The 118,140-nt window shown below is 38.1% G+C and overlaps 1 protein-coding gene across 4 annotated transcripts; it reads right to left on the reverse strand.

Moving 5' to 3' along the window:
* Positions 1 to 67,754: 67,754 nt before the first annotated feature.
* Positions 67,755 to 111,063, reverse strand: ANKS6 (ankyrin repeat and sterile alpha motif domain containing 6). Of its 4 annotated transcripts, none has more exons than XR_009276886.1 (18): positions 110,616 to 111,063; positions 106,618 to 107,117; positions 104,278 to 104,322; positions 102,395 to 102,599; positions 98,838 to 98,944; positions 97,241 to 97,389; positions 89,302 to 89,512; positions 88,673 to 88,722; positions 87,455 to 87,658; positions 85,497 to 85,665; positions 84,683 to 84,852; positions 81,033 to 81,222; positions 79,534 to 79,650; positions 77,364 to 77,431; positions 75,961 to 76,077; positions 74,969 to 75,065; positions 73,125 to 73,491; positions 67,755 to 69,579 (listed from the first exon to the last, which is right to left on the reverse strand). XR_009276886.1 is itself a non-coding variant. In XM_058831996.1 (17 exons), exons 1-17 carry the CDS (start codon positions 110,972 to 110,974, stop codon positions 69,530 to 69,532), a joined length of 2,808 nt encoding a protein of 935 aa, XP_058687979.1. In that variant the 5' UTR covers positions 110,975 to 111,063; the 3' UTR covers positions 67,755 to 69,529. The 4 variants fall into 4 exon arrangements, 2 of the variants coding, with proteins under 2 accessions (XP_058687979.1, XP_058687980.1); XR_009276887.1 differs by having other exon boundaries at positions 73,125 to 73,563; XM_058831996.1 differs by lacking the exon at positions 73,125 to 73,491.
* Between the last annotated feature and the right edge of the window lie 7,077 nt (positions 111,064 to 118,140).

The raw sequence follows: 118,140 nt of genomic DNA on the forward strand, positions 1-118,140 counted from the left end.
TCTGTTGTAGGATTAGGTTTTTCTTTAATTAAGACTGTTGAAATAAACAGCAAGAGAGCTGTTATGGACGTTTTCATGTATACTTTAGTTCCAGTTTTTCTATTGAAATGTGAGACTATCATGTTATTACAAAAGAAGATCAAAGAAAAGAATGCACTGGAAAGCCTGAAAAGCTTTCAAAAAAAAAAAAAAAAGAAAAAGCCAAAATATTAAGCTTTACGTAAGTAAAATTCGCTGAAATAGTCCTCCCAAATACGTTCTCAATATTTGAGTTACGAAGTGTTCAATAATAACCTCTTAAAATTAGAATTTCCTAGTATGTGCCCTACTCATATTCTCTTTCAAATAGAAGCAGAGCATTTAAAGACTGATTCTAGAATAAATAATTTTGACAGTTCAGAGGCTGCTACACTTAACAGCAAACCACATTTTCTCACTTTTTGTTAAAACACATGTTCATTGACTAGCACACTGCATGCCAGCACGGGCGGATGTGTCCACACACCAGCACAAACACACTGCAGAGGGTCTGCGGAGTTTTAAAAATCCTACAGAGAAGGATCTGGTTTTGTGACAACTCCCATACTTGGTCACTGAGGGTCACTGAGGGTGAATGAGCCATCAAGAGCTTCAAATTAAAAGCAGGTTAGGAAGAAAGGAGCCTGAGGAGTACAAGGACAGTCCAGCTGGTTCGACTATTTGTGGCAGTTCTGCACCACACACGCATCCATGTTCTCACAGAGACTAAGGGGGTCACAAAGCACGACGTTCTGTACTCCAGCATGCCTGCAATGCGTACAGTGTGAACCGAGCTTTAAAAAGCCTCCTCTGTGGCAGACAGACCGTCACTGCTACCAGACCGATTTAAAGCCTGTTTAGCCACAAGCGTCTTTTTTGAAGTTGATGCCCACAAAATTGGCAGAAGAAACGAGCCGAACTTAATGCACATCCTCAAATGATCTGCCATGAATACCTGACCCGGCCATAGAGATGGTCAGGGATGAAACAGTGATTTGCAGCACTTCAGCAAGTGTATGTCCTGCATGACTTGCCAGTCTCTCAGCTATCTTGTAATCTTTAGCCCCTTTCGTACTCTGATGTTGACAGTCATCTGTGACACACACGCTCATGTTTCCTAGTCCTACCTGCGCTGACAGTGGAGCCACCTTTGTGCTGCTTCCACACTGCGAGGTGGCGTGTGAGCTTTTACCAGCCAGGTTTGCAGTGAGCCAGGAGCCATCCATCAGAAAAGGGCTCTGGAGCTTCTCAAGCACCAACCACTATTTTGCCGCTACTGCCATTCAGTACCTGACAATTGCTTCGCTGTATGACATTATCTGCTACTGCTCCTCTCTGAGAGTAATTAAAGAACACACCCAAGCAGCTCGTCAGCCACAAAGTACTAGAGATTTGCGCAGTCTGTGATCTTTAGGTACAGATCAGGAAATCTACATATCTATTACCATTATATCAAAGGGGTTTAGCACACTAATACTGATGCAGTGCCTCTATGGAGAAGTTTTAATAATGGCTAAACTCCTTTACTTTATGAAAGCTGGAAAAATCCCTCAAGGGCGGAAAAAAAAAAAAAAAAAAAAAAAGTTGTAACAGAGAAGCTGTCCCTAGGAAGCTGGGTTCTGGTTAGTATAGCAGTTAAAACCCACCCCCCTGGGACTCAGGTTAGTTCAACGATACCTGACTCCAGAGTCCAACTATGCTGAAAGTCACTTATATAAAAACAAGAAAGTAGTGAGACACAAGCTGTAATATTTGAAGGAGAAGGGAAGATGAAATCTTTGTTAACAAAGACAAGGGAAAGAAGACTGCATTTGTTCCTGAATCCTAAAATGCTGCTTTTTAAATTATTCCTTTTATTGTTACAGGAATACATTGGTTTTATTTCAACCAAATTTCATATTTTAAACCATCCTGAATTTTTTGCTCTCAAAACAGGTAAGTTATTTTCTACAACATCACTGGAAGCATAGACTAATTTTGTCCTCACAGAAATCAGAAGTCCAAATTCACCGATTTTGCTTTAAACAAAAATTCTTGCTCAGACCTCTAGTCTCAGCATAGAAGAAGATTAAATGATGGTTTAAGCTCAGCCCTCTTGAGACAGGTACTTAAAGGTGTTTGAACATTTCTTCTTTATCCCATTTCTAAGCGTTACAGTGCTAAAAAGAATTTTCTTCCTCAAAGACCACTGAGGTCTGACAGATAATATCAAAAATTTGCTGGATTTTAGGACTCATGAAAGTTGGAAACTGAGTATATGCCCTAGAAGCATACCATATAGATGAATCTCTGGTGGCAAAATTGCCACAAGTCCACAGTAATAATATTTTTATATTTAATACTGTTTCCAGCATCTGGAATCCCATCTTCCATTTTCCCTGCTTTTTCCAATATCCATTAGTGTCTTTTGCTACAACTCCTACAACATATGTATATCAGCTGGCCAACATATTACTGTTATCTTTTAGGGAGAGGAAACTCAAAATAACTTTAGAATAACCACTAAGAACAACACACACCTTACGCGGCCTCATGTGTCAAAACTGTAAAATAAATGGTTGTGATTAGAACATAATATGCTCTATCTTAGGTCCATAATCTTCAGTGTCACATGCCCAGCACTGCTTATTGCTCAAAACTACTGCAAACTTCCTGGGTCTAGCCCGGCCAGATGAAAATCTGGTGCCCAAAAGTACATGCAGACTGTCAGTTGAAAGAAGCTCTCCGCTCAATTCCACAGTCACCATCTATCTAAGCAGCAAGCCCAGACATGAAGCCCTAGGCGAAGCAGAAGGCCATGCTCTAAAACATGCAGAAGCCTATTTCCCTAAGGACTCTGGAAAGCTTTGTATGGTTAATATGCTGCCAGGCATGCCCAGGCAAGGTTTTCCTCAGCTGCTTGCAATGCCCAGGAGGTGGACAGAGTGCAGAACACATCATGTCACAAACATTTCTGTGACCACTTATCAGGAAAGTCATATAGATTTAACCAACAAATCTTAACCTTAAATTTAACCAAATAAAATCCCATTCAAACTTTTCTTAATGTTTTGGGCTGGTTTTCTGTTGAGTGCTTGTAAGATCACTACTTTGCCAATTAAACTGTGTTTTAATTGGGTTTCCTTACTTAAATTGCCCGTGTTGCATTACTGGTTTTGTTCTACTTGGATAAAACACAATAGCAGTGTGTATTTATAACTCTTTCCAAAGAGACAGTGGAGAGACCAAACCCACACATTCAAATTTATGTCATTGTTTCCACATCATGCAGGTAGGACAGTTTCTCATTTATCATTCCAATTTCTCAAATAAATTCATACACCTTGCTTACAGATTATACCATTCATGGAAATAGACATGCAATATCCTGCAGTACTGTGTTCTCCAGTCACTTTTATTATAGTCACAGAAATATTTTGTCTGGCATCATCTCATAGGAAAACTTTGGACATTTCCTGTTTTGGGCTAGCTTCAGAATTATTCAAGTCTTCTATTAGGATCTCTACCAATGTTATTTCTCCTTGAACCTAAAATTCCAACATCATTTTTTATCCTATTTAATCCAGTAGGTGAAATATGTTTCAAATCTGACCAAATGAAACATTATATGCACATTGGTTTTGCAGCAAACCCAGTAAAAGATTATGACACAGAAGTATACTCTAGATTGATGTAGCATACTCAGACCTTCACTTCTGAATGTCAATTCGTGGGTCTGATGTGCCCAACAGCCAAACACCCATCCAGCTTCTCACTAACACCTGCTCCCCAGTCAGACAAGGTAAGAAAATAGCATCAGAAATTTTCCAGTCTGCATAAAGAGAATTAGAAATAGATTCTAGCAAGACTTTACATGTCCTCCCTGCTTTGCCCTGCGCTGCATGAAGTCTGGCACTGCAGACTCCTCTACTGCCTCCCCTGGAGCGGCAGTGGAGGGAGTGGAAGAAGTGTGTGTTCAGTACACAGCAGCTTCTCTCTGCCCCCCCTTCCTTGTCATACTGTTCCACTGCTCCATCACAGACTGCAGACCTTCAGGAACCTCCCTGTATGGCATTTTTTCACCCTTTTTACGCAGATTTTCCCCAAGGTGCCACCACGTTGGCTGCAGGACCCAATCATGCCCTGTGGTGGAGCCATTGGGGCTGGCTGGAATGGGCTGTGTTCACTCCTCACAGAGGCCCCTGCAGCATCTGGGCACCTGCACCTGATACAGTCAAAAATATCAGAATTTAAATACATTAAAGCCAGAAGGAACCAGAAAGTCTAACAGAAAATATTACATTTTACTCAGATATGCTCTGGTTTGACTAGATGCTTGCATTTATCAGGACAAGAGAAAAACAGCCTGAAGTTGCACCCATGGGGGTGTAGGTTGGATAATAGGAAAAAATTCTTTACAGAAAGGGTGATTTGGAAGCACTGGAATAGGCTTCCCAGGGAAGTAGTAGAACCATCATCCCTGGAATGTAGCACCTCAGACTCTCCAGCACTGCTAATACACTGCTTTGGGCATCCTGAAGTTCTTATAACATTCAGTCCCCAGGTTCTTAGTATTACTTACATTTCACCAAAACTCTGACAGCACAACACTGGTCGCTATTTTCTCAGCTGTCACCAATTTTATTGTTTTTTTCACTAGATTCGAACAACTGAAATAAAGCTTGCTAGGTGAAGGTCTGTCACCTCCATGTTTCTAATCTCCTACTTTCTAGGTAGTGTTTGCCTCAGCTGAACAGCCACCTCCTTTGGAGCTTTTGCATCTAGTAGTCCATTCTTTTTTCCCCTATAGAGATTATAGTCCATGAATAGAAAAAGAGTATAATTTTCTATATGCTCACTTGTTCAAATTTTAATTCTTTACCAATGACTATTCTGTTGGGCACTCAGAAGTGGAAAGGAAAAAGAAGCATTAAAATCCCCCTCTATAATATTGGTATCTACAGAGCTAGGAAGAAGAAATTCATCAGAGCATTTACCCAATAACATTCACTCACTATTTTGATTCTTTCAGCAAATACAGAGTAAACAGAAATAGCTACAGTAAAGAATCAATAACAGCTTTATTTAAGAGAAGTAAAAAGCCTAGTCAGCATTAAAATAAGCAAGTTGTCCCCAATGTCACCACAAGAACTAGACACTGAATTAGACCCACCTGCACCAGCACCCAATGTAGCACTCAGAAGAGAATCCTCCTCCTCACAGCAAGGATGCGGAATTAAGGAACGCACGCTCTAGGGTTAATACAGCAAAAGCTCCAAGATAATGCTCAGGACTGCTGAATAAAGCAGCTTGAAACTAGAGGTGTGGAGCCCTTTATTTACTCTTCCTTGCAGGGATTCCCTCTCCTTTAGCCCTGAACTCCTAACATGCACCAACCTCACAGGAACCTCAGAAGCTCAAAATCCCATATTGCTAAAATTCACCTCGCCGCCAGCCATCCCAACATGCATCACACCATAGCCCACATGCCTCTCCCAGCTGCACACCAAGATTATTCTCAAGGAATAATTCTCTCTCCTTTGTCTGGACAGTTTTCCTGATCCTGAATAGAACGGGCTACTCAGCCACAGACTTGTTAAAACAGAGCACATGTTGTGTATTCAGTAAGCAAAACAAATATTTCAACCATTTATCACACTGTTCTTCACTGAATTCTAAAATAATACCATGCAAGTGTGATTCCAGGTCAAGGTGTGTGTACAGACAGACAACCTCTGTAGGCTGAACGTTAAGAAACTCTGTGTTATACTTTGGAGAGCATTAGGTCACCGTGGTGAACAAGGCAGACAACAGCTAATAAAAAGTACACTTGAATAAATTTCACATGGGGCTTTTAGAAGTATCCATTGATGGAATAGCATCAGTCCAATATGCAGTGCTTTAGAAATTCCACCTTGTGTCTTTTATCTATGTGTCGTCATATTTTTTCATCTGTTTCTTTCAATATGTTTGCCCTGTTTCATGCCTAATTTATTGTTGTCCTTTCCTTTCTTGGTTTTTTTTTGGGTTTTTTTTTCTGGTTTTGAGTTTGGGGTTTCTCTGGTGAGGTGGGGACTTTAGTTTGGTTTGGTTTGGGGGATTTTTTCAGTACCTCCACCACTTTTTGGCTACCACATTTTTTCTAGCTCTCAGCTCTTACATGCCCCAAACACAGAAGTGGCGCTGCCCACTCCTGGTGAGCAGTAGTACTGTGTATGCCCTTTTCAACTCACTCCACAAAGGAAAGGAAGCAGCTTCATATTAGAGGAGGATGCACTTAATTAGAAGGATTCATGTTTTTTAATACAGAGAGCAAAACCTAGGATGATTTTCTAGTAAGTTTTAGCTCTTCTACATTGAAATAATCTGTAACATTATGTCAAAGTAGTGCAAAATCAGAAGTGAATGTCATCACCAGGAAATAAAGACACAGAAGGTTTAAATTACTCCAATTCACACACCAGAATAACGAAAAAAAGCAGCTAATGGTATTCTAAGGCATTTAGATTAGATTGAGTCATTGGCTACCATGCTAGTACACTGCAGTTAGGCCATTGTCGTGGTTCACAGAACACAGCCAAAATGGAGAAAAGTAGATTTGAGATGAAGAGGCTTGTCCTTTATTATTCCTCACCCCAAATTCTGTCAAAAATGTTAGGCATATAGTTGTATGTTTCTGGTGTAGTTCATATAGTGGTTAGCTCTGATGTTGAGCTCTTTATTCTATTTCTAAATCACAGATCTCAATTATGTTCCATTATTATATTGAAATATTATAGCATTCTTAAAGCTCAAGTGACTACAAGAGACACAAAAATATACTCCACTGTATATAAATTGGCCTCCAGATACAGAAAATTGGAAATGTACTGTGGATAATTAGGTCAGTCTGGAGGGCCTCCTAGGCCTGCCTTTGACCCATAATATTTCTAACTCATGGATGCAGTTAGAGCAAAACTGTTATAGTCCAGAGGGAGAGCAGATTTAAAGGTCTTTGCTTGTCATACCATTTGGTATTTTCTCAGTTAATGAAAAAAACAGAGATCAAAACTTGTAGGAATGAGGATTTAAATGATATATTCATTTTGGCATTGTAACTGAGCCTTACAATATTGTTTTGCAGCTCAGAAGGGACACTGATTTGTAATATTTTCATAGTTAACACTATATGCAATGCTGTGGGGCTTTGACAAACACTAACACATTTATAATTAAAAATTTAATTAATTTGTGGAATAAATATATTTCTCAAATCCTCAACACCTCACTTCACCTCTCTGCTCAACCCACTCACCAGTGCAAGCTCATTTAAAGAAATCTGAAGGGCATAATTCAGTAAAATGTGACTGCTTTTCTCCCTGCCTTTTTTAATGAGAAACTATAATAAAATTCCAATTTGGTTCCATGATTATCTAAAATGTAACACGCTGCAAACCTAGTATGCTCATAGTATGCAGAATACCATGTGCAATAAGAAGCATGTCTGTTAGTGTTTTGTTCAACTGAGGTATGCACCCAAGTAACTGTGTTTCCATTTGTGCTGCGCAGCAGTCTCAGAGAGTCTATTTGGATGAAATTAAACTAGAAAGTGCTCGCTCCCCAGAAGCGCACCTAATGCATACCAGATGAAACTGGGCATTCAGACCATGGAGTCATACCAGAACCAGCCAAAAGTAAACCCCATGGAAACATGTACAGTAGGAATGTCAGATCCTCTAGCCCTAGAAAGATGTTACTGTCATGCTGGACTGATTTACTGGTTAAGATCGACATAGCCTGTGATAGTGTGCCTGTAGGCCCAGCTTCTGAGAACAGATCATCTTGACATGCTTCAGCTTCACTGTATAGTTTCATAAGGCTAAAGCAGTAGAGTGTTGTACATAACAATAGGACAGCCTGGGCTAATGGAGCCCAGCAAGGCATAGATCCATGCCCAAGTACCCTACTTATGTGTTTTATTGTGTTTATTTTATGTTATAGTTTAAATCTAGTTTCCTCTAGTTAGTTTCCTGTTCACAATCTCTGACTGTAGTTCAAATGGACAGTTCAGGGTGAACACGTCACACGCAGTCAGTCACTTGCCAAGTATTGGGCAGCACGAATCTCCAGAGTAGGAAGTGAAACCTAAGTCCTGGACTTTTGAGTTGAATAAAAACACAGGGCTGAATAGTCAAGCAACCACAATCTGAACTGGCTTGGATTAATTAAACCTGCTGCTGCTCTGAAAGTAGCAATTTACCTAATGCCCTGATGTTTTGGAGTGAATGAAGCTCAGACAAGGCTGCTCAACAAGGCCAGTACTAAACCTGCTCATTCACATGATTTCAGTCACCATAAATCTCATGGTCTACAATGCTTGCTTTCTTACTGTTTGCAGCATGACCTAACTCTTCCACAACCATAACACTGTGTTTTAAGAGCTTGAAGTCAGTCCCATGATTAGTCTGGATCTGAACACCTAGAGTTTCCCTTGGTTTTCAAAAGACATTAAGAATACAGCAACTTCCATTGTTTTCTTGGAGCTGGTAGAGAGATGAGAGAAGTCCTAAATCCCCTGAAGGTCATAGCCAAATAACCAAGGAAAAAAATATCAGCGAACAAAATGTCTACTAAGCATTAAAATAAATAGCCAAAACAACCAGTTATCTGTGGATTCAGCTGTCCTGCAAACTCAGCTTTCCAAAAATATTAATGGTATGTGAACCACTGCAAAATATTCACTATTCCCAAATTCAATGTACTAGCAAGATACTAAATAACTGGGTTTCAAATTGGTGTTGTGTAACTAGAGTTTCCACGGCAGGTCAGCTGAAAGTCTTCAAAGTCTTTAATAAAAATAGAACTGGTCAGATAGTCTTTGCCAAATGTATTATTCAAAGAGCACTGCTGTTACTCATCAAAACTCTTCTTCAGCAAACAGCTTTTAGCAGCATTTGACCAATGTGTAGCTGGCTGAATATTATTCACTGAATAAATTAATTAATGTATAATAGCAATATTTGGTAAATAATTTATTTGAGGAAAATTATTTTCAAGTATTTGACAAGCTCCATTAAATTCCCATAAAATCTAAGACATCACCTAATTAAAAATAATTGAAAGTCCATTTACAAAAATTTGCCTTACATGTTTTATGGCATTTGACTAACTCTCCAGTTACCAGATAAAGTTATAACTGGATAACCTGGTCAGGAAAGCAGATTCAGACTTCTCAAAGCTTTAAACTTGTATTTTCACTGCTACTTACACATCAAGGCATGTAAAATATATGCTTCTCACAGGAGCCACCCCTGTAGCCCACTTCCACTACCAAAACCCGGCCACAAAAAAATAGATACATCCGATCCTTTCCTACATGTGGCCAAAATACTCAGTTGGATTGAACCTTCTGGAAAGTATCTTGATTTTGACCTAAGTTGACTTTCCTTTCCACATATGTTCATACTGATACCTACCTCCCTAAAAAAACAGCTTCTTTTTTGTCTAACTGTTGCACCAGTGAAATAAAGTTCCAAAATTTGGTTACTGATTATTTACTCGAAATACTAATCACTTGTTAAATGTGTCTCTCAAATTTCCTGTGTGGCTTGAAGCATAAATGATACCTGTTTTTTGCACATCTTGTAGCTTTGCACTCCATTCTAGGCTCTTATTTAAAATCCGGTCTAAGCCAAATCTCTGTAACTGTACCCAAAATATAACACGCGTTGTAATTGTTTGCAGCATCATCTTGCAGCTCACAGGATTCTCAGCTGCCCATTGATGCAGAAGAATCAGTGGACACCTTTTATTATATCTCTACATAGCTCTATTCATTAGAAACCCTTTTCCTAACACTGTCTTTTACTGATGAGCACTTGACGTGTGTCTCCGGTTGTTTGCCAACCAGTCTTGCCATTATTGCTGCCAGAACAACAGGACTTTCAGGACCAGACTTTATTTAAATCCTGTAGCCTTTACCTCCCACTTCTCTTTTGTTTTAGTGGGCATTTTGTCTCCCTGAAGCATCCATTCAGAATTTGATCTCCCAGTGGTTAATCTCATTACAGATAATCCCATGTACTGAAAATCCTTCCAATAGGATAATCTTGTGAACAGCTTCCCTCTGCTGCCTTCCCACCATTCTTTCAGGGCTGAATTATTTTGATCTATTAAATAAATGGATCTCACCTACATGTAATAGTTTTCCCCTTAGACTCATTGATTAGTACTGAAATACTAATCTCACATTTTGCATTCAGTCTTATTTCTTTACTGGGCAATAAAGAACTAGGCTGATGTTTTGGTCAGTCACCACTGACGTATATGAAAGAACTACAAGATGGCCATCCATATTCCCATTCAAAGACTGGTGACAAAAGGAGGCACAGGCTTCTGAACAATATTATTACTCAGTGTATTAATATCTATACATCATCTGTGGAATATGGAGATGGTAATTACTATTAAAATTTCATTGGAGATAAGCTACATATAAATCTAAATATTAATTTTCAACTAATATGTACGAGAGTATATTAATTTATAACTTCAAGACAATTCAGTATTATAGCAGAAAAGTTTAAGTGATACCTGCTTAATGCAGTTCCCATGCAAATAGGCACTGTAAATCAATTCGTAAAACTTTTGTCATGTATAAGTGAAATAAATTTTAAATTTAAACAGTCTCTACAGAATCCATGTTTATCAAATTTCTGTATTCGCAGCAATCCTGTTTACTCAAGGAAATATTATTCTCACTGTTGTATTAGAGTGAACAAAAATTCCACAGGTTTTAAGTAATTAACATACTCAAGATTTAAAGATTGAAATGTTGTTTCCTAATACAACATTTCTGCAGCTGTATGCATGCTCTACTAAGCATCTCATTGCAATATTCCTGACAAGCACTCTATACCCAGTCCTTTTCATTACCAAGCTTTTGAAAATGCTTGACTTTTTTCCTGAAAGGAGACTAGATCAGGTAAGGATAGCTTTGTTTGCCAAAGCAAAAAGTGGAGTCAGATATTTGCGAACAAATGTATATTATTAAATGGAGACACTTTACATTTTTCTTAATTAATCTTTTAACATATGCTGAAAAATATTTAATATCCAGGCATCAGATACAAATCCACCATTCCCATTTCTCCATCTTCAGAGAACTGAAAAATCAAGTTTCTTCTGACATTTGATAGCTAACTTTTAATAGCTGGAAAATAATCAAGAATCTGTCAACCGAATAAAGCTAATCTTGGGGTGATATAGCTCAATACTTCCATATATTTTAAGTTAGGAAAACGAAATATTTACAGCAACTCAAAAACTTGTTGCTGTACAGTATAATTGAAAACTTCTGCTTTTTTCATGATCAAATGATAACTAATCTATCATATACTTTGTTGCATTATGCAGCATATGAGCTAAGTAATTAGCTAGAAGCAAATCTTTTTCATTATTTATCAGGAACTGTTTTCCTCCCCAAAGTAGCAGTAGCACAGTAGGCACTAAATAATGAAAAGCTGCCAAGAAACCCCTCTAATTCACTTAAACTTATTACAATACCAAATATTTCTAATGAAATTTGATTGCTGTCAAAAAAAAAAGGAAAGAAATGGTTTATTCTTATGTGTTTTCAGAAACATTACATATCTCAATTGTTTTGAAGCATTAGCAGCAATACAGAAATATTCATATTTCAAGCAAGTTAATTATCATTTTCTCATTTGAAAAAGGAACTGGCATTTTGCTGACATACACGGATTTTTCTCTGTCTTAAACATACCTTTAGAGCACTCACTAAACTGTAGTCATACTTAAATCCTGTATAGGAGTGACTCTGGTAGCATATGTTTTTCGTTTTCTCAGTAGCAAAATTGTTTCAAAAATTGTATCCTTTAATTATACAAAAATTACTTTTATTACTTATGTTTGCATTCTTTTTCTGCATCTGTCAGTCTTTCATGAAGAACTAAACAATTATTACTCAATCACTGTAAAAATTGACATGAAAAATACTTTGTTCATCTTTGTGGATAATACAGCATTTTATCTCAAAAATAATCAAGCTAAAAGTAGTTTATACTTTCTGTCTATTTCATGCAGAACAATTATCAGAAACATTTGCTCTTCCTGTATTTTGGATTGTTTGTAGCCCTTGAGTTATTTTTGTTCAAAGAAGACTTCTTTTCTTTTTGCAGGAAGACTGATGGAATATTTCTTTTAAATTTACTGTCAGAGTTACAATACATTCTCATCTCATTTACCAATCAAAGCATCTAAATAACATCTAGGCTCAGTTTCATATCAATAATCACATATTATCATATGTGGTGTACTGAACTAATCATTCAAAATATTGTGTCCCATAAAACCAATATGACAAATATAAATACATATAACACTATCATCTTTCAATACCCAGCACATTGACTACACAGCAGCTGCTCTACAAATACATTTTAAATACAACTTTCTGAATGTCAAAGCTAATAGTATTTATAGTTTCACTTTTTTTTTTTTTTTACCTTAGGATCCTGTTTTTAAAAAGTCAGTGAAAGTATAAAGTATGTTAAGCCTGTGAGTGTAAAGTACTCCTATTTGAGAAGCCTTGATCTTAGACCAGCTGGGCTGAGAATATAAAACAGCCTTCAGAGCAGCAGCTCAGTATGAGTCATTCTGATATCCCTCTGATGGTATGAATACTAATAATACATCTCTCTGTTTAGTGTGCTGAGACTTTTTTCCCCCCTCACTCAGACAAGGGAGGGAAAGCTTTATGCTTCTCTCCTCATATAAATGAGTCCATACCTGGCGTAAAGGAAGTTTTCCACCACAGTTCTCTGAACATTTCAGCTGGGCCTTACTGTAAGGTCAGAAAAAGATTACTTTTTTTCCCAGTTCAACATCACATCTCAGAATCTCCTCTCTACAGCCCTCTCAGCAGTGGTACAATAGAGTGGAGAAGTTCTTCAACATACAGGCTGGCAAAGTCAAATGAGAATTGAGAAAACTCTGTTAAGTCCCTTGACCCTTTAATTTACGGTAAGAGACTTTTTCTCTTTTGATAGTACTCATGCAATCTTTGCCATAAAATACTTATACAAACAGTAAAAATACACATTTTACATGGCCATTAGTCATAAAGGCTTCTTCCTTGCACAGCTCCACCCTGCTGTAGTGTAAGAGAGAGGGAGAAAGGAGCTAACACTTACAGCCTCTGGTTTGTAGTTCTGTGATTCCTGTTTCAGGTGTGCTGTTAAATGATTACAAAGAAACTTAATTCTTTTGGTGTTTTTTGACTGCTGGAAACATCTTTCAGGTGTTTCTATCAAGTGTTGCCTTTGGAACCTTTCAGGTTTACCTAAAAAACAGCACCAGTGTTAGACAGCTGCTCAGAGGGAAGCGCTTTTCAGACCAGAGTTTTGCACTGAGGTACCTAAGTTATTTTCTGGTATCTGCATAAGTACAGGAATTTCAGGTACTTCAGGACAAGAGTTTTGCAAAAACTTGTGCAACCCCACTATTACACTTCAGTGGAGAATTGCATCTTAGTGGTCAATGGATAAGTGACTGAATAAATAGCCACTAACAGTGGTTTACAAACTAATATCTTTAATTTTCTCTCCTTTCCAAAAGACCATGTCAGCTTGCTGACATCCCTCTCTAGGAAGTCATTCACAATTAAGTTCCTGGTGACTCTGTGTCATGTCAGCTGCTCGAAACACTGTGAGGAAGATAGGCTGAATAAGTGAAAATCTAGCTGGCTCTATCTTTTCACAGCATTGTTCATTAAATTAGTACTAATAAACATCTGTAATCTACTTCATTATTTCCTTTTCAAAAGGACATGTGACCAGAATCCATCTCTAATCCAAGCTGGATATAACTTTACTTTCAGTAACAAGATGTCAGGCAGTCCTAATTTTGTATGATTCCTGTGTAAGAAAATACATGCTGTCATAGCATTTGCCAAAAAGGAACAGAGATATCTGCAGGGACATATAATTAATGTAGTAACTAATAGTCACCACAAAGAATCATATTACCAAATAATATAATCTATTAGCACATAAAGAATATTTTTAATTAACTACATTGAAAGAGTTACAATGAAAGATTATTCTGGACCAAAAGTAGCTATACATCTTCTAATATTTGTGCTTCTCCTTAAACATCTATTTTTCATTTTGTAGTTTCTCATTCCCTTAGGTACAGAATGAACTTAAATGCAACCTAGATTCTTCACAGGATTTTTAGAGTATATGATGGATCAATAATTTGTTGGTTTGTTTATGAAATATGCCAACTTACCAGGACAGAGTCATTTTTAAGAGAAAAGAAAGATCAATATATATGTGCATAGATTTATGGGTGTTTTTGTTGCAATCAAAATAAGTCTTTTTGTTTAAAGAACTCTAAAAGGCAAGCTTGGCTTTTCTTTTTCATCAGTGCATTGGCTTAAGCAGGCCACTTTAATACTAAATACTGATAAATACTGCTTGTGAATCTTTCATTCTGTTAAAATATCTTTGGAGTTTAATTTAAGTAAAGTTCTAAAAACAAAAGCAACAAGCCTACTAAGACTTTTTAAACATGACAGTGTCTACAATGCGTAGACACTTCCTTAAATATGTGAAATGTCTGCCTTGAACTAAGGATACACTGCTAGAAGCATAAGCTTCATCTGTGTTACATGAATAGAAATTTCTCAGAAGAAAAATCAACACTAGATGGATGGAACAAGGGTTTGGACCCCCCATTTCCTTGTTGCATCCCCCATACAGGGCCACAGATTTTTTTTGTTCTCTTGCAGCAGTAATACAGGTGTGACATCTGACTTGCGTTAGTTTTCAATGTCTTCAGTGCCCTGTACACTCTAAAATTTTAATATTAAAATTACCTATTACCTGCTAGTTTTGGTTGTCAAAGCTGAAAAAGAGAATCATCATGAGTACCACTGAAAGGGTCCAAAGCCAGGATGGAAGGAGATTTAAGAAATCTGATCTAATGGGTGGCATCCCTTACCATGGCAGGGGTTTGGAACTGGAACTGGATGGTATTTAGGATCCTGTCCAAATCAAACCATTCTCTAAGTGCCTTGGGGTCTCAGCAGTCCTAATACTGTTCTCTAATTACTTTCCTACCAGCCATGAGCGTAGCTACGCATATTCTGAAGGCATGCAGGACTTTTGCAGCCATTCTACACACATCAGCCAGAATTTGAAACTAGGTGCATCTCAGCCTATCTCACCCGTAGGGTCCACTTTGATTATTTTTGTATTCTCAGAAGCTGTACAAAACATAATGGCAAGATGGTGATAGTGCTGTATATACAATATCTAATTTACCTGGCAGATGTAGTATTCATCGCTCACAGAGGTAAGAATAGTCACTCTTTCCTCTTCTTGAGCAGGCCCAGTCATAATTCTGTAAAATAATACTAATGAGAGGGGTATCATCTCCTTTCCAAAACACTAAGCAGACCTTTTCTATATGCAACCTAAGGACTAGAGCCTGTATCTCCTAGGTAGTCTACTGTAAGATGAACCTAAAAGTGATGTGAGTTTTGACAACTGCTTGCCATGAAAATACCCAGAATCCTTCAAACCTACAATGGCCACTTAGCATCTGTTATCTCACATGCACAAACAGGCATGATGCATGCCCAAACTGAATGAGGCATGTTTAATACTTCCATATGTTCCTCAGCAGGGGATCAAATTGAAATATAAAAATGGAGCTCACTGTAGTCAGTTGTTCCCTGAATCCTAATCACTGGATATCCTCTCACTGAACACAACAATCTGAGATCCAGACTTTTTGTGTGACAATGCATGCTCTTTTGTTGCTGCTGCTATGAATGCAGTCTTGATTTAATGAAAAAAAATCAGAATAAATTGGCCACTACCCCCCTTAGCAGATCTGTTCCACTCATGACATCATTACCACACTGTAATCAGACACCTTTTTTTCTTTCCCATTACGTTTACACCCAAAGAATGAAGATGAATACATATTATTATATATATATTATATATATTATATATATATAATTATTATATATATATAAAATAATGGAAATGAAATATATATTAGAAGAAACTTAAATATTTTATTTACTGGATAGATAACTGTTCTTAAGTGATAACATTTTTTTGCTTGAAAATGTCAATAAGGAATGTAATTTAGTACTCTTTGATAAAGAAAAAAGATACGGTTGCATTTTTTCTGTCCTTCATGAAAGGGATTTTTTTGCATACTTTGTCCATAATTACAGTGTAATTCCACAAACTTTTCTTAGAAAGCAAGAGACCACAAAATTGATTTTTATTGCTTGAGCAACTAAGCTAGTCTATTGATCTCTCAATTCTTTGTGAGATTACAGATAGCTTCCTCAAAATATACTAGAACAGTCCAGGGTTTTCTGTGGGAAGTAGATAGCATGATGCAAGTCACCTACTAAACACAGTTTATTTAAATGCTTATCAAATTCTGTTTTCTTCCTCAATATTTTCACTTTCTTGTTTTTCCTCTTTCTCACTTTCTCTCTCCCTACTTCCAGAGATATCAAAGGCATCATTAAAGAAACAACATAAATCAAGAAAAAAAAATCAAGATTGTCTTGTTAAAAAAAATTCAAATTGGCTACTAACACATGAAAAAATAGCAAATAAAATATTTTAAAAGTTTTTCAAAAAATGCTATTAAAATTTTGATTGTGATGTGCCTCAGAACTGAGAAATGGAATTGTTCTTCCTTCATTAGTATGCCAAATGTTCCCCAAAATAGTTATTTAAACAATGTAATTGATTCCATACCATTTTATTCTCAGAATTAAAAGAAATGTGCAAATTATCCAGGAAATTAATTTTTCATTGCTTTAATCTACAATTTATTACATTATCCACAAAACAATTGGAAAATCGTAAAATAAAAATAAACCTTTCAAGGCTTCGCAGAGTTGCCTATAACTTTACAAAAGTAACTAGAGGAAATTTACCTTTCTTGTCTTGTTCTGACTCTTTGGCTGTCATCAGTAAAATTCATAGTTGCTGTCCTACTGATTAAAAAAAAAAAGGCATCAAACCACAACATTCAATTCTGTCAGGGCTGTCAGAAAGGTGGAGAAAATTACCCAAGAGTTCTGTCTGTTCTTTGAATAAAATCAAGAAAAAAAGAACACGTTTATTTCCTTCATTTATATTTTTATTTTTTTCAATGTGCCTGTCCAGTTCTAAACATAATTCATTCTTGATTTTTTTCTACCAGTGTCGATTTCATTACCTAATTTTTAAATGAATTCAATATAATTTAAGGCGATTACATGTCAATAATAAGTATATTGGATGTGTCTGACTATACAAGTGGTGGTCAACTTCAATGGATAATTTACATGTATTTATTGTTCTTTACATCCACATGCCAAGCTAAGTGTTAAATATTAATAATTATAGTTTTATTATGAATTACATTTCTGCTAAGTGTTTTACAGTGAGCTAAGCAAAGTGTGAAACAGCAAAATAGACTTTTAAAAATAACACTGAATTAATAAAAAACAGTTAATATTCCTCTCATTTGTACATTAGAGTTTAATTAACAAACTTACTTAGAAGTAATTAAAAACATTTATATCACCCCAGAACGTCTATGATGTTGTGCTAAATTTTGTGTTTCTTTATCCCATAAATCTTCAGCTAAATTCTGTTTGTTCAATTTGAGCTAATTAAGAATATACACACTCAAAGAATACATTAGACCTCAACAATGTCCAGCTGATTAATGGATCAACTTCAAATTGCTACACTGTTTGCAGTAGCCTGTATTAGAAATATTATGTTCACATTTATTTTATGCATGATGCTCCAATATGTAAATGGACCTAATCTATCAGCCTTTGAACTCTTCATTACTTTTTACCTGTCCCTGTTACTTTTAGATAAAGATACTTCAAGAAGATTGTGCGGTCTTTAGTATAGCAATGTCTGCTTTTCCAAGTTTCTACAATACGAACAAATAATTCCTAGTAATAATAACAATATAATGTAATGTAATATAATCTAATCTAATATCATAGTGCAGATGTTGTTTTATGAATTCTGCTATAGCATAAAATACCCAAAGCAATGATGAGATGTCACCTATCTTTGAACTTTCATTATGAGAAGTAGAAATGACTTCTTCAAGATGCTAATTTATGAATTTCATTCAGTTTTGTTGAGCTGAGTAGGAAAGTCTTCGTTTCATTTTCCGATTTTCTCGGAAAGATATTCCATTGACTGAGTAGTTGTTGATTGTGCTTAATGTTAGAATTTCTGAAACAATGACTATTTTTGTTAAAACCCTTGGAGATCACATTACATCTCACCTTGTAAGTCCCAAAGGAATGAAATTCATTACCATTGTGATCCCATTCCTTGTGCATGTTGACAATGTCTTGAGAAAAAAAACAAGAGTGATTGAAAAGACCACACAAAACAATTTCAAAATGCTTTAGGCACAAGCTATGTGAGTGACAACTACAAATTTAAGTGCTGTAATTCTTTGATTAATAGAAAGAAAGTGATTTAGATTATTTTGATAACAGCCTTTAGGAAAAAAAAATGACACGTAAAGGACCATAGAAATTTGAGGTTTGAATTACTTGCCTAAGATGTGTTTTTAAAAATAACCTGTCACCTATATTTTGGAAGGAGAAGAAAAAAGCCAAGTTATTGGCTTTTTACAAAGTAAACTACCTACTGTATACTCCAGAAGTGACACTTACATTTTTTCTTACCATATCCAAAACCCTAAGATCTCGAAACATATAATAGCCTATTACAGAGACAGAGTACGGACATGATAAGAAAGCAAATTCAGAATTTACTTCTAGTTCACTAAAAGGAGCAAAGCTATGGTCTCTTCAAAAAATCCTTCTGTAGAATGACTTCTCATTATTAACACCTGTTTTGAAGACTGTCTACACAGATCAATAATGCATAATCACCAGGTGACAAGTACACTAAGATGAAATAGAATTACCTGTTTTAACAAGTGCATTTGCAGCCCAAATTTACTCTAAAGTTTTACTTGTGTGACATAAAGGAAACCAATTGCACTCATTTAGGTGGTCAAATGAAGAACTAGGTACCTAACTGAAACTTCTTGTTTTACTGTTATTAATTTTTCACAATGAAAAATCTGGAAATTCTCGGTGCTTTTACACAACACTTTTTGCATTACTCAGTATTCCCTCAGAAAGGAGAAGGCCAGGAACTCTGTAGATCTGTAAAGAAATCGAACATGCTATTTCCCACTATTCATAAATCTCTGAAAGAAATTTGTATCCTCCATGCTGCCCTTCTTCACTGAAGCTCGGCTGCTAGAATTATTCTGTCCCTCACCTTGCTGTAGTGATCTGATTTTGTGTAAAAAGTTAAAGGAAATTGAAAGATCCTGAAAAAGAGTACATTCCTCCTGTGTCACTTGCCTCCCTCTCTGATAATCCAAAAGATCCTTGCTTAGACTATGTTTCAGCTGTCAGACCCATCAGTGCTGACACCAAGTGATGATCCTTAATAGAAAGCAGAAGACAACATTTGCTTAAGCTGTCCTTCTGTAATTTTTATAACCACCTTCATGCAGGTTTGAGCCCTCAGTTCATTATTCAAGAAAATAATTTGTTCTTACCCAAACAAGACTTCTTTTTTAGTACATCTTCAGAAGACTCTTTTGTGAGATCTATCAAATAGGTATTTGCATATTACACAGCTTTTAAAGAAACACAAAATGTACCTTTTTTTTGCTTTCTTGGTGCAAGTAAGTACCTATAAATTAGGGGATTTGCAGGTAAGCCTAACAAAGAGTTCAGCCTAAAGTATTATCTATTTTGTATCTCATAATTATTTTGCTTATAGTAGCTGCAAATTCAGATGAAAATCTATAGCATGACTTACTACTGAGGAACAAAGTTCACCCAGGCAGTGAAACTTCAGATTTCACAGGTCCCCATTAAGTCAAACAGGAAGAATAGTAAATTTATCTTTGTGAAGGCATTTTAAAAAACACTATTTTTCTCTTCATCCTCCTCAGAGGAAATGATGAACCTAGCAGGAGTATTCGCATAGAGCATGTGTATTGTGAGTGCTTGGGATTGTCCACTGTGAAAATGATTTTTAGCATAGGAGCAATGGTTCTTTGGATAACTCAGGTTAGAAGGGACTTCAATAGGTCTCAAGTCCAACCTTCTACACCCTATGCCAGACTTCAAAATAGAATAGAATAGAATAGAATAGAATAGAATAGAATAGAATAGAATAGAATAGAATAGAATAGAATAGAATAGAATAGAATAGAATAGAATAGAATAGAATAGAATAGAATAGAATAGAATAGAATAGAATAGAATAGAATAGAATAGAATAGAATAGAATAGAATAGAATAGAATAGAATAGAATAGAATAGATCAGATCAGTTGGAAGGGAAGTACAACTATCCCTTTGTCCATCTGGACCTTACTCCAGGTTTATCACTGCCTTTCTCCAGATGGGTTGTGCAAGTGCTGAACAGCTGAAAATAATAAACAGCCAAATTTTGCTGCAGTTGGCATGAACCTGAAACTATTTCAGTTAAAACCATGAAAGTTTTTCTGATTTATTTCAGGAGAGGAAAGAATGAAGATAGATTTTTTTACAAATTTATATCCATTGTCAGATGATGTCAGTTTTGTGCCAAAAGACTACTTGTTAGTACCCAGAAATTTAGAACTCTAAAACATAAATGTCTTTCCTCAAATCATGAAAGAGGCATAGAGAAGTGGCAGTAAAGACCCCATGAAACAGACCACATAAACTTCTTTTCAATCCACCACCACAGTCCTCAAATAACTCATACTCTTTAATGAAGAATCGTCCACCAGTAAAACTCAATGAACAATAAATGGTAAACTCACAAAAGAAAATTGAATCAACAAAAGCCTCTGATATCAATTACATGATTTTTGGAGCAGTTGCAAATGCTTCAAATTCAGCTTTGGAAGATATGTGGTTTCATTTGGAGACAACTCAGGCGTTATCTTTCCATCCTTCCCTAATTACTTGAAAGATGATCAAATTAGAATTTTTGCCCAGAGATTTTTACAGATGTACTGGCAGTGTAATTTGGGTCATTGCAGAGTAATTTAGGTATGAAGGGGTAATGGGAGGTCATTCAGTTGAACATACGGTTCAAGGCATGCTTAACATCAAAGCTAGATCAGATTGCCTAGGGCCTTGTCCAATCTCATTTTGAAGCTCTCTGAGGATGGGTATTTCACCACCTGTCCAGACAAACCATTCCAGTGCATTAATGCAGTGACAGTACTCTAAAAATGACAAGCAATGGGAAGTGTCTGACAGACACTGGCACATTAAGGATTTCCTTCCAGTAGTAAGTGATGCAGGGCTCCATGTCATGTAGGATGGCTTAGACAGGATTCTTAAGTAGTGGGCTACACACAGGAGTAGAGACTTCCAAAGAAGACTGAGGAATACAAGGTTCTGCAGTCACATGCAATTACTGACCACTTGAGAACCTAAGACTTTTACTGGTGGCTGAGCCTGCCCTAATCTGAAGGGGTAGAATAAGTGTCAGTGATACCCAAAAATTGATCAGGAATTTTAGAAATTGGCTTATGCTGTTATTGAAGGAAACAAGAACAGTGTGGAGAGGAACTGAAAAGCTGGAAACAAGCCCAGGTTCCCTTCAACTTTCTGTATGCTACCAAATGATGCTGTAAAAATGGGTGAAAACAAATTACTTGTACACTGCTAACACAAAAGAAAGTATGTTGCTTTCAATAATTTGTTGCACAACTGAGGTTCTGAACAGACTTGATGTCAGTCATAAGACTTTCTGTTTTGGAGTAGAGAGATTGCTTCATAGTAGATAACTGTTTCTTAATAACAATGCAGTTCTTCATTTATAAGCAGCTCCATGACTTCCAACACATATTTAGCTTTTTCCACATTCTTCCTCTTACTGTCCTTCAATCATTCCCTAACCAACTTCCTTTGCTTCTCTTTTTGAATGATTCATCTCCTACTAAAATTAATTGTGGAACTGACAAGTTAAGACCTGCTATGACCAGCTTACTCCATTTATGTTCTACATTATTTTCAACTCGCCTATTTAGATTGTCAACTCAGTGTTTGTACAGGGCTTAGCAAAATGGGGATCAATAGTTGGCTGACCCTTAACCACTGTAATAATAAATATTATTAATAACAATGCTTATTGATGATTATATTTCCGTCTAAAATACTAAGAGAAACAAATTCATTGAGGAAAGATGAAAACCACAGTGGCTATCACTGCTTTATTCTTTCCTTTCCACCTGTTATTTAAATCCAGATTCACAAAGCTAAATAGACAGTGATTCTGCCTCAAGCTTCGCTCACTTTTTCAGTGTATGAAAGATATGTCCCTGGTAGTATACAGAGAGCAACAGTTCATTCAGCCTCCAATATCTGATATCCTTTACTTCACAAAGTTACCTTTGGATCATTAAATAATTTTATCAGCTAGACCTTTTGCACTCTGATACTCATCAGGATGAGAAGGGATGCTACAATGTCTGCACACTGATAAGAAACTCCTGCTCAGAAAAAAAAAAAAAATCAAACCATATTTTGTCTTATTTAACACTTCCAATTTTTTAACTTTAGTCTGTCTCAGAGCATGATCAATTAAAATTGCTTTTCATGCAAAACAAGATCATTATGATGTTCTACCACCTTCCCATTCTGTATTTAGCTGGCTATAGTCTATTGTGCTTGTCATAAAATTACCTTATAAGCATTTGTAGGCAACACGTTATACAGGGCCTAGCACTTCTTAATCAGAACACTTTTACTGTAAGTGCTATCAGTAATTTATAACAGGGGAAATAAAATTAATATTTTTATATTTAACTAATTGTAATATTTCTGTTTGAAAATGTGATGTTCAGGGACTGATAAATGCTTCTTTGAGGTAAAAATTAATCACAATCACATAATCCTTTCCATCTTTATGAGCAGAGGTGACCCAAATTAGCAATTTTTGATCTATGGATATCTCTTGTCTGCAATTAGGCACAGTCACTGCAGTGACTATCACCAGATGTAATTTCTTGCAGACATTCATATTAAAATCAGAAATGCAAGCAATAGCCCCTCTAGACAAGACTAAATACATGTGGCAAAAGCAGCTCCTTAATAATAACTGTGTTAGCTCATAATTTTGGCAGAAAAGTTTTTGCATAGGGAAGGGAAAAATGTATCATAAACACCTTCTTTTTGCCCTTCATAGCTAAGTGCATTTTCACCTCTCTTCTCTATACCCTGATATGCTTATGATATAGTCCAACAGCCCACAAACTGATGGATAGCAATTTTTCCCATGAAAATTACTGTGACAAAGGAGTGATGAAGGCAGGGACTTAAGAAATATGTGAAATCTAAATACAGCAAGTGTGCATGGGGTGGCAGATGCAGAGGCAAGAGACAGATCATCCTTATCAACTGGAGATGTTGGGTTTTTTTACTGACTGTTTTTACAGCAACTGAGATCTTTCAAAATCATCCTTCAGCAATCAATTCACACTGAGTTCTGCTATCTCTTGTCACAATGCTGTTTTTCTGTCCTTCCCTCTGGATGGTCTTGCTGACCTTGATTCAGTGGAGGAAGATGATGAGGATGAAAATGCAATTATTCAGATAGAGAGGAAAAACACTCAAACAAAAAGATTTACAATGGGTATTCAGGCCCACAGGTGAGGCAGCTGAGTTTAATAGTGTATCATGTTCAGAAAAGACTCAGGCACTGAAAAGGCAGAACCTTCTCCAGCAAGTGAACCTAATGATTAGGCTGTATATCTAGAAAACAAAAATCAGGGCCTATGGTGACTGAGAGAACTAACAATTAGAATGTTAAAGCTACTATACTAGAAGCTGAGTGTCTGATAGAGGAAAGAACTTTTAGCCAAACTGTTTAAGTTTTGATTTTGTTTCTGCAAGAATTATTACCTGTAGTTATACTGACTTAACTCAAAAACAGAGTGTTGAACTTCTTATTTTCACACATTTTAGCGTAAGAATACGTACATTAAATAAGGGTGATATTTTCCAATTTTAATCACTCTGTTTTAAAAAGTGCAACAAAAAAAAACTTTAAATACAACTTATCTTTCAGAACACTTATGTCAAGAATTGGAAAGAGAAAATAGCCCATTTTTAAGTGTTGTGTAAGAGTGCAAAAAATCTAAATGTATTCTCTGTCATGGTCAGACAGGCAACCAAAAAACATCCCTCAAAAAAGGCCAAAACTTGATAACACAGATTATTTATACTAATGTCTCTGTGCAACATATTTAAGCAGATTCTTAAAACATGAAGTAGTCCCTCCAGTTTGATTTGATTTATTCATGTAGTCAAGACTGTCACACTAAGTATTTATTGTATGAATGAACTGTACTTACAAAGAAGTTACATAGTGCTATCATGAAAAGCAGCAAGACCTCTTCTAGATGTTCTGCCTGGGACTGGTAATGTGCTTGCTTCACAATTTCTTCTCACACAGCTTTACAGTTACTCATTTCTACTGAGTGCCACAAAGAAAGGAATGCTGAATCCTCACCACCCACATAATTTTCTCTACTCTACTGTAAAACTGACTAATATAGGGCTAAAGAGAGAGGAAGACAGCCATATGCCAACAGAATGCAAGAAGTGTTATTCTACATTGTCTTTAAAATTGTGGCTTGGTGGCAGATGTTTACCTTAGCTTCCAGACATGCCTACCTTAAGATTCTGGAAACAGTCTGGCCTCCAGAATGTTTGCAGGCTAGAAATCAGGACCCAATTCTGTTGCATACAGCACTCTATGCCTTATGCTAACAATATTCTTCTTTCAAGTGTAAGGTAGAAGATTCCTGACATGACAGTTTCAGTACAGTCAGTCAGCCAGATGGTAATATATGACCATAGCATTCCTACCATGAATTCCTCATGAATACACAGGACTGTGAGTTAAACTGTGCTAACATTAGGTGAGGGCAAACTCTGCCTAGCTCTTCCAAGCAGAAAAGGCAAAGTGTAAAATGACATTGGCTAGACAGAGCAGGTATCATTGCCTGGGAGGGCTTCTACTTCTCATGTTGTCAAACTAAGCTTTAAAATCAGTGATAAATAGAGAGCTGGATATCAACCTGAGGAAAGGCAACTAATAATGATTCCATATTAGCTGTTAAAAATATTCATTCAAGACACAAGATTCTGGATCCTGTAAAACTGCAGAGTCTTTCAGGCTTCATAAAAATACAGATTCAAGGTTTTAATTAGCACAGTGACAGTTTTGAAACTGCTGTCAATCAATCTTTAAGAAAAAAAAAAAGATACTTGTCAAGTTTGCATGCCCAGGGAGAGTTAAATTGAAATTAAAGTGAATTTTAAAAGATGGGAAATAATTAGGGCACCAGGAAAAAGAATTCAGAGAAAAAGAAAGCTGTAAGAGGAGAGAGAAGTATGTTACTAATTATGCTTTTTACTTTTTATAATTAATCCTCATTCCAGTCCCAGCTCACCTCTAATAAAATTAATGAATGATTATACAGGCAGTGTTATACTGCCCAATATTTGGTTATGCAGATTTCCCACATTATGTGCACACATATAAGCATGCCCAAATGACCAAGCATGTGCCCATCAGAAATGCAGTAGAATGGTCTTGGCTGTATGAATAAGACTCCCAAACTCACATGCACAGTTTATTAACATATTCACTAAGCTCAGTTTCAAGTGCAAAAGCAAAGTTGTGCATTCCCTAAAGCCAGCTCGAGAAGATTACAGAGGATGTTCACACAGAACAAAAGGGTATCAGCATCAAACACTCCCATTCTTCAGTCAGTGCAGCTCCAATGCAAAAGCTGAAATCTGGGAGGATTGTAAACCTTAGCCTGTGAAAGACAGCTGTGGGAAAGACATAAGACTAACATGAGACAGGCACCCAAAACAGTGAGCTAAGAGTCTACACAAAGCAAAATCTACATGGAGGAAAGCCTGATATTTTGTCCTGAACAGACAGCTGGGTGAAGGGAATGCATGAGAAACCCTCACTGGAGAAGACAAGCAAGACTTTATTTCCCTAAAGGAGAAATGTTAACGATTCTCATAGCTCCTGAAGCTACCACATTTATATAAACACCTACATGGGAGTGAGGAGACGTTCACACATGGTTTATAAATAGAAACATATACAAAATATACCACATGTGCTATGTAACTATAAACTAAAACCTCTCTATCGACAAAGTCAGTAAAGAGATGCAGTATCACACTTTTTAAAACAACTAGCTGTTCTTGGTGCATGTGTAAGGCAAAGATCCTGATGCAGTCTTTGCAGAGAGGTCTAAGAAACAGAACTAAATTATATACCTAGTGAATAGGAATATCTGTAACTGCTGTGGTTGTCCTGAAACATGGTTACTACCCTATGTCTTACTCACTAAGCAAAAGAAACAGCTTTCTGCATTGCTCTGTGAACCTGACAATTAAGTCGCAAGTGAGACAGGAGTATGAAAACTCAGCTCCCAGCTAGCAAAGTTGTTCAGTTCCCCAGCTGTCTTTATAAGCCCTAGCTTCAACTTTAAAGAAATATGTGAGGTCACTTCAAAGTTTCACAAACTGCTAATACTTCAAATTGCCAAGATAAATAAGTTTCCATGACCTCTACCTGCCTTCATGCATGTATGTACTCTTCTTCAGCTGGCAAATATATAGTATCTGAAAATATATTGCAAATCAAAATGATATTAACTATTTATCTTAGCCCTATGCATTGAGGCTTTATTTGCTGATACTTCTAATGCATGCCCTGTGAGAAGTGTGTTTCTAAAATATATCCTTTAGTGTCTACAATTTTAACAGACATGTCACTGCAAACAAGCACAGACAAACACTGTGACACTTGAGTTCTTCATTAGAACAAATACTGATCTATACAGTTTTTCTTTTGTGTATAGAGAGTAAAGCATCAGATAGCTTCAGAAAGTCAATTAAAAAGAGAGATGGTGCATCTTAATCACAGGGCTTTTCCTATCTGTTTTTTCCAGTAGTTCCTTAAAACCACTAACTTGAAATCACTCACATGCTGTCTTCAGAAGTTCACTCAATCAAAGGGCCAAGCTCTGAGCAATCAAAGATCTTAAATCACTGGAGCGCCCAACATCAGCCACAGGAGGATTAAAAATCCAGTAGCCAGAACTCAATTCTTCGATCTAGCAAGCACCAGCGCATTATGAGAAGTCCCTAAAGCCCTAGATCACAGGCCAGCCTTTGCCTACTGTGGAGCTAAGTGGAAACCGTCTTTAATTCCTTAGGAGATCCTATCTTGCCAGATGAAAATAGATATTGGCCTCTGTGTAGGATGATTAGAAGAATGGAAGAGGATTAAACAAGATGCAAGGGGAAAGGCTCAGAGTGGCTCATTTACATGGTATTACTGCTGACAGATAGGTGTTAACAGAACAGAGCAACCTAAAGGCAAAACTGTATCTGAATTAAAGCTGTATTTATTTACTCAAGTTATAAAGGGATTAAGTCCTGTTTATTTTACCACATCCAGCACTGTTTTATCTATTAAGCACTTTGATGCTTACTCAATTGTTCTATGTCATGCATTGCACAGATGTTTAGGGATGTGTTTATCTTTATTTAAAACAGAAGCTTTTAAATGTTTCAAACATAAAATATAGATGCTAATGGCAAGTTAAACATTCAGGGATGTCTTCTTGTCTTCCAAAATGGAGACATTTTTAAAACAGACAATGGGAAAAGTAAAAAGCACATTTATAAGTACTTTGTAGATTACTGACAGGAAGAACTAAGTACAGGAGAGTATGTGTCACACATAAAGGCAGTGTCACTGACAAAAAAAAAAAAAAATCACTGCATTTTGATTAATTTCTAATGACTCAAAAAGCTTTAATTAGGCAGGAAAATGATTTAGCAAAAATTCCATCCTACCCAATATATCAATCATTCTGGTAATCAGTGAGTCAAAAGAGAGTTTAACACCTCATAAGGTAGCTGCCATTTCACTCTGACTGAAGCCCTGTAGCAGCTATTCTCAAGTGACCCAGTTCTCAGGGGACACAGAAACATTCCCTCCTCAGATGGTAACACCAGAAAATCAGTTACTTGTAAGACCCAGCCTCAGTACTGCTTGGCTGCTGTTATACCCTTAGTTGCCTCATTGACCATCCCAAGTCTGCTCATGATACTTCTAATCTTCTGGGAACTGAAAAGCTAATTGTACCTCTTAGCTTTGCCCATCCCTGCTTGTGCTCCAGCAGACCTGCTTCCCTTCTCTCTTTCTCCTCTTGCTGCTCATTTCAATAATGATAACACTAACCACTAATCACTAATTATAACACTTTGAAAATGTTTGTGTTCTACTCCAAACCTTGCCAACCCATTTTGCACAAAGAGTGGTGAGAGTGCTCAGAAGAGAGGAGAGGATGAAGATGGGCAGAAAAATAGAGAATCTTTCAGAATATGATTTTTCAGACTTACTGGAGCTCAGTACTGTTACTTGTTTGCCTAGGTTCATGTTCTCCAAAAGACAATATTTATATAGCCATAGTACTCACTCAGGTGCAATCACACTCTTGATAATCATGTCAGTAACATCAAGAGTTTTGTTTTCTGATGATACATTTTCTGGTCCCCTGCTGGGACAGAACCGATGTGCTGAGGCTGTGAGAATGGGCTTGTGCATGTTTCCTTTCAGCAGAGAAAAAAAGAGCAAGTAAAAGAAAATGGAAAATAAATTCTGTCCCAAATTATACAAGAAATCATAACATGTTTCTACAATCTGAACATTCAGCTTCCTGCAAAACTACAGCTAATAATGAGCCCATTCAGGATGAAATAGAAGCAAAGCTAAGTACTTAGTAGGAAAAGCTTTCAAGTACTGCTAGGAAACATATGAGTATTCTTTGTGGACGGCTTATTATTCATAGGAAGCTATCAGTGCCATGATGGACAGTAAAATCTGTGCAAACACTTATGAAGCCAAAGCGAATTCCCCAGAAAGGTTATTGTCAAACGGGGAAGAAAAACAAGCAAGAAAGCAAGCAAGCAAATACCATCCATCCTCACCCCATGCTACCCCACCCTGAAAAACAACAAACAGAAAAATGGATTTCAGACATAAGTAACAGATAGCGTCCTGCCTTGAGAAAGCACCTGAAAAACCTCATACCCTGTGGGGCAAGCAACCCCTTGTAAAAGGTTCGAGCAGCATATCTGTAGATGGATTCATCATGTAGATAGATTCGTATCTCCATGTTCATCCCAATTAGGTCCTCGTCCCAGTCACCTGAGCTGTCCCCACTTCTCTCAACAAGCTCCTCAACCATCCCAAGCACTTTGTGCAGTAATGTTCTCGACCCTGCCTGCAGCTGAAGCATGACCTACTTACAGTTCATTTTAAAAGACAGTGTGACCCTGGCATTGTTGAAGACTTTTTCTCGGTAGTGCAGTTCCTTGTAGTCTCCTACACGATCAGACTCTGCCATTAATACTTTAGATGTGAATACTGGCCCTGTTACATCAGGTACACTATTATGCACAAAGGAAACAAGATTGAAGTAAACAAGATTTCCAGGCATTAAATAATAATAAAAGAACCCAGAGACTTTAACTAGCCTGTTTATAGAGCTTCAATGCCTCTTAAAATAAATAGGTCATTGTTGATAAAAGACTGGGCTCCAATTTTATCTTTCTGTATTTTCAGAATGCTTTCCAGCATTCAAGCACAATATGAAGAAAACCCACAGGCCTATCTGTTCATCCTTCTCTAGCCTTAGTATTGATATTAATGCCAACAAAATTAGTAATTTGACAATTAGTTTTCCATTTACCTGAAAAGACATGAAAGGCAGAAAGAAAGTAGTTTAACTAGATTATAATGTGGCTGTGACAAGTCAGGTTCCTGTCATGTTACAGCTTCCAACTTTAACATTTTCATGTCTGCTTGGCAGGTTATTAAAATAAATGAGGGTGTGTTGGACTGCTGTTGCACTTTTCTCTAATGGGAGTTCAGGAATTTGCAAGCCACTACTGTAAATTGACCGATCGTGAAGTCTGAAAGAAGTTGGCTAAAGTGGACAATTAGGAGCATTTCTCCACAGCTGAGTGAAATACTCCTTGTTATTTTAATAATTCAGGCACAGGCTAATTTTCGGAGGCTGAGTTTGTCAAGATAATGTGCCTTGTGCTTGTCTGCTTGTCATTTTTAACTCAATCCCACATGTTACAGGTGCAGTCTAGCTTACAAAACAGGCAAATCACTCACAGTGGAATTTGCATACGGAATATAGATATATTGTACTTAGCAAAAACAGTCCAAGAAGTCAACAGATAGCTGTGATAGGAATGCACATGATGGTAAAAACTTTTGATGTTTGATAGCTGTTGTAGCCCTCTTTATGCTGATATAATTAAACGTTTTATTCGGCACTATGCATACACAAATATGTATAATGTAAAGCATCATGTAGATTTCTTCGTAAAGAGGGATGGTAAGGCCACAGGAATCCCATGTGGCATGCAGATGTTCTGGGTAGACTCAGTTACCTTTTTCAACTTAAAACATCTCAATGTTGAAAAATGTAGAACATGCAGGGAATAGTTACTTCCTTCAGCTGAGAGGATGAAACCTTAAAAAAGATGAAGCAGTTTCTATATACATTAGTATACTCAGCTTCTGGAGGCAACGGCCACACTACTGAACCAGAATTCTGAAGTCTCTGATTGTCTTTTCTCATCTATGTCACTTAGCAGTTGCTTCTTCTCTGTAAATGGAATTCTCACCATGCATTTTCCTCTCATTTTCTCAAGCTTGATTTCTGACCATACAAAAGTGTTCAGCTTCAAACTGGTTGCGAAATTCTCTAACTTGCTACAGGCTTCCCCTGATAATTTAAGCCCCAGTACTGAGCCAGGAGAACTCATTCCAAAACAATCCAATAACAAACTTACAGTGGATGAAGCACTTCTAGGACAGCTTCTTGAAGGTCAGTTCAGACCAACTAAATATGGATGCTAACTCTGAAACAGAGAACATGTAGAAATTGCAGGCCACATAGCTTTCTCAGTCTTGCCTGAGAAAGCCGCCTGGGAAATCATAAGGGAGGAATTAAAACAATCGTCAGAGACAGAAAACAGCCTTGCAGGTGCTGTTTTTCTGTTCCTTGTTTTCTTACAGGAGAAGGTCAAGGGGTGGTGAGCCCCACTGACCAATGATGGTGCGACAACTAAATATCAGTTTATATTTAGGACATCAGGAACTATATCATCCTATGGAACACCTTCACACTGCAGCAACTATGGGGAAGGCAACTGTGTGCTTTCCCTTATGTTCCTGGCCAGCTTCATAACCCTAGAAGCCCATTAGGAGGACTATCATGAATGGACACCCAGGGAGAAAACGCTGTACTTAGGAGAGTGCAGTTATGATGTTTACACGGAAGATAAAGAATTTCAAATTACCTGTGAAGGCTGGGCAATAGGAGCCTCTCAGTTCTCTCCACCACAAGATACACCTACACATTGACAAACGCATGTATGTGCCTATGTATCTGTTTACATATTTATGAATACATGATTCTGTATTTGTATATATATATATACATTTATCTATTTTAAGATGCAGGAAAATTCAACTCATTACTGCTTTTTAACCACCCAGATTTTCCCTCAAGGTCATGCAAAAGAACACAATACCACATACCACCTTGAATTTACCAGTCAAAAGAGTCATGATTCCACTTGATCTCTGGTTCTGCCATCACCTCCCTATATTCCAGTAGCAATGAAGCAATACCACCATCTCCTTCTATGGAACAAAACTGAAGGCAATCTTATTAACTGGATTGAAGGACGGAGGATGTGAATCCCCAGTGGCAACAAAGAGTCTATTAAAACTTCTATGATTTTGCAAGGTGTGGTGGAGAATGTACTTACACTTAACAGTGATGGGGCATGGATTCTTAGAAGAATGCGCTATAAGAGTTCTTGTTTTTTGGCCATTCCTAGATATACCCTAAAACATCAAGAGCAATCTGAATTCCAATATTTACATGCAAACCAGGCTATCCATGTGCAAATATAAGCATTCATCATATATTATTCATTTGTGATTACATTTTCAAAGTTTCAGTCGCTCAGTCAGGGAGAAAACTCAGTCCTTGGCAGCTGAGGTGGCCACTCACACAGCATGAGGAATGAACACCACAGAGTGAACAGCTGAAGCAAACAGTTCAACAGTTCACTCTCCAAGACTATTCATACAAAATTGCTCATGTAACAAAGCATATCATAAACAAGCTACATGCGCTCTGAAATTTGCAAATATTGAAAATAAGAATTCATGTTATAGATTCCCTGTTAGAAATTAGTCTGGACAGCTCTGATCTTCAAGGCATTGCTAAATTATAATACAGTGGAGATAAGGATTTTAAGTCTATGGTCTATAGTCTTTCACTTTCCAATAATTTAACTTTAGAAGCTTCAGAAAGGGAACAATTGCTGCTGCATCTGGACTTGAGAGAGGAAAATGTCAACATGTGAGCCTAAGTCTATTCTCAAGGGACTTGATATCTCTGCAAAGAAACGTAAGGTAGCCAGCAAAACTCATCTCTGGTCAATCAGAGAGTGAAACCTAAAGATCAGGAATCAGTGTCAACATGAATGTCATACCTCAACTCAAGAGGTGTCAACAGCAAATAAATCAAAACTAAGACACCACAGTATTACTGAGGTGGCAAAAAAAATGTCTACAGTCTCATCCTTACAGATATCATCCTATAATCCATCAAGATGACGTTAAAATATTTCCAGGATTGGCCAGGAAAGGCAACAAGATGGGCAGAAGAAATATGCAAGTTGGTGACTTTACTTCTGCAAAAGAACAGTATCTCATAAAGTTACTGATGCCTATTGACTCATTTAGTTTCTCTTCTCTCCATAAGATTTTAGCAGAAAGCTTTATTTTCTATGTATTTTTCAGCCCCACCTCCTCTCTGAGAAGGATTACATTGCTGATTGTGTTTCAAGCTTATACTAATGCAAATATGATAGTTGTATTGCTTTATATGAGGTTTCAGGATGAAGAGGTGAGATATCAATTCTGGTAGTATAGGTTTCATGCCTTTTCAGAACTAGATAATATTTATCAAGCAAATTACTTCCAAAAAGGATCAGAGCATCTCATTTACTCGTGTTTCAAAAAATTTTTAAAAAAAGTAAAATAAGTCATTTTTATTAAAGACAGGAAATTTAATCTAATGTGTGTCAACAATACAAATTAAGTACACGATTTAAATGTCAAGAACATTACACCTGACATTCTGAAGTTGTAACAATAGAAATATGGTGCACATTTGGCATTAAAAAAAAAACATTTTAGAGGACAAGTGGAAGAAGGGAATGTCTGTTATCAAAAAATGAGACCAAAAACTAACCATAAACAATTCTGCCTGCAATTTTCAGAGGTTAAGGAACATAATTACAAGTGATAGTGTTTGCATAGTTGTTTGTGTGCCTACCCTTGAGCAAACCTGAGTTTACACACACTTTGTCTTTTTAACACTAGATGGAAGATCTTAAAATGTATCAATTTGCAGATATTATTTTACAGAATGAGAGAACACTGCTGTCTATGAATGCAGATATTACTCATATATATATACAGAGGCAATATTTTAATGCATATGCAGTGAAGGCCCTTTTGTAAACTCAATTCCAAAATTAACTTAAATTCAATCTCAAAAATACATATACTTAAATATTTTCATGTAGGACTGATTCTGAATCCATATGTATAAATTATTATGTGTTGTATGTCTGGTTAATACCTGCAGCTTTCATTTGCAGAAGCACTCAATCGTTAATGCATTGTCTGCCTTATTAGAAATATGTAGATTCAGAACCCTGAATTTTAAGATAGAGCTACAGAGCAACTACATTTCCTCTTTTCATTCAGTGTAATTACTAAACAAGACTATTTTTTGGTTAATTTTTAAAACTTCATCTAATATTCAATAAAAAGAGACTGAAACTTTACACAAAAGAAGATCAGACACCTCCTTTTAACAGGAAAACTGTAATTCTTTCCAGTATTCATTTATGAATCCATATAGAGAAAAGTGTAAGTCCAAGCCCACTTAATTCTGCGTTGTTACGCATAATGAAGTCTGAAATATTTCAGAGAGAATAAGCATTTCACATTTATAGACACATTTTAATATAAAACACATTGCATGACTCACCTTGTACATTTGTAACAGAAATGTTAAAGATAATTATCAGATGGGTTAAAGTCTTGATATTTCTAAATCTCCTATAGAACTCCAAAGTGTCGAGATACATATGTGGACCAAAAGCATGTCAAAAGCTTAATGACTTTTGGAAGTCATTATTTATTATTAAAAATAATAGTATCTGACATAACCAGTGTATGTTCATCAAATATATATGAAACTTGAAGCAATTCTGTGATATAAAGATAATATTCCTCTGAGTCTGAGATTTCATTTACCTCAGTCCATTGCAAAAATATTTGTCTAACACCTAAAAAGTGAGCCAGAGGAAAATATAAAATATGCTAAAATTTATTTTAATATATTTCCCCCCAAACTTCAAAGTGATTGAAACTTGGTTTGGAACTGACTATTCACTCTTTGAATACAGCAAAAAAGACTGGTTATATCATAGTATATAATGCCATGATGTATGTGGATGACAGTATACATCATATTATTATTATACACTTATATAATTATACAAAATACACATAATATGGAATAATCAAATTTAAAAGAAGCTTTCTACCAATAACTCTTCTTTTAGTCTCTTTTCTCCTTCAGGAAGCTCTTACATAGAAACCTGTCCTTTACAGAAAAATTGCAGTGGCTAGTTCCAATAACTTGGACAGCTAAATAAATATTTACAATATCAGAACCTACAGGAAAAACTCATTTGCATGGACCTAGGTGGCCTCATATGGATTATCAACTTTTGCAATTAGTGTGTAAATAAACAAACAGGATTAAAAAAGCCAAGGATACTACATCACAGAGTGTACTTTGTTCCTTTATTTTGACAAGCACAGCTTTGTTTAAATTGTGAAGAATAATACTACCAATCAATTAATAGTTTAAGTATTATAGGATGTTTGATGAAAAGAACATACTTAAAAAATACATTGGCCAGGATGCAACAGGGATATAAGTTCAAAAGGAAATTTGATATCTGCCTTTTCAAGTGAGTTTGAATTTTTTTCTTTACATTTCATTGCAAAAATTCATCATATGTTTTAGTTTCAATAAACCACAAAGTTTTTTTTCCAGTTAGCAGTTGCTGAGGCAATTTTTTTTTTTTTATTTTTTTTTAATTTCACACTTCCACATGCTTTTTCCTTACTTTACTCTTTTTTTCTGGTGCTGTCAAGGGTATCAGCTTAGTTGTGTAGTGTCTGGCAAAGCAGATTCTCCATGCTTTGGCTTACTTACCTACAAAAACTGTGTAACATGCTGGTTGTGCAGAATTAGTATGATGTTTAATCAATCTTCATAGAAGCCCTCAGCTTCAGAATCCTAGTGGCACACATGTAGGAAGTACCAATACATTTGATTCCTATGTTTGCAGCATTGACAGAGTTGTAAAAAAGGAGAGGAGTTCCACTTTTTTAAATGTTGAAATTATTAATGAGTCATGGTTTTCGCATTTCAGAGACAGCATTTCTTCAGGTCAGAGCTGCCATTTTGCTAATGCAGCACTGAGTATATTGGAAGTGTATTAAGGTATAAATGCAGCTCTATAGTAGTGCTTCTGAGACTGAAAGATTGTCAGAGTTTTTACAGTATGTTCCATTATATTTTTCTCCAGTGTGTAAAAAAATGCAAATTCTGAGGAACAGGTCTAGCTATCAAATGGTCTTCTTAACTGTCTTTAAACCCTATTCTGAATTATGTTTCCTATGACCAATATTGTTACAACAAACACAGCAGCTGCTTAAATAACTGTTAAAGATCATATATTACCATTATCTCGCAGAAGTTCCCAGAACACATCAAATGCTAGACAAATTTTACAGTAAGATGTCCCCATCCTCAACTCCCCCCATACACACCCCCATCCACATGATCAGAAAAAGTGTTTAGAGATGTTCCTTGTTCATCACCTCTGAAAGTCCAGGGACAATCAATCAGGCTACACTCTTGCAGCTGGATGTCACAACTGGAAAGTTTGTAACACTGTACAGCTTCATAGACATGTTGGCAGTTGTAGTGCAGATGCTTAATAAGTAAAACAACATTTTTCTCCCCATTAATGTTGTTTCTATGTGCTAAATGCATCTCTTTAAATAGATTTGTTGGTAAGTAAAATTTTAAATTAATGTGTTCTGTTGATCATTAAGGAACAGACTGGAAACTGAAGTAGCTGTGCCTAATTGAATAACTATTACTGCCCGAGTAATGGGATATGTGAAGCATTTTATTGGCTTTCTTTGCAGATTGTTAATCTAAATGGATGGCATAGCAATAAACCAGTTCAAGTTAACCAGCTGAACAAAACTGCAGAAAGACAATGTAAGGATCATTTTAATACTAACACAGAAAACTATAGCTGTTGTAAAATATGATAATTAATAATTAATAGAGTTGATGAGAAACTAATTTCTGAAAAATGGAACATCGCTCTAAAGCTGCTCATGGGTAAAAGCCCCTGAATTCCTTCAACTTAACAGTCCAAAAAGGTCTCATATTCTAAGGAGAAAGACTGAACTACAGCAAAGACAGATTGTATCTTTCAGCCTCCATAACTGCAGTGAAAGCAACTGAAAAGGCTATGTACAAAGCAGTAGCCCCAAAGGGTCAAACTTTGAATTGTAAAAACACAAAAAGGTGCTTTATGTGCTTTCAGAATTAATTAGAAATTTTATTTCAAACTCCTCAAAGTTTTAGTTTCTTATGGACCCTTAACAAAAAAATTGTTCTTTTGAATTACCAGTACTAAATAGTTGTTTTTGTAAATGCTTTCTAAAACATGACCAGAATTTGGAGGGTTTGGTATTCTTTCTTTTTTTTTAATTTATTTCCAGCAGTAAGAAATAAATAGTACATATCTTAAAGGACCAGGACCCTGGCCCAACTGTAATTATTAAAACTCACCTACAGTGTGACACCAGTTCTATCAAGGTTTTAAAAATATGAATGTCCTGCTTCTGTTTGGAACTGCAAGGACAGTGGGGAGAAGACTCTTGTCTCAGTATTAATATCTAAGTAAATAGATCATCACCTAAACATTCAGTGTTGGATGTTCATTGTGATCTACTTTTTGGGAACATTTACCTATGCATCCATCAGAAACTATAACTCCAAGGACTACTGGAGATGTTCCCAAACAGCACTTCTACATTAGAGTGTATGAGCAACAAATGGAAAAATATGTATTTTTAACAGGCAACTATTTCAGGCTGCAAAATTCTTCTTGAGGTTTATTCACTTTGTGGACACCATAGCAATGTAGTGTGTATAGCTGTTCAACAAGTCAATAGAAAAATACTGATAGAAATCTGGTCCCAAATTCTTGCCTCACAATTGTTCAGTTTTAAACTGAAGATCACTTTAAAGTTGGTGTACTGTAATCTGATTACTCAAACTTGTAGAGTACAAAGGATTACAATCTGTAAACATGGTTTCTAGGGTAAAATATAGGCATCTCAAGGGGAGCATGTCATATCACAAATACACTGAAATCAATAGGACCAAACAGCAGTAACAGGCAGCTGAATCTCAGTCAAGTTTAATGATGATTTTAGACTAAATAAAATCACTGTATTCTCAACAGCTTTTATCCTGTTTCCACGGATGTGTGTTGGAGTTCCTATGCAGAGCCACTCTCTTCAAATCATATACAAACCTTGGACTGACAGCTAACACCGCCACAGAATGAAATTTTCAATACCTGGGATAATTTAAACAAAACAGGCCATGACTCACATATCAGTAGTTTTGATGTTTCACAGATCTATAACTAAGAAGAAAAATCTTTAATGAAATTATGGACACAATAAATATGATATCTCTTCAGAATCTGTAGGTAACCCCAGGGATTGAAATATGACATGGTTTATAAAATTCTGCTTAGAGGAATAGAGAAAGCAAGAAAGCTGTCTTCTTTTTTGTTATATTATATTGGCATGATATTTTCACATAAATTTGCAAAGTGGAAGAAGCAGCACCTATGTTAAGGTACAGACATGAAAGATAATATATGCAGGTTTTTAAAGAATAACATATCAACAGACATTTGCAGAAATGTCCATTGAACCACTTAACCCAACAGAATGAGGACTTCAAGACTTAAAATCCTTTGTCCTGAGCCTTCTCAAGGTCAGTGAAATGTTAAAAAAAAAAACTATGAAGTGGGGAGAAAGAGAAGAGCAAGTAAGCCAAATGTTGCACTTATCTGTCATGTCAGCCTCCTTTGAACCAGCAGGGAGAACAGCCATGAACCAGCACAAACTCAGAATGCCACAGAGATGCAGCTGTCTGTGAAATGTGTTCTTCTTAAACATCTGTCTGGGCAAACACATCAGGAAGGCTCCTCATCTCAACAACCTTTTGCCACTCTGGGACTGAAAAGTTGTCATTTCCATGAAAACGCGAGTCCTTCCTCAGAAATGTATCCAAAATTTCTGTGAGCTCAGAGAGGTCCGTACTCTTTACAAGCATATTTGTATCACAGAATCAGACTACATTTTTGTTGTAATTTGATATACTTCTTTGCTGATATACTGGAAATGTATGAAAGTATTATTCCTCTTTCCTAGCTGGAAACTGCTTCTTATTGGAAGAATTTTATTATTATCAGCAAGAAAGGCAACAGCTGGGTGAATCGTTACTACACAAAGCAGGCATGCTTCTTCCATGAGCTGGAAGCTGCAGCTTCCAGAAGCTGCCACTTCTTCCACCAGCAGCTATTTTTTTGTTCAGGGATCACTCAAATTTCTTCATTAAAGATTTCTTAAGTTTTTAGAATTAGTGTCCTCAACCTCTCAAAAAAAAAAATTTAAAATAAAAAAAAAAAAAAAAGAGGTTTTACTCCCTCTCTTTTTTTACTACTCTTGCATGGAGACAGAAAAAAAGAGTCTATTCCTTCCTTTACTGGCAGAGAGAACATGAGAACTCCGGAAAACTTGGCTGTTCCAGCTTTAACAGCACTCTAAGATAACATGTCTTTCAATTTATAATGTTGACATTCCTGAAGAATAGTCCACAACTGCATCCAAAATCATCCTGTCTTTAGATATGAAATAAAAATCTCTCATTTCTCTGCTTACAGTGTGGCATGAGATCCATCTGGGTACTTGCATTCATGATGGCACAGGTACCTCAGCAGTAAACAAAGTTTGCAGAGCACAGCTCTTGCTCTTTAAAAAGCAATTTATAACAGCCAACAGCTGAACAGCCAGAGAAGATTCAAAATTAATCTTGCCTAACACTATACTGTATATCTGACCCCAAATAAAAGGAAACCTAATTTTTAAATTTAAAACTACTCTTATCCTGTGTTCATGTCCCTTTTTTGCTATTGGACAAGCTGCAGAGTGAAAATAAGAATCTGATGTTTTGAACCCTTAGGTCTCATTCCAGCCTGTACAGAAATGTAGCTATTTTTGATGTTGAAATATTTTCTTGCATCAGTGCTTGCTCACAGCAAGCACTACCAAATGCTGCCAGAATTTCTCCCTCTCTCCCCCATGCAGTATTTGACAACACAAAGTGCTGCTCATCCAGACATGAAAACCATATATGGATGCAGCCCTCAAACAAGTGCTGAGCACTCCAAATCTTCTTTCAGATCCAGCTGCTATATACATCTGTCTGTAAGTACCAGCTAAAGCTTACTTATGCTTTGTCAGCAAGCAGACTTTCTGTTCCAGGCTTCCTCAATATCCATATTATTAGTCCACTGAATGCTGAATTATCAGGGGATAAACAGGATGCAAAGCTGCTCTGGTTGCTTACTGAAGGGAAGAGGTGGAGGAATAGCAGAAAATCAAAACATTCAACAGCTTCACATGTAGGTGAATTCTCCTCTGAAAAACATCAAAACCAAAGGAGGGAGAAATGATTCATTCCTTTACCAGGAATCTTCTTTTCAGTTCCCCTAAAGGGAGCACAGTTTGCCTCTTCATTAACATCAGTAATTTCCAAAAGTCAAATACAATCCTCATCAAAGACCAAATGCTACAAACTACACAGAAACAAACCCCAAAACAAGCAAATAAGCAAACAACCCCCTCAAACAAACAAACAAAAACCAAAAAACCCTGGCAGAAATTATTTAGACAAGAAGCCATATTTCAGAAATTTAGCACCATTTTGGACTTCTGCGGAGAGAGCTCCTTGCCTCTTCCTTGTTATCTCAGGCGCAATATGGCTGCTGTGCTCCCTCTACCTCAAGAATGTGCTGGAAATGTTTTCTTGGGATTAGTACTTTATCCTTGCTGCCTCAGAATATCCCTTCCACATTATCTCTCACTGTCTGGTGAGAAACTGGTTTCTCTGTTGAGTAATCAGTGCCCTGCAACATTTAGGAGTCACTGTGATCTCTAAATCACTAATTTTTGAGGGAGATTGGTAGAGTAGCAGAAGAGAAACAGTACCTTAAAAGAAGGAAAAGGAAGATAGGGGGAGCTGCAAAACAGCCCTATTTCAAGACACTAGGACTACCTATTCAGCAATCAGCATTTAAACCTTTAGAAGACAAAGAATTTGTCAAAACATCAAGAACCTATAGCATAGTTCAAGCTACTTATCTTCCTTGAAAGCATAACTGGCTTAATGGGAAGAGAGAAGCGGCAGAAGTGATACAGTCTTTTGTTTAAATTTGATCTTTTCCTTCATGACAGTCATGTAAGAGTGAGATTAATTTAAAATAGTTTGAGCACTTACTTGATAGATAGTGTGCATATTAGGATTATAGAAGTTAGATTGGGAATACATTTCAGTTGCAATAGGATATGAATTTATCTTTGGTCAAACTCTTTCCAACAAAATAATTTAAAATTTGATTTTCAGAGAAAAACAAATTACTGTTTTGCAGATGCCACTGGTCTGAAGGCCTCACACCAGAGATTGAAGTGATATCAAAATGATCATAATATGTCAGGAAGACATTCCATAGGCAAATGCAAAGAACTGTGGCCTGAAGAAGTGAAGTGCATAATAGGATATAAACAACTGGATAGCTAGAGTATAGAGGACCACAAATTGACAGACTCAACTTGGTGATGTTACTATTGTCAAAAGAACATGTTTTTTAGCATATATTGGTAGGACTGTCATATATATGACCAAAGTGATAAAGATCATTCTACTCCATGTTCAGTCAGCTTGGCTGGAACACAGCAGCCACTTCCCAGAATCATACTTCAAGAAAGCAAAGAAATAAAATAAATGCTCAGGAGAAGAATGGTAGGTTTAGAAAACACAGCCTGTGGAGACAGGTGGAAGGAATTTTTGTTCAGCCTTTGAAAAAAAAGTACTGAGGAGAATGTCTTAACACCATTTTAAGATTTATAGTAAAACATAACCTTATCAACACTCATATTCAGAGACAGGGAAACAAAACATAATCAGTTTCAATGGTATCATGGAATCATTGAGTGGCTCGAGTTGGAAGTGACCTCAAAGATATTTTGTTCCAATCCCCCTATCACAGTCAGGGACATCACCCACTAGACCACCCACTAAATCCCATCCAGCCTGGTCTTTAACATTACCAGGGATGTGGAACCTCTCTCTGGGCAACCTATTCCAGCGCATCACCACTCTCTGAGTAAAGAATTTCTTCCTAATATCTAATTTAAATCTCTCCTATTTTAGTTTAATATAGTGTCCCCTTTGCCCACATAAAAGTTGTGCTGCTAGCAGAAAAGACTCAGGGTAGCTTTCAGGAAAAAAAATTAACTGTTACACACTGGAGAGGCTGCAGAATCTCAGTCATTAAAGCTTTTAATAAAGAATGTTCCATGAGTATGTGTAAGGAATGAGTTAGGTATATTCATCTATGAATAGAAAGGCACCATCTGGCCTTTTTGAAATCCAAAGGCCAGGCTCCACAGTGCTTGACTTTGGGCTCAAGAAAAGCAAAGTGACCAACAGGGAGCAGTAAAGGTGGATTCCCTTCTCCATGAAGGAAGGGGAGCCAGAGAGCAAGGCAGACAACAAAGGCACAGACCTGCAGTACCTAAAAAGGAGCAGCTGGAAACAAGATTTCAAACTAATGGACAGGTCTCCAGTACTGAGGCAGGTCCACAGTCAAACCAGGGAGTTAAATGCACAAATCAGTGACTGGCTCAATGGGATATGTGGTCATAGCTGCAATAAAGGTCAAGTAGCAGCAAAGAGCAAGAGTCTGAGTTTAAAAACAACACTCAAGCAAAATAGAAACAAACCCCAGCAAGACTTCCCCCAACTCCTTCTCAGTCTTCCTTGGCAGCATATAGACCTAAGGCCACACTGCTGCACTGACCTTAAACCCAGGCTGCCAAAACCACACAGTGGAATAGGTGCACTTGGAGACCTGAAAAATACATAGAAAGTGAAATGGAAACCAGCGCAGCATTCATTTACCTTTCTTCAGTAGGTACCTCCTAATGTTTTTGTGGTTTTAAGAAGTATTATCCACAAATTAGTACTCTGGCATAAATTAACATTTTTAGCTGCTGCTGCTTCAGGACTGCTAGTACAGTTCTAGGGTGAAACAACTGAATCAGCATAGTAATATAAAACCTTGACAGATGCATGGATAATACTAATATACTAAAAGTATTGTATTCTTGGAATGCATGCATACAGGTAGAAAATATATATACATACAGGTAGAAAATTGCAGATGAATATAAATGTTCTGACTGATGATAGTAATTGCAATGTTTTTAAATGTTAATATTGTTTTAGTAAGACAAATTTTGATAAGTCAATTGCAAATGCATTCTGTAACTCTAGCATCATTATTAAAATCAAGAGAGGTTTGCGAGTATTTTTATTGATAGAATAAATGAAATTACTTGACAGTATGCCATCTTTTAGTAAAAATCATAAAGTAAATGTAATTTAAATGGTATTACTAATTAGTAACAATACACCTAATATGTCCTTCTAGAAGACCTTCAGTATTTCAAAGCTATACCACTGCAGAAGTGACACACCTGGATTCCATCCAGGGATCAACTACATCCCTTTATAGTAGATATTTCACCTGACCTTCTAATCTAAAGCTTGTGCTTGCTACTTTACAGTCAGCTTTTCTTCAAGCCAACTTGTCAAACACATGGGTCATGTTTCCCAAATGCCAGCAATAATCTGAAGTACGATCACCCAGAACACCTTATCTTCAGGAAAGCAATAGGTGGGGTCATTCTCTTGTGTTAGGAAAACAGAAATAAGTGTTCAACATGACAAGCCTCAGATCTCTGAGACTCAGCTAGCCGTGCAAAACTTCACTTATCAGAACCCACAATTCTCAGCCAGCTTCGACTGCTCTCTCCTTCTGAACTAAGAATCTATCTGCTAGCCTGAAGAGCCACACAGGGCCTGGGCTTCCACACAAAACAACTCTAAAAAAATGAGCTGTTCCCTAGGCCTGCCATGCTCCTACAGGAGTCTCAGTGAAAGTCTGAGTGAAAGAGTCAGAGATGGCTGATGAAAGACTAGTGGGAAAAACAAATGGCAACTCCAGTACCAATTATTTATTTTACTATATGCAAGTTCCAATGCTGCTGAAATCAGTGGCCAAAGATTCAGAAGAGGATTTTAGTTTTAAGATGGAATAATCTTTTAATCTTTATAATAAATGTGATAAATTCTCCACTGTGTTTAGTTCAAATGTTGCAAATTTAATGTGTTGGATAAGACTTTCAGATTTTCAGAGCTAATCTAGGTAGGTGATGGAGATGCTGCTGCTTTTGCATTTGTGTTCTATCTGTCCAGCATTAATCTTTACAAGAACTGGCACATATTTGAGGAATTGTGCTGCCTGGGTAACTGCTATCAAATCATTCAATGCATATGATATATGCCACTGAATCCTTTTAATATTCTATCCTAGAGTGTATAATTTGAAGGATTAAGTCAGTTTAATTGATGCTTAAAATAATGGAATTTTCTAAATTATACTGATTTGGGATGTTGTAAGAATGTTTCAAAAATTAAACCTAAAGTTTGCTGATAAAACAAACAGGTTATAAGGTGTTGTGTTAATCAATCACATTAAGATTCCTCCAATTATGTTTACCAGACCCCAGAGTAGTTTTTGATACTTTGGCATATTGCTATAAAAAGGCCTTTGCATTATTAACTAAGAACAGTGAGTGACTGAAAAAAGGGCTCAAAGTTGTGAGATCAGAGTTTGTCAGGCAACAATATCTGGAGAAAAAACTGTGAGCTGATCAAATCACAGAATCACACAATAAGCTGAGATGAAAGGAATCCACAAGGATCAAGTCCAACTCCTGGCCCTGCACAGGACCATTCCCAAGAAAGGACAAATGAGGTATTTTTCCTTTGGATATGAAATAGGGTAATATTTGATATATTAAATAATTCTCATACTTCTCAATCTAACACTTTCTAAATCATGCCCCCTCCACCTCTCAAAAAAGGTGTTGAAATTTTTCTTGTTGAAGTTATTCCTTCTAGATCCTGGACTCCAGTTCTTCCCCTCTTATTTTCATAAAAACTTACTGAAGTGTTTCCTCTGGTTCTTTTTGTTTAAAAAAGACATGCAAGATACTTTCATTTCATGAAAGTTACAAGCAGGTAAGAAGTTAACAATTAATAGTATGTTTTTGATACTAGTAGTGCCAATTATATGCTGTTTAAGCTTATCATCTAATTGCATGGTAGTGCTGGCTTCAGAGATGGCATGACATTAAGTCAGACTTGTGCTGCATTTCCCTGCAGTGGAATATTCAATTATTTGTTCTGACTCATGTAATTCCCTGTATTCCAAGCTTGTTAATGTCATTACAGGGCTGAAATAAAGTGATTACTCTAAATGAGTATTTATCCGATAGGCAATGCAATTCCTGCCTCCTCCGGCTGACAACAGATGATTGCAAGTGTTCTCTTCTACTCCCTCACCTGCACTTCCCCCTCCTTCCCCTGTCAAGGAGGAAACCATAACATTGCGGTGCTCTGTGAAATACTGTCAGATGGCGTAAAATATATATAATAAAATAAAAAGAAGCGCAACCTTCCCCAGCAGAGTTAAAGCTAATGACCACTGCTTCCACTCCCAGTCAGTGATGACAGGTTGAACTAACTGATAATGGCATGCCTGCTGTTGAGCTGGCCACTTATGTTATTTCTCTTGACATGGTTCTGGGGAAGGCCTAATTTTTTTGACATTTGACCATGCAAATTTGAGTCCTGATACATTATTCTGCATTTACATCCTCCCAGTGTTGCTGTTTAAAATGTGCTACAAGCTCCTTGAGCTCAGCTAATAAAGGCCACAGAATGAAAGAAAGTTAAATATGAATGTAAAAGGAGACCTAAATGAAGGGCTAGCTTGTACATCTCAGAGATGACCTTCTGGAAATGAGCAAGTGGAAAATCCTTTTTAAAGCAAATGGTAAGAAGTATAACACCGATTTTTATTTTTCTTCAAATTTTTTTCTAAAGATTCTAAAATATTCACAAAAAGGAAAACATTAAGTTTTACATAGACATTTCTTCAGTCAGCAATTCAGCTGAGTGTATTTTAAGACTAGGTTCCATTAATGACTCTTAGTAATACACCTTTCCCAAAGAGCCAGAAATTCACAGTGCTTCATTAAATATAAGGAAAAAATACAGCCTGCTCTCTCTCTCTCTTTTTTCACTTGCTCTTAAATTTTTCACATTGTTCAAGTCTAAATGTATTACCTGTGAGCAAACCCAACTTTTTTCCACCTCTTATAATTAATTTGTATAAATTTACTGCTTATGAACAGCAGTAGCTTGACAGTTCTTAAAAAAACATCTCCTTTAGCTACAGAGAGGGTGCAGATTGGGCCTGTGGCTCCCCTGCTGAGGCTTTTACATCAAACCTGAATGCATCAAAAGCAGAGAGAGGTCAGCATTGCATGGACCATCCATACTTCTTTAAGTCAAGGAAGTTGTGGTAAAACTTTCAATCCCAGGTCCTTCTCTGTTATCTTCTCTCTTTCTTATTGACTGTTTACTACAACAAACCTCTCCATGCATAAGCCAATATAGAAATTTTTCTGGCTTGCATGTTCTGCCTCACTCTCACATACAAACTCCAGTAATGAGATGGCTGCAAGAAGATTATTCTGCATCCAGACTCTGGTGTCTGCCATACAGTTAGTACAAGAAATATACCAAACTTCCCCTAGTCAATCACTCTGTAAAATAATGCATTTTATAAAGAGCACAAACCAGGCTCTCTAAAGACAAAACAAAAATCTACCCTAAACAAGAGAACTTTAACCACTGTGCAATCTGGACCTCCAAGTCAGACATGAACTCTAAAGCTATTTACTTGAGCTTGTTTCTAACTATATTCATTTATACTCTCCTTACTTTCCCTCCATGTTTATCTGATTTCTGACAATAACAAAATACTCTGTAGTATTATAAAAGTCTGTGTGATCTCAGTATGTTTCAACTACAAAACTTCAAGATGTTAATATTGCACTCTATCTTGTGTCAACTACATTATAGTATATCATACTGTTACCATTTTGGGATATTATGTCATAAGGAAAGTAAAGTAACACCAAAGGGCTGGGTTTCTTTTATTTTTATTTCTTCTATCTGCTGGCATCAAGACATGCTTTTCAAGTTCTTATTTGATACACATTAAATGGGTACCTTAAATCTAGCTCAGACTGTCCAACAGTCGAAAAAAATCTTATCAGTCACTTACTGTGTAAATCTGAAGGCACTTCCTCCAGTTTTCAAATAAGTGTTTCTTTTGAAAGTCCAACACTAGCAGCAACTTGATTAGTCATCTTGTATTCACACTGAGGTAAAGGAACATGATTATTTTCCTTACCTACTCTAAATGGATGGTCCCTCCAGAAGACTCAGTCAATTTGCAGATGTACCTGATTGCTAATCCTTAGTATCTCTCTTTCTCACTGGTCCACAAGGAATAGCTCCATGTTAAGGCAGACATTTACCCTATCTTTTTCCAAGATGTATTTAGAGACACTTACCATCCTCCTCTCCAGTCTCTGTGGCTAACATGGACAACAGGGAAATGCCCTCTCTTGCCCTGTGGAAAAGGATTAGCAGGCAAATGCCAAAACCTACATCAAGAAAAGGAATATAGCAGTCCAAATATCCAGGCCACGTATGCTCATTTTTAACAGAGAATCCCTGATCCTCCTATGATACCTGATGTGTTTAAAATTTCAAGCTACCTAGTAGCAAGCACACCCAGTTTCTCCTTTTCTTCATCTTTCAGTAAACCAAATTAAAAATAACTGGTGGATTTGCAGTACTCACCAGAATTTGCACATCATTTAATAGAAGCAAACCAAACCAAAACCAAACTGGACTATGCATTCATTGTGCTAGACAGTGCTGTGAGTGAAAATCCATGGAGGATGCTAATGAACAGCCAATAAACTAACTCAGAAATCAATTAGATTTCTACTTGAATGACACCACCTGAGCAAATATCAGTATCTGTAATTGGTCAGAAAGTAGCAGTAACAGCACCCCACACCTTAAAAAATCCTGTAAACTTTTCTGTTTGTACATCTGTATAAAATACATCCTCATGCTGCTAAAGCATGAATCATCTTGAAAGTCCCCCCACTTCAAGTGCTGTGTCATCCCAGAGCAGCTGAGGCTGCAGGGGAAGCCATGGGAAACATCTGGCTATGTAATATCTTCTCACCAGTTACCTCACTTAAACTATGGAGTTACAATCCATGACACACACTCCAAATTAAATAGTATTTCCCTCTGCTATTCTTAAATTCCACAAGGACTGATGATAGCTGAGATACAATTTGAACATCCATGCCAGATACTTAGGTGACAGCTTTAAAAATGACAGTGTGGGCTTGTGAAGTCCCAAATTTGCTCTGTAATTTCCCTTTCAAAACTCAACAGACAACTGCAACATTTGCTGTGCTAAAGGGAAAACACATTTTAGCACTGCATTTCCCAGGAGAGAAAAATCATGAACATTCCAGAATTAATCACCAGTCTGGTTTTGTAATCCAGTAGCACAATAGTCATGAATCCAGTAATACAAAAAATTAAAGATCTGAAGCAAACAGACACCAGTTTTTCAAAGAACTGTGGTCCAGACAGTTTTTAAACACTGCAAAGTGTGTTTCTCTGGGGGAAAGGAGTTCCAAAGGCACAATGGCATGAGTGGAAACTAGAAGAGAGAAAAAGTACACAGGCCAAAACTATAAACACCTTCAAGATTATGTTTCCTTTCCTTTTACTATTTGAAAAAAATTCCGCTGAGTTCAAATGCTTCTCAGTAGTTACTTACTTAGAAAGGTTGATGTCCAGCAATGTAAGCTCAAGGGTTTCTAGACTTACCCAAGCTGTCTCCATTTCACTTCCAACATTTCTCACCTAAGCATTTGCCAAGGAAATGAAGAACTAAAATAAATGATAAGATATGACAACAGAATGGGATCATAGTAACGCCTTAGAAAAATTAAAAACATGAGAGTTTCTATTTTATTACAAATACATGAAGTCTCTTCTCAAGGTCAGATTATTACACCTCTCCTACACCAACAAGAGTTGGAACTTGAAAATATCTTACAGTTCCAATCTAATTTTTATAGCTTGTAAACAGCACTGCATAAATTGCATAGGCTATCAAAGATTAAAATTAGCCTATTTCTACAGCAAATTACTTTAAATATTAGCATTTCCCCATTTATATCTCAGCAAATAACCCAAATTTTATAGCCATATTGGATAAAAGCTACCTACTACATGAATTTATCAGCTTTTTCCAAATGAAAGTAACTTAAAAAAGAGCAATGCAAATATATAAGTATTAGATACATGTACATATATACTGCCCTCTGAAGAATTAAATTAAACCATCTGGGATTCTGTCTTTCAAGAAAGAGTATGTAAACAAAATATATACAATAGATTTAGAAACATTCAACTGTTATCTAAATACTCACATAACTTGAAGCATACTTTTAATTCTTTCCTAAGTTATGACCCTGATTTATGGAATATCCATTCAGATGTTCCCCTTGTAAATGAAAAGTATTTAGCCAGTGGCTGCACCTTTAAAAACACATCCTGAATTACTGACCAGTTACGAAAACATCACTAAATCTCTCAAACTGGAACTTGTTACAATCAGTATAATTTAAGGGCTCTTAAAAGGATTTTAAATAAACTTACAAAATTCACAGATAAGCGAGTAATAAAGCTTGGTTGGGTTATCAATAATAAAATCAGAATAACAAGTTCAGTTAATGCCTAAAAAGATGCCTCTTGCTCTGCTGCAGAGCAAGCAGGTAGATCCCTTCCAAAGACCATTACTTCTTAAAATCCCATCTCTTTACAAGATTAATATAGGATTAATATCAGTGCAGCTGTATTTTTGTCACTTTAGCTAACCACAAATATTCTGCTTCTACATGACATTACCTTAATGCTAGCTAAGTATAACTTGCCATGCTCTGGGGTTATTTGCTGCTGCAACTTTAGCTTGCACTCTTACTTTGTCCCAAGCAATAAATAAAAAAAAAATCTTATGTGACTAAAATAACTTCTTCCAGAGCCATTTTGATCTTGCGTGTCCCTACCTCCAATTTCTGCTACCTTTGCAGTTTCTGTTATTTATATATATATATATATATAACCTCGATTAAGCAATAGAGTTAGGCCACAGGTTCTCTGTTCTATTAGGCCTTGTGCTCTCTCAGATTACAGTCGTTATGCTCAGCTTACAGAGTGATGTGGATTTTCCATTTCTCAGAGGATATGTAAAGTAGCGGTTAATTAATTTTGAGAGAAATAGGAACAGCAACATACAATGCCAGACTAACTCTAAAGCATAAAAAAATGTTTAGAACCCAGCCTGATCCAGCAGAGAGCAAATTAACAGCCAGAAGCTCGGCAGCAAAGACCAGATAACCAGCCTGAAAGAGTGAGAACACATTCCTGACAAAGAAGTTACAGTGACATAAAGTGGAAAGGATAAGACAATACAGAAAAGTGAATAAAACTCTCTGAGACTCCTGTTCAAAATACACTCGCTGGTTGTTGCTTTTAAAAAGAAAAATCTACATCAAAGTAAGACAAAGACCAAGTGCCCTGAAACACAGCTCAGTGTTGCAAAAGGAAATACGCTCCTGGATTATCCATCAAAAGTTCTGCCCAGTTCTCCCTGACCTTGTCCTGGGAAGCCTGGGAAAGGCTGGGTCTGGCAAGTCACACACTGCTTGCTACTTGAATCAATTAATTTACTGCTGCTCATTTATTCTCACTACTAGCCATAAACACAAACAGGAAGCAGTATGTATTGAAAGCAACATGAAAGGAGACGGGGAGGCAAACTCGATTTGGAAGTGGGAAAGAGGAAAGCTTGAACAGTGAAGCATGTGCTCCAGATAACTTCAGGCAACTCAAGAGTAGCTGCAATAAAGCATTACCAACTTCAGACATTCAACAACAGATCCTGAAGTAGCTTTGCTGTAAAAGTATTTCCTGATACAGGAGTCCCAACTAACTCTTTGTAAACCTAAAAAGCACCCGTGCTGTTTCTATGTAGGACTTGAATGACTGGACTACCTTGGAGATGAAGTGTGGGAGACAGCAATTTCATACAGAATGTACCACAGAGAGAAGGTATTCCAGAGTTTTGTCAAGAAGAAACTGGACCAAACACAGTCTGATCTCAATACATGAGATTCTGTTATCAACAGCTATGTCCAGCTTTCTTGAAGAGCGGCTCTCAGTCACTCTTCCTGTGTGATGATCTGTTAACCATGCCATGCAGATGTCATGTGCCTGATCTACCCCAGATACAATGCCTTGTTCAGCTTGGAGCAGTTTCCATTGGTCCTGCAGGAAACAAGGGATTTGGACATTTCTCCTGGACTACAGAGCAGAGGCAGTAGCTTGAACTAGTTGCCAAATGCTCAAAACTCCATCATAAATGACTACTGTGTGCATTCATGGCAACCTGGATTTACTAGTCAGGTGCAGGGGAGACACTCTGGGCACATGGTGAAAGCTCAGTGAATCCAGAGAGTGTCAGATTTGCTTCACACACAGAGCCTGCACACTTGGCAAGACTGGCACATCCTGCTTGTCAGAGTCACTGCACATGCCCAGCATTATGTATCTGGGTGCTGAGCTGCTGGGCAACTGAAGTCCATTTGCAGGGTCACCATCTGTACATACAACTGACTTGAGGGTAACAGTAGGACAGCCCTCTGGAGACACCACAAACCTACCTGTGAATCCCACCATATTCCTGATCCAACAGCCCTGCAGCCAAAATGATCATGGAGCTATAGAGAGGAGCAGGTGTCATTGCAGGAAACAAAGTGACTTCCCCATAAAAAAAAATAGGGATGGAGTATTTGTGAAAGGAATTGTCAAATTTCTACCCTCTTTCAGTTTCATGAAACTGCTTGAATATATAGTGAGCAGATCTCCTTAATTTTGCCAAGAATATAAAACCTGTGAAAATGTTATGTCACTCTCAACCTCACAGTTGAAAATGACAAGGCAAGAAGCACAATGGAGATAGTTTAGTCACAAATAAGTTGTCCCAAATGAGTTGGTCCATCTATAGGAACCAGTGCTATACAGAGAGACTGTCCTGAAGAAGGTGTACTTTCATTAATCTAGCATAGCCTTCTGCATACACCAACTGCCTCTTTATGGAGCTAATCAGAGCAGAGCACATTAATCCAGACACTCTCCTTATCTTGCCAGCTGCTCCACTGAGATGCAGAACACACTTGTGTCCTCTCAGTCAGCCACAAGACAATCGCATGAATGTCTGCTATGAAAAATTCATTGTTAATACCCACTCTGTAGCTGGCAAGCTATCATTTGTTACCAGTCTCATGGAGTGACTTCAAAAGATGAAGAAAACGTCCTTGCAAAACAGAGAAGCTGGCTGCACATTTAAATATGACAAACACAAAGGTGGATGTATTAACCAGACCTTTCCATGGAGACAAAAGCAGAACAAGCATCAGGGACATAAAGCTGGCATCCAATCTACCCAGCTGATAGCAGGGATGCTAGATGAGTCAGTTCAGACACTTTACCAGGGGATTCACATGAATCAGGGGAAAAAAAAGAGTTAGGGAACACAAAGTTCTTAATTACATGTAACAGCCTCTTAATAAGTGTGTCTGGAGTGTGAAAGTGCACCTGTCCTGTTGGGAGGAAAAATCACAAACTCCTCCTTTATGAAACTGCTGCTAGAATTTGCTCAGAACTGGCCTTCATATTTGGTTACACTTCTGGAAAATTATTCTATTTATATACAGTGGAAGAGGTATAACTCACTTTGGTTTCCAATTAATTCCCAACTTCCATTTGAAAATTGTCCTTCTGTTAACCTCGGTATTGGGTTTTGTTTTTTCAGAAGTCAGATCCTGACCATTTCATGGCTTTGCTATAGTGGTCTGTTGTGGTTTAGGAATGGTATTCTCCAATTTAGTACTCCCACCAAAACCAATACCACTGCTCCTCCCCTGTGGTGCACTTGAGAGGGGAGCTGGAGGCACAAAAGGTAGAGAATAATGTGCTAAAAACAATTTACTGGAAAAAATGAAAAAATAAAAGTAACAGCAACAATATTAATAACAAAAGTGTGCAAAAGAGTGATTCATGCTAAAATGCTCACTGTGGAGCCCACAATTCCAGCTACACCACCCTGATGGCAAGAGCCCTTCCTTCCAGAAGGGGAGTCCTTTCCCCTTGTCCCCCAAAATGAGGTACAGAATGACCTCTGGGTCCTAGCCATGGCACCTCCTGGCTACTGCAAAATTAACCCCATCTTGTCCAGAACCAGGACATGCTCATACTGGAGAGAACTGGGTTTTCTAAGTAATAAAACTGTAAAGCACAGCAGCATTTTATGATATTAAACCTTAAATATTGTGTTGAACCTTTTAAAATCTTTGGATGGCACATAAATTTTGAAAGCTTTCTTCTTTTTTTTTTTTTTAATTCTCTCCTTACAATGCTATTTTTTGACAGTTTTGTCAGGATTAGGCTGAATCAAACTTAAGCCTTTTTTTTCCCTTTTTACCCAAAAGGAGCTGGAATCTGTTCTGGAGCCTCATTTGCTACATCTGGAGCTACTATCAGGCTTTTGATCAAACCAGGACTTACAGATGGAAAAGTTCTACTTTAAAATTCCTCACATGTTTGGAGATGTCAATAAAGTTCTTTTAAAGTGTCAGAAGCTATTGCTCTGTTTGTAGTTTTGCTAATACAAATTACAATGGTATTGTCTCCAGTCAGAAGAAGGTATAAAGATACAACTAAATAAGCCCTTCTCATTCCCCTACCCACTCAGACACTAAACTGCACACAAACACCTAGACACAGAAAGAGATGCACACATGCACGCATATGCCACTCTGCTTCTTTGGAAGGAATATATTAAAGTCTTGGCCCTGTGGAATAATGAAGGAAGTATGTAAATACAGCACTCTATTCTTTCAAGAAAAGCTTTAAAAATGCACGTACTCCACTCCCCCTAAATTATAGTAGAAGATGGGTCATAATAGCTAATGTAGTAGGCAAGAAGGGAGAATGGAGCACAATTCCCTAAACTCGATAAAATAAGCAATTACTCTTGTTATCTGAATGGCTCTGTCAGTGGAGAAGTTGTCTGTGTCATAACAGAATCTAACAAAGGCTGTTGCCTTTAAGCATCAAAGGCTTTGGCCTTATTATCTTTCTAAGATGTGCATGTATAATAAGTTTTCCCAACAAATGATGAGGAAGCATCTCTGGCAAAATATAAAATGGTGATAAACTATGTCCAAATGATTAATTCACAGAAATTCTCCATCACACTGCAGCTACATGTGCCCGTCTCTTCTGTTATGCCCTTGGAGATTTTCATACTAAACGTATGTGCATATTTTTCATGGCCACTGATATTTGAATTGCAGCCTGCTCCCATGCAGAACATAAAACACTTCAAACTGCATAATGCTGACTAAATTATAAGTTCTCCAGTGGCCTGAGGTAGCAAGGGCCATAATAATGAGTGTGCTTAAGTGGTTTGTGTAGATTTTTTTCCCCTTTAATTTTAATGCCCTGACTTGCTGCTGCCTTTTCTAAAGCTAGGGATTGTCTCATACAATCATAACAACAGGGAAATAGAAACTGCATTATGCTTTGAAAAAATGTGGGATGCAAAGCAGAAGCTCCACTCATCAAGCGCAGTGATAGCCGATTCAGCCCTGTCGGTCACATGGAATAGAAAATGCTTTGGTGACTCTGTCCATACTTGTAATTATATTTGAGCTGTTCTATGTATAAAGTCACACTTACTGGATAGAAAGCTGCAGCCCTTCCAATCATATTCATATTGCACATGTGAAAAAAAAAAGAAAAAAACACATCTGAGGTATCATTTGATTAAGAAGATAAAGAAACTAAGTAAATGAAGCCTGCAAAAATACTGAGAATTTTACTTACGGCATTACAATAGGTCAAAGTGGACATCTGTATGAGCTGCAACACTTAGTGATTTTGCAATGCTTTCAGTGTTCTGGTATTGGTTATTTTTGTTGGGTTTACTCAAAAGACAAATGGATGAAAATGCTTACACTGCAGCAACGCTCACTTCCATGGTAATTGGAAAAATATACACAAACTGTGCTAATATCCACGGATGTTTACAGTCAGGCAGATAAAAAGAGCTTGGGCACATGTTAACTGTTTCTATCAACTTCCCCCACCTCCAAATAGAGACTATTTTTGGCCAGTGCATCGAGGAGCAAGGAGCTATTGAATTGACAAATCAATGGAAAGGAAGACAGGCTCCTTGGAAAATCCTTTTCATGTGCCCCTCTTTTGTTCCACAATGTTTTGGGAAGTCCATTTCTACATTCCCTGCTCTACAGGATTAAAGCAGATGTTTAAACTCACTTTTCACAGGATTCAGACTGATCTCCATCTGCACTTAACCACTTCACCTAGTCTAAGGTCTGAGGCCTTCTTTGCGGATGACTGCAAATTCATTCAAGTTCTCCTATATCAATACAGCTACACAAATCTTCCTCTGGCAACAAGAGATCCTCCCTGGATCTCTTCCTCACTGAAAAAATGGAGTAAAATACTTTGGCAAGCAGTATCTAGCAGTATATTAAATGGAAGAAGTGAACATGATGGATTCCTGCCCTACCTGCAGATTGCTCCAGAACCCTGATGTGGAGCTCCTGGTCAGTAAGCAGTAAGGGTGGCTCTGTCACCTGTAAGCAGAAAAATATCAGCAGTGGCTCTGCCATCTCTTCAGAACAGGTAAGAACTCCTGAAGCAACACCAAGGCCTCCCAGTAAGTACTGTCTCTCCTCTCTGGCCTCTCTTACACATTGTATATATTCTCCTTCCATAACAGAGAAATGAATGCATCTTTCATGTGGCTGTTTAATTCCCCATCATTGTGGATACCGTTCAGCCATTTTATTTGAAGTGAGTCCAAAGTGAGGAATGAAACTACTTGTTAGTTGTCAGAGTACAACCCTACTTGTTGCAGTGTCTTGACCTTCTGCAGCTCTTTTCCTTACTTTCATTTTATACTTTGTGATTCAGTCACTGAGTTGCAAATATAGATTAGATTTATTTATTTATTTATTTTCTCTGTCTTCATCCCCAAAATAAAAGCATGGTAAATTCACTGAGTCACAGCTTGGGTGAGGTTGGAAGGGACCTCTGGAGGTCATCTAGTCCAACCCCTCTACTCAATGAAGGCTGCCTAAAACTAGCTGTCCAGTACCATGACTGTTGAGTATCTGCAAGGATGGAGACTCCCCAGCTACCTGGTTCTGTCTTGTTTGCACCTTCCTTTCAAATATTTTAATGTTCTGGCAAAATTCCCTTAGTGGTCTTTTGCTGGACTCTCTCCAGTTTTCATCCCAGCTCACTTTCTGTTCAGCCAACCTATACTTCATCACCTCCTGCATGACAATCTTGTGGGAGCCAGTGTCAAAAGCCTTACAGAAATCGAGGCAGACAATATCCACTACCTCATCTACCACAACAGTCATTTCATTATAGAAGGTTAACAAGTGGTCAAGCATGACTCCCTGGGGTGATGACTTGTCCTTTATATGTCTGGAAATTGTTTCCAGGATTAGATGCTCCATCACATGCAAAGGAACTGAGGTGAGGCTCTAACCGGCCAGTAGGTCCTGGGGTCCTCCTCCTTATTGCTCTTTCTGGGGACAAAATGACACTTGCTTTCCTCCAGCCCTCAGACACTTCTGATGACTGTGTCATTCAAAGATCATCAAGAGTGGCCTTTGGATGACGCCAGTTCCCTCAGCTCTGATTGGTGCATCCTACCAGAGCCCATGGACTTACATATGTGCAGTTGGATTATTTTCTAACTTGAACCTCTTCCATCAAGGTTAAGACTTCCTTGCTCCAACCTTCCCCCTTGGTCTCTCAGCCCTCAGATTTATGAAGGGAGGTCTTTCTGGAAAAGACTGAGGTAAAGGCATTCAGTATCTCAGCCTCTCCCACACCATGTGTCACCAGGGCCCTTGACCCCATTCAGCAGCAGGCATGTATTTTCTCTAGTCTTCTTTTGCTAATTTTGTACTGTAAGAAGTCTTCTTGCTACCTTTAACATCCTCCAGTAAATTCAATTTTAGATGGATTTTGGCTTTCCTATATAATTTCTGCATGTTCAGACAGTGTCTCTCCTGGTACTTTTGCCTGACTTCCTGCTTGTTGCACCAGACTGTTCTTGACCTTGGAGGAAGCAAGGTCAAGATCCTTGACTGCGAAAGAGCTTTCTGGGGCCCCTTTCAGGGCCTTAATCCACAGGAATCTGCATGAACAGCCTCCCTGCAAGGCCAAAGTCTGCTCTCCTGATGTCCAGGGTCATGATCTTGCTTTTTTCCCTGCTTACTCTTCTCAGGATTCTGAACTCCACTATCTCATGGCAGCCAAGACTGATTTTAACCTTCATATCCTCACCCTTCCCCATTTCTAATTACGAGGTCCAGCAGAACACCTGTCCCCACTCAATCCTCTATCATTTGCATCAGGAAATACTGTTTGGGAACCTCCAGGATTGCGTATGTCCATCTGTGTTGTTCCTTTGGAAGATATTATCAGGTGGGTGAAGTTTCCCCAGGAGAACCACAGTCTGCAACATGAGGTGTCTTCTTGTCTACAGAAGACCTTTTCCATTTTGTCTTCCTGCTTATGACACCTGTAGTTTATACTTACTACAACATCACACAGTACTCAGAAACTGATACCCAAAAGCACTCAGCTGGCTCACAGTCCATTCCCCAGGCAGAGCTCTATACACTGCAGCTGTTCATATTAAACACAGTCCCGAAAGCCCAGTAAACAAAAAGATGTTCGGTGTCTAAGCACTTATTTTGACTATGAGCATACGTTGCTTCCCCTAAGTAATGATATATATAATCATTCATGATTGTTGTACAGGGTATACCACCAAAAATAGGCATGGTTTACTTTGCATACCTGGTTTTACATCAAGGGGTACAAGGTAAATTTTTCATCTCCTGAAATATCTGTCTGTATATTTGATTACCTTAAGATATCTACACAACCAAATTTCCAATTGTCCATTTAGTTTGGGCAACTTCATCATTGTATAATTGCTCAATACATTGCTTTTACTGGCAAAATTAAGTCAGCATAATTAAGTCAGGCATGTATTTTAACACATGGAAAGTGAACAGCTATGTTGATTCACCAACCTGAATTCATGTGACAGAACTTCTTGAGATGCAAAAGCCCTAATATTTTTGTATTCAGATACATGAAGACCCTTGTTTGCCAGAGAAATAAATGGGAAGTGATCTGGCTTCAACCTCTTTCTTTGTCTCTTTCTCTGGCATAGCTTGTCCAACATTTTAAAGTGCAAGCACTTGCAGCACTTCCTCAAGTCAAAAGTGCTTCACTGAGTCCAAGTGGACAGCTAACCTTTAAAGAGCCTTTTTAAGGAATATTTCAATTTAAATTTGGATCCTTAGTCAGAGAGCAGTGTGCTGAGGACTCAACTGTGGCTTCAGGCAGATTTTAATTTAAAACTAAAAATACTACTACTACTACAAGAATAGGCAACTCTACTGAGGGTGTGATGTATAGGCATCCTATGCAACACTCTCCTAAGGCAGACTTTCCAGCTCCTAAAGCTGAATAAAATGTTTTCTTTGTCATACCAAACCTTGCTTATCCCCAGAGGTTTTTCAGAGAAGGTTTGAAACTACAGGTGTGTTTCAGGGACTCTCATTTACAAGACAGTATGTAAAATAGTCAGGTTTCAGTACCCTTTAATGAGCAGATGAGTTTTGTTTAGTCCTGCCTTCAAAAGTGGAATATTTATACCACCTTCCTCAGTACACATTATCCTCTTGGGCATTCACACGTGAATCTTCTCAAGATCTACTGCCAGTTTTAGGATGAAAGATTCTTAGAGAAGTATCTCACAAACAAACTTTCAAGAGTTGATTGATGTTTGAGACACCTTGCTCTGAGTAAGACACTGCAGTTTGTTCAAATTAGTTTACAAGATTTCTCATTTCAGCTCATTAAAAACACAAATGCTGGTTGCTAATAATTTAAGAAAGGTGCTTTTTATGTATCCCTTCGGAACACATCCTGTGTTCCTTAGCACTCTTAGCATTTAATATGTGATAAAGGTTGAATACTCTTCAAAAGAGTATTCAAGTCATGTCTTTAACGTTCTACCTGAACCTTGCTTTAAACACACGTATTTTCAATCCCAAAGAACTACATATGTTTTGAGCACCTATCTCCTCCAGGTAAACTAGATATATCCTTTTCTAAATCCAAACCTAATGATTGTAACTATTCTTCAGATAAAAGCTCATGAAAGAACAAAAACAAAATGGTAAAACTTAAAGGCTCATTTAACAAGGCCCTATTTGTGAGGTTCAGCCTCTGTGTTAAAGGATTTCCTTTCCCTGTAAGAAACAAATTCACCTTTCCTCCCAAAACCAGCCCTAATGAAACACTTATCAAGAGCAGGAAACAAGCTGATAACTTGGTAATGTGGCCACCTGTCAGTTGGGCACTGGTCCAGTGTTACTGATTTCACAGAGGCTGCAGAAAAAGCTGAAGTAGAAGCTGTAGGCCACAGAAATCAGCTTGTAGTAACTTTCGGGTGTAACTGACATAAGATTAATAGACCCAACTTCCCAGATTGAGTAGTTTGCTTATGGTGCAAAATTTCAAGGCTCCCCATCTCAGAATATCATCTCTTTGCAAGTTGAAACAAACTGTAGACACATGTTCCCCTTTCTTAAATTACTCTTGCTTTGATGTCATTCATGACATGATTTTAAGACTGCATAAATAAAATACATGCCTAACCAAGCACTGAGCAGAAATATGAGTATAAACTGGTTCCACTCATGACTAAGTAAATGTAAGCACTGTAAGATGCTTACACTTAGACTTAGTTTCTAGCTTCTGTATAACACCCAGTAAAACCCTTGGCCTGGATCTGTGAAGAATTACCTAGACCCAAAGGAAGACGCAAAAGATAGGTACTTAAATTAACTCCTTGCACATGGCTAAGTAGCTAGGCACCTCATTCTGCTTGGATTTACAGTAATGCCTCCCACATGTAAGAATTATCTAACAACTCTCTCAAATTTTTATCTTAAAGCCACTCAGACCACTTCTCTATCCCACATCTTGCCACCAACTGAACAAGTGTATTAGCTACAGCTCCTGTGGTTCAAGAGATGCCACTGTCACTATTAAATTTTCATATTAACACAATCAAGTACTTTCCAGAGCAGTTTGGCCCACCTTAAGGAGCCATTGCTGAAAGACAGGAAAAGGCATAACCGTTGATTACACAAATATTCAATTGTCAGAATTATATAGAGCACTTGCTCTTTACGTTGTTTAATTCAGTTTGGAGACTGTACCCTTCTGATGCTGAAGACAGGTCGCAGAGCTTTAAAGATGAAAATGAGCACCTTCAATCCCCTTAATTTATAAAGTATTTAAATCTTTGTACTTCTGCAAGAGCTGTCACTTGAGTTATTTGTCCTTCTCTCTTTAATGGATAGTTGTAGTTCCCCTACGTTGATCTGAAATCTGACACATTCTTTTCTAATTAAGGACATCTAATGGGAAAGTTACACTTTCCCATGATGCCTACTACAATAAATCCTTCTAATTATTAATGTATCTCGGCAAGTGACATCTCATTATTTTGGGTGACTTCACAAAACCATTTGACAGGGAATAATGATGCCTGAACGCCAAACCTAAATTTGGAAGAATTTAAGCAGATCAGAGATTTTTCACTACCATAAATATTTTTGATTCAAATGGTTTAAACTAACAGATACTCAGAGTGGAGGGCTCAGAACAGTTATACTTCTTCCCACTGCAGTAGGAATGCTGACTGCAATAGAGAACAACACTGGTGTGTTCTGAAGCGTACCTGCGAATATGCTGCTCCTGTCACAGCTCCCTTTCCTCGTCTTTCTATACCTTACTTCTACAGCAAATACACAGCATAATGAATGAATGCACTAGGGCAATTTTAGATAATACTTAAAACTTGATTTGGCATTCACCCACTGGTATTATTTTGTGGGCTCTCCTTTTCTATACATAAACAGGAGAGAGCTTGAATCCCTGTGTCTGTTCGGGGATTTCACCCAGTATCCCGGTGAGCTGCCAGAGCATAACCCTACACTGAGCAATGTAGGGTTGTGTTAGGTGGGGCAGAAATCGATCCGAGGGCGTTTTCAGTTGTGCCAGTGCAGGTGGGCCCCTCAGCCGCCCTCTCCCAGTAAACCTGGAGGCTCTGCTCAGGGCACAGCAAAACCAAGGCCTTGCAGTCGCTTCAGGAGCATCTCTCCCCACCCAAGGCACGTTGTCGCTGCCGGGTCGGCCACGGTGGCCCGTTCCCAGCTCCCGTCCCGGTCCTTGGGGCACAGCTCTGGGCCGGAGGTCGCACCACTCCCTCTGCTATCTCGGAGACCCAGAGCGCTCAGACCGCCCGCGGCGCTCGGGAAGAGGCCTTTGCCCCTGCTGGGAAACGCGGGGACGAGGCAACGCGAGTCAGAGCGGAGAGTCCATTATGCCCACAGCAGCTCGCTGAGGAAAGGGCGACGCCGAGAGCAAGCCACCGTCGAGCCCCGCCGCTGCAGCTCCCGTCCAGCCCGGGGCCGCCGCCTTCATTCCCGGAGCGCCGCCGGAGCGACCAACGCCGAGCCGGCAGCGCCCCCTGGCGGGCGGCCGCCGCCACGGCGCCCCTGACGCGCGGCCGGGCCGGGCCCGGCGCTGAGGGGCGGCCCCGGCAATCTCTGCTCCGCTCCTCCGTGATCATCATTATCAGGGTGCTGCAGCGCGCCTCGCCTGAGGGCACGGTGATTTCTGGGACTGTCGATAGCAATGAATAATTCAAGGCGTTGCCGTGGAGGCTGAGAAGCCCGAGATAAGGGTATCGAGAAATCAGCGGAGGCTCCAACTTTTAAACAGTGAACGGGAGAGAGCTAAACTCGATCCCTGGCGCCCGGTCCGCCGGTGTCAGCCGGTCCTCGCGTAGCAGTTCGCATCCTGGAGTGCTCAGGGCATCCCTCCGGTGCCGGTGGGATGCTGGAGGGTGCAGGGTGCAGCAGCTGAGCTCAGGTGGCGCAGTGCTCTGGCCCGGCTCCTGCTCAAGGCAGGGTCAGTTGGGAGGTACGAGCTGTCTGTCCAGGGCTTCGTCCCTTCAGGTCTCAAAATCCTGCCAAACTGAGAGATGCACAGCCCTATGGACAACTTGCTGCACTGCTTGGCTGTCTTTGATAGGCACATCACTGATAGGCAGTCTTCTTTCAACACTGTGACTTGACTCCCGTCCTCCTACCCGCAGCACGAAGAGCCTGACTCCATCTTCTTGACAACCTCCTTAAAGGAAGCAGGAGGCTGCTGTCTTCACTAGCTGCATAGCTATCAGAGGGCCCCATGTAGCCCTCCCTCCCCCATGCTGAATAAACCCGATTCCCCCAGCCTCTCCTAACAGGGTAAGAGCTCCAGTGTTCAAGTATTTTAATGCCCTTGCTGGACTCATTCTAGTTTATCCATGGCTTTCCTGCACTGCGGATCCCCAGAGTGGATGAAGCGGGGCCTAGCAAATGGTGATTGGAGAGGGATTGTCCCCTCTCATTCTGTGACTGCTAAAATAGATGATTCTGATGGCCTTCTGTGCCTTATGTCCTCCAAGGCCCCCAAATCCTTTTCCACAGAGCTGCTTCCCACCACTCTGCCTATTGTTGCTCAGGGTTCTTCCTTCTCAAGTAAGGGATTTGACATTTGTCCGTGCTGGATTTTATAAAGTTTCTGCTGGATAACCACTGAGGTACTATTACTACTATTATCTAGTAGTAATAGTACCTCAGTATAACCTTGACCATCCAATTTTTTATCTAATTATCCACTCATCCAAACTGTGATATCTCACCTTGGATATAAGAATGCTGTGAGACAGGATGCTAAAAGCTTTGCAAAAGTCAAGGTGCTGCCCTTGCATCCACAAATTCAGACATTTTGTCAGAGAAGGCAATCAGGTTGGTCAAGCAGTTGGCAACCTCATGCTGACTCCTGCAGCTTTCACCATGAATCCTGGGAAGGAGCATGATCCAAAGCCTGGGGATGGTAGTGTTCCTATCTGGGCAGCAACACAATTGTGAATGTTTCTGTAGTGTTTTTACTCTCATTTCAACACCTAGAAAATATCAATAATGTCAAAGAGCAATTTGCTACTGCTCTTAATTTATGTTAATTGTTCTTGGAGCTTTCTGTTGACAGTGTTGGTGGCTGCAGCTAAGGATGGAACATTACCAGCTGTCTATTGGTGAAGGGAAACTGGCAGAAAAGTGATTTACTCAACATCACACAAAGTGTCTGTTGTCAAGCAGGAGCAGAACTCAGGATGTACTCCCTTTCTGGTCACACACTCATCCCCAAATTCATCACATGATAACTAATACCAAGAACACAGTCTTCCATTCAAACTTTTGAGACAAATAAATACTTCTTCCATCCAGTGACCTCAGCTTGAGGTTTAATTGCATTATAAATATACATGTCTAACATGTATAACAAAAAAGAAACACAGTGGTGAAAGATCTGGATTGCAACATGCACTTGGCTCTGATAATAAGCACTTACAGGGAACATGAGCTCATTGGGGAGTGTTAAAAAACCTAGGATGACAGACTGAAAAAAGCAGGTACACAAACAGGGACAGTGAAGCTGGAAAAAATATTGTTGTTGCAAATGGAAAGTAAACATTTCTTTTATGTTTTTATGGGAAATTTCTAGATCTGTGTGGTTTTGTTTTGATTTTAAAAATACTACATTTTAACATAAAATATAAGCCATACAGCTCTCATCCATGTTTTAAAGCTTTCTGTGAAATTTTTAATTTTAAATTGTAAAAAATATCAGACAGTGTCTTTCTCCTCTTCTTCCCTTCCTGAATCGTCCTTGTTTCACCTAGGAAATCACTGGTGTGTCTTTGCCAGACATCTTAAAGGTACAAAACAAAGAATCTAGATTTTCTTTATGTGTATTAAGTAAACTACAAGGAATCCAATGTAATGTGGGGAGCCAGACAGAGAAGGTGGAAACAGGATAGTACAGATTTCCATCCTATCATCAGCTCTGTCTTCTGTATTTGCTAGTTGTTTGGCATGCTCTGCTTGTGAAATGGCTGTGCAATGCTTCTAACACTGCATGCTGTCTCCAGGAGAGAAATGAGGCATTTCTCCTGCTATGCTTATGAACAGTTCTCCCAAATTAATTTAAAATGTTCACATGTATACAACAGCTAACATATGAGAAGGCTATTGCTAATTTCCACATAATAGGGCTAAACAATTTGCTTCATTTTGTTGATATATCAAATCAAGTCAGGGTTTTCTAGTGTTTTTGAGGTTTTTTTTTAGTTTTCTTTTGTCCTCTTTGTCCCCTCATCTCTATAAATGAACTGTTGTGTTGCTTTGATCCGCAGAAAACGCATTATAAAACAAGTCCATTAATAACATTTGTAATATTTATCAAATAAATACTCATCAGATTAGAGAGTGGCAAGGCCTTTCAAGGTGTTAAACAGTGGCATAATGAATGCCAACAGGGAGGTAAGCCACCAACAAGATTACAAAGATAGCTAAAGCAACACAACACATTCTGCAGCGCCTTGTCGAAGAACATATCTATGGTTTCCTTGCACACACACTGTGCTTGGACAGAAATTATGCAACCAGACATGGTGGGTGGGATACTTCATTTCTACATTATTTTAGCCCAGATTCTTTTGCAGTTCCCTGCACTTCGATCCACTGTGGTTTGGATGTGGTAGAGTTACAAAGGCACAAATCAGGCCAGTATTTGGCTCTTTAGTTCAGTACTTATTTACCAAAAGGAAAAAAGGGACATTTTATTACAACTTCTCAGCAAGCATCTTGAAACAAGTAGAAAAGCATTATTATGTTTAAGCAGTGCTACCCCAAAACCCAGTATATTTAGGAGCTGTCATGGGGCACTGCCTAATCTGAGAACACCACTGTCCTCTAAATTAAGCAAAGAATTGACACTATTAATGTTAGATGTCAGTATCATTGATTGTCCAAGTTTGTATTTCAGCATACTTGAGAAGGTACACCTCTCCTCACACAGAGGAAATAAGGAGGAGCTTCGCTGCAAGTAATTATTGCTGTGGAGAAAATGGAAATTGGAGTGATTGGTTTCCCTGGGAGTTGGACCCATGTCTGCTGGCTGCATCATAGGACTAGTCAGCCTGACTTCACAGTCTGTAATCTGGATAAAACACAGCAGACCACCTGTGGCTACACTAAGGAGAAGCATTCTATTATTGCAGGATTTGCTATCTGTTTTCTAAATCCAACAGCCTGTTTCCTAACAGTGCACTTATTTTAATTAGCTTTATTGTACTTGCGCAATGAGTGGGAAGAGTGAAGTTATATGTTGGGCTAGGAAATACAGGGTGTATTGCAGTCCTAAGTATATACTAGGTCCTTTTCCTCAGAATATTCAGAGCCTAACAAAGTCTCAGCATTTTAAGACCATTGCCCACTTCATCATGCTTGATTTCCTTGAATGCTGGTAACACAAAAAAGTGTTGGCAAATTTTAGCTGCAACCTGTTCACTCTCTTTGTCCAAGGAAGGAAAACCCCAAAGTTTATGTATCACTGTGTAACCTGAGAAGCAACACAGTGTGCACAGAGAATGGTAACCATGAATGCTGTTGTTGTGCAATGAAAATTATGGGATGCTTGGAATAGAGGTGACAAACCACTATGAAATTCACTGTTAAGAGGATGTCTATAAACCACAAAAGGACTAACAGATGTGTAGTACGAGTAACAACCATTGTCTGAGGGGCACATGCAGATGACAAAATATCCCTCCATGGCATTCCAAGAGATGTTGTACGATACAGACAAGTCCATGGGACCTGATGGGACACAGTTCACAAGTACCCAGGGAGCTGTTTGGTGTCATTGCAAACCTGCTTCAATTATCTTTAAAAGGTTGTGGTGATTGGCCAAGGTATCTCCACAATGTAAGAAAACATGCTCATCCCTATCTTCATGAATAGCAAGAAAGAGGATTCAGGGAACTGGACCTTATCAGTCTCACCTTGACTTTTGGGAATGTGATGGAGAAAATAACCCTGAAAATAACTTCCAGTTATTTTAAGATGGTGTTTGGGAGCAGCCAGCACAAACTGTCAACAGAGGAAACCATGTCTAACGAACCTGATACCTTCCTATGAAGAGCATCTCACTGGATGAGGGGAGACCAGTGGATAGGTCCCAGAGAACCAGATCTAAGTGGTCTGCTCCAGCAGGGGGGCACTGGACAAGATGTACTCCAAAGGCCCGTTCCAGCCTCAGCCATTCTGTGATTGTGTAAAATGTATCTGTGGCATTGCTAAGGACTACAGTTTGTGTGTGTGCTTGATGCATACACCAAATAAGCAATTAAAATGCATGATAGGCTATAATACAATGTTTTAGAAGCATCTATAAACTGGAGCTCTGTTTTGTATTCTGCAGCCCAAGCAGCTAGAAAAGTGGATCTCTGCATACACCATTTAATTACTAGCACAGAGAATTACACTTTCTGTTTGCTCTAAGTAAAGGCATATGAGCAACAGATTTTGAACTAAGTCTGTGATAAACAGTAAGCGCTTTGGAGTCCTGAGCTGCTGAAGTAAGTGAATCCCAGGACATTCAATATTAATTCTGACTATTCAAAAAACAACCTAGAAGAGAGGCAGATATCCTGGGAAGAAAACCAGAAATCCCAATCTAGTAGCTGTGCTTCTATCTATAGTTTCTAATAGCTTTGTTTTCCTTCTATTCATTCTTCCCATTCTTAGGAAATAATGGCAGCAGAGAGTGACTTGGGAAAAACATATATCGAGAAATCTGTGGAGAACAGTTGAAATCAGGCCCTCTGTGACCACACCTATTGCACTTTGTTGGCTGCTGTCTGTGCAATGGTTTTGTTCCACAACTCAGAAAAAAACAGGAAATCTCTGCACTAGCCAACTGAAGGCTACCAGTTCTGTGGGGTAACAAATTACATAGGCTTATTAAAAACAGGAACTCACAGCCACATATCAAGCATATACATGAACACAGAATATTTTTAGGTTATTTATAAGGAAGTGTCTTGAATGGGCCTGCTTTCCAACACATACACTAACCTGTTTATCACCTTCAAGAACCCTGCTCCAGTACAGCACTATCCCTCTGCTAACAGTCCTGATATCCCACTCCTCTTCAGACCAGACAGACCTATTTTGAGGGTGTTCTACATACTTAGGAATAAAAACTCCAGAGAAGTAAGAGGCCAATTAAAGTGCTATAGCTGCAGTGCTGGGAATATGGCTATCACACTTCAAATATCTGTTTGCTGTTGTTTTTATGTCTGCGTGTTAACTCCATTAAGTTTTAGTGCACACTGGAATGCTGTGAATGACAAGTGGCAAAAACTGCTTTGAAACAATTCCTTGCTGTGACACTTTAAGAGGACATTGCATTAACAGATTATTTCAATAATACAAACTTCTGAGAGACTGGAAATTAAGTGCTCCAAATGAGCTTTAAATATAGCACAAGAAGTTTCAGTTTAAATGGACAAAGCCTGTTCCCACTAAATGTACCCTTGTACTGCCAAGAGGGCTTTGAAATAAAATAAAGTGGCAAGTTTGAGGCTATTAGTGTCAGAGTCAGACAAGCCAAGTAATTGTAAATTAAGCTGATCTCGGTATTAAAGAAATCTCTTTGCATGAACTCTTATGTTCCCCTTCACTCTGGAAACCAAAGTTATTCCCTTGAGAAGGTACCTGGCTTCTAAGGCATTTGCTGAAGCATGAGATATACTATAGATGACTGCTTGAATCATTTCCAGATAACAAAGTATCTTTATTTAAAATCTCATCTTCATTAATGCTCCAAGTGCAGAAAAAGAAAATTAAATTCAAAGAAACTTATAAAAGCTTCTTGTAAAATAACAGTACTCCTCAGCAAAATCTTAGGTTAATAACTACAGATTAGTCAATAGTCTGTAACACTAGACTGAATCATAACAAGAACTGGTTTTTGTAGGATTTCCTCCTTCCGCAAAACCCAGAAGGTATCACTTTTCATTATGACATAAGCAAAGTTTACTAACAAAGGTTTTCATTTAAACTGAAAAGGACACAGAAAATGAACAGCAAACAGTAACAAAAAAACAAAAAAAAAAGCTTTTCACCTTTGAAAATCTATGACAAATCAGGACAAGTCAATAAATTACAGTCTCCATCTCTGAATGGTCTCTTTGTTCAAGCGGCGGCAACAAACCACCTGATCATAACCCTCATGTAGTGTCATGTCTGGCATCCCTTCTAGGTGCTCTGGATGCCTTAGGGCCTGGCAAATGCCAGTGGAGGTCTGGATAACTGAATCAAACTTCTGGTCTAGCCCAGTGAGATACTGGGGTTTGAGGCCCGGTGATGGTACTGACCAGACCCCTGCTGTCTACACCAGAGTTTAAAGAGCTGCCCGTGCCAGCCCTGACACAGACACACAATACAGGACTCTGTCTCAAACTTACCTCCTCCCAAAGGCAAAAAAAGTAGCCATGAGCTGTCAGTACAGCGAGGAGCATGGAGAAACATAAAATATTTTGTTATGTACTGAGAGCACTCAAGTAATTTGAGCTCCAAGATCTTCTTGCCTTTATCTGCAGTACTTGAGTCTTCAGAAAGATAAATATAATGTCGGAAGCTTCTGATGACTTTTAAGTCCTGATGATTTGCATTTTAACTGCTTAACAAAAATGGTATTTACTAAGCAGAAAATTATTTCTACTTGTAATTACCGTAACTTTCATTACAAAATTGCTACAAAATCAAGTTGTAAAAATGTTTTTTTAAGGATATGCTAGTGTTACTATTTAACAAAAAAACAGCCAATATCACGTAAATAGTTTTATTCTCAAAAAAAAATCAACAATATAAAATATTTTAACATTCTTTCTGTTTAAATATTGGTGACAGATCATGCATTTCCTCAAATAAAGTGCTGTTTTTACAAATAGGTATTTTGTTTTTACTTTTACTGCTGTTCTAACCTCATAATATTGGATAAAGTATATTTTTGGTTACTGAAGAATGCAGCATTACTTCTTTAGATTTCGTCCCATGAAATCATTACATTTTCAATCTGGACTCCTTTATCTGTATCCAATCAATAGAGGCATATTCAGCTTATGTACTTCCCCATGTAGAAGATGTCACAATTTGTGGTGGCCTTCTTGGCTTCTTCCATGCTTTTGTTGCTCTTGCCCATGCCCATGTAGATCTCCCATGGGCTCTTCATCTATGGGCAAGAGTGGAATGAAACATCCATCTTCTTGTATGTTCATCCATTCTTCCTACTCTTCTCATTTTGCTCTTCTTAAACCCAGACCACTGATGCCTTGAACATTTCAACACTTATGTTGAACTATAGAAACAATCTTTTTATTGTTTTCTCTGACTTTCTGTGGGTTTTGTATTTTAAGCATTTTACTGCAGAAAATCCTATGTCAGTGTAGTCAGAACTAACTTCAAATTTTCAATGGTAAGGATTTGTACGGATTTACTTAGTCAGATGCCAAACTTCACTATAAAAAAAAAAACAAAACACTTTTGTTCCAGTAGCTACCTTTTAGAAGAAATGACATCCTGTGGTTTTAAAGAGCAGCCAGGAGCTGTAAAAGGGAAAAAAAAAGAAGTCTGAAAAACTGCAATCAGCAAGACTCACAGCTGCAAACAAGAGAACAACTCCACAACTACTGGAAACAGGCCTACATTTCCCAATGCATTTGTTATACCAGTATCTAACTTTGATCCTGTAATTCATTTTACTCATGTTAAGCTGTGTCCTGTAAGGATAAGGTATAAAAAGTCAAACTCATGTGAAAAGGTCACCTAATGCCACCAAGTTTTGAGCATCCGTCTTTTCTCAATGTGCACCTTTCCAGTAATCAATTACCTGAATCCTGTATGATTTTGATATTCAAGTTTTTATTGATTTTGCTCCTATTTTTACTTCTCTCTCTTCAATCTCTAACTCCCTCCTCTGGATGATTTCCACTTGGTATTTTTGAATCCAAAAATGAAAAGTTAATACACAAACAATTCTGTATCTGCAGATACATATGTATCTATCTATCTATATAACATGCCATAATATGTAAAAAGAAACTGGAAGACCAGTATTTCCACTAACAATAGACTGAATGGCATCATAATCTTTTTTCATCATAGGCATAGCTACTCTTCATTTAAACTTTTTTTCTGGAGAATATTCTGTTTATTCTTTTGATATCTATGTCCTGCCTGTGTGCCTTTGTGCCTATCAGATGTTTGGATTTTTTCTTTTCTTCCTACCTGTCAGAAGTGTTGTTTAGATGGGGGAGAGCAGCTGGATGCCTGTACCAAGTGACAAGGCTCATCTTTTTCTTTCACACATTTCAATAAACTTGGCATTAGAAGGCAAACTAAGTTAACTGGTAGTTAGCTTTACCTCCAACCAATCTTAATGGTTTTTCTTTCATAATGAGTTTAAGAAATGTCCTAGCAGAAAAAGATTGTGTTTTTCTGAGTATAAATCTTGGATGCTGTCTTGCGTTTTTCATGACACTTTTGTGGAAATAGAAAATTCTGTTGCAAGTCAAAAATGGGCAACGGAACTTCCAGGAAGTGTTTCCATTTTTTATCAGAAGATTTAACATGCAATACTTCCTTACACATATATGATAACTAGCATATAGGATTTTATGTCCTCCTCCAGAGGAAATTATTTCAGTTGCTTTTCTCCCCCATTTTTTTTTTTTTCTTAAGAATACACATGACCTTTTTTCAGCTTTCCATTTCTGATTTGGCAAGTTTGTGTTGAAATTCAACTCTGTCTCCTTTGGTGTCATTTTTTTCAATTAACCTGCAGACCACTGCCAGATCTATTCAACCTCTTGATTGCACTCACTTAATGGGAGCATGAATCTTGACACAGCCCCACTTGACTTTTGAACAATCTTGACTAATTGTTCAAAATAAACTGAACAATTAGTCCTGGCAATTAGTCATTCAGGAAGTAAAATTTTCTTTTTTACCAGAAAAGGTCACCTCAAACCACAAACAGAAACTTTTCTTGAGATATTATTTGTTAAATCCCATTCTCTCAGAAAGCTGGACTTTATGCTGCCTCTTGCTGTTTCACTGAAGTTGGAATCCAGACAAAGGAGAAGCATTTTTCTCCTCAGAGCAGTCACTTTGCCTCATGCCTCCATGGGCTGGTCATCTGTTTTAAATGGTAAAGCAGCATAGTAATTCTGTGTTTGCTGGACACATTCACTGGGCTATAAAGAAGCAATGTCTTCCTAGTAGTTTCTCTTATCAAGGATAGGGTGCTTTGTCAGTTTTCCAATATGTAATAGTAACCAAAACTACCAAAGTGTCAAAACCCACCAAAACATTCACTCTTGGAATGAATAATTTTATCAGAATTTTCTAAAAATTACCAATTAATTTCCATTAAAAAAAGAGATGGAGGCAACATTCTCCATGCAAGTACTGTTTGCCTATTCAGAATTCATGGCGCCTCCAAACCTAATGGCTTACAGGTCCAGTAACCTGTGAATCATTTTCACTGCTCTGCCTTATGCAGGTCAGGCAAGGACTGGAGCACGGAATTTACACAGCCTAACCTAGTGTCCCTGGCATGGGGTGGGGAGGAAGGATTCCATTTCAGAAACCTTCTTTACATGGGAGATACCTTAAACTGTAGTACTAGCAAAAATTAATATGAAACAAATACACAAAGCAAGTAACAAGCAAATTTCTAAGGCAGATGTCCTGGAGAAGCAGAAAGATTAAGCAGCTGAACCGTTGTGTACAGAGCACAGGTTGTTGTTTAAATTATTGCATAACTGAGACGTGATAACAGTGATGTAAATCTTTTTAATGGTTCAACAGGAAAGGCAGGGAAACAGTGACCAGAGAGATGGACAGTAATACCAACCAGATTAGTAAAAACTGTAACAATCTGAAATTTTGTGTGGAAAACAATCAAGAAGGGATTTAGAAGTCTTGCCTCACCAACCTACTAGTATTCCTTGAAGGTGCCAATAGTCTTATAGATAAAAGGGGTCCATTTCATGCTTGGATTTTGACAAGGCATTTCACAAGGTCCAAGGTTAGCCCTTAAGATATAAGAAACCCACAGGGTAAAAGTAAAATTTCTTGTGTGGAAAAATAATGTGTTAGGGAGGCAGAGGACAGAAGTTTGCAGTAAACAGTGATTTTTTCCACAGTAGAGGGATTCACCGCTAGTATTTCATAGGGATCTGCCTGAGGATATTCAGGATACGAACAGTATATTCACTATATGATTTTGAAAGGGCATATAGAGTGAAGGGACAAACCTTCCTAAGTTATCCATGGAAATAAAAGGTAAACAGAAGACTGGCAAAAAGACTACATGTGACATCTGTGCCTAAACAACAAGATAGCAACAAAATTTGGTGAAGATAAATATGAAGTAATATGAAGGCAAATGGAAAAGAAGATGTATGTTTATTTATATAAAATTATAAGCTGTGAGCTCAAACTCAGTAGGTCAGCTGGGTTGTACAAGGTAATTTGAATTAATACCAATTCAGTCTTCAATTATAGCAAACACAGCAAAGTACCAGAAATAACTAGGAAAGGGCAAGAGAATGGAAAGCAGAGAACACAACTGAAAAACAAACATCACTCTGTCATGTAAATCCATAATATGCCTACATATTGAACACTGTATGCTAGGCTGATATCTCCCAAGTCTAAAAAGATAATAGCAGAAAAGGAAAAGAGGTTAGAAAAACTCCAGTATAGGGAATAACAAAGCAACCTATAAGCCTTCCCTTTGGAAAAACACATGAATGAAGAAGAATATCACAGTGATCTGTAAAATCATCAGTGGCATGGAGGCAGTGAAAAGAAAACAACTGCTCACTGTATCTTCTGATCCAGTATGATGAAGCAAAAGAAGTCAGAACATAGCAAGTTCACAGTAAATGAAAGTAAGTAGCTCTTCGTATCAGTGTCAGATGAGACTGGATGAAAAAGTTGAACACAACTGAATGGACCCTGGATCTGACTTGGTACAGGTGCTCTTATGCTCTAAAATATTACATATTCCTGGAAATTACTTCAAGTTCCAGAGACTGCATAAGGATTCCACTGCTACTTTTTACAATAAAAAGCAGCTTACCTGGTGCAGGAACTTCTTTTAGCTACATGTTCTCTTCCTCTTCTCTGTTAGTGTTTCTGTTTCACAGCCAAATCTATATCATGGAGCTCTTACACACAAAAACCCAAAAGCCTGATCTCTTATGGCATCCTTCTTGCAGCATCTTGTCAAAAGCTCAACAGGAGCAACTGCTGCCTCCATTATTACAAAAGGATATGCTCCCCAACTCTGAGCCACCATTCTTTTCCTTTGATGTCTTCAAGACATTTAAGGTCAGAAAGTTGCTTGGAGACACATTACACCTCTATGCTTCTTTGGTTCTTGAGTAATTCCACTTCTTTGCACCACGTAATCAAATCCCAAACAGCTTCTGCTCACCTAGTAATACCTACAGAAGAGGCTCTTCAGCTCTGGGATGTTACCAAGAGACATCCAGAAGTTCCCACACATGCTGACTATGCTGAGAATGGAAAGTTGCACAATGCATACAGGGACACCTGATAGTGGCTTTCAGCCAAGCAGACTACATAGAATACTGGAAATAGCCCACATTCACTAACTACCCCAGCAATTCCCAGTTTTCCCCAAGACATCAGCAGGTCAACAGTTAGCACCTGCTTTCACATATCTAGTGAAATGCAGCTGACTGAGATTAAAACAACTGGGACTAGCTCATTATTAAGGTTTCCTGAAGCATACAATACCTGAATTATATAACATAACCCCTAAACAAATGTAATTATCTTGTGAGTGAATGAAAGTAGCAAAATAAACAATTGAAGAAGAAGCACTTTTAACATGGTGCACCTCTCAAGGCTGTTCAATGGCTTTCGTTGTTTCTACTAAAACATGGATACAGAAGTACACGTGGGAATAGGTTGTGCCCTATGCTTCAATCTGGAGTAACAGATGAGTATCTGCCTTTGTGTCAGGCAGCTGACAGGACAGAGATTTGCAGGTTTTTCATCTGAGAGCGTAGGAAATGTATTCAATTACTACAGGTCAGCAACACCTTCCTGAACGTTTTGGTTACAGACAGTACATTTTAAAAGGCAGTTTCTCCGGTTTGGCTAGCAGATAACACTGGTGCTTGGAATACACGTATTCCAAAGAAACCAACTATAGAAAATTCTATAAAAATACCACCTATGCAAAATAATTAAATGCATACATACATAAATATATAATTAACATAGCAGCCTAAAGCATTATGCCAAATTGTAAATCTTGAATATATTTATTCTACCTGATCAGACTAAAATGTCGCCTATAAAGAGAACACAAAAGTTAATTATGCACCATACAGGAACACTCCTCACTGTTGCTACATATATACATACAGACACTATAGACAGCATGCTGTATACTCTGGTTTGCTATACTTGTATCCATTTTCTGTGTTTAGTAATGCACAACAAAAATCTTATCCTTATTTCAGATAGTAATGAAGGATGTATAAACATCTTACAGATACCTCTACCTTTTATGCTGAAATCTTCTCTACAGTCTCAGCAAGAGACTTCATTAACCAGGAAAGCAGCTCACTGGCTTGTTTGTCACATTCTATCTTCCAGCCAGTATTAAATAAAATATCCACATATTTGGACACTAGGAAGACTTCTTTCACAGAAAGAATGATCAGACATTGGAATAGGCTGCCCAGGGAGATGATGGAGTCACCATACCTGGAGGTCTCTAAGAAAAGACTGGACATGGCATTCAGTGCCATGGTCGATTTGGTATGGTGGTGTTCAGTCATAAGTTGGACTCTATAATCTCAGAGGTGTTTTTCCAATCTAGCTGATTTTTTGATTCTGTGATTCAACCTGTAATTGATTTTTCAGTTCTTTTCAGGTGCTACTTACATTGGGAATGACCTGGCTGTCGTGTGTTACTAACACTACTCTCAAAGGAAGAGTGGAAGTTGTGTATAGTTTCTTGTAAAATCTGTCTCTCTCGACCCTGTAAAAGAACAATAAAATAAAATAAGGTATTCTTAAATTTCTGTTTAAGAGAGAATTTATTAAGAGTACACAATGAATGAGTCAATATGTGTGTCTATGTCCATACACTTAGAAATAATAACAAATCCTTACCTTACAGACATATATAAAAAACCCTGAATTAATAGTTTCCTGAAATTAACAGACAACAGTAGAAATATTTTATTATATTTATCTTTATGGTATATCTTAGTATGGAACATCATCCACCTCCCCTAATTTTTAGCCTCATCACTACTGTTGATCTTGACTTAGGGAAATTGTGTTTTTTGTTTGTCTGAACTTTCACTATCAGAGAGCAAATGGACCTCATACCTAAAAAAGCTGCTGAAAAGCATCAGCAAGCCTAATCAAAGACATGTTCCAGTACAAAATCCCTCTGCTGAGAGCTGTTTACTGTACATCATTCTTAGCAAATTTGTTTATGTTGACATAAAATTCAAAGGCAATGCAAGTGTAAGAAATGAGAGAAGTGCTATTCACCTAATCACAGAGGAATCAAGACCTATTATGTTAATCAAAGGACACCTTTCTTCTTATGCTGAACTCTCTAGCTGCCTATTGCAGCCAGCTGATTCTTTTTAGCACTGCTGAAATCAATATTCAGAAACTGCAATATTGCTCATGTTTACAAGTAGTTTGCTCACTGGACTAGGAAAGAGTTATTGAAAGAGAACAGGAAGTGCCACAAAGGAAGACCTTTCACTAATCAAATACATGGAACACTTTTGTTTGGAAAAAAATAATTTAGCTTTTCTAACTAACATCCACAAATTAATTTCAAAATGTATGTTGAATTAATTATATAAAGAAACCTTGAAATAATTTACTAAGTACACTACTTAAAAATGTACCTTTCCTGCATTCAGTTCAGAAATAGCTGCCAAAATTTGCTGCCTTGATCCATCTGTTTTAATACCCAGCTCTTTCAAATCACCATCAGTAAGTGTGAGGAAAGCTTCCATATCTACCTGCATATTACAAAAAAAGAAGAAATGAAAGAAAAAAACGTAAGACAAATTTACCTATGCACAGATTCATAATTACGGGTTAAAAGTGGTCTGTTGGGTTTCTTTATTTGTAGACTTAATGTAAATATTGTCCAAAAAGAATTTTTAATGAATTACCAGCAGCAAATGGTACATAATTTACCACTCTGTTTTAAGGCTTCTAACCTGCTGTTAATCATTCAACTAGTCACAATAGTACATCTAAAATATTAATGGATTTTTAGTCTTTTTCCCATCAAGTTCTATTAATACAGAATATATAGACTACACAGAAATTCCGCTGCCTACAGTAGCAGCTACCTGAATAAATTTAAGGTTTCTCTCTTTTCTTCACCCTTTCCTCCTAAGTATTTTTGGAATTTCAGAATATTGTGTTTACTTTTCCAGAGTCTCCTCATGAAAAACCTAGGTCTTGTTCATACATCAGTTTTTATTCTAACAACATATCCATAAGGCTATCATAAGAACAAATATCTGAAACTTTTCATATTGATATAACCTTCACACACTAAGCATATTAATTTCTAGACAATGCTCCCTTGCCTATCATGCAGGGGAACAATAATAACCCAATATATTGTGATGAAGCTAAATTGTCTGAGCTTGTGCTGAATTTTGAACTCTGTGGCGATGTCAATTTAATGCATGTTTGTTCACTACCCTTTTCTTTGACCAAATAAGCACACGATATTTGCTCACATTTGATCCTGCCTTAAACAAAGTAATGAATTAATTTTACTTATTTTCACCAACATTTCCTTTCACTGTATCCTTCAGCAAGTCAATGTCACAGTTCTCATCTACCACAATGCCTAAGCTCCCCAATTTAGTTCTCCTATTGCTTATGCAGAGCAGATAAAGAAGATAAAGCAGCCATCTCAGTGATTCACACCCTGCTGTTCTCCTTCTGAAAATGAGGTTCCAGCTGTGATTCTAGGGATGATACTGTATGTTCTATGAACTGTTTAGCCACACTGGATACAGACATATATAGAAAAAGCAGAGTGTAACTTCAGATAGAATAAAAACCCCTATGTATACAAATGTTATAGGTTAAGCATAAAAAGCTCTGCTATTTGCAGTACTCTGGAGAATGTTACAAATACCACTTTGTCCATGTTTCAAGGTTCTCTCTGCAACCAGGAATGGCTGTAGAAGCTAACTCTGGATAACAAATCTGATGCAACGTGTTGTAACCTACTTTCATTAAAACAGTAAAAAAAAAAGTTCTTTTAGAAAAGACATACCTCCTGTTCCTCAAATATAGGCTGATATTTCTCAAGTGACAATTTTTTAAGGATGCCAGTCAGCTCATCTGCAGTAACAGAAAAAAAAAACAAAACAAAACAAAAAAAACCACCCATGGAGTAGAAAAGATTTTAATGATCTCAGCATTATAAATGGAAAATACATATTAAAGCCTATATTTCCCACAGTCATTTATGGTAAGAAAAAAACAACCCCATTTATTCTCCATCAGAAATTGAAATACTGGCTTATTTTGTTCTCACCTACTTACATATACTGTAATTCCATCTAGTCTCACCTTGCTAGGATAAATGCCATTGTATTGCCATTTCTACCTCATTAAAAGGATATTACAAAACCAAACCAGTAAGGACAACTAAGGCACTTCAGTGCCTAAAATGTGGGTGCTTGGCCCCAGATGGCTGATCCAGATTGTGCAGGTTAGATAGACAGCAAAACTTCTCAAGCAGGCAAGGAACTGAAAGGCATATTTCTATCTGATTATCCAGGAAGGCAAGTGTAGAACAAGCAACCACACACCTGCTCATTCAAAACACTGAAACAACATAGATCTTTCTGAACCCTCTTCTCCTTACGTGCCCAACATCCACTCATCTTGGACATAGACGGCTGAAGTTCAGCTAAGATGAAAACCGGACAGAATTTAAGTTTTACAAGCTCACCTTCCAAGGCTAAGAGCACTGAGTATTGTCCTTCCTCTCAAAGTCTAAGGAAATTTAATGTTGCAGGACCTGACAGTGACTCTTCCCACACATTTAAAATCTAATTAGCTAAAAAGCTTAAGTGCACTTTCAGAATAACCTGACATTACCTCTCTTAATTACACACTACCTCTCTCAGCTAAAGTTTTTATTATTTTGCTGTCACAAGTAACTGTTTTTTCCCCTTAAGTATGTAAGTGGTCAGTGAAACTAAGAAGTCAGAGTCAAAATGAAGAACATGAATTATTACCTTATAAAACAAAACTGTATTTAATATTCTGCATATAAACTCACTTTCATTTTAAAGATCTCACTAGTTCATTACCAAATATACTTTGTTTTCATTTATTTCATATCTTTGTCTTTTGACTTTCCCTTTTCTTTCATCATCACTAGAAACATGAAAAAGAAATCTCATACTTCTCATACTACAGCTTCTCAAAAGACATCAAGTACCTTGAGATAAATACACTGCTTCGTACTATTTTGGAAGTCTTTTTTACATAGGAGAGTCCAAAGACAAGTAAAGAGAAAAATTCTAGTTGAATCTTATTTTCTGCTAGGGTTTTGTTGGGTTTTTTAAATCTTAATTTCAACTAACTTGGTATGCCTAACATGATTTGCAAAAGTTGACATGGTCTCAGACTAAAAGCTTTAGTACCCTGACATGAATCCATGGGAGAAGGCTATCAGTTTTAAAAATGTATCATAGGAACTTCTCCACATTGTTTGATGAAAAATATCATCTTGGAGAAGGAAAACAGAATTATCATTAGAAGATCCTTAGATATATTATTAATGTTTTTTTTCTTACAGGTTGTTAGTTACCCTTCTCATTTTTCATCATATTGGTGTGTTTAGAACGGTAGGCCATGATATGAGAAGAAACTTCCAAGGGTGTCTGAGCTCAGTCTTGTCATGAACAACTATAACACCAAACATCCTTCACACATAAGAGAATGCTTTCAGGTGTAGGCCCTTCACATTTTCTCTTCCTCTATCCCTCTTCCAGGTCCTGTATTATTACACTAAGGCTATGGCCTACAGTTCTAAGCACAGCAATATGATGAAAAATGAGAAGGGTAACTGACAACCTATAAGAAAAAAACATTAGTAATATATCTAAGGATCTTCTAATGAGAATTCTGTTTTCTAAGAAGATATTTTTCATCTTAGCAATGTGGAGAAGTTCCCATGGTATGTTTTTAAAAATTATAACCTTTTCCCATGGATTAATGTCAGGGTAACTGAAACCTCTCCATTTTACTACTGTTGCTTAACATGTTTGTCCTTTGCTTTACCACTCTCATTTGCTCTGCACTTACCTTGTCTTCTTACCTCCATCCCTGGAGCAAGCCAAGGTTCTTGGAGCTCTTACTGCTTTTTCCATGTTACTCCTATTCAGCACCTCCTTTTATACTACTCTATAGAAGTAAGGTAAGATTACCTTTCTCCAAGTTTTCAGAGCCTTCTTTCACTCTAACATGGTTTCGTCTTTCTTGATTCTCTACATCACTGGCTCTCAGAATAGGGCCAAGCTGTTGATGATCCACCAAGTGGTTGCCTAGAGAGAAACAAAGAACACCTCTGAATGCTGCTGCCTACTGCTCCTTCACAGTAACAGTCAATGCAAATCAATTTTCTTAGCCATTTAAGTTCACTTGAAAGAAAAGCTAACACTGCAGACCTTCTGTACACTTCTGATTACTGCTTGGCATATCAGCATTTTACTTCTGCTGCTGAATCAAACCCCAGTAAAAGAAGCCCTCAAATTAAAGGAGCACTTAGCTACAAAAGCTTATGAACACAATGAACCCAGAGCTACTTGGGTTTCTGACAAACAATCTTTTCTCTGCTACAAGGCAACTCACAGTATCCTAGCATTAGTGTGCGGCCACAAAACCAAGCTTCACTGGGTGAGATGAGAGCAGCTCACAGCTTGGAACTTGCCTCGTTATCCAACAGTGAGTTCTCTTCTTTTTATGTGTCTCTAAATTGGCAATTCTTATATTATCAAGACATCACTATAAAATGGCACTAAATGTGAAAGGATTTGCTCCAGCAATCACTAGAATATGTTACAGCTAAGCCATGAGAAGAGGACAGAAAAAGGGTCAAGTATTACCTGTCTTCAATGTCAAAAGGAATTACAGTGTTAATGGACAAAGATGGCATAAGTGAAAATAAACCAAAATCAATACAGACAATTTCAGAAAAACAAAAATTGTACAAAGTGCCTCCATTTCTTATTTAAAAGGTTCTGAGTCATGTTATTTCCTTCACTTCTTTGAAATACTTACAAGAGAAAACAACGTTATTGATATCCTGTTTCCAACACAGTAAAGTGACTTTTTGAAAGTTGTAATTTATACCTAAAAGTCTAATATAAAAGGTATTAATCTCACTAGAAAAGTAATAAGATTATTATTCTTTCTTATGATTTTAAGTTAAAAGGAGGTTGTAATAAGGTTATTTCTCCGATTTAGAAAAATAAATGCTCTACAGCTATTAACCAACTTCATGTAGCTATGACTTGCTATGGATAAAAAATTTATCTCTGTAGTGATGTGCTTCCCTGCATTTACTAAGGAAAAAAAATACCTAGCGTGGAAAAAATGCATTTTGTAGCCTCAGCAAAGGGTGAAAAACAGGACTTAAGCCATGAAGGGCAAAAATGTGGCCATTTAAGAGTGGCCTACCTATTCTATACTAGCTTTGAGGTGATACCAGTCTCTCTGTAAATGGAAAGAATCACAGGTTTTGAGAGAGAAAAAGGCAGTTAATGCAGGAACACCAATCTCACTGTAAGAAACACTGTAATATATTTTCTAGAAAGAAGAGAGACCTCACTCTCATGCAGATACACACAAGTCCAGTACAGTTATGGCTTTAAATACATAGTATTCTTGATGAATGAATCTCCTGTAATTACAGGGAGCTACTCACCATCCTCTGTAATAGTACCACTGCTGGAGCCGTTGCTCTTGGCATGTCTGTGAGAAGAAGAGACGGAAGACTCTGCATTTTGAACCTTAGGAGATGGGGAAGGTGATGGAGAAGGTGTGAGAGTTGGTGATGTGCTTTTAGACGTAGATGAAGTCCCAGATGGAGGTCTTTTGCTCATCTCCAGTTTTTGCTGCAGTCAATGATACAATTATTTCAGTTAAAATATAATCCAAAAAATGTTTACCTATACATGATGCTTCATTATTACTTGAGTTGTATATCATTTCTGAGAGCATATAATCACAACTAGAAGTTTCTGCTTGATCTATATTGAAATAATTGAAGCAATAGTGATTTTATCCCAGATCAAAGTCTGTCTCCCCAAAATTATCAAGAAAAATACATTTATTAAGGCTGTAATTTTGTAATAGGAAAATTATTTCTTGTAAAGCAATACTGCCCACAAGCACTACAATTATTCTTTTTCTAAAAGGACTATCATGGTTTAAGTACAGGTGGCACCTATGCACCACACAGCCTCTCACACACCTCTCCACCTGCCTTGCAATGGGCAAAAGTAAAACTTGCAGTTGAGATAAAAACAGTTTAATAACAGAAACAAAATTCATTACTTTGACTTGAAAATAGGGATTTTCATTCAGAGCTTTAAGTCTCACGTAAAGATTTTCAAAGCGTATGAGATGCCAATTTAAAGTAGCACTTCATGCTGGATTAACCAGAAACATGTAGCAAGCACAAAGTACGTTTTGGGCACATTAAACCGCTTGCTGCACTGGAATGGAAGTTTTCTGCCAACCCTAAAATTTATTATTGCCTAACAAGAATCAAGTGATTTATTAAGAATTTTGCAAATATTTAATTCATTTGGAGGCATGGAAAACAGAAAAATACATGAGTTAAAATGGGTAATAAGAATATACACATGAACACATATCGACAGTCTTTTCCAAAAGCAGTCAATGCCCCTCAACTCCTAAATTCTTTGATCTACATATACATTTTGATGTCTGCATTGTATGATCCAAAAAGAAGGTAATTTTTTTACTGGATTCCAGAATTCAGATTAAATACCTTTTGTCACTCAGGCTACTACAACAAACTGATAAAAAAGTTGATCTGTGTAACAGTGTAAGAAATGAGAATGACAGTGGTTCCTGTCTTTGCAATTTTGCTTCTGTGCAAAAACGGAACCGTGGCATAAATTGAGCTTTTCTAGTTAATGAAAAAGATGCAGATTTAAAAGATAAAACTTTGGGGTAACATTCTTCCATTATTCTATCCTATCTCAGAATGTAATACTTCCTTAGCCCTGCACTGAATTGGCTAGAAGTAATGTAGCACGATACAAACTTGAGAGCTCCCTGAAGAGCATCATGAACTCACTCCAACTTTCTGTCCCAAATTTCCATCTAACTTGTTACTGGCCATTTGTGTTGCAGGATGGTCTTCCCTCCTTAGCACACTGTCTGCATTTATTTAAATTACATCATCCTTTAAAATGTTTGTGGCTTTTTTTTCTTTCTTTAAAGCTTGCACCATCTCACCCCTCACGGATAAGTTTTGCAAAATTCAGCAGTGTAATATCACTGCATTTTTAGATCAGCTATTTCAAAGTTTAGACAGCATGATCCTAATGGGAGGACACAAGCCATTCCTCAATGGATATAGACTGATACAGTAACCAGCATTTACACTGCTGATTACAATAACACACTGCTAGCTTCTGTAGCCTGTGTGCATCCATATTTGATTGTGTTCTCCCAACAGAAATCTCCAAAAATCAGCTCCATTGTGTGATACATGAATACCTATAGTGAGATCTACACTATGACATGTTTTGTTACTGGTAGACAGAATGAAACTCGTCTAGACATCTAAGCAAAGTGCACTGAAAAAGCTGTTGCCTTTCCAAAACAGTGGCATAAATGTTGTTTAAAAATCTTCTCAACAGTATAACGAACAGCCTTTCCAGAAGATGATCTGCAGCACACTGTACTTCACTACTCTTTTATCCTCTAATGTATCCCACTGTGAGTGGAAACAGTAGTTAAACTTTTTAATGTCAGCACTGCTGCAACAAAAGGCCATGGGATATGCAGCCCAAAGCTCACAGGCACAGGTATTATCTCTTGGTGCGATAATTAATATAACTGGAGAAAAATGAGACTTTTGGTGGGCACACAAGGAGCTCTTCTGAAATTATTTCCAAGCTAAAAACAAGCTGAGAGGACATGCTGAGAGTTTAATTAAAACATGCTGGTCAGACCACCTCTGAAAGAAAAAGCATTTGGTAGCTGCTCTGCAGAGAAGACTTTAATGAGGGAAGAGTATGATAAAGGGGTTTTGTCTACCAGAAAAAGACAGGGATCATTTATAACTCAGGGAGCAGTTACACAGGATAGAAAGAGAGGAAAGATTACCATATACCAAAGAATTGATTTGAATCCTCAGACTCTGGCGGTCCAGCTGAGTTAGAAATTTGAGCTCCCAATCTCATCTTTGAAAAGCAACCAGCAGTCCCTCCAGAATCAGGACTGACAGATCACAGACAAAGTGACTATTCATGGAAACTGTTTCAGCATTGGTAGTTGCACCTTATCTTTTTCTGATTTTTGTCCTCCAGAAATTTCCATGTAATTTCTGAACAACTTTGCAATTTCATTTATCATTTTTATGTACTTACTAAATACAAATATTGAGTACTGTTCCCATATAAGACATCACAGAATGAGATTGCAAAAGCATTAATTTTATACTCTGGACATTTTTGTTTCCTCAGGCAAAATTTGAAGAACCTCACTGAAAGATGTAAACACAACAAAACAAACTGAGCTGCTTGGAGTTTACATAAGCAAAAGCTGGAGAATTTGCTCTTGCTGACATATTCTAACATTTCCAGAATACCAGGCATGAGAATATAAACCCCAAATTAAATGTTTTCCTTCTCTTGCTCTCTGAAATGCAATGTTTTCCTATGTAAACAAACCCATCAATTTCTCAATAGTGTATCACATCTTCTGTTATGATGCTGCTTTATAATTTGTGCCTCTACAGATCTTGAAAACTTAAAATCTTAACTGTCAAAAATGTTGTATAAAGCAGTTAAGACTTTGTTATTGGCCTACTGTTTAAAAATAACACCTTGTGGAGCAGACTGGTTACGTGTATCATCCTTTATATGATATGATATAGGATATGCTGTGGTCAGCATATCCTGGTACAAATTATGTCATGCTCTGCATTCAGATTGAACCTTTGAAGAGAAACTAGCTAGAGAAACCAACTATACCACTTCAGGGAAAAATCCAGGAGTAACTAACAAAAAACACTGGATCTGGACCATGAAAGAAATAATGAGAAATCATAATAGTGCAGATCTACCCTAAGATTAAGCATTACATTTACTAGTTTTTAAAATATAATGAAATTAATAATAAAGTGTTTTATTTTTAGGTTTCATGTTCTGTGGACTTGCACTTAAAAGTAAGGTTTGTAGAGCTGAAAAGCTGCCACTAACATAAAAAGTGTTCATTCCTTTTTGGCTGTGGAATGTTGTGCACCAGCTACTCATGACTTAGATATGACCTATTAGCCAATTTGGAAGTGCGAAATTTTACATTTCCCACTACCTTTACAACATGTCCATTGCCAACAATCTGAGCACTCTGCAAATCCGACATGGTAGATGAAGGAGTTGACTGGACTGGACTGGACTGTTGGCTCGGTTTCTGTTCAGGTAAGCCTGCTGCTTTTCTTCTTTGGGCTGCAATCTGAGACAAAACGTTATCTGCACTGCCACCTAGAATAAAAAGTAAAATAAACCCAGTAAAGGAAACCGTAAGTTTGAAATGTCTGTTAACTCTCAAACATTCACTTTCATTTAAAAACTGACCGGATGAAGCAAGAGAAAATTGCCAGGTTCAGGTCTCTCCAGCAGCTTCCAGAATAAAGAACAGAAATCAGTTGCAGAAGAGGGAAGCCAGCCCTGTGTACACACACACAGAGCTGATTTTCATACCCTTGGACATAGTTTTCATGAGCCATTCACCATATTGTCTTCAACAACTACGAGGTACAATGCATGCCTTTGGTTTTAACTGAAAATTGATTTTTATTTTAAAGAGAAAGTTAAGCAACATGCACAGAAGTCAGCTCTATGACATCCATGGTGCAATGAGCCAGCATCCACCTGATCCACCATGGGTGGATCTAGTAAACTGTGCATGAGATGGAGTGACCACTGAGACTTCTGTAACAGGTGTGAGGCTCTTCTTCCCTTATGTAGATGTTTAAAGTCCAATCCCACATCCACTAAATTTACAGAAGCTTTGCTTGTGCAGTGGTAGGAGTGCTCAGAAAAGGTTTAGTATCTTCTGCCATAATCACAGTTTTTAACTGAATCAGATACAAATTATTTTCTACCTGATGGTACAAAAATGGTACCTGATCTGTTATGCAGTTCTCCTCCATGTCTGTTAATTCCTGCAATGTTATTGGAACCACCAGAAGAATGGGGAGAATGGTTGAAGTTGTTGGAATTTGAAGGAGATGCTGGTCTTCTTGTAAACGTTGATAACTTGACTGGCCTAGTATTACCTTTGTTAACAGATGTCTGGAAAACAAAATGAAAAATAATTTGTTCTTTCTTGATTGAGAAAAATAAAGAGCTAACATCAACCACTGTTTTATTTATCCCAAGTTCTGAAACTTCCACTGAAGAACAAAGGGGACATCAGAAAGAACCTTATCTTACATATACATATATACTGAATATATACATATATAAATATATATAGAATATATTTATTCAGTGAAAGAAATTACACCATATTAAGCCATTAATTCTTCTTAATCTTTGGCCAACACAAATGAGCATGTATGATGCACTTGAGATGTGATATACACAGTATTATGAGCAGTGAGGAAGAATAAAAATTATCACATGTGAAATTTCTTTCCTGCAGAATCTTGGCTTTGTCTCTACCATCTTATAAAAGAGCTACCAACTTCCCATTCATCATATCTCTATTTCTTATAAACCAAGCTGCAAGAAGTGATATAAACTTACTTTCCACCAGTTGTATTTTTATACTCCCTGCAATCTAAACAGCCAGCTACACTACTGAGTTTTATTAATTGAGGCACTACTGATCTACCTATACACTACCCAAATCCTCAGCCACATCCTCTTTAATTTCTTTTACACCATTGGCTGCTGCCAGCCATTTGACATATGAGCTTTTGCAGCTCAGCTTTTTCATGTTTCTTATCCTGTCGCTCAAGTCACTACTTCCATCTCTGACTTACTGTTTCCCTCCTTCCTATACCCTCAGCAAGACTCTTCTTTCCTCACAGGACTGATGGCTAGTCCTCCCCTACTTTCTCTGTTCCTCACTTTATACACATGCCAATTATCCAGTTATGTTATTACAACCATCTTTTTTTGGGATGATTAATACTTGCCTTCCTGTTATCTTCCTGTCACTTCCCTTCTAATATTCTGCCTTATTCCACCTAAGTCACCTCTACTAAGCTAACATCCACTTAAAAAAAGGAAAAGAGAAAAAAATTCCTCCTAAATGTCTTCATTGTCCCATTTCTAGAACTGATATTGAAACACTATTCTGGACTAGTCCTCTCTACATCTAGCTACTGCAGTGTACAGTTAGGGGAGTAAGCACTTCTCCTTTTTATGCAGCTATGAAAGAGAAGGCTGTCAAGGTTGTTTAATTTCCTATCTCAAGACAAACCACCTACTTTTCTTTTTGTTTGCATTTTCACTGAAAATATTATGGAATCAGGCAAGCTCCTTCTATAAAAAACCAGAAATAATCAAGACTTTTTCCAGTCTTTTACAGTACTTCCAATTTAAAGCTGTGTGCCTTCAAGTCCACTTGATCACTACTTACTACAATTTTATCTATTGCTAATCTTTCAGAATATTATGTTTGTATATTGGTCTTTCTGATATTTCTTCCCTCCCGCTCAGTTCCTAAAAATTGAGCAATTTTCATTCCTTTTTTCTGTCCCTGCTCTTTTTCCAAATCAGAGCAGTTTCTACCACACTCTTCATGGTTGTGAACAACAACAACAAAACCCAAAACAAACAAAACAAACAAACAACCCCCCCCAACAAAACAAAATACCAAACAAAATAAAAAAAAACCAAACCCCCTCAAAACCAAACCAAACAGAAAAAGTTCTTTCACTTCATACAGAACTTTTGTTCCATTATGTTCCTTCCACCCAAATGTGCATTCTTCCTAAGCAGCACTGCTTAAAAGAAGAAGCCATTGCTGAGACAATGGGTTAAAATCAGAAATAATCAGAAATAGAGTGGCTCACCAGTCAGCAGGGCCCAGGCATAACACAGTATTTTCACACACATTCAGTTTGCTTACTGTATCAGAGTTCCCACTGCTGTTAAAATCGTGCTTGATTGCTCTCTGTGGCCAGGCAGTTCTCATCTGTTCAGCTTTGCCATCTTTGCTGAGTCGGGTTCGATCAGAATTCCAAAGTTCAAAGCTTGAGGGTGGTAAGAAAGGTGGTATCACTGCTTTCAGCTTATCACTGGGCAGCCTGGTAAATGGAGCACTACTCCTCAGCTGAGACAGGGGAATAAAGAAAAGTGGGGGAAAAGAGTCACTTCTTAAAAGAGATTACTGGGAGCTGGTGATGTAGTTTCAAAGTTTTAAGTTAAGCAAAAAGATGAAAACACATTTAAACAGAACAGAAATGAGACACAGAATTACTACTTGAGAAGAAGTACAACACATAATGAAAGAGAAACACCAACGAACATTGTGGCACCCCTCAGTATTATGCTTATTCATGTGATACAATGAATATAGTTCATTAAGTGGCAGAAACTGTCTCTTCCTTTACTGGACTAAATATTGCTCAAGATGACTTTAACAAGAATAACTATCAATTTCCAAAGAAATAACAATGTAGTCCTTTCTGTATTCCCAGACAGGATGCCTGGAAACAGTGAGCAACTGCATGTTCCTGCTGTATGTGTACTGCAGAATGAGATAAAAACACCACAACTGATTTTGCTCCCTGGAGTTCTGTCAGCCAGTCATATCAAAAGTTCTTACAAAAGAACTGAAACTTCTTACAAAAGAACATAAAGGTAATAACCAGCCAAATTTAATGATATCACCAGGGAGTAAGCTGCAGGGGAATATAAAGGTGCAGCATAACAAAAGAAGAAATAGAATAACACAAATACACCTCCCAAATTAAATATTTAATAGTTACCTCTACTAGTAATTTCACACCTCCATTGTACCATGTTCCATCCACATTTTCTTCACTTCATACTGCTTGTCAGCAACTAAGCAGCTGTTCCATCTATTTTACTATTTAATTGCTGATCAAAAAAAGGTATGGGAAACTCTTGAAGGAATTCAGTACAGCTTACGTATCACACTACTTTTAGAACTTTCTAGTCTAAGAACTACTGATGTATCAAGGCCTATCAGTTCCTGTCTAGTGACTATAAACAAGCTCTTTTTCTAGAAGTGACTTGGACAGGAAGCAAAAAACAGCAGAAATTACAGGAGCTACATGACCCTCTGAATTTGGCTGAAGACACTAAGAACACTGCAACATACCATAGTTGTCAATAATTCATCATCCTTTCCGCCTTTCGAAGTGTTTGCACCTGAAAAATACATAAATTATGTTTTATTGTTTACATGTTTCTACTTTTGTTTCTAAGAATAGCTCATTGTTTTTAAACAATCAACAGCTTTACCCTCAGGAAGCACAGAATATGAAGATTTCCAGTGACACTGTCATGCACCTCAGCTAAAGCCAAATCTTACTCTGCATTGCAGACAGTGGGGGATTTTCATGGAGAGCTGTACAATTTCAGTAGATGTGCTTTACAAGTTGAGCTTTTATAATTTCTCTTTCTTCTCAGAATTACTTAGTTGTTTAAATAAATTGGTTTTCATTACATAGATTAATTTATGGAATATATTAACATTTTTCAGTGACCTGTGTGAATTTAATGGTGTTCACTAAAGAACAGTAACATGGTTATATTAATATTTTCCTGCTTAAATGATGCTGCACTCAGCATGATCAACAGTAAGTATGAACATCTCTTTTTCTACAGACTGTAAATACGTTTTTCACTTATATTAAGCTAAAGCAGAGCTAATCCAGTAACTAAGAAATAGTATCATCCTGACGACCCCACAAGAGCTCATTTCCCACAAGACAACTGTGCCTTTACCACTAGCTTTGTTATTTGTGGTCCAAGCTGTAGCAGCATCAAGGTTTCCAGAGGTGTCTGTATCACTCTGTGAGGCTACTTTTATAGTGCAATTTAATGATGGTTCGGTCTCATCCGGAAAAGGCACAAACTCATTAGAAGGAAACCCATGGCGCAATGTCTGAGTCAACTTCAGCTTGCGGAATCGATTGGACATCCTGCTCCACCAGGACTAGATGGATAAGAAGACACAACAATTTAGTTCCAACTAAAAGAAGAAAAAGAGGAAAAGAAATGTATAAATAAGCAATCCTTTCAGCAGCAATAACTTTACCAAGGAATTTTTGAAATAAACTGAAAAGCGATGTTAAGTGGTTTGCAGTTACCAACAGAATCCTTCACTGTATGTGTAATAATTATCTCTTCCCTTATTTTACCTGGCAAATATTTTAAATTGTTTTTCCACAGTATATAGAAGGGCCAAGTAGATAGAAGTGTTAGGGCAATTTGAATAGGGAATTTTTGTAGCTATACAGCAAATATTTAATTTTCCCACTAACTTCCAATTTCACCATCAATTTTTACTCTCTCTGAATCAATGAGTGGCATCTCTATTTTCTGCTTTTTAGAGGTGTGCATATGAGCTTATGTAATATGCATCAAAGCTTCTTGTCAAGATTTTCAAAATCAGTGGCAAACCTGAAGAGGTCTGATAGGATTTCTGTCAAACTAAAGATCCATAATCCATACAGCTCTGCTACACAGATAATTTAAACCAGACTGGAAAGACTACAAACTGAAAAAGAGCAAGGCAAGGAAACAGCAGCTGTGAAAACAACATAAACCTTAGGACTATGTAAATATAACCTCCATCCATACAGGTATCACATACGTGGAACCTGTTACACATAAGGACTATCTTTGCTCAAAATAAAATTTTAAAACAGACTTGCACATTTTTACAGGCAGACAGTGCAAGTTGCTTCAAGTCTTTTGCAAGATATTTCTCTAGACTATACAAAACCTATGCCATTTGCACCAAAAATTATGTGGCTTCTAGGTAAATCAGATTATAAGTACCTTCTGATTATTTCATAGTAAAGTTTCTCCTTTCCTTTCTGGAACACTTTTTAAAAACTCAAGTTAAAGTGGCAACACTTTATGGTAGATAGGTAGCTTCAGGTGATAGCAAATCCAGGTAACAATCCCTTCTTGCAATACATATTCTTCTCTCTTCTTGGCATTTAGTATTTTTCAGCTACTCACTGATATATGTTTTTGCAACTTTCTTATTCCTTGCTTATTAATCCTTGTAGCAGAAGACCATTAAAAACGTTTTAGATCTGCACAGAGCATTAGGAATGTATAGAGTTCTCAGACCTCTGTATCTCTTTGGTGTCACAACTAATAAAGATTTACATTACTTTCAGCAGCAAAGATCTGATGAAAGAAGGCAAGAGAAACAAATAGCTCTGAGAAAGCAATAAAACCCACAGTTCAGCATTTATTCACCTTCCAAAAGGAACTGGAATTTCATCTAGTTTTAACACAGAGTACAATGAGCTTACAAAAGAGAGTGCTTGAACTTCTTGGTTTTGGTCACTTGCTTCTGTAAGAAAGATCACTTCTAACTGCCCAACATCTCTGTTACTCCTACTCATAGTAGTGCTTCTGCTTCCTTAATAATGCTTACCACAAACTACCCCAAAATGAAGTAAGTAGAGCCACTATGTTACCAGACAAAAAAGTACTGCTCGATTGACTCAACCTTCTCGAGTGTGGCCCGGCTAGCTCAGTGATGAGGTTTCTCTTCACTCGGGTTTCGAGCCAGCATATGTTTGTGGGGTTCACTGATTTTCTTGAAGAATTCAAGTCTATAGAGTGAGTAATGAAATCAGGGGGGGACTCTCTCTCTGGTTTGCATTCCACAGTTTATTTCTGGGAAGGGGAATCCAAAGGACAAGAGACCAAGGATTTGGGGTCTGGGGGGTTTCTTTTAACAGGGTTTCTCGGAGGGAGGAAACATCATAGAGAGAACCAATTATTTTTCTCAGTTAGTACATCTTACAAACTTTCTACAAATCAAGGTTACACACACCAAGAAATAACAGACACCAACTTCTTCAAATGCCCACAAAGGTGTGGGAGTATTCTCCACAGAGGGGCAGAGGGGGGGAGGGGGGGGCTTGGTTTCCTGGCAACACAGGGGGGAAAGAAAGGGAAGGTAAGCATGCCCTCTCAGCTTCCATAGCTCAGAGGCATTCTGAGACAGGAAAAACAGTTACAAACTTCCATGTTGGAAAGAAGGGTCTCTCTTCTCCCAACCCCGTGCTTTCCTGGGCTAAACAAATTTCAAGCAGTTGGAAATGCCAGCAGGGTCCTCTCTTTAGTCTATTTGGCCTCTCCAGTGGAGATGAGGAGAGAAACTTCAGTAACCATGGTAACTTGACACCAGGTAAACAATTAGGAGAAAGAGAAGCTGGGGGGGAAATCACAACTAAAAGAGGGGAAAATATATATTTCAAGCTATCAACTACAACACTCAATGGCAAGAAAGTAATGACATTGTAGAGGTTCATCTTGTCTTCTGGTGCTCACAGTCTGATCTCTGGAGTTTTTAGTTTGCTGTTGCTGGAGTTTGCAGCCTCTCCATATAACCCTACCATATCACACATGTACAGAAGCTGTAATAATGGGCTTTAAATAGACTGAGGTATTCAAGTACCAAAAATTAATTTCTGGTTAAAAATAGAGTCTATAAAAAGGCTGAAATCTAGCAGCAGTGGGAGAAGGCAACAGTATCAAAGAACTACAAAAATGGTGTTGCCATACCTTAGACATTTATAATACTAGGAATTAAAAAGTAAGGGGGAAAACTGAAAATCTCTGCCCTCAAACGATTTTAATCTAAAATAGAAACTGAATGTGAATGCTGAAGAGGAACAGGCAGGAAGAAAAAAAAAGGAAATAAAATTTTTGCATAGGGAAAAGGGACAACTTTGTTTTTGAGACTGTTGGAAGGAAAGGCTTAAAATCAAATAGAAGGAGAGAAGGGTTTCTACTCAAAGTGACCTTTCAGCTGGGAATGCTAAAAATGTAGGTCTGGAAAACTCCATTTATTATGCCTAGTGTTGTTCATCCTCTGCCTGATTGGAGAAGTGGAATTCCTGTGTAGAGGTAACACACTCTCACAGACACACCCGTAGCCTTTTGTTATAGGATGAACTAAGCCTACTGGAGCCTGGGTCCCTGTGTGTCTCTGGCACCCAGCCTCTTCCTTGAGGTAACAAAATTAATCTTCTCCTTGAATTTTAGCTGTGGCTTGGTGGTTGCTGTGGTTACCCACCTATTCACACAGAGGCCATGAAATGGTTAGAAACAAAGCAGTTAACAGTTCTTGTGTGATAGAGGAACAAGATGAGATCATGAATATCCACTACATTATCAGCATGTAAAGGAACAAGGACCAACAACACACACAAATTAAAAATAAAAGAAACACATCACAAAATAAAAAGTCTACTAGTTAATGACAAAAGTGATCAAAAGGTTAAACTGAAAAGCGTTTATTTTTCTTAAACTTCAAAAGCAGCCTACCTGTAATCAGGTATTTTAGTATGAATACCATTAATAGGAGGAAGGCAGGAATAGATGTGCATTTGCTTAACAGAGTAAAAGTATTTAAATGAGCTTACACAAATTAAAACCAGACAATATTGATTAAAATTACCCCAGATTAATTATAGGCAACATGACCTCTGAACAAATATTGATTATCTTCAGTTAAAGAGTATGGAATAATTAATAGAAATCAGGCAAAAGGCAAATATAAAACTACTGAAAAAGAAAAATCTGAAAATTTACTCATCAAAATGCTTAGCATGAAAAGGCATAACTGAAAAAACTTTGTATGTCATCACAGTTCATAAGACACAGCCAGAATAGGTTTGTTGAAAATAAATTCTACCAAATGAATCTCTTTTTGACAGAGTAACCAGTCAAATGAGCAGAAGGGAGGAAAAGCTGGAATGCAGTTTGATTTTAATAAAGCTTTTATTGCTATTTCATGTAGCATTCATCAAACAATTGAGAAACATACGCTTCAAGTAAAATTAATAAAAGGAAAAGACTACAGCCAAAAAATGAGACAAATTGCAAATTATTTGATCTCAAACTGGAAGAACATACTTGTCGTGGTGACACTGGTGGTTGGGTTTTTTCCCCCAGGACCAAGACTGACAATACAGAGGCTATTTTCTCATGTTCACGCTCAGTTGTTTATTCTTTCCTTATCTATATTACATATATACAGAGTACAAGGAGCTACATACAGTAAGATAGAAAGGTGCAAAATGAAGAACCTCTCCAAGGTCTTTTATGTTGGTCTTTATATTGGATTATTATCCAATGATCAAATGCCAAGTAAGTTACTTCTTTTAATGACCCATTGACCCGACACCTGTGTGCTGCACTACAGATTCTTCCATCCAATCGTTCATTATTACCCAAAAACCCTGAGAAGAAGATGAAGAAAGAAGAACAAGAAGAGACAACACCCCAAAGTCTCCATCTTGGATTCACTTATTAATATAACTAAAACTCCACACTCTTTCTCATCCAGTGATTTAAGAGAACTCTAACTTACTCACATTGTTAGTTTCTTTGCTTAACTTCAAAAGCCGTCTCCATGGTTTCAGGCTAAACTCAGTGCTCTCTTGGGTGTCAGAGCCAGGCATCACAGATAAATAAAGGCCTATTTTCTATGCCTCTAACCCCAACACATACTTTGTGCAGTAGGTTTAGGAATGTTCACTAACAACTACAACAAAGAAACATAACATGTTTTTCTGAGGTCTGTAGAAGACATCCATCTAGACAGTTTTGTACGGATCTTTAACACTCTAAATTTAAACACTGCCAAATCAACATTATTCAGTAGAGGTCAAGCTGGCATGCAAGAAGAAATCAAGTGTACTAATATAGGAAAGGAACAAAGCAGGTGTACTAAAGAAAAAAATCAGTCACAACATAGCAGAAACTAAGTATAGATGCACAGTGTTACTGCTGCTGCAAAAAAAAAGCGAATTTCACTGATAATAGGAAACACATCTGTGACATAGTTTTTGTATGTAGTTTTGTTTATGTGATACTGTGATCCTAGTCAGAGTCTCATCACTCATTTTAGAATCCTCATCTTCACAGATAACATACAAACAAGAAATAGTAAAAAGTTTAGGAAACAAAACCAACAAACAGTTTGCATTAATCAATTTTGTTTGGACTAGAAAAAAAAATAATATGATAGTTCTCAAAGTATTTATACAGTTCTTATTAAAATGAAGGTGACCGCTGAACAAGAATCAATCAATTTAATGGGCAACAAAAGAGATATAGGTTAAATCAGGGTGAAAAATATTCTGACCTCAAAAAGCATCAAGCAGTGGAATTGGGTGCTGATGGAGACCATGGGATCAGGGGATCTTCTTCACCAAGTGAAAGAAGAGAGAACTGAACATCTGTCAAAGATGTTCTTGGCGTGTTTATTCTGTCTCCTGATGTAAAGCCAAGTAAGCTTCATGAATTCCCTCTCACTTTTACACCGTCATGTTCCTGCAGACCCCACATTCAGTCATTTGCACTGATCTAGACAAAAAAATGCTGGACTCGCTGAGTTGCCAGAAGTATTTTTGTTTACATTTCCAGCTCATCACAGAGCCACTGCCTGCACAGAAACACTATTGCTACAAATCCCAGGAGAGGTCCCTCACTACAGCCTCTCATCACATGCTGGCCCAAAGAGATATTGCTGTTATGACACTGCTCTCCAGCCAGAAAACCTGAAAATATCATTTTTACCGTTTTTGAGTATTTGTAAAAGTAATGTAAATATGTAAGATCCTCGTGGTCAGATAGGCTGATTGGTAAAGCATTAAAAAGTGATGGAAGAATGGATTATATTCCAGGTTATATTTATTACAGAACTATTCAGAACACAATTTCTGCTGAAAAAGTGCTTGATTATGACTAGTAAGCACTGCAATATTCTGTAGTTTTGAGACCAATTATGAAAATATTCCAGAATATTACATTTGTGTCAATAGTTGTGTGTATATTCTTATCACTGAGAAATCTTTTTTTTTCACCTCACAATCTTCTATGACCCTAATTCAAGCCATTGTATTGTAACACTGGAAGGGTTGCAATCCAATCCATTGTTGATCTGTGTTAGACCCTTTGTTTTAAAAATGAGTTAAGATATCCTTCAAGTTTAAAGCCTAGGCCCTAACCAGGCCTTAACTTTACCTAGATAGAAGGTTTGCCACCAGACCCAAATGTTTTCTGTGTCAAAACAATATTCAAGTCACTTTAACTTAGCAATTTGACCCCATCAATACAACATCTAAAACCATCTATCAAAAACTCAAAAACAAAGCAAATTAAAAGTCAGTTTTTGCTAATAACCTAAGGCAAAGGCTATGTTTGTTTTTCCACAAAAACTTCCACTAAAGCAGGATTCAACTAAGAGTGTAAAGCCATATCAAGTACAAAAACATATTAACAACTCCAAAAATAAAACAAAGAATGTGCATGTGTGAGTTAGATAAAATTATGTTAAGTCACTGAGTGAAATATTTAAAATTTAGTTTGAGATATAGTAGTGAATGACAGACGAGATGGAGGCTCTAAGGTGTTAGCTTGTCTCTGCCTTTCTTCCTTCTTCATAGTTTTGAGTAGTATTGAGTGATTAGATAGAGAAGTGTGCAGTGTGGAACATGGGTGTTTAGTTATTGGGTTAAAAGTAAAAATAAATTAGTTAGCATTTGGTAATTAAACAGTTTATACTTAAAAGACCTTATAGACAGAGCCCTACCTTGCCATTTGCAGCTCATTAGATTAGTATGTAGAAGTGCTTATTGTCTAAAAAAATGTAATATAGATAAGAAAAATAAACATCCTAAATCCAAATGCGAAAGCAGTCTCTCTGCTCATTAATCCCAATCCTGAGAAAAAGAACTGGACACTTTCACAGATCTGTACTCCATAAAGCCATAAACTAATCTGTCAATTTCCCATTAAGTAAAATAGGTCCATCTAAATTGATAATGAAGTTGTATCATATTGAATAACAGCATAATCATATGAAAACAATCACATGTTCCTTCACAGTCAAATCTGCAAAACAGATCTGAGCTACAGTAGAACTTTAAATGGCCTTTAAAATTCATGTCAAAAAAAAAATGGAAATTAACATGACTTTTTTCAAGATCCTGGAATATTTATACTTAAAGGACAACATCATGGACTCCAGGAAATTCTGACATACACCATAAGATTATTCACCTAAATAAACTGATGCTTGGAAATAAGCAACGATAATGACAACAACTACAAAAATTACTTTTTTTCCTTCTCTTCTGCAAACAGTCAATGCAAGTTGCAGTATCTTTGTTTAGTTGGCATACGTTTATTCTAACTCCATGTTGTTTCCTACTAACATCAGTTTTGAGTTAAGGATACAGCATGCCAGAGGACATGTAAGCCTGAAGTGCACACTCCACAACTCTTCAAATCTCTGCTATAATCTTTGTAATTTTCAATGTCAACAGCCTGTTAACACTTATGGTGATGAAGGAGTCTACCCTCTGCCCAGACTTAAAAGTAAGATCATAATGGAAACTGAGTTCAAAACGAATGAACGCAGTACCTTCCACTTAATCATGCAATCTATTTCTAGGCACTGAAATGCTTCAACGCAAACCCTTCCCATTGCCTTGCCACCTGACAAAAAGGCGAATACATGTTATGCTCCACAAAAACAGAACACACTGTCAACAAGGAATTCAGAAACACACACAACTCCCCAACAAACCCAGTTACATATTAGATCCAAAACGCTTAGCTTTCTCTGTTTATGCATTACAGGAATTAATGAGTTTTTATCAAGAATGAATATATTTACCTTTAGGCCTCCTTTGTCATCTGGCAACATTGGGACATTTAAGGATTGCCTGCTTCTGGAACAAGGCAGAGATGATCTGTTGTTCAGTTTATTCTTGTCTTTATCTACTTGCATGCATGCTGATGCCAGTAACCTTACAAGCTCTGTGTCTGAAAGGAAGCAAATTAAGATAATGTTTGGCCTGTTTTGCTTTTCCAAACTACAGCCACTGACACTTTCCCTGTTAATCCCATAAGCAGCAATTGATCTACCTCTCAAACACAAAGCAAATGAACCCCAAAACTTCCTTCTTTCTTGACCTATTTTCCCATGCTTTCTCCCCACAACGAGGGCTCTTATCATTTCTCTAAAGGTATTTATCAATAAAAATAAGCATGCTACTCAGCTGGAATCAGTCATGTGTGACCAAGTGAACTGCCTCCTCTCGCATTTTGTACAAGTTAAGAACAATACTGAGATGCTCCCTTTTCTCACCTGACACAGAATAGATTAAAGGAAAATGAAGACTCTTTCTTCCAGCGTAAGTTGCAGAAAAGAAGTTCGAAAGTAAATCCCAAAGAGAAAGAAGATGCTCAGCCTGGACAATAAAGGAACTGAAAAGAAATGTTAAGAAAAAAGATGGACAAAAAAGAAGTAAGAAAAAAAGTAAGAGGACAAAAAAAGAACAAGCATGACAGAAGACAGGAAAGCAAAAAAAAAAAAAAAAATTCTGTAAATCTGCATTTTGTACAGGAGTCAGGTAGGATTTTCAGAAAGGCAGAGAGAACTGAACGAAAGAGAAAGAAGTAGCATGACAAACTATTCTGTCACAGAAACTAATTCTATAATAATTCTCTGTATTTATTGTCTAAAAGGTTCTACTATTAGTGATCTACTTTTGACATGGAAAAGAATCTGCTAGTAACCAAGATCACCGTAATATGTAAATTCAGAGACTTCATTAGCAGTAATGGTTTTGGTTTCAGATAAATCAAGTCAGTTACCAAGGAAGGTTAACAATAACAAATTATACATGTAAAACAAATTGCAACAAAAAATACTTGTGTTTCATTCAAGCTTCCCCAAAGCATGCTGCCTTGTCTGACAGCACGCCCACACAAACCTGAACCCTGACGGTGTGATTTATTCTCGGCCTTTGCAGAACTAGAGGGAGGTTCAGCCAGGAATTGCCTAGTTCTGTTCCTACTGCGCTCTCCTTGCGCTGTCCCTTTGGTGTTTTCTGGCAAGGGGCAATTTCTAGCTCCTGCTCATAGCTCTGTGCTAATGACACTACAGAATACCAGTGCGTCCACAATCAAATGCCACTCAGCTGGCTCTGGTGACACAAACAGCACAGTTTCCAAGAATCTTAAGAACCAAAGGCAAGAGGAATGCACAAAATGTTAACCCATCTCATGATGTATCACCCATGAGTGTATCAGATGGTATACTCATCTAACCAATTAACTCTAACCCCACCACTTTCAGAGTGTCCTTTCTCAGTCCAGTCCAGCCTGGACATGAGAGGATATTAGCAACTGCAATGTATTTTCTAGATTGAAAGAATATGTATTTGCTTATGTTGTACATTTTTCCAGAGCATTTTGAAATAGCATACCTGGATCATTCAGCAGCATTATCAGGTCAAAAGCTGTGTATCCATTTCTTGCACGAAGGTTAACATCAGCTCCCTGATTTAACAAGTACTTGACAACATTTTTGTTTCTTTAAGGGAAGAAAAAAAGACATTTATCATATTAAAGAACAAGTAAATGAAGAAAGAAGCCCCCAATACTCCATTTTCAACCTTTTATAACATTGCTCCTCCATCAGAGATCAGTTTTACATGTTCTACAGCTAACTTAGTGTAGAATTTGTTCACGACCTCTTCAAAAGCTCCCACAAATCCTTTGTCAGTCACTGTTTACTCACGATGAATTACATTAATTGACATGCAGACAGTTAGCCTTAAAGGCCTAATTTGAATAGTCAGTTTCTTAAGCTGATCCTTTGGAAATGACTGCAATATATTGCTGAACACCTTTCCCATGAAAGCCAATGAATACCTAGGGCAGAAAAGCAGATGGAACAACAAAGGACATTTCAGTAGTCATCATATGCTACCACTAATACTTCAGTGCAACATCATTTTCACAACTTGCACATTAAGAAATTGCACCCAGAAAAACCAAATTGACTGAAGATAACTTTTAAACTTCAAGCAGTACTTCACCTAATTACAGCTATAAATTATATAATTGAGCAGGCACATTATCACTTCCCTGAGGTGTTTAAAATGCAAAACCAATCAACATTAAATGCCAACTAATACAAACACCTCCAACAAAAGCTCCTCAAAGCTAGCTGCAAAAAAAACACTCACCATCCTGTTCCAGTTAGCCCCTCTCCCCTCTGATACACCTGAATAAATAAGCAGGACTCCTTGTGAGTTAAAAATAATACTTAATTCAGCCTATGAAATAACAGAACAGACAACAAAGCTAGGGAAAATATATTTAATACAAAACTCTTGAGCAGTGACTGACCTTGTACAAAATCAAACTCTGACACGCATCAGCAACACAGAGAAAAACATTCTCAAGCACCAACAGGTAACTTCAGCTTCTAATAATGAAGCTGAAAAATGAATCTCAACATCTCTACTTCAGAGCATCATTTCTTATACAGATGACATTTCCACTCCTGAACTCACTCCACACAATATCAGCCTGAAATGGAGGATTGTTACTCCTTTAACAAAAATTCTGCTTATCCTCACCACAACTCCTCTGCATATTTCCTATTACTTTTCTCCTCTTCTTTAAAATTATCATCCCTCCATCCTGCTTTCCAGTCCTGCACCTTGAGAGCCCGGAGAGACACAATTTTTTAGTGCCTCTGGCTCAGAGAGACCTTGCCTGCTCCCTCTTTCAAGCCCAAGACCCTTCATACTATTGGTGGTCCTGCTGAAGGGTTAGCTGAGGCTCTGTGGAGGCCAAAGATTTCCAGATGTTATGAAAATTTTCTACTCTCCGTGCTAAGAAAAAGGCTCAGATAAAAAGCACAGAATTACAAGATATGTACTTATTTATGCACTTGAGGTATTCCACCCACACTAGGGCACTCTGAATGTGGCTTTACACACAGGGCTCCTATACACTGCCAGTGTACCACCACCACTTGTACTATGATTGCTCATCAGAGTAAAACTTAGCACAGCAACTGTATTTCTGCAGCATTCATGCTGCTCTTCTACTGATCCAGATGTTCCTGGATGCAGTCTGGCTGTCACTATTTACCTATGACACCAGACAGCACTGAGATGGTTTCATAGATGGCTGTGATGCTGGGATTATCTTGGGTGACTAGGGGTATCTTTTATCCTTCATGGATAGCTGTAAGTTCCCAAGAAGTCACACCCTTACTTCCAGGGCTGGGACATCCTTCTGGTCTTTTCACTAAGACAGTGTCCTTTAGATAGCTTTACTTAAGCATGAACAATACCAAAGACGCCTAAAATTCCACTACCTCAAACATTAAGCATATTAACAAAATTACTAACAAAGCTTCCTAACTATGAAGACTGACTGATATACTAGGGAAAGGAATCTTCATAACCCAGTCTTCCAGTAAACTGAACAGCCAGTATCTGAAAACATGCAGGACTCAGCTTTGTGTGCACTTCAACAAACAAGAGAAGTACCTGAGTAGTACCAGCAAGAGGACATACCAGCAGTCCTGCCCATCACTTTGTGCTGGCTGCTTCTATTCCAGCTGCGTGTTGGGTGACTGCTGCTAAGTGAAACAGCTGCACCAGAAAAACTGATCTTAGTGGACTTCTGTGGAAATGTCTGTCACTACTATCAATAAACGTCCCAAGAACTGCTTCAGAAAAGTTTCACAAGGCAAACAACTTGACCTCCTATTTTTCCTCTCTTTATTGCATAGTCCAAGGAGATTTGCTGACCAGAAATAAAATCTGGCGCAGAATACCTGCATTTATACAATTAATGCACTACCACTGAAGAGAACCTTCACCTTGCTGAGGGCCTCTTCTACAACAACAAAGAAAAGTTCACCTTCCTAAACTGAGTATCCTGTATTCAGAGAGTGTCAAGTATATGATAGATACCACATGTGAAGTACCAGCTGGGGCAATTTCTGAGGTCTGACTCCTAACCATCTACTTAGATTTAGGAAGAAGCTTTACAGAAAATAACATTTCTTTTGGTTCCATTTCCAAAAACTCCATGAAAACTAAAAGCTGTAGGAGAACATAGGAATGGTTTTAAGACTGGTAAATGTTGCGCATGGAAGGCTGATTGCCTTTAAGTTTCACAGCTTCATGTAGGCTTACAACCCTGGCAGGAGGGGTGATAGTATCTTTCACAATACTAAAAAACGTCAAAGGATGGAAGCTGAAATGTGTGCAAGACTCCTGGGGACAGCCTGGAGCACTATGTTCCCTGTACTTACTGAGCTTGCTTAAGGTTCCCAAATGCTCTATTCATTCTAAACTCCAAACATCACAGAATCACAGAATAACCTGACTTAGAAGAGACCCACGAGAATCACTGAACCCAGGTTCTGGCCCAAGAGTCACACCATGTCTCTGAGCACTTTGTTCCAACACTCCTTGAACTCTGTCAGGCTTGGTGCTGTGACCAATTCATTCCTGTGCCCAACCACTCTCTGAGGGAAGAACCTTTTACTAGTATTCAACCTAAACCTTGCCTTGATACTTCAGGCTACTCCCTCAGGTCCTGATCACCACAGAGATTGGTGTCTGCCTCTCCTCTTCCTCTCCTGAGGAAGTTGCAGACTGCAGCGAGTTCTCCTCTCAGACTTCTTCTCAAGGCTGAATAGACCAAGTGACCTCAGCCACTCCTCACACAGCTTCCCCTCAGGGCCCTCCATGATCTGTGCTGCCCTCCTTTGGACGTTCTCTAATAGTTTAATGTCTTTCTTATACTGTGGTGATCAAAACATGACTCAGATCTGCTCCAAAAAGCTGAAGGCAGTGCAAGAGTCATGAAAAACTGAGGTCATGAGTCTCCTAATTTCTTGTAAGTCCTCTCTGCTTCTAGAGTCAGTATCAAAAAGGGTTTTTTCTATTTGAATGTAAGAAAAATTAAACTTCTTTACTGCTAGACACAAAGAGAGCACATATCTTACCCATGGTATGTGGCCTGCATTAGTGCTGTCCAGCCATGAACATTATCCTGTTTATCAATATCAGCCTTTTTCTCAACAAGGAGCTGAACAAGGGGCAGCTGTCCAGTTACAGCTGCAATCATTAAAGGAGATGCACCGTCAACATTGGTAATATTAACCTGACTCAGATCTTCATCAATGATCTCTTTAACCAGCTGAAAGTTTCCTGAAAAACAGTGATAAAACATAACCTAAATGTTAGTTAATTAGTACATCTTTCCAGCCTACATAAAATTGCATGAGGCACTGTATTTTCATTTTCTCTCTACCTGTACACTTAAGGTGAAATCCCATTACAAGAATTATTTTTTAAATGAATGACTAAGAAAGGCTAAGAAAGTGTATCCTGCATGTGAAGACACAAACAAAGAATATTTCTATTAAATTACTGTAAGATGATGTCATGTAGGGAAAATTTATAGTAGTGAGGCATCATGACTTTTCCTTCAAAGATCCCTGTTCCATTTCCACAGGCTGCAACCACAGAACTAATGATTTTAGAATCTAAGTAGGTAGATGCAATGGCACTCTAAAAGATGTTGGAGGCCATCCACTGCCTTAAACAGGTAGAATAATGCCCTGTCTCACACTGACCCTTAAGTTCCTCTTACAGAGATAGCTCCCTGCTTCTAAAAACTTCTGCTGATAGAATTGCACAAGATCCCATGGAGTTTATTCCAGAGTTCAACTTTCTTATATTCTCAATGATCTTTTTTTCTGCCTCCTCTATTTGAGCTACGCCTCCAATACTAAACTTCCCTACTCCTTGCTCAAGAGTAAAGTTGTTTGTCATCATTAGTCATCTTTGCAGTTCTTTAAAAGTTAATCTAATTTTCAGGTTTCCACATAAAGGAGCTGCTAGTCACTTGAGTTCCTGTCTAGATTAGGAAAAGCAGTATGAAATACATTACTGAACATATTTGAACAAGGTTGTGTGTTTTTTCCTAAATCTTGAAGTAGGACCACTTTTAAGATATGTATGAGGTATTCATGATCACCTTAAACAGAGAGCTTAAGCTTACCGACATCCTGTATTTTTTTGATGTCCTATGGCAGGCAAAAGCAGAGAAGAAGATAAAGAAAAAAAAACAACAACTGCATAACTGTGTGTACCACAACAGGAACAGGGGCAAGAACAAGTAAATCATCAACTGTCATGCAAATGGAAAAATCTTCACCTTTATAAAGACCTTCAGAAGGTAAACTACTTCATGGCATAGGCTGCTTTCAACTCAATCACAGGCATGAATATTTTCCTTGGAAATTCAGTCAGAATCCCAGACAAACCCTGCAGCCACTTGAATGCACTCACTGAAACTCACACCCACCAATGCCACTCAGCTAATTTCTTGGAATAGGAATGATAGAAAAGCACACAACTATTATTTGTATGCTCCAATTTGGTAAAAGACAGCAGGTGACTTTTTTAACACAGACCCAGAGCACAGACTTTGTTAAACAGAAACCCTGGAACCTACAGAGACACCAGAATTTACTTTGAACCCTGGACACTCCTTAACTTAATGCGTTGCTTTTTTAACAGTGCTGCCATCCATAGCCAAGTAAAAAGCTGAAACTCAGTGTGCCTAGCAGTATTTATTTGGCCCCTCCTACAATATTTCTTCTGACCCAGCACTAACATCTGTAAATCTCGAAAATCACAGGGGTAGAAGAAGGGCACATGATCACTCTAAAAATCTAACAGACTTGAGGCTTTCCCACAAAGATGTTTTGGTAGCTCACATGTGAAAAGTGGGAACACAAAAATCATGTTTCCCATGCTATCAAACAGACATGTTTGATAGACAAAACTAGACAGGGTGGAAGAATCAGGCAGTACTTACCCAGTTTCAAAGCATGAAAGACATCAGGTTGACTCTTTTCTGAATCTGAAAGAATGTAAACATTCCTATTAGCAATCAGAAAAAAAAAAAAAAAAAAAAAGGGCAAAAATTTCTGGTAGAATTTTTAAAGGAAAAACTATTAAAAATTTAAAGCACTATAAAACATATGTTTAGGCATGCATTTAGTAAGAACAAAGAAATTATTGACAACTTCTTTATTACCCTTGGTAAGAATGACTCACCTGTAAGGTCCTCTGTGCACTTCTGAGCTAAAGCTAGAAACTATAATAAGGTACCAGCACAGGCTTATCAGTTTGGAAATGCTTTTGTTTCCTGCTTGGAAGTCCAAAATATCCACTAAAGAACTACAATATGGGTCTGTGATCTGGTAAAATTCCTTGTACAATAGCAAACATTCAAATAATATGGGATTATTTTGAAAGGTGACTCAAAAGGAGTTTTACAAGCTGCTCCAGTTTTATTTCCTCTTGAGTATTTCCAGGTTAATTTGGAAAGGTCACAAAAATAATAGTGTCAATTTACTTGTGAAATTATATTCTTCAGTTCCCAGATAACCATCCCCATAATAAGAACTGTAATTACTACAAATTGAAATATTTTGAGTGAAGAATCATTCTTTTCACATGCCTTACCAGTGCTTCAAAATTTCTGACACTATATGAGGGAAAAATAGTGACATATTTTTCACCTTCCACTCATGCCAGAAAATACCATCATCTATCTTCCAGATTATTACAGAGAAATTATTACTGCAGAATCAATAGGGTAACAAAATTTTATGGAAAACAAGGAGACATTGAGAGATTTCATGAGCCCAATTCTGGCATTTTTATGAAATACAGAGAAGGTTTATGTTCACAGTTTGATTCCAGAGGAAGTCACCTTAATAGGCTGAACAAAAATAATTGCTGAAAAGCCAAAAATACTCCAAGAAACTCTCATTTTAAGACCAGGAAATAAAGTGACAGGTCCTGCATTTTCTCCTGATTGAGAAACTGGTCTTACAGAAGGAACTGTGTGTATGAGCTCACCCCTGTAAAACAGATTTCAAAAGACTAGTTTAGGAAGTGACCAGGCTCCATACTTGCCATGTGAAAGCCCTGGAAGAGAGGCAGTTTCAGGGAGCAGACCATGAGAAGATGCCAGAAGGAAAGACTGCCATCTGGGTAAGCCTATGTAAGGACAAGGATAGGAACACTCAAGCCGTTCCAGGTAGTTCTGAATTTGCTACTAAGAACAGCAGTGGGAAGAGAGCTGCTTTCTCCTAGGAGGCAATTCGCCCTACCTACGCCAATGGATCAGACAAAAAGCCCCTTTTTTCCTGTCTTCCATATGACAGAAATTATCTTTCTTCTTCACGGGGTATTCAAGATTCCAGCGCCAGGAGGAGACTGAAGTATGGTCAAAAACCAATGCAGAAATTTGTGTGGAAGAATAATGTTTTTACTCCCCTCTCTGCCCAAATGAGTTACTACCTTCCTGCTGATGGAAATTCCCCCGCAGCACAACTGACAAACATTAATCTTTAAAGCAATCCCAGTCCCCTCACTTAAACAGGGTCCTTCAATTCTTCAAGTCATATGACCACAGAACATTTTCAAGATTCATGAGGCCAGCTCTTCCTGCACATACATCCTGTACATGCAGACACTTGGACTGTGAATCCCGTGAATCTCTGTGTACTCTAACCAACTGATGCCTGTTCCTCAAGAGACTGGTCATGAGCAAACATCTACAATGGATCAGTTCTGCCTGGCAGCATGGCTGCGTGAAAGCTCCAATAACCTCTAAGTCAATATCTGAGTTAACACCTCTACAGCAGAAACAGATGTCTGATTTTTGGTCTTACTTCTTCAAGTTCAAAGGAAGCTTGACCTGCAGGAGTGACACCAAATGTAGACAACAGTTTTGGACATGTCCACATGGCAGTGGAAAGTGATCCTTCTAGAGCTAGCCATATACTTATATTTCATAGCAAGCAGTCCAAAACTGGAAAATCCAGCTCTTTCAAACCCTTTTGTTAAGAACTTCCCAGTGCTGGTTTGCATGAATATCTTGAAAATATTTATTGCATAAATATCTTGAAAAGTGTCCCCAAAACAGCCACATACAGACAGAAATTTTATCCTAACATGGAAAAAAATCTGCTGAAGTTGGGCACTCATACCTCTTCTGAAGAAGATGTGCCTACCCCAACACTTTCAAAAATCCAGCTGCAAATTACAAAGAATATCATGCCCATATAAAATAAGCTCCTCAGTTTCTAAATACACAATCAGAAGTGCAAGAAAGCGAGACAAAAAAAATAACATTCCATACCTGCCTGAGGCCTGATGGTTGTGAGAGATTCCAAATAGTCCTTCATGTCTTTGTGTTTGAAACCAACAGAGATTTCAAAAGGTGTTTTATGTAGTACATTCAAGTGATCAGGATTGGCACCTTTCTCTATGAGCTGCTGTGCCAAGCACACCTTTCCACTAACAGCTGCCAGCATTAAAGGACTCCAGCCTATTGTCTTTAAAGAGTAGTTACAATCAGCTCCCCAGTCTAGCAGCAGATGTACTACTGCCTCATGCCCATGCTGAGCAGCTGCCATCAGTGGAGTGATATCAGGAAGGTCATCTCTGCTGCTGCTAAGTACATTTGTGCTAAAATGGTCATAATTGTCCACAAAAGCTCCGGATTCCAGCAAGAATTTCACCATGCTGATGTGACCACCTCTGGAAGCCATTGTGAGGACACTGGCTCCTAACTTGTTCTGTGCATTGAGATCAGCACCATTCTCCAGCAAGATGTGGGCCACATTTAGATGTCCAAACCTTGGGAGAAAGAGATACGGAAGAGAATTAACACCTTGAATTACAAAAAAACAACACACTCTGAACCTAGAAAACTTAGTTACCAAATTTGCCTATCGACTAATACGTACACTTTGAGGGATCATACACACATCTCTGAATATGACAATGGGCACCTTTCTGGAGGAGAGCAATCATCAGCTGAGGACTGTAAACTAAACCATTCCACATGTACCAGTGACCATGCTCATAAAGCAGGCACCTTTGAAGAGGATGGTCTGCTCAAAGCAACAAAGTGCCAGCCTCATTTCCTGCTGCAGGGCACCAACTCATAACTTCCATGAACCAGAGCATCACTGTCATCCTCTTATTTCCACAGCTGTACCACATTAACAGATCAAAGCCAGCTTGTTTCCAGAGATCTTTATTAAGTACCCTCATTACTATTGAACAAATGGAATAAAAACTGCAAAGAGTCAGTCTTTAGCCAGCTAATTAAGGAAAAAAAAAGACCATTTTATCAACTGGAGAGTCAGTCTTCTATATTTGTATTATCCCTTGTTTTCCAATTGTTAACTACCAATGAAATCCCATAATGGAAGAAGACTCAGTGAACACAGATGTGCCCATGAAGCTCAGAGAAGAAAACGGTGAGTGACCACCACTGTTGTAAAGTTAGCTAAACTTCCCTCAATACCAAGGGGACCAGAGGTGATCTTTAAGAGAAATGGCTTACAAGCAGAGTGGGACAACTGTCCATGTGAATGGCCTTCCCTAAAACAATCAATGGAAAGTATTCTGCTCCTCAGTCAGAAAGACCAGCATGGTCACATACACAGCACAACACCAAGCACCAAAACTGAGCAACCAGAAAATGAATTTTAAGAAAGGCACCTGAGTTGGCTTCCAGCCACATATTCCTTCCTGCTGACTGGGGATACCCAGTGCATAAGCTGACACAAGCATGCAGCCAGAACAACCACAAACTCCCGCAGCCAGAATGCAAAGAGTAAATTCATTTGTTATCTCAGGAACCCGGGGGGATCTCCAAAGCAACATACAGGCAGAGATAGAGAAGTGGAGAAGCACTCACCATTACCAGCTCATGCTAAAGGACCACTGGCCTGCAGTTCACACAAGGCTCCTCAAGAATTACTCCTGTCTGCAAGATGACTTGAGCGACTTACAATCCTCCTCAACAGTTTTGTGTTTTTTAACCCATTCCTTCCAACACCCAGCATTGTGGTGATGAGAATACAGGGACTGGTAATGGGTGTGCCATGTGATTCAACTGTCTGTTGCAGCTGTTATGTCAGGCTTGCGCTATGATTTCAAGAGACTGCTGTATTACGAGGATAAGTTAAAACCTTGTAATATCAAGTATCTTCCAATAAGGAAACCTGGCACCAAACCCTCCTTGTGTGGAATATCTACAAGAGCTTGATCACAGTACTGAACTCTGACACCAGTTTTACCAGCAAACCAGTTTTTATATCACTTGAATGTCAGAGGCTCTGCTAGTTTGTCAGTAAGCAAAAGATAATCATGTAAGCCACACACCAAATCAGTCAATTATCAGTGAGAAAATGGCAACCCCATATTTTAATATTTTATTAAATATATTTTATTAAATATGTTTTATTAAAATATATTTTAATAAATGTAATACCTTGACAGGATGTATGGGTCATGCTCTTGTTGCAGGTATCATGCACTAACTAACACTCATGCACACTGTACTTAGCACAACCCAACTTTGACCTTGAAGGCAGCCTTTGTACACAACAGCAAAGCAAATGTTAGTTGAGGAAACCCCAAAAAATGTTACTAACCACTTAAAGCAACCACGAGCCCCAAAGTCCTTAGCTTCCTTCCAGAAAGTACACAGTTGCAGGAGGAAGCCTCTGGGGCCTGTGTACTCCCAAGGTCTGTCCTGGTACCCTTCACTGCATCACCTCAGTAGAGCTTGCAACCCTTGCACGCAGTTAACTTTGTGCATATATGTTACCTCCTGTTCAACTGCAATACAGCTAATCACAGCCAGAAAATTAAACAGCTACATTAAGTCTAAAGCCTACCTTTGTACAAACACTGTGTTTCTTTTCTGGTTATCCATTAAAAAGAAAAGAGAAACATGTACTTCTGCTTTACACTTTTCAACTATATACACCGTACTTTTCAAATGTCAGCCAGTAATTTCTTGAAAGCAGTGAGAGGGGTTATACTCATCTGACTTTATTGTTTTTAGGGAATGAGCATATGGTTTTCATTAAAGGGAAAAAAAAAATCTAAAACTTTTTCTGTAACTTTTTTCTTTTTTTTTCAACTTGCATAAAGTAACCAAATTGCTGAACCTTGTCTTCCTTGTTCTTGCTGGGAAACCAGCTGTGTGACTCATTCTTTGGAAACTTTCTCTGGCCATTAATTGAAAAGAGAAATGTTGACTTTGAAATAGATTCTTTTCTTCCAAGCATATTAATGTTATGAAATTAAAAACAAAAACAAAACAACAAAAAAATGAAAAAAAAAACCAACAAAAAGAAACCTCAAAAAACCAAAACCAAACCACCACCACCAGAACAACAAAAACCATTTCTTCTCTTGATTAAGCATTCAGTTATTATAGGACAGCAATGCCCTCCAACCCTGCAAAACACACCTGTGAGCGCAAGGTGTCCTTGCAGGAAAAGACAAGCACCAACACCAGCATTAGCAACACAGGAACCTACCAGTCCAGCAGTGGGTTACGCAAAAGACAGCATCATCGATGCAGAAAACAACGGTGTGTCATTAAAAACCCTCAGCAATGATTTTCCCTATCCTCCAGCAAGACACCTAGGCAAACGTGGGCAAGTCAAGTAAAATTGCTTGTTTCTGTTCCCTTCAGTATGTTTTACATCAGATGTAGTTTTCAACAAGACACACACATACAAAAAAAAAAAAAAAACAAAAACAAAAACAAAAACCCTGAAACCAAAAAAAACATAGAAAATTAAGTAAGGCTACGTGTATATACCTATTGTCACAGAGCAGTATTTCGTGTTCACATTATCTCCAATTTTGCGCTGGCTTAACCAAGAAACAGCATGCACTGCTTCAAACACCGCGTCCTTAACATGTAAAGTTTCTAACGCCCCAGGATAACACTTAGCCAGTTCTACACTGGACAGCCCTTCCTCACCCACGCCGCTCCCCCGGGACAACTCCGGGCTCCACCGGCGACGACCGACCGCGGCCCTCAACATGGCGCCCGCCCTCTCTGTCTCCCCCACGCTGACTCGTCCGGAGCTCCCCAGCGCTCCCGGGCGCCCTCCCTCGGCCCGGGAACCGCAGTTCGGTGGGAGAGGGAGCCGAGCGCCCGCGGCAGCCCGGGGGCGGGGAAGGCAGAGCTTCGGCGGCCCTCCCTCCCTTCCCCGCCCCGGGGCTGCCGCCGACTAGGCCGATGCTGCGCTGCGAGGCGGGATGGCGGTCGGAGACCCCCGCCTCGGCCCTGGTCCCTCCCTCCCTCTCCCCCGTTACCTGGCCGCTTGCATGAGGGGGCTCCATCCGTAGTGGTTCCTGCTCTGCACCGAGGCGCCCTTCCGCAGCAGGAACCGCACCAGCTGCTCGTGGCCCCCCGCCGCGGCGAACTGCAGCCCCGTGTTGCCGGCCTCGTCCGTGCAGTCCACGGGCACGGCGGGGGTCGGCGGGGACGACGCTTCGCCGCGGGGCTCCGCCGCCACCTCCTCAGGGCCGCACGAGGAGGAGGAGGGGGCCGCAGGGTCGGCGGAGCCGCCGTCGTCGGGCAGCCCCAGGAGGCGTCGGGCGGTCTCGCAGTCGCCCTGCTCGCAGGCGCGGAGGAAGAGCTGGACCTGGGGGGACACCCCGCACTCCCCCATGGGCAGCGCTGCCGGGCCCCGAGCGGCTCGGCCGCCCGCGACCGCCCCCGCCGCCGCCGGGAAGGCAGCAGGGAGGAGGGGACTCGGCTGGCAGAAGGAGGCCGGCCCAGGGCGGCCGCAGCGCCGCGGCCGCTCTCGCACGGCGAGAAGGGGGAGCCGGGCTGGGCCGCGCTCCTCGGAGCCGGCGAGGATTATCCCAGCCTGGGCCGGGGGTCTCGGAACCTCTCCTGCCCCGCTGGCAGCCCCAGAGGCGGCGTCCCGCCTCGGCCAGCCCGCGCCTGTGTCCTCACGGCTCCTGTCCCCTTGGGCAGCGGATTTCTGCCCTCCGGGATGCGGCCGTTCTCCCCGCCGTTACTGAGCGCCACACAATTAAATGTGTCCGCGATACGTGTCTTTCTGCCGGGGTCATGGCAGCAGGCCTTCGCTATGGGGCTTATTTCTTCTCACCTAACACAACAATCCCTTTTTCTTGCTTCACAGCGCGACTTCCTACAGCCTGGCGCTGTCCCTCTGTCAGCCCCACTCCGTTTATGTGATACTTCAGCCTTTACTTGCACCATCCTACTTTGTGTCTCCTTTAGCTCCAAAGCGATATCTCCCTTCAGTGAGATACAGGATTCGAAGTTCAGTCTTTTCTGCTTCAAACACCCATTTCCCATCTCCTGAGAGTGCTGATTAGTCTTTCAGTTTAAAATCTTTCTGCATAAAATGTGAATTTCTTGTGTGTCTTCAGTTTCCACCCCTCAGGAAATCCTGAAATCTTTTCTAGGTTAAACTGCTTTACAGCATCTAAAGCAAGGCAAAAAATAAAAGAAAAATCTTGAACTTCGTCACTCAGGGATATAATTTTGTGTCCCTGAAAATTCAGACGGGTAATTTTCTATAAAAATCAGTGACTTCCATGGCAGGACAGGACACTTGTTACAGGAGGAGGGTTTGGGGAAGAGAAGACTAGGAAAACTTAAAAGTTTGAGTATAATAAAACTACCAAATGCCACTAAAATGTAGCAATCCCCTGCTTTTAGGCAGTGGCATCCTTATCTTCCAAGTTATACAGCTTTCGGGCTCTGACACACAGGCAAATCCAGATTGCCAGACCACCATGGCAAAGGGCCAAACAAGTTACACATGGAGAAAGCCCACAGCAAACAACAGTCTTGGCTGCAGTTATGGACACTTTTCCTTTGGGAAAGTACCATTCATAGAAAAAAAAAAATTGCATATTTATCATTGCAGAAATAATAGAACAGTTTCAGGGATACTTCTTTCATTACAGATAGCATGTGTTAGTTAACTCACGTAGAATATTTAAATATGTGTCACCTGCATTTATATTAAATAATGTCTTTAAGCTTAAAGAAGCTTACAGTGGCCATCATCAGAGTGAAGATGCATGGCTAAGGAGAATTCTGGTCCAGCCAAAACACCCTACAGCCATCCTTACGTTACAACAGTATGAGGATCTTGCCATTGTCAATAAACCTGGATGGTGCAATTCACTTTCTGTAAGATTTCAGAGCCTGGAATAAGGGAATGGCAAGAGTGATTAATGCAATACATTATTCATGATTGAAGAAAACTGGGTCATACTTACCATATCAAAGTGCATGCTCAGATATAGTCAAATTAGTGACAGGATCACTCCAGTTTATCTTTGAGATAAGCTGCTGAACATGTTGATCCTACAAATTTAGGTTATGTAGCTGATGATTATGCTATCAATTTCTACTAATGGTTTGAAATTCCAGACAAAGATATCATGAATGTTATTATGAACCTATCAGCAAAAGATGCAACACTTATTTTAATATTTATAAGATGTAGGAAATATTTGATGGGGTTTTAAAAATGAAAGGAAAAATTATTTGTCCTGAGTTCTGCTGCTGTCATCTGATGGTCATTACCATCTTCAGTTGGCATCCTAGACATTTATACAGGTATAACTCAGGGATTTCTGTCACTGACTGACAATCAAGGCAAGGAAAAATAATCAAATTTCTTTTGATGCTATGGAATATTCTCCTGGACGATGCAGTACCAAGCTCCCTGGAAAATACAGGACTCGATTTCTTCACCAATGAAAGACCAACCTAAGCCTTTCAAACAGTTCATTAGGATAAGATAATAATGAAAACTTATGTTGGAAGATAAGATGGGACAAAATAAAACCAAGATGCTCAAGTGCAGATTGTTCAGGTTTGTCCAAACTGCATCTTTGTCCAATCGGTGAAAAATGCATTGCTTTTGACAAGAAATTTAATCACATAAGTTCTGTGCTAATTTGTATAGGTCAATGTTAAATTGCTACAAGGTTAAAATAATTTTAAATTACAGAAAAAACCCTACTGAATGAAGAATTTACTTTCAAATAAAGAAGATGAGAAAAGTGCAAGGAACAGAACAGGCGCACATAAAAGTGCAGAACAGATAAGGCAGGAATACACATGTGAAGTCAACATCTGTGAAAATTTTCTAACCTAAGCCTCCACTGCTAATGATCTCAAAACACCAGGAACACCAGCAAGGAGATATAAGCTTTATTGATGCTACTCATCATATAATAAGAAATAAAAGATATAAATGACTAAGAGCCATTGTTCTTCAAGACTCAGAACTCATCATTTGCCAAACAAAGCCTAGAAAACCATTACAGCATGTAATGTACCTGTGGAACTAGTAAAGTAAGTATAATATGGCAAATGTGCAATGATGTAGAACCAGAAATTGGCCAGGTTATGTGACAAAAAATTCTGTTGCTCTTACAGTAGTAATAGGATGTAATACATTTGGACACATTCCATGACACTCTACCTCGTATATAATTCAGGATCATGTAATATGGAAAACTGTAAAATTGCCATCATAATCAAAAGCCTCTCAGAAATGTAGGAATGCAAGTAGTCAAGCAATATGTTCCATAGAAATCCGTAAAACTAGAAACAGCTGACTCATTTATAATCTGTATTGTCAAAGTCTGAGAATGGTAGCATCTCAAATCCCCAAGTATGATGGCATTTTTTCATGGCAATTTAAGAGTTAAAAGACTTATTTTCTACTGTAAAATCTTACTGATGTGAATCACAAGAAAATCATACTTCTGAGAAAAAGAAAACTGAATTTTTTAGTACGTCTTTTGTGTGAAGACACTTATCTCTGCTTTAATGGAAAGGAAGACTCATTTATTAGAAATACCATCACAGAAGAGAAAATGCTTCCCCAGAATCATTTGACTTATGTAGGTTAACTGTGGTCCTTTCAGGCACAGAATCAGAACCAACCTTGAAAAAATTCCTAAAACACAAATGGTAGTTAGTAGCTACAGTGTAGGGTGACAAAGATTAATTTCACAACATAATACCTGCTTAACTTCTTGGTTTAGAATTTTAATCACAGTCTTCACTTTTTCTACTACCACCAGCTTCTATACCATTATGAGCAATTTACTTTGTTTATAGGTTTCAGAATATGCCATAATTTCAACAAACTTTCAAAAAATATTTGCAGCTCGGTATGTTAATTCATTATGTCTGCATGAGACTGTATGAAAAATCAGTCAGGTTTTCATGCATTACATAACTACTTTAACATGTCAAATCCTACTGCTTTGTGAGCAGAACTGCAGTTTTGTTCCAATACTGACAGCTAAGCTTCCTGGCCTAGGTTTCCTTTATCTTCCACTGCCTGCAGTTCATGCTTGCTATTTAGCTTAAGAGAAAAATTACACACAAGCAATATATATCTACAGCAAGCATATATCTTGATGGATGCCTTTGACATACACGTTCTGTCTGTTTTTAAGCTGTCCTGGCTTGTATGTGACCTTTTGAGCAAGGCATTTTGTGTGTCTGTACATTATATATGTGTGCACATACACATGTAGATGTACATATACATGTTCTACAGAGTATTCTGCAAACTGGTACAGCTGAGGTCTTGCCCAAGTAATCCACTGAATGCTGCCTCATTTTATTGACCTGTCACTAGGAAAATTTCACACCATTCATCAGCTTGATAAAACATCTCTGAAATAGGCGACAGTTTCTCAGTCATCAAGTCTGTGTTTTTAATCTGTTTATTTTTAGGACTCTTCATCTCATCTCAATTCCTCAATCTCTCTGCCTCTGCACTATACACCCAGCCTCCCTCTTGACCCAAAGCCTATGCTATAAAACGGGGCTCCTGCTGAAGCACTGAGGACCCTTTGACACTGGTGAAGCGGGGTGCGGTTCATTTCATGTTTTGCTCGTGCTGTACAGTTGTCTCAATGCAAACACCTTTGTAAAAAAGAAATCCTTGGCACTGGTAGTACAATAGGCTGAATAATAATATTTTTTAAATATTTGTGCTAACAAAGGAGAGAAAGAGCAGCCAAGGTGAGAACTGGGGAGGTGTCACAGGGCAGCATGATTTTATGCAGAGTTAAAACAATGGTGAACAATGACCCCATAGGTCCAATACTATCTCCAATGGGGATGTTCTATAGCTTGGATGATTCCTCCTCTCCTTAAGCAAATTTCCTATCTATGTCCAAAGTATTCATACATCATGTTTTCTGTCATATTACTCCGATTTTTTTTTTCTTTAGAATATGTAAGCATTGGCTTTTTCTAAAACTAGGAATTTTATTCTGAAATAAATTATTTGATGTTTTATTTTTACTCTGGAAGTGTGAATTTAGGAAGCTATTTAACTTACTGAAAATTCAGTCTTCCCACTCTATTTCCATTTTAGATTTTTCCTTTTTACGCAGAAAAGAAAAAAAGGAAAAGTTTAGACGAGGTAAATTTTAAATCCTTTGCAAAATTAAATAGCTCTGTTTTGTTACTGTAATGTATATGTCATCACTAAAAATAAGAATACCTTTTAATAACTATAGAAGTGTCAAATAGTTCAGGTTATCTTACCTCTTTAGGTGTTCCCTATATGTAAACCTATTCCTACAATAAGCTCCTGTATTTCAGATTAACTAAATATTACCTGCATTTCAAACATATTTCAGAGAGCAAGAGATACACCCTTAATTTCAGCTATTAATTCACTATAATGTGAATTCTTATGGACAATTACATATTGTTGTGGTTAGGCTTTTTCTCTTAGTGCTTTTTGAAAAGTTTAGTTAATATTTTGGATAATTTTTGAGGTGAAGAGAAAAATTTCTTTTTTTAAAAATAAACTTTTAAAAGGTATTTATTATTCTACTGATCTTCTGTTTTAATTTGGACAACTAAGGGCACAATAGATATTTCTAGATAAGTAATTAGAGTTTTTATATGACTTGCTTGGTTACTCTACTTATCTTTTTATATATAGCATCATAACTCTAAAATTATAACTTACTAAAAAATCATAACAAACTGTTTTTACTTCCATTGTCATTCAACCTGAAAGAAACAAGAACTTAAAAGAACTTCAATGAAAATTTTGCTACAAGTTTTATGGCTAACATTAAACTCATTCATTTACCTTATTAATTGTAGATTTTTTTCTTTTTCCTCTGGGGCTTACTTGTAGGAACAGAGAGAATTCTTTAAACCTTAACTATTTCAGTACAGAATGTTCAGTCTTCCCACCACATTTACCTCCCAAAAATGTTTGAAAAGGTTTGAGAAAACATGTTTTTGCCTTCATATTCTTTACATCTTGTACAAACTTCTTAATGAATGTAAATCATTCATTCCTTCTGATTTTTTCATTAACCTCATTATTGTACTTTCTCTTGATGAATTTCCTCTGGTTTATGTGTTTGGACATCATCCCTAAGGAGCTACTGCTTACTAGCAATACTTTCAGTCCCCACTGTGATGGTGATCACAGAAAGTCTTCACCCTTTACTCTGCTGTAAGAGCATTATCACAGCTGAGAGCAGTTTTGTTATATTTGGTTCTCTGTTACCCTTTTTTTTTTGTTTCAGAACTTGTTTAAGACGTGATCACGTTCTTGTGCTTCATCCATATTGTTATACATACATATATATATATATTATTAATAATACTTAAAATATTTAAATAAAATACAGATTCTTATAATATTTAAGAACCTCTGCAGCAGAACTCTGGGGATTTTTTGTTTGTTTTTTTGTTTGTTTTAGAGGGTTTTTTCTCTCTATTCTTAATTAACTCTTAGTCCTACATTTTGCTCTTTACATCTTCCCAATCTCCTAAGTAACTTCTCTTGGGAGTCCTGGAGGATTTCCCCTCCTTTGATCCATTCCAGGAATAGGCTTCCTTTATTCAGAAAGATGGGAAGCAAGGAGACAAAGCAAACATTTGGCATGCAAAAACTGGTGCCACCTGACTCTTGCCAGACACGGCTTCCTTTATATGCAATGTAAATTCTCATGTCCAATATACTGATATTATATATATATAATATAATTACGTGTGATACCTAGCTGTATAGCTGAATAAGAAATAATCTATACACTCACCCATTCCAAATCCACCTAAATTACTTGATTTCTTGCTTGACTTGACTTCTAGCTTGCCAGAATCAGAATCAGTCATTGGTTTTCAGCACCCTTCTGTCCAGGACATGGCCTCCACAATAGCTGAGTCTGCATTTGTTGTCACATACAATATTTATTGTCATGTACAATCAGAAAGAGCTCATAGCTGTATGCTCTGACCCTGGCAGTGATGAAACTTTTTCCCTTCCTTGGTTTCATTCACTCCTCAGTAGTGCTGGTGAGCACCGCCCAGTGCTGTGTACTGGGTTGAAGTTCTCTCTCTGGGCATGACCAAACTCCTCTGCTAGGTTGATCTTGACAGGCCTCCAACAGCAGAGGAAATTGCAGTGAACACTCTCTTTGGAAAATGCGCGGAGCAAATGACACCTAAAAACAGCTCCAGCTCCCTACTGCAAGAGAGAGAGAAACTGTATCCATTTATGTTACATATATGTTAAAGTATTTCAAACGGAAAATCAGGAACTCGGGTGTAATCTCAGAGCCTCCAGATCACAAATTTAGGCAGATGGGACTTCACACTAGTAGGGGCTGAAGTAAAGCAAGCAGTATGGATATGTCGTTACGTATGAAGCAAATCTGAAAGTTCTAATTAACGCTACACTTTTTTTCCCCCCCATGATTCTGTCAAGTCATAGAATGGACTGTCCATTATCTCTATAATAAATTTGGGATTTTCACTAGTCTTCTGGATTTCTCTCAA

Source organism: Poecile atricapillus, chromosome 2 (assembly GCF_030490865.1).
Source record: "Poecile atricapillus isolate bPoeAtr1 chromosome 2, bPoeAtr1.hap1, whole genome shotgun sequence".
NCBI lineage: Eukaryota > Metazoa > Chordata > Aves > Passeriformes > Paridae > Poecile > Poecile atricapillus.

Bases quoted from the DNA above. Each gene is read 5' to 3' on its own strand.
- ANKS6 (XM_058831996.1), bottom strand. From the start codon at position 110,974: ATGGGGGAGTGCGGGGTGTCCCCCCAGGTCCAGCTCTTCCTCCGCGCC. The intron at 89,513-97,240 runs GTAAATATATTC...TTATCCATCTAG, and splicing joins ATGACAAAGGAGGCCTAAAG to TCCTGGTGGAGCAGGATGTC. The intron at 79,651-81,032 runs GTGAGTAGCTCC...GTTTCTCTCTAG, and splicing joins TGGTACTATTACAGAGGATG to GCAACCACTTGGTGGATCAT.